Source organism: Mytilus californianus, unplaced genomic scaffold, assembly GCF_021869535.1.
Source record: "Mytilus californianus isolate M0D057914Y unplaced genomic scaffold, xbMytCali1.0.p SCAF_4, whole genome shotgun sequence".
NCBI classification, from domain to species: Eukaryota; Metazoa; Mollusca; class Bivalvia; order Mytilida; family Mytilidae; genus Mytilus; species Mytilus californianus.
In genome coordinates this window covers 58,437,090-58,558,985 of record NW_026262690.1, presented here as the reverse complement: position 1 = coordinate 58,558,985, position 121,896 = coordinate 58,437,090, and the positions used below count along the sequence as shown (strand labels likewise).

Here is a 121,896-nt window from a genome sequence, read left to right as displayed (position 1 = left end):
ACAAAAATTGAATTCTTGGGGTTCTTAACATGGCTGAATCTAAGCATATAATTTTTGATTCAGCCATGCTGGATCTATGTGATCAATCCGGATTTGGAGATGGTGCAAAATTCTAAGTTGAAGACACACTATGAAAATAATTTTGTGTTTCTATGACTTGCAGAAACTTTACACACCATTTTAATCATCAACTGCCATTATTTAATATGTTATTTGTCCTTAAATTAAGAAAAGGTTGGGCGAACAACTTCTTTATTTTAGATATACACTTACATATAGTTCCTTTGTAAATCAAAATTGATATTAAATTGCCATTTATAAATTAATGTGAAAAAGTGATTTATCAAATTTAAGCAGTTGATAAGAATTATGAAAGTGTTTTATCAGTATCTTATGTTCGTGTAAGCCATTGAATAAAATTTGGTTCAAGATGTGTATTGATATCAGAGTTGATTCCCATACTTTTTTGAAATGCTATTTTTCCCATTCTTTCATTAGGCAAATAAGAGTATTGATACAAATACAAGTAGATTATCAACTGTCATGGTTTTCAAACAATTACACTCAAAGATGTAAGTATTAATTGGAATCAACTCCATTCTAATGCAGTCTTAACTGACCACAGTTATATCATGACAGTTGATAATCATACTGGTATTGAGGTCAAGAATTTGTGTATTCAATTTATTACACATCTAACTGAATACACAAAATCTTGACCTGAATAGTATACCTATTATTTATTTTGAATAACACTACATAAAATTATTCTGTTAATTTTGTGTGAAAGCTGACTGATTAATAAGATCTGGTTTTTTTGTCTCGCCTGCGACTTTTATTAATATCCGTCGGTGGCGGCAGCGTACACTATTTGTGTAAAGCTATATATTTCAGAAGGTAGAAGACCTGGATGCTTCATACCTTGTATGCAGATACCTAATGTTACGAAGTTTCCATCTGTCATATGTCCATTGTCCTTGACCTCATTTTCATGGTTCAGCGACTGCTTGAAAAAGAATTACAGTTTTTGATTCAGCCATGCTGGATCTATGCGATCACTCTGTTTTTGGAGATGGTGCAGAATACTAAGTAGAAGACATGTCATGAAACTAATTATGTGTTTTTATGACTTGCAGAAACTTTCTACACCATTATAATCATCAACTGCCAACTTTTGACATGTTATTTGCCCTTAAATTAAGAAAAGATTGGTCGAACAACCCTTTTATTTAGATATACACTTGCATATAGTTCCTTTGTAAATCAAAATTTATAATGATTTACTATTTATGAAATGAATTGAAAAAGTATTTTTACATCAGTTGAATCAGTTGATAACAATTTTGAAAGTATTATATTATTATCTTATGCTTGTGTAAGTTTTTGTTCTATGAAATTTAGGTCAACATGTGTGTTAATATATCTTAAGTTGATTCCCATACTTTTTATACGACCGTAAAAAAAATTTTGTGGTCGTATATTGGTATGACGTTGGCGTCGTCGTCGTCGTCATCATCATCGTCGTCGTCCGAAGACACATTAGTTTTCGCACTCTAACTTTAGTTTAAGTGAATGGATCTCAATGATATTTTTCCATAAGGTTCAATACCACAAAAGGAAGGTTGGGATTGATTTTGGGGGTTATGGTAGCAACAGTTAAGGAATTAGGGGCCAAAAATAAGCATTTTTGTAACTTCCAGACATAACTTGTGTGTAAGTGTATGGATCTCTCTGACATTGTACCACAAGGTTCCATATCACAAAGGGAATGCTGGGATTTATTTTGGGGGTAATTGCCTCCAAATTTTAGGAATTAGGGGCCAAAAAGGGGCAAAAAACAAGCATTTTTCTAGTTTCATGACAATAACTTGTGTGTAAGTCTATGGATCTCTCTGAAATTGTATCACAAGGTTCCATATCACAAAGGGAAGGCTGGGATTGATTTTGGGGGTAATTGCCTCCAAATTTAAGAAATTAGGGGCCAAAAAGGGGCAAAAAACAAGCATTTTTCTAGTTTCATGACAATAACTTGTGTGTAAGTGTATGGATCTTTATGAAATTGTACTACAAGGTTCCATATCACACAGGGAAAGCTGGAATTGAGTTTCGGGGTAATTGCCCAAAAAGTTTAGGAATTAGGGGCCAAAAAGGGGCCAAAAATAAGCATTTTTCTAGTTTTCAGACGATAACTTGTGTTCAAGTTTATGGATCTTTCTGAAATTGTACTGCAAGGTACCATATCACAAAGGGAAGGCTGGGATTGATTTTGGGGGTAATTGCCTCAAAATTTTAGTAATTAGGGGCCATAAAAGGGCAAAAAAACAAGCATTTTTCTAGTTTCAGGACAATAACTTGTGTGTAAGTGTATGGATCTTTATGAAATTGTACTGCAAGGTTCCATATCACAAAGGGAAAGCTGGGTTTGAGTTTGGGGGTAATTGCCCTAAACGTTTAGGAATTTGGGGCCAAAAAACAAGCATTTTCTAGTTTCCAGACAATAACTTGTGTTCAAGTGTATGGATCTCTCTGAAATTGTACTGCAAGGTACCATACCACAAAGGGAAGGCTGGGATTGATTTTGGGGGTAATTCCCTCAAAATTTTAGTAATTAGGGGCCATAAAAGGGCAAAAAAACAAGCATTTTTATACGACCACAAAAATTAAAAAATTTTTGGTCGTATATTGGTATGACGTTGGCGTCGTCGTCGTCTGGCGTTGTCCGAAGACACAATGGTTTTCGCACTCTAACTTTAGTTTAAGTGAATGGATCTCCATAAAATTTTACCATCAGGTTCAATACCACGAAAGGAAGGTTGGGATTGATTTTGGGGGTTATGGTACCAACAGTTAAGGAATAAGGGGCCAAAAAGGGGCCAAAAATAAGCATTTTTGTAACTTCCAGACAATAACTTGTGTGTAAGTGTATGGATCTCTCTGACATTGTACCACAAGGTTCCATATCACAAAGGGAAGGCTGTAATTGATTTTGGGGGTAATTGCCTCAAAATTGTAGGAATTAGGGGCCAAAAAAGGGGAAAAAAACAAGCATTTTTCTAGTTTCATGACAATAACTTGTGTGTAAGTGTTTGGATATTTCTGAAATTGTACTACAAGGTTCCATATCACAAAGGGAAAGCTGGAATTGAGTTTGGGGGTAATTGCCTGAAACGTTTAGGAATTGGGGGCCAAAAAGGGGCCAAAAATAAGCATTTTTCTAGTTTCCAGACAATAACTTGTGTTCAAGTGTATGGATCTCTCTGAAATTGTACTGCAAGGTACCATACCACAAAGGGAAGGCTGGGATTGAGTTTGGGGGTGATGAATTATAAGGGGGTTCAAAGAATTTGGGGGGGGGGGGATTTTTTTTTTTTTTTTTTTTTCTTTTTTTCCTTTTTTTTTTCTTTTAAAATTTTCCATTTTAAGTTGGTTATTTCTGATTTATATTTAAAAGCAAATTATAATGATATGGTAGGAGATACACACCAAACAGGATGTGTAAATTATTATATAATAAGTATTGTGCAATAGCAAGAAATTTTCAATTGCACAGTATTACACAATAGCAAGAAATCTTCAATTGCAAAGTATTGCGCAATAGCAAGAAATCTTCAATTGCACAGTATTGCGCAATAGCAAGAAATATTCAATAGCACAATATTGCGCAATAGCAAGAAATTGTCAATTGTACAGTATTGCGCAATAGCAAGAAATATTCAATTGCACAGTATTGTGCAAAAGAAGATACTTCGTATAAATTGCTTATTTCTTGATCAATTTCAATGGGGTTTTATTCTTGAATTCTTGGGGTCTTTAATATGCTGAATCTAACCGTGTATTAAGTTTTTGGATTTTGGGCCCCGTTTTTAAATTGGTCCACATTGAGGTCCAAAGGGTCCAAAATTTAACTTTGTTTGATTTCATCAAAAATTGAATTATTGGGGTTCTTTGATATGCCGAATCTAACAGTGTATTTAGATTCTTAATTTTTGGTTCCGTTTTCAAATTGGTCTACATTGAGGTCCAAAGGGTCCAAAATTAAACTTAGTTTGATTTTAACAAAAATTGAATTTTTAGGGTTCTTTGATATGCTGAATCTAAACATGTATTTAGATTTTTGATTATGGGCCCAGTTTTCAAGTTGGTCCAAATCGGGGTCCAAAATTAAACTTTGTTTGATTTCAACAAAAATTTAATATATGGGGTTCTTTGATATGCTGAATCTAACCATGTATTTAGATTTTTGATTTTTGGGCCCCGTTATCAACTTTGTCCACATTGAGGTCAAAAGGGTCCAAAATTTAACTTTGTTTGATTTCATCAAAAATTGAATTCTTGGGGTTCTTTGATATGCTGAATCTAACCATGTTTTTATACGACCGCAAAAATTAAAAATTTTTTGGTCGTATATTGGTATGACATTGGCGTCGTCGTCGTTGTCCGGCGTCGTCCGAAGACACATTGGTTTTCGCACTCTAACTTTAGTTTAAGTGAATGGATCTCGATGAAATTTTACCATAAGGTTCAATACCACGAAAGGAAGGTTGGGATTGATTTTGGGGGTTATGGTACCAACAGTTAAGGAATTAGGGGCCAAAAATAAGCATTTTTGTAACTTCCAGACAATAACTTGTGTGTAAGTGTATGGATCTCTCTGACATTGTACCACAAGGTTCCATATCACAAAGGGAAAGCTGTAATTAATTTTGGGGGTAATTGCCCCAAAATTGTAGGAATTAGGGGCCAAAAAAGGGGAAAAAAACAAGCATTTTTCTAGTTTCATGACAATAACTTGTGTGTAAGTGTTTGGATATTTCTGAAATTGTACTACAAGGTTCCATATCACAAAGGGAAAGCTGGAATTGAGTTTGGGGGTAATTGCCTGAAACGTTTAGGAATTGGGGGCCAAAAAGGGGCCAAAAATAAGCATTTTTCTAGTTTCCAGACAATAACTTGTGTTCAAGTGTATGGATCTCTCTGAAATTGTACTGCAAGGTACCATACCACAAAGGGAAGGCTGGGATTGAGTTTGGGGGTGATGAATTATAAGGGGGTTCAAAGAATTTGGGGGGGGGGGGGGGGTTTTCTTTTTTTTTCTTTTTTTCCTTTTTTTTTTCTTTTAAAATTTTCCATTTTAAGTTGGTTATTTCTGATTTATATTTAAATGCAAATTATAATGATATGGTAGGAGATACACACCAAACAGGATGTGTAAATTATTATATAATAAGTATTGTGCAATAGCAAGAAATTTTCAATTGCACAGTATTGCACAATAGCAAGAAATCTTCAATTGCACAGTATTGCGCAATAGCAAGAAATCTTCAATTGCACAGTATTGCGCAATAGCAAGAAATATTCAATAGCACAATATTGGGCAATAGCAAGAAATTGTCAATTGTACAGTATTGCGCAATAGCAAGAAATATTCAATTGCACAGTATTGTGCAAAAGAAGATACTTCGTATAAATTGCTTATTTCTTGATCAATTTCAATGGGGTTTTATTCTTGAATTCTTGGGGTCTTTAATATGCTGAATCTAACCGTGTATTAAGTTTTTGGATTTTGGGCCCCGTTTTTAAATTGGTCCACATTGAGGTCCAAAGGGTCCAAGATTTAACTTTGTTTGATTTCATCAAAAATTGAATTATTGGGGTTCTTTGATATGCCGAATCTAACAGTGTATTTAGATTCTTAATTTTTGGTTCCGTTTTCAAATTGGTCTACATTGAGGTCCAAAGGGTCCAAAATTAAACTTAGTTTGATTTTAACAAAAATTGAATTTTTAGGGTTCTTTGATATGCTGAATCTAACCATGTATTTAGATTTTTGATTTTTGGGCCCCGTTATCAACTTTGTCCACATTGAGGTCAAAAGGGTCCAAAATTAAACTTTGTTTGATTTCATCAAAAATTGAATTCTTGGGGTTCTTTGATATGCTGAATCTAACCATGTTTTTAGATTTTGGATATTGGACCATAATAGGTGAATGTCCAATTCAAAATTTTTAAGTTCTTAGACCACATTCATTCTGTGTCAGAAACCTATGCTGTGTCAAATATTTAATCACAATCCAAATTCAGAGCTGTATCAAGCTTGAATGTTGTGTCCATACTTGCCCCAACTGTTCAGGGTTCGACCTCTGCGGTCGTATCAAGCTGCGCCCTGCGGAGCATTTTATTTAGTTTCAGGACAATAAATTGTGTGTAAGTGTATGGATCTTTATGAAATTGTACTGCAAGGTTCCATACCACAAAAGGAAAGCTGGGTTTGAGTTTGGGGGTAATTGCCCTAAACGTTTAGGAATTTGGGGCCAAAAAGGGGCCAAAAAACAAGCATTTTTCTAGTTTCCAGACAATAACTTGTGTTCAAGTGTATGGATCTCTCTGAAATTGTGCTGCAAGGTACCATACCACAAAGGGAAGGCTGGGATTTAGTTTGGGGGTGATGAATCATAAGGGGGTTCAAAAAATTTGGGGGGGATTTTTTTTTTCCTTTTTTTTCTTTAAAATTTACCATTTTAAATTGGTTATTTCTGATTTATATATAAAAGCAAATAATAATGATATGGTTTGAATAAGTAAATTAAAAATTTTTAAGTTCTTAGACCACTTTCATTCTGTGTCAGAAACCTATGCTGTGTCAAATATTTAATTACAATCCAAATTCAGTGCTGTATCAAGCTTGAATGTTGTGTCCATACTTGCCCCAACTGTTCAGGGTTCGACCTCTGCGGTCGTATCAAGCTGCGCCCCAGCGTAGCATTTTATTTGAAATGGTATTACTCCAATTCTTTCCATAGGCAAGTAAGAGTCAGTATGATTATAAACTGTCATGATTTTCAAATAATTACACTCAAAGGTGTAAGTATTAATTGGAAACAACCCCAGTCTTAATTCAGCACATTTGATATCTCATGACCTGTTACATGATTAAATAGGCACAATTTATTACACACCTAACTGAATACACACATTCTTGACCTCAATAGTAAACCTACAAATGTATTATTTATTTTGATCTACACTACATTCAAATATTCTGTTAATTTTGCTAGCTAGCTGAATGATTAATCGGACATGGTTTTTTTTCAAAGAAAAGACAAAAAATTTAAAAATATGTATAAAAAATGCAAGCAAATTTTATTTCACTTGTAAAATCAGTGTCATTATCATCGGACATAAGTCAATAATCAAGATCTAATTAATTAGTTACAATTATCAGAAATTTGGTTGAAACAATAAACAAAATTGCTTAACTCTTACCTGAGCATTTTCTGCAATAAAATTTATTGGTTTGTTCTACATTTATATCCCATTCTATGGCCCGAGAACACAGTTATTTCGTAGTGCATTTCTTTTAGACAATAAATTCAAATTAAAAAAATCGCACCTGCTCTATCTCAAAAAGATTTTTACAGTGTAGTGTACTACTATTGATACAAAAAATATCAAAATTATAGAAACTTCTACCAGCTCTAACTCAAAATATTGACAATTCTGTGTTAAGGGGGGCTAAAATTCAGTTTGACTAGAGCTTCAGACATTCTAATTTTTGACCTTTTTTAACTGGACCAAATCACTACTTAACATAAAGATTCAGCACCCAAATTTTTTTAGCATTTAATTTCATCCCCTTAATATTTCATGCATAAAATATCAAGAAATGAATTGGGAAAGTGTATAAAAAAAAATGCAAGTTATACACTGTTCATACTAGGGACTATATTCGTAGACAACGAAAACCAAAGGACGATAACTGTGTCCTTGGACCTAATAGGATAGAAAGACTTGACCAATTTTATTAAAACTTTGCATGACCTAAGCTTAGGAAATTATAAGATAGTTGGCCAAGTTTCATGGCCATAGAATCTATATTATAGAAACTAGGGCCATTTTAATATTGATATTTGGATATTTATTTTTGACGTTTAAATCAAATATTTTCAACTGTCAAGATTTCAGCCTAAAAAATTTAAATATTGCAAAAATTTGCTTTTTAAATACTCTTGAATATAATATAATTAGTATTAAAGCAACGGAACACTCATTTGATTTATCAGATCTATTACAGCTATTCAATTGTCAAATTTATATGAGCCTGTGCCTGAAAATAGAGATTTTCGAATTAAGGGAAGCCTTACATAAACATGCATTTTTTTCAACCAATTTGAAGTTTTTGAAGTTTTTTAACCATACATTATTCTTCCATATATATAAAATGTACTTTAAATGTAAAGAAAAGTTACAAAAAGCATACCACATGAGTATGAAATGGTCTTAGGCCATGTAAGACTGAGAACTATTTAGAGTCGATTTAGGCAGTAGCCCATATTTACATATAAAAATGCACACAGAGGCTATAAGAAATGGAAATTTGTTACTTTTTGCTCATTTCTATGCTGAGATGTCATGATACAAGAAGTCTAATTGCAAAAGGACTCTTGAATTCAACTTTTTTTTGCAGACAGTATGGTCTGATGACCAGTTTTTCACTTTTCAATGGAAAACTTGCATGTAGTTTTAGTCTCAATTGGCATATATTTGAACCACTTGCTATCCTAAAGAAGAAAATTATGGTAGCATATGAAATGAATAGGGTGTACTGATCATTGTAAAGTGTTTTTTTTTTTACAGATTTAGTGAAATATTTGTGATGGACTACAGATTTTATGTACAAAACTCTTCACATTTCACATACATCAAACAGGCCGTTTAACCAGGGACTTCAATACAAATATTCTGCACATTTTTTCTGTGATAATCTACTTTTCTTTAGATTCAGAGTTCACAAATGGTTAATTAAATTTGATTTAAGCATAGAAACACAAATATCAGGAACATAAAAAGCTGTCAGATAGAAAGTCAGCATGGCTCTTAGGCATAAAATGGAAACTGCTTTAAAATGCTTATTTTAGCCGTATAATGGCAAAATGGGACATTTTAACAGAATTTCTGTCAAACAAAGATGTAAATCCTTTACTTTTATTGAGTTTGACAAATCGAAACCAGCAAACCATTCAGGAAAGTTGCCAAAGTACAATATCTACATTTACGGAATTCATCTCTTAGGCCCGAGAACACAGTTATTTCGTAGTGCATTTCTTTTAGACAATAAATTCAAATTAAAAAAAATCGCACCTGCTCTATCTCAAAAAGATTTTAACAGTGTAGTGTACTACTATTGATACAAATAATATCAAAATTATAGAAACTTCTACCAGCTCTAATCAAAATATTGACAATTCTGTGTTAAGGGGGGCTAAAATTCAGTTTGACAGCTTCAGACATTCTAATTTTTGACCTTTTTTAACTGGACCAAATCACTACTTAACATAAAGATTCAGCACCCAAATTTTTTTAACATTTAATTTCATCCCCTTACTTAATATTTCATGCATAAAATATAAAGAAATAAATTGGGAAAGTGTATAAAAAAATATGCAAGTTATACACTGTTCATACTAGGGACTATATTCGTAGACAACGAAAACCAAAGGACAATAACTGTGTCCTTGGACCATATTGCTATTTAACAGTAATTGGAAATATCTCAGCATTAGGTATTTGTACAATTAAATTTGAAGAATGAGCACCAATTAAGATAAAAAATAGTTATTATTTTTGATTCAGCCATGCTGGATCTATGCGATCACTCTGTTTTCGGAGATGGTGCAGAATACTAAGTTGAAGACATATCTTGAAACTAATTATGTGTTCTTATGACTTGCAGAATCTTTCTACACCATTATAATCATCAACTGCCAACTTTTGACATGTTATTTGCCCTTAAATTAAGAAAAGATTGGTCGAACAACCCTTTTATTTTAGATATACACTTGCATATAGTTCCTTTGTAAATCAAAATTTATAATGATTTACTATTTAGGAATTAATTTGAAAAAAGTATTTGTACATCAATTGAATCAGTCGATAAGAATTTTGAAAGTATCATATTAGTATCTTATGCTGGTGTAAATTATTGTTCAACGAAATTTAGGTCAACATGTGTATTTATATATCTAAGTTGATTCCCACACTTTTTTTTAAATTGTATTACTCCAATTCTTTCCATAGGCAAGTAAGGGTCAGTATGATTATCAACTGTCATGATTTTCAAATAATTACACTCAAAGGTGTAAGTATTAATTGGAAACAACCCCAGTCTTAATTCACCACAGTTAATATCTCTTGACCTGTTACATAATTAAATAGACACAATTTATTACACACCTAACTGAATACACACATTCTTGACCTCAATAGTAAACCTACAAATGTATTATTTATTTTTATCTACACTACATTAAAATTTTCTGTTAATTTTGCTAGCTAGCTGAATGATTATTCAGATGTGTTTTTTTTTCAAAGAAAAGACAAACATTGTAAAAAATATGTATAAAAAATGCAAGCAAATTTTATTTCACTTGTACTGTTGTAAAAACAGTGTCATTATCATCTGACATAAGTCAATAATCAAGTTCTAATTAATTAGTTACAATTATCAGAAATTTGGTTGAAACAAAAAACAAAATTGCATAACTCTTACCTGAGCATTTTCTGCAATAAAATTTATTTGTTTGTTCTACATTTATATCCCATTATATTGCTATTTGACAGTAATTGGAAATATCTCAGCATTAGGTATTTGTACATTTAAATTTGAATACAGGAAATGTATTTTTTCTTAGTGAAGAATGAACACCAATTTAGATAAAAAATAGTTATTATTTTTTAAAAATTTTTTGTTGTTGAGAAAGTGCATTTCCAAGGCCTCTTTCTGGAAATTATTAAGCCAGTTACTATAAATGGCATATTAAAAATATATATTACTTGTTTGAAGATTTCCTTTTCTATTCCTGTCAATACCATTAGATTGCAAATATTTATAAAAAAAAAATCTGACAGTCTAAAATATCTATCAATATTTGCATCAATATTGCGAATTCCCTCCCTTTGGACAATAACATAGAAATTTTACAGTAAGATTGGAAATGAAAAGAGAAACAAATGTTGAAAAAAAGTATGGTCAGAATGAATATCAGACTAGCATTGAATATGGCTGGATCACAACATCGACGATGCTTTGATTTTGTTAAGTGAATTTCTCACTTATTATGAGTAGTAGGATAACTATATTTGGTATATGGGTTCCTTGCAACGCCCACACGAATGAATGTAAGGTTTACATGTCGGTCTAGCCGGTATCATCTGACCTTGACCTAATTTTCATGGTTCATTGGTCAATGTTAGGTTTTTGTGTTTTGGTTGGTTTTCCATATACTTATAGCAATAGGTCAGCTATGTTTGGTGTATGAGACAATTGTAAGGTGTACATGTCTGTCTGACAGGTATTATCTGACCTGGAGCTCATTTTCATGCTTTATTGGTTAATGATAAGTTTTCGTAATTTTGTCAGTTTTTCAGATGCTATATGCAACAGGTCAACTATATTTGGTGTATGGAATGATTGTAAGGTGTACATGTCTGTCTGGCCTGGTTCATCTGACCATGACCTCATTATCATAGAACATTGATAATGTTTAGTTTATGCGATACTGTAATAAAACCTTCATGTTACAGACTTTCAACATAAATTCAATGATAAATAAGACAGACGAGACATTTCAGTGTGTGCACTCAAAGAAAAGACTAAAAATAAAATATGTATAAAAAATGCAACCAGATTTTATTTCACTTGTAAAATCAGTGTCATAATCATCTGACATAAGTTAATAGTTAAGGTCTTTTTAAGTCACAATTATCAGTAATTTGGTTGAAACAATAAATAACTTTGACGAGTTCAAAATCAGTGCCGATCAATTATTTTTAAAAGAGTTATGTCCCTTGGAAACATTAAATATATGGAAAGTTGCATTGTTAGCTCTCTCATGTGTACAATTCTTGGCAGAATTTTATGAAACTTAAATGATAGGTTTATATTAGCAATGTCTTTGACAAGCTCGAAAATCAGTGACGATCAATAATTTCTAAAAGAGTAATGTCCCTTGGAAAGATTAATTATATGGAAAATTGCCTTATGAGCGCTCTAATGTGTACAATTCTTGCCAGATTTTTTATAAAATCAATATTATAGGTTTATATCATCAATGTCTTTGACGAGTTCAAAAATCAGTGCCGATCAATTAGTTGTAAAAGAATTATGCCCCTTGGAAATATGGATTACATGGAAAATTGCATTGTCAGCATTCTCATGTGTACAATTATTGCCAGAATTTTATGAAATTTATATTATAGGTTTATATCAGCAATGTCTTTGACACTTTCTAAAAAAAAGGGCTGATCAAATATTTTTAACGAGTTATGCCCCTTGGAAATATTAATTTTATTGGAAATCATATTGCATTTGCTGTGAAGCCTTCATTTCTCTAAGATATTAAAAGTTTTAAAGAACAAAAAAAAAGTGCTTTTTTTAGTTATTGCCCTTGTTTTTGGATAGATAAAATATGTGCAACGTGGGGGACATTGGAACTCTGTTCTTTTATTATAAGATATTTTGAAAAGAGGTAAGTTTTATAGATTTTTTAAATACACTATGAATGATATTTTCGAAATTGTTTTTTTTTCTTTCTTTTTGTAAATTTTTTTAAGAGCTTCGTGGTAGGTTTGTTTGTTATTCTGTATTAATTAATTTTCAGAATGTTTTATATATATATATAAATTTTTTATGAAGCAAACCTCTTTAATAACTTAGCTAATATTGTCCATTAACAAATAAATAAATTAAATTCTTGGTTTACTAAGATATTATGGTCCATTATTAAATAACTGATTTAAATTCTTGGTGTACTTGGATATGCTAAATATAACTGTGTATTTAAATTTTGGATATTGGACCCTAATAGGTAAAATCCAATTTCATATTTTTCAGTTCTTTGACCACATTCGTTCTGTGACAGAAACCTATGATGTGTCAAATATTTAATCACAATCCAAATTCAGAGCTGTATCGAGCTTAAATGTAGTGTACATACTTGCCCCAACTATTCAGGGGTCGACCTCTGCGGTCGTATCCAGCTGCACCTAGCAGAGCATTTTATTTGATATGTGACAACCTTACTTCCAAAGACAATTCATTTTTGCACTCAATGACCCATCCAACCCTTTTTTGGTAGACATACATTTGTTTTTTGAAATGTACGCTTTATAGACTTATATTTGATATGCAACAATCTCACCATCTCAGAACTTTTTGCACTTAAAGGGATACTTCGCAAAAAAATGAAAAATTGATATTATGTTGATTATGTATAAAAAACCTCAAATTCATAAATATTAAAGTTTAATTCTGCTAGATAAGAGATCACCATCGATTTTAAATTTAGAGTATCACTTCTCCGCATGCTGCCATTTTGACATCATCCCTGAATAGAAACCACGATATATCTATAAACCACAAAGGACCAAAACAAGCAGTAACCTACCGTAGACGTAATTGAGTGTCGATATCTTGTCAAGCGTACAGTTGTTTTACCCGACAAGGAAAGCCTAAACAGTTTCCCGGGACACAAAAAAAGATTATAATAGATAATTTTTTTTTGAATAACTAGTACTATGGTCTGTTGTTTTAAAACTGTTTTTGAAACAAGAAATTTTAATGGAAATTAGTTTAAAAGTTCAAAGTGATATATATGCATTTTGAAACGTACAAATATTGATTTAACAAAATGTACGCACTTGTCGGTCATTGTCGGTCATTGGATTATACGCCTAGATAGAAGGTTACGGAACTATAGATAGTCGCAATTTAGAATATATACATGTATATTGAATATACGAGAGAAACATCCAAAACCAATCTGATTTAAATACAGGTCGATATCTAACTTGCTTTGGTTCATCGAAGTTATGCACATAGTAAAATCACAGTTTTTTATTTCAATTAGATTATTTTGAACAGTTTAAGAAAGTCGTCATCATCTCAATGGTTGTGTATTATGTATAATAATGTAGTAATGTGAACATGGTTCTATTATATCGCTAGTACCTCATGTCAATTTTCCTGTTCCGACTTGCATGTAATATATATGCCACTGGACGTACACTAATGATCCCCAAAAAGCTTATTTGAAGAAATAAAGAAACTTCACTCCGAATAGACTGATAGTAGATGTATTAACGTCTGGTCAGCTAGAGGGTTGATTAATTTATTTAGTTAGCTTAAAAGGGAGGGGGGGTAAACCATTCTAATATTGCACTTATGCATAAAATATTAAATGAGAGTAATATAAGAGAAAATATAAATACGAAAAGTCGCATATCTGGTAAAAAAAAGTCTCACTGGCAACTATTGAATTTCACGTACAATTGTCATTCTTAATCGAAATAACGGACAGTCATTAAAATACATGCATGTACACTTTGATAAAAAGGGGTGCTGCAGTTGCATATTATTCATCATAAATCTATTTCAAGTATATACTTTCCTGTCATTCTTATAAGTTAACGCAGAGACATGTAACTATACATCTCTAGTTAACGACAATCAACCATATAAATATTTGAATCTGATGTGACTTACCGTTCATCTCTTTCTTTTTTCTTCTTTTTTTTTGATTTGGGCAGGTACACAAACATTGTAATGATAGATATACTGTTCCAAGGTTGGGAGGGGGCGGTGGTTGGAGGTGAAGTATATCGAAAGTTACAAAATATTTAATAAGAAAGTTGTATTTATGAATTTACATGAAGAATTCTGATCTTGGGCGTAGGTTTCTTTTTTTTTAAGTTCAGTGATGTAATTTGAGAGAAAAAATTTAGTCAGAATTTAAATCGTACCGGCAATTTCCACCTAAGACTCCTCTAAAATCATGAATGGTCATGCTTCACAATCATCAGAATTTTCTTTGCATTGGTACATTCTGTATCGGTAGTGATTTACCTTGACATTTCAGGGTATAACAGAGCTACTTGTGTATTAGGTGACGTCCAATGAGGTCTTACGTATACAGGTTCACATTTATAATGGTTTCTGATATAACAAGGTTTTATGACATTCACACTTCTGCATGTTCTGTATACCAAATTCTTATCTTATTTTCAGACCAAACAAGGATGTGAATATTTTTCAGGAAAAATATTGAGTATCAAAGTATCAAATTAATTTTGGGATTTTTTTCTTTCTTGGTATTAAATCACAGAAACTTAAAGAATATACTGCTTGTCCGCTTTAGGTGTATTCTTGTCAATCTATATGTCTCTGGTATAGAGTGGGTTTATGAATGAATGATAAGTCTTGCAAAGGTACACGATATAAAGCACATTGAAAATTAATTCTGCCGGTCTGTCTCCATTCAAAAAAGGAAAGTTGACGTTAGATTGATTCTGTTATTTTTTTTAAACATCGTTGGTCAAATAGCTCAAGTATGTATACGTTGTGAGATTTTAAATATTTTAATAAGGGCATTCCCGATTAGGTAAATGTAGATCGCTGTGGACGGACCAAGCTATATTAATCATGTAACCGCGATAATTTTCTCTAAACATTGAAATATTCAAGGGAAATACCCATGATAATTTGAAAAAGTAAGTACAGTGTTTGGTTTATACGCTCGTTTTTCGTGGGCCATTTTTATTTATAAAATTATTTGATTGAAAGTAATTCAGAATTTCGATGTTACAACAAAATACTCACCTATCTATTTTAAAATTAAGCTTACGCAAAATATAAAAGATATACATGTATATAACGGCGATTCAGGTATTTTGCCACCATATTCCTCCCCAAATAAATAATGTTTATATCATTCATACGAAATGTTGTTCACACCTGTAACGGTGAACCGTGTTGGCTAAAATTCACTGCGTGAAGATCAAAAGAATAGAGTTACAGAATGCTAATCTTTTAATTACCTTGAATTTAACCACGCATTCAACAGGTAGTCACTAAGTGTCACAGTACAATACACATTGTATTTACACAGTACTAGTGGGAAATGTTTGCTAGACTGAAGTAAAAGCCTTCAGGTGAGAATACAAACATAATGTAAAATAATATCAGTTATATATGTTTGTTCAAAATATCTGTCGAAAAAAAAAATCATTAAAATAATTCTATTGTATGATTTACTTTTATTACTATAATCATATCAGAAATCCTTTAAATATAAATCGTACATTTTAATTTTGAAAGTTGCACAGCTGATCACTTTACTTTCTTAATTATTAGTTGGTTAATAGCTACGCCAAAAGTCGTCGATGCGCTTTAAATCGCGTTATTAGATGATTAACGAACAAGACTTACAATGAGATTTATTCACTCCCGGCATGCAAAAAGACTTAAACTACGTCACATAAGTCAGGAAGTTGGAATAAATTAAATTATTAATTCCCAATTTTCTTCTTTATTAGTGTTCATATCCAGATAAAACTTGGTAAATATGTTTTTTATGGTATTATGAACATAATAAGATGAAAAGTAAAAAATCGCGAATTTTCCCTTTAATGTTACATGACCCCATTTGGAAAATCCAAAAAAAAATGATGCAATATGAATTTTATAAATAGATCTTATGAAACTAACAAAGTCAATGTGAAACATGAAAATTTCAAATTGCTATTTTTTTTTTTTTTTTTTTTTTTTTTTCATCAAACGTTTTTATACGACCGCAAAAATTGAAAATTTTTTGGTCGTATATTGGTATGACGTTGGCGTCGTTGTCGTCGTTGTCGTCGTCCGGCGTCGTCCGAAGACACATTGGTTTTCGCACTCTAACTTTAGTTTAAGTGAATGGATCTCCATGAAATTTTACCATAAGGTTCAATACCATGAAAGGAAGGTTGGGATTGATTTTGGGGGTTATGGTACCAACAGTTAAGGAATTAGGGGCCAAAAAGGGGCCAACAATAAGCATTTTTGTAACTTCCAGACAATAACTTGTGTGTAAGTGTATGGATCTCTCTGACATTGTACCACAAGGTTCCATATCACAAACGGAAGGCTGTAATTGATTTTGGGGGTAATTGCCTCAAAATGTTAGGAATTAGGGGCCAAAAAAGGGGCAAAAAAACAAGCATTTTTCTAGTTTCATGACAATAACTTGTGTGTAAGTGTTTGGATATTTCTGAAATTGTACTACAAGGTTCCATATCACAAAGGGAAAGCTGGAATTGAGTTTGGGGGTAATTGCCCGAAACGTTTAGGAATTGGGGGCCAAAAAGGGGCCAAAAATAAGCATTTTTCTAGTTTCCAGACAATAACTTGTGTTCAAGTGTATGGATCTCTCTGAAATTGTACTGCAAGGTACCATACCACAAAGGCTGAGATTGAGTTTGGGGGTGATGAATCATAAGGGGGTTCAAAAAATTTGGGGGGGGGATTTTTTTTTTCTTTTTTTTTTCTTTTTTTCCTTTTTTTTTTCTTTTAAAATTTTCCATTTTAAGTTGGTTATTTCTGATTTATATTTAAAAGCAAATAATAATGATATGGTAGGAGATACACACCAAACAGGATGTGTAAATTATTATATAATAAGTATTGTGCAATAGCAAGAAATTTTCAATTGCACAGTATTGCACAATAGCAAGAAATCTTCAATTGCACAGTATTGCGCAATAGCAAGAAATCTTCAATTGCACAGTATTGCGCAATAGCAAGAAATATCCAATAGCACAATATTGCGCAATAGCAAGAAATTGTCAATTGCACAGTATTGTGCAAAAGAAGATACTTCGTATAAATTGCTTATTTCTTGATCAATTTCAATGGGGTTTTATTCTTTAATTCTTGGGGTTCTTTAATATGCTGAATCTAACCGTGTATTAAGTTTTTGGATTTTGGGCCCCGTTTTTAAATTGGTCCACATTGAGGTCCAAAGGGTCCAAAATTTAACTTTGTTTGATTTCATCAAAAATTGAATTATTGGGGTTCTTTGATATGCCGAATCTAACCGTGTATTTAGATTCTTAATTTTTGGTTCTGTTTTCAAATTGGTCTACATTAAAGTCCAAAGGGTCCAAAATTAAACTTAGTTTGATTTCAACAAAAATTGAATATATGGGGTTCTTTGATATGCTGAATCTAACCATGTATTTAGATTTTTGATTATGGGCCCAGTTTTCAAGTTGGTCCAAATCGGGGTCCAAAATTAAACTTTGTTTGATTTCAACAATAATTGAATATATGGGGTTCTTTGATATGCTGAATCTAACCATGTATTTAGATTTTTGATTGTTGGGCCCCGTTATCAACCTTGTCCACATTGAGATCAAAAGGGTCCAAAATTAAACTTTGTTTGATTTCATCAAAAATTGAATATATGGGGTTCTTTGATATGCTGAATCTAACCATGTATTTAGATTTTTGATTATGGGCCCAGTTTTCAAGTTGGTCCAAATCGGGGTCCAAAATTAAACTTTGTTTGATTTCAACAAAAATTGAATATATGGGGTTCTTTGATATGCTGAATCTAACCATGTATTTAGATTTTTGATTATGGGCCCAGTTTTCAAGTTGGTCCAAATCGGGGTCCAAAATTAAACTTTGTTTGATTTCAACAAAAATTGAATATATGGGGTTCTGTAATATGCTGTATCTAACTGTGTATTAAGTTTTTGGATTTTGGGCCGAGTTTTTAAATTGGTCCACATTGAAGTCCTAAGGGTCCAAAATTTAACTTTGTTTGATTTCATCAAAAAATGAATTATTGGGGTTCTTTGATATGCCGAATCTAACCGTGTATTTAGATTCTTAATTTTTGGTTCCGTTTTCAAATTGGTCTACATAAAGGTCCAAAGGGTCCAAATTAAACTTAGTTTGATTTTAACAAAAATTGAATTTTTAGGGTTCTTTGATATGCTGAATCTAAACATGTATTTAGATTTTTGATTATGGGCCCAGTTTTCAAGTTGGTCCAAATCGGGGTCCAAAATTAAACTTTGTTTGATTTCAACAAAAATTGAATATATGGGGTGCTTTGATATGCTGAATCTAACCATGTATTTAGATTTTTGATTTTTGGGCCCTGTTATCATTTTTGTCCACATTGAGATCAAAAGGGTCCAAAATTAAACTTTGTTTGATTTCATCAAAAATTGAATATATGGGGTTCTTTGATATGCTGAATCTAACCATGTATTTAGATTTTTGATTATGGGCCCAGTTTTCAAGTTGGTCCAAATCGGGGTCCAAAATTAAACTTTGTTTGATTTCAACAAAAATTGAATATATGGGGTTCTTTGATATGCTGAATCTAACCATGTATTTAGATTTTTGATTATGGGCCCAGTTTTCAAGTTGGTCCAAATCGGGGTCCAAAATTAAACTTTGTTTGATTTCAACAAAAATTGAATATATGGGGTTCTGTAATATGCTGAATCTAACCGTGTATTAAGTTTTTGGATTTTGGGCCGAGTTTTTAAATTGGTCCACATTGAAGTCCTAAGGGTCCAAAATTTAACTTTGTTTGATTTCATCAAAAATTGAATTATTGGGGTTCTTTGATATGCCGAATCTAACCGTGTATTTAGATTCTTAATTTTTGGTTCCGTTTTCAAATTGGTCTACATAAAGGTCCAAAGGGTCCATAATTAAACTTAGTTTGATTTTAACAAAAATTGAATTTTTAGGGTTCTTTGATATGCTGAATCTAAACATGTATTTAGATTTTTGATTATGGGCCCAGTTTTCAAGTTGGTCCAAATAGGGGTCCAAAATTAAACATTGTTTGATTTCAACAAAAATTGAATATATGGGGTTCTTTGATATGCTGAATCTAACCATGTATTTAGATTTTTGATTTTTGGGCCCTGTTATCATTTTTGTCCACATTGAGATCAAAAGGGTCCAAAATTAAACTTTGTTTGATTTCATCAAAAATTGAATTCTTGGGGTTCTTTGATATGCTGAATCTAACCATGTATTTAGATTTTGGATATTGGACCATAATAGGTGAATGTCCAATTTAAAATTTTTAAGTTCTTAGACCACATTCATTCTGTGTAAGAAACCTATGCTGTGTCAAATATTTAATCACAATCCAAATTCAGAGCTGTATCAAGCTTGAATGTTGTGTCCATACTTGCCCCAACTGTTCAGGGTTCGACCTCTGCGGTCGTATCAAGCTGCGCCCTGCGGAGCATTTTATTGGTATTTAGTCAAACATAAAACCATGTCAAACTCTCCCTCAATTTCTAAAAATTTCAGGTGACTAGCTGTTGTTGTTTCAGAAATATATGCCCCTCCTCACTAAATTTCAAACCGCAACATCTCTAAAACGACGACAGATATCACAAATCTGCTATTTGTAATATGATCTGCGGAACACCGTACATAAAAGAAAAAAAAAAAATTGCGGCAATTCCATAGCTCATCACGGGCACAATGAATAATTAAATATATGATGCAATACCGAACTTGAGAACCGGAAGTTGAAGAGTCATGAGACTACCACCATTCAACTCAGGACTGCTTGGTCAAGGTTATAGTACCCTTTGACGATCCAGGTGAAATTTTCTCATGACCTTGATATTGACCTATAATTGAAGGTATTAAAATAGTAATCATTTTTATATGATCGCAAAATTTAAAATTTCTTGCGGTCGTATAATGTTTTGACGTCATCATCGTCGTCGTCCAAAGACATTTGGTTTCCAGACAAAAACTTGAGTATAAGTTGTTTGGATCTCTTTGAAATTGTACCACAAGGTTCCATTCCACAAATGGAAGGTTGAGATTGATTTTGGGGGTTATTGTCTTTACTCTTTAGGAATGAGGGGCCAAAAAGAAGAATGTTCATGTTTCAGGACAATAACTTGAGTATAAGTGTATGGAACTCTATGAAATTTTACCACAAGGTTCCAAACCTCAAAAGGAAGGTTGGGATTGATTTTGGGGGTTAAGGCCCTAACTGTTTAGGAAAAAGGGGCCAGAAACATTACTTTTCTCATACTTTGAATATATTGCTTTTCTTTTTCAATTTCAATAGGGTTAAATCAATGTCTTGATTTTTTTAATATGCTAAATTTAACCGTGTAAAAAAATGTATTTTGATTTTGTGATTGTTGTCCCCGTTTTTAAATTGGTTCACATAGGTTTATGATGAGGTCTATCGATGGTCATGATAACCTCAATAGAAACGGGGGGAGGCCATGACAAAAAAATGTTGGAAGAAAAAATAAGAAAAATGACCTAAGAAAAAAAATTAGTAATAAGGTCGTTCCCACATAGGGAAAGACCTTCAAAAAAAACATTAGAAAAACAATAAGGTCTTTCCCACTTTGGGAAAGACCTTAATTATGTATGTATATTTTAATGTTATTTTTTATTCCAGTCAAACCACAAGTTATCCAGACTAGTGGAATATCAGAGAATGACAGGATCATTTATACAGAACATTGCACACCTAAAATTTACCATGTGATTGAAGAGGATAATTTTACCATTTTGTGTGAAATCAAGTCTCTTCTTCCAATCAGATCTCTTAGGTGGCAGAAAGATGGGAAGGATATTAATTTACATATTGACAAATACATAGATTCTAAGACATCCCTAACAATAAAAAATATTTCTGATGATGATACAGGAACTTACGAATGCTTTATTACCAACTGTTTTGGACTTGGTAACACAACTGTGGACAGATGTGTTAGTTATTTATCTGCCTTACACAGATGGATGACATGGGTGCAGGCATTACATCATTTCAATGCATGTAGAATGGAAGAACAGAATAAAATCAATGTAATTGTTTACAGTAAGTATATATAAATATTTGGTTGTATTTATAAAATTAAGAAAATGACAATGCAGACTTCAACTTATACTATGTGAACTATCTTAATAAAAAAAAATTGAAAAAACGGATGAAACAGCATGTTGTATTCCTTTTACATTGGAAATAAATTAATAAAAAGAAAAGAAAATATAAAGATAACAAATGTTCTCAAATGACCATTATTACAGTACTAGTATGAATATGATATAGGGTTATCTACCGGTACCTTTTGCATAATTGTGGTCGCCATGTTGTTACACAAGGAACTTGCATGCATGAAACAAAAATCTTTGTTTTGAAGTTAAAATGCATTTGATATGTATAGAAATAAGAAGATGTGGTATAAGTGCCAATGAGACAACTTTCCATCCAAGTCGCAATGTGTAAAAAGTAAACAATTATAGGTCAAATACGGCCTTCAACACCGAGCCTTGGCTCACACTGAACAGCAAGCTATAAAGGACCCCAAAATGACTAGTGTGAAACAATTCAAACAGGAAAACCAACGGTCTAAAAACGAGAAACACTTAAGAACCAGATAAACAAATACATTTCCATAAATCATAGTTTTTATTAGCCATTCCGCCTTGTTTTGACAATATACATGTAGGTTTATGGCCATTACAATTTTCTCCTAGTGTTTCTTTTAAAAAGTAAGCAGAGCATACATTATTTTCAATGTAATGAAAGGAGACATTAATGACATCGTACCATAGTTTTTCGGTACCAATATGGTACTGACTTGATATCTATATATTCCAGGGTTTATCATTGCCTTTGATAGTTAAAACAAAATACGCAGTGATGTTAAGGTTGTTCGCCACTTGAAAATGAACAAAAATGCAGTGTTTTCACATTGAGTGTCCAGTAAATAAGAAGTTGTCTCTAATCATAATATAGTCGGTGTGTATAAAGACATTAGATGTAGTTCTTTGAAAAAAAAATCTAAATCTATATTTAGACCCAGGGAAAAAGTCACGTGACTACCCGAAATAGAAAGCAAAATAATGACAAATAAATCTAAATAGAACAAGGGCATGCTGATGTGTAAATGTATAATCAAAGACACCTATGAATAGCTTATGATCTAAATTTCATTAAAAAATCATGGCAAAGTGTTGTTCTTAAAGATATGGCATAGAAAAACAGATTAAAAGGTCCATCATTTCACATTTTGTGCCTTTTTCGCTGTTTCTGGTACATGTATGTCACTACTCTGATTATCTGTATTCTTTGCCATATGTTAGCGCAGTGTAATTTCTGGGAAAACAAAAAAAATCGACCTTAGAGGCCAGTATGCCCTTGTTCTAATCGTTTTTATGACTGAATCGTGAAAATGCTCAATTGACTTTCAATGTTCCAATCGAATTACTCCCCTTTGTTAACTGAGAGCGCCAATTTTTCCTTTTAATTATTAAATTGAGCTGCTGTTTCTCTGCCCTTATGATATATTTTCATTTTTTATTCACTTTCACCTTCAACTGTATTTGTTTGTGTTTTCAGCACTATTTAATAAGCGTATCGCTATTTTCATATGTGGATGACAAAAGAGGGAGGGGTCCAGAAAACATATTTCATCAGCGCATTTTGAAATTTTCGTGTTCATATCTAGCATTGTAAGGCACTGATAGTTTATGATATTTACTGTATGAAGTTAAAGTCAGATTCTTTCATTTATATGTCAATATAAAAATAAGGAGTTGTGGTCAGATTTCCAATGATACAACTATCCAGATAGGATATTCAAATATTGTGAATATTAGGGAACGACCATTTAACTTCAAAAAGGGGGGGAGGTTATGATTTTTTCCTAAAAAAATATTCTGATCCCCAATTTGATGAAAAAAAATATTGTGGTCAAGCAGATGACAAAAAAAATATTCTGGATCCAGATTTTCACCATACCTTATAGTGTAAAAAAATAATTTGATTGATAGCGTCAAAAACTAAAAAAAAATTCTGACTCAGACAAAAAACCATAACCCCCCTTGGAGTTAAATGGTTGCTCCCTAAGCAATAATGATTATAGGTCACTGTACAGCATTCATCAATGAAGTTTATTTTTTTAAAGATAAATAAGAGTCTAGAAATCACATGCTAGAGAGGGATCCTTCATTTCTGTATTCTTTAACATTTATGTCATTTTTTTTCGGTTCTTTATTTTTTTGCCTGTTAGTCACTATTCTTTAAAATTTAGCACCATATATTATTCTCTATTTATTTTTGGGGCCTACTTTTCTCTATTCTTTTATTTTTTCTGCCCCTTTTCCTCCAGAATTGGCCCATTATTCTCTAGTATGCTGTAAATCCCACTCAGACCCGGATAAATGTATCACAAATTCTTTCCCTCAGAATTGTTGAATTTGTTCTGTTGTACTTGTTTTCTTGTTTATTGTAATAATTTCATGTTTCCCCTAGATGGCCCATTGATTTTGAATGAAATATACTAGTCAAATGCGTTTTGTTAAAATATACTTTTTCACTTTTGTGGTCATTTGGAAAATGTTGTTTGTGCTGTAATTAGACCCCTCTACCAAGAAATTTGTTTTGCAAGCACACGTATAAAAATTGCTGTTTTTATCCAACGCAATCATAGGTTTGAACGTTGTTTTCAATTTAGACTTGTTTATATTTTTTCGTTTGGGCTTGTACTATATTTGCATTCGGGTTTATATAATCCGTTCATCCTATTTCGACTCTATAAAATTCAAGAGTCTATCCTAAATTGAGGTAAATCAAATGGTCTTCCAAATACCGTTTCGATTCCTAACATCACTGAAGACATTAACTGTCGAAATCCGGATATGGTGTACAAATTTTTGCACCTCATGTTTGCGGTATACCATCTTTTCCGCAAGTTTATTGTTTTCTGTTTGGTATTAAATTAATAATTAAGATCAGTTTTGTTACATCTGGTGATCCGTTTATTTGGCAATCACCATGGCAGTCAGCAGGGTTTAAGAACATCCGTTGAATTTGTTCTGTTGTACTTGTTTTCTTGTTTATTGTAATAATTTCATGTTTCCCCTAGATGGCCCATTGATTTTGAATGAAATATACTAGTCAAATGCGTTTTGTAAAAATATACTTTTTCACTTTTTGGTCTTTTTGAAAATGTTGTTTGTGCTGTATTTAGACCCTTCTACCAAGAAATTTGTTTTGCATGCACACGTATAAAAATTGCGGTTTTTATCCAACGCAATCATAGGTTTGAACGTTTTTTTCAATTTAGACTTTTATATATATATGATCTATACTTTAGATACACTAGTTGGCAAATACATGTATCAATGTTTCAAAAAATATCAACACAATCTTAACTGTCCAATTGGTTAATTATCACTCAAAAGAATACAAGGTTAGAAGATTTGACTTGATTTGCATGACTTAATGGGGGAAAAGATTAACAAGCAGGAGACCAGTAGCTAAGGCTTGTATAGGTTTTGGACTTGGCCCCTCAATATTTAAGTTAACTGAAAATATCCATAATGCTTATGTTAATCTTTCATATTTTCACAATTTGGGCCTCTATATTGATAATGTTAGTCTTTCTCCCTGCTTTATACCTTTTATAATATTCAGTTTTTGCATATTTATATTTGTAATTGTATAACATGCTGAAGTGATATATAGGTATAAGTTCAAAATCTGCATTAGGGAAGAAGTTGTCCTTCTGAGAATTAGTCTTTTTGACAAAGAATTAGAAATAATGATAATCTAATATGAGAAGCATTTATTGCTAAAGGTAAAGAAAAATTACATTGAAGTTTTGAATGAAATACACTTGTAGTTAATATCATTGAAAAAGAATGTCACCTGTCAAACTATTGATAAAGATTTCCACTGAAACAGTGCAATATCCTAGATAGAATGATGTATACTTCCTACCTCATTAATAATGAATGATTTCCGACACTATTATTTTAATCACTTAATCCTTGTAGTACATGAATTACATTGAGTTTTCCTTTTCCATTCACATTGCTATATTCTAGCAATTTTGAAATTATAAATAACACATTTGTGATGAACCATTTAGAAAATTAATCCTCCCTTTTTAGGATGTTCTCCAGTTGGCATGATAATATCTATGTTTTACTTTTTAGTGTAAATATATATGTCACTTTATCACAGATTGGATATTCATTTGACCTGAAATATAATAATAATGAAAATTAACAACTTGTTGGTCATAATGCATGTAATTGTTAACAACCACCATAATTTGACACAAAACTTTACACATGCATGTAGATGTATGAAATAAATTGAAATATGTCAACTTCATTTATCCTCATGAATTAAATCAGTGATCAAAATGTAAATATACTATGATCATTAAAATGTTTCCAAAGATTGTGATCACTTTTATCATCAATGATGGTTCAAAACAAACTATCAGTAAATTATCCTGTCAACAAGACTTGTGACTTGTGAAATCATGACCCAAGACAATACATGTATGATGAAACTGTGTGTAAAATTTAAGGATGTGCAGCTCTAAATTATTAAAATAAATCTTGATTGTTTTCAAGTTTTTACAAAAATGGACTGATCATATTTAAAATTTAAAAATTTTTATTCTAATCATGTACATATAATGATAGCATGTGCTTGAAGTTATATGCATAATTCAAGAGATGCGTTTTTTTCAATTGTAATGTTTATTAATTCAAAATCTTGAACCAAATTTAAATTACCATCCTTGATACAAACAGTTTATTAAATGAAATTGAAGATTTCAAATTTAGTTTGAAATGATAAAATATGGAGTTTAGGCTAAAGTACTGATTAAATTTATAAAACCAAGTATTATCATTGGTTAATCATTGGCAATCATAAAACATCTTCTTATTTTTATACTGAAATTTACCTGTCTTGTCAATCCAATTTATGGCAAATTAATATCTTATTGCAGCATAAATTCTGGTCACATCCTGTAAGAAAACAGAGAACACATAAATAATTGAAAGGCTTTTTATGCCCAAATCAAATGGGATAATTTATTCAAACAATCATGATGAAGCAAATAAAAGATACATTTTTATTTACAATGATATCTATATTTTATTAGAGTATAAACCTTTTTTGTATATATAGATTTTCTTATTCCTGCTATATGACATGTATGATGAAGGATAAAAAAAAAATTTTTCCTAAAAACATCAATACTTACCTAGCTAGCTAGATACATTTATATAATGTGCACACACTTAAAAATATATAACCTGATACTGGATTATAGAGAAATAAATGACACATTTATGAAAAGTGCAATTATGTATCATCTATTTTTTTTTCTGAATGAAAAATTAAATTATATTTATTTTGACAAACATTTCCAAACCATGAAGTTTTTCATACAATATATTTGAACTTTCAGTTATATTTTGATTTATATTTTTACATCAATAAACATGATAAATTATTCATTTATAACTTTTGCATTTGATAAGAGCTCCAAACTTTTATTTCTATACAAGTTTCCATGAAATAAAGTATCAATGGAATAAAAACTATTTTAGTTGTGTCTTATATACCTGTCTGATATAAAGACAAATCAGTAAATATTTTATATAAATAAGAAGATGTGGTATGAGTGTCAATGAGACAACTCTCCATATTTTATGTACATATTTAATTATTTTTCTGACATCATATAGCAATTTATTGTAAGTAAATAGAATTCAAGAACTCTACAAATAGTGTTATATGCCCGAATCCAAATGCTTTCGACTTAAATAAAAAAAAAAAACGAACACTTAGCGATCGCCAGTCAGATTATAAGATAAATAGGATCAAGTTTGAATTCGATAACCCTCCCCCTTATTATTGAAAAAGAAAACATAACACATAAAATTAACCGATTTTAACACATCGTATGAAGATAAACATGAGTTAAGTGATATTGTACTTACATTTGAATACTCATGATTGTGCTAATTAAACAGTATATATGCATACCCTTTTTATTTAGTGTCAAATAAAAGAGTGTAAGGTACTCTGTTGGGTATTTTACCCTTCTTAATTAGTGTCAAATTATTTCAGAGTTGTAAGTCACTCATGATAATTTTATAACCTAATTACTACATCAAAGGTGCGGTCAATTTCGTAACAAATCAAACGTAACATTTACAAAAAGTTTGTACATCTGTGACAAATATCTAATTTAGCGTTTTTTTATTGAATAACTGTATCTGAATATATTCAATAAACAAGACGTCATTCAGCAAAGAGAGTTTAACTGTTTTCTGCCCGTCACTTTTTACAACTTTTTAATAGCAACCAATTCATTATCCGCCAAAATAAAAACCGCCAAAATTTTTCATTTACTGTGTTGCCCTTAAATCGCGAAATTTTACACCCGCGAAAAAAACCCGCTATACAGTATATGGATGAGGACAATGTATTTACTATTAGTTTATTTATGCAATAATTTCCACCTTTTATCAGGATAACAAACATGTGGTAATTATCAAGTAACAAAATTATCATTGGAGTGACAGATTTATTTTAATTGTGTTTCCTAAGTGTTGTTGATGATAAGCTCTGTAGGACGGTATAAATATAGTTTGAAATTTACTGTTCATTATTATATATTTTGAAAATAATTATAGTTAAGTTTTATAGATTTTTTAAAGACATTGTATTAATGATAAGTGATATTTTGGAATTTTTTTTTTCTGGGGGGGGGGGGGGGGGGGGAATGTTTAGAAGAATTTTGTGGTAGGTTTGTTTGTTATTCTGTATAGCTTCAAAACTAGCATATGTGTTAAATTATTGTACATCTTATAATTTAAAAAAAATCCAGGATATCAAAGATAATGGATTTTATAATAAGTAAAATCATCTTTTTTCAAAATTAATTCATTATTATTGTTTTTGAAAAACATTGAAAATTTGTAAATTTTAAAATGTCACACTTGAAGCTTCACACTCCTGACAAATTGGGCATGTTTTTGGAGCAAATCTTCCAAACATTTTAAAAAGGCATCAACATGAAACTTGGAAGTAAATATGATTTTGTCAGTATGGTTCTGTTGGCTATCTTGCTTTTGCTGCATAACAAAAAAAACATTCCCGGATTATCAAAAATCTTCCTTTTTATTGACACAACCCAGAGTTGAACTAACCCCTTGGTCATGTATGCATGACTAATCCTTCTTATTAGTCCCCTACCGATGAAGTCGAAGGGGACTTTAGGTTTGCACTCCGTCCATCTGTTTGTCTGTCTGTCCATCTGTCAGTCCGGCAAATCAGTTTTCCACCCTTTTTTCTTTGTGCTTGAAGATATTGATTTGATATTTAGTGTATTGTTTTATCATGACAAGTTACAGATCAATTTCGAATTTTGTTCCAGTTTGATGATTTTGTGCAGAGTTATGGTCCTTGGACTTAGAAAATTCACTCAAATAATCAGTTTTCTGCACTTTTTTATGTCCCCGCAGTAGCGATGGGGGCATTAAGTTTTACCCTTGTCCGTACGTCCCAAAATTGGTTTCTATTCTCTAACTTGAGTTTGCCTCAACCAAATGTTATGAAACTTATACACAATGCTCGAACTGTTCTAGAGTTATGCCCCTTTATAAATGGAAAAATTGCAAAATTTGTATTTTCTTCTAAATATCAAGTAATTTTTATACGACCGCAAAAAAATTTTGTTGTCGTATATTGGTATGACGTTGGCGTCGTCGTCGTCCGGCGTCGTCGTCGTCTGGCGTCGTCCGAAGACACATTGGTTTTCGCACTCTAACTTTAGTTTAAGTGAATGGATCTTTTTGAAATTTGACCATAAGGTTAAATACCACAAAAGGAAGGTTGGGATTGATTTTGGGGTTTATGGTACCAACAGTTAAGGAATTAGGGGCCAAAAAGGGGCCAAAAATAAGCATTTTCTAGTTTCCAGACAATAACTGTGGAACGGTGTATGGATCTCTCTGAAATTATACTACAAGTTTCCATACCACAAAGGGATGGTTAGGATTTGCTTTGGGGGGTTATGGCTCAAACCGTTTAGGAATTAGAGGCAAAAAAGGGGGAAAAACAAGGTTGTCCTGGTTAATGGACAAATACTTTAATACAAAACATAATTTAAAGCAGTGTAAGGGAGATAAATCAAATACATCATTGAAATTATCTCCCTTACACTGCTTTTAAATTATGTATAAAGTAATGGTTAATGAACAATAAAGATAATTTAAAACAGTGTAAGGGAGGTAATCCAAATACAACGTTTTGGTTACTTCCCTTACACTGCTTTTAAATTATGTTTAAAGAAATGCATATTTATAAAGGAAGACCAGTAAAAATATCTGCAAATGTTGCATCTTTTTTTTTACAAAAAAATCCATATGAAAGATTTGACACTATATTTTTATACGACCGCAAAAATTGAAAATTTTTTGGTCGTATATTGGTATGACGTTGGCGTCGTCGTCGTCGTCGTCGTCGTCGTCGTCGTCGTCGTCGTCGTCTGGCGTCGTCCGGCGTCGTCCGAAGACACATTGGTTTTCGCACTCTAACTTTAGTTTAAGTGAATGGATCTCCATGAAATTTTACCATAAGGTTCAATACCACGAAAGGAAGGTTGGGATTGATTTTGGGGGTTATGGTACCAACAGTTAAGGAATTAGGGGCCAAAAAGGGGCCAAAAATAAGCATTTTTGTAACTTCCAGACAATAACTTGTGTGTAAGTGTATGGATCTCTCTGACATTGTACCACAAGGTTCCATATCACAAAGGGAAGGCTGTAATTGATTTTGGGGGTAATTGCCTCAAAATTTTAGGAATTAGGGGCCAAAAAAGGGGCAAAAAACAAGCATTTTTCTAGTTTCATGACAATAACTTGTGTGTAAGTGTTTGGATATTTCTGAAATTGTACTACAAGGTTCCATATCACAAAGGGAAAGCTGGAATTGAGTTTGTGGGTAATTGCCCGAAACGTTTAGGAATTGGGGGCCAAAAAGGGGCCAAAAATAAGCATTTTTCTAGTTTCCAGACAATAACTTGTGTTCAAGTGTATGGATCTCTCTGAAATTGTACTGCAAGGTACCATACCACAAAGGGAAGGCTGGGATTGAGTTTGGGGGTGATGAATCATAAGGGGGTTCAAAAAATTTGGGGGGGGGATTTTTTTTTTTTCTTTTTTTTTCTTTTTTTTCTTTTTTTTTTCTTTAAAATTTTCCATTTTAAGTTGGTTATTTAATATTTAAAAGCAAATAATAATGATATGGTAGGAGATACACACCAAACAGGATGTGTAAATTATTATATAATAAGTATTGTGCAATAGCAAGAAATTTTCAATTGCATAGTATTGCACAATTGCAAGAAATCTTCAATTGCACAGTATTGCGCAATAGCAAGAAATCTTCAATTGCACAGTATTGCGCAATAGCAAGAAATCTTCAATTGCACAGTATTGCGCAATAGCAAGAAATATCCAATAGCACAATATTGCGCAATAGCAAGAAATTGTCAATTGTACAGTATTGCACAATAGCAAGAAATATTCAGTTGCACAGTATTGTGCAAAAGAAGATACTTCGTATAAATTACTAATTTCTTGATCAATTTCAATGGGGTTTTATTCTTGAATTCTTGGGGTTCTTTAATATGCTGAATCTAACCGTGTATTAAGTTTTTGGATTTTGGGCCCCGTTATTAAATTGGTCCACATTGAGGTCCAAAGGGTCCAAAATTTAACTTTGTTTGATTTCATCAAAAATTGAATTATTGGGGTTCTTTGATATGCCGAATCTAACCGTGTATTTAGATTCTTAATTTTTGGTTCCGTTTTCAAATTGGTCTACATTAAGGTCAAAAGGGTCCAAAATTAAACTTAGTTTGATTTTAACAAAAATTGAATTTTTAGGGTTCTTTGATATGCTGAATCTAAACATGTATTTAGATTTTTGATTATGGGCCCAGTTTTCAAGTTGGTCCAAATCGGGGTCCAAAATTAAACTTTGTTTGATTTCAACAAAAATTGAATATATGGGGTTCTTTGATATGCTGAATCTAACCATGTATTTAGATTTTTGATTTTTGGGCCCCGTTATCAACTTTGTCCACATTGAGGTCAAAAGGGTCCAAAATTAAACTTTGTTTGATTTCATCAAAAATTGAATTCTTGGGGTTCTTTGATATGCTGAATCTAACCATGTATTTAGATTTTTTATTTGTGGACCCGCTATCAAATTGGTTCATATTGAGGTTAAAAGGGTCCAAAATTAAACTTTGTTTGATTTCATCAAAAATTGAATTATTGGGGTTCTTTGATATGCCAAATCTAACCGTGTATTTAGATTTTTAATTTTGGGTCCCGTTTTTAAATTGGTCTACATTAAGGTCCAAAGGGTCCAAAATTAAACTTAGTTTGATTTTAACAAAAATTGAATTCTTGGGGTTCTTTGATATGCTGAATCTAAACATGTGTTTAGATTTTTGATTATGGGCCCAGTTTTCAAGTTGGTCCAAGTTGGGGTCCAAAATTAAACTTTGTTTGATTTCAACAAAAATTGAATATATGGGGTTCTTTGATATGCTGAATCTAAACATGTATTTAGATTTTAGATTTTTGGCCCAGTTTTCTAGTTGGTCCAAATTGGGGTCCAAAATTAAACTTTGTTTGATTTCAACAAAAATTGAATATATGGGGTTCTTTGATATGCTGAATCTTACCATGTATTTAGATTTTTTATTTTGTGGGCCCACTATCAAATTGGTTCATATTGAGGTTAAAAGGGTCCAAAATTAAACTTTGTTTGATTTCATCAAAAATTGAATTATTGGGGTTCTTTGATATGCCAAATCTAACCGTGTTTTTAGATTTTTAATTTTGGGTCCCGTTTTTTAAATTGGTCTACATTAAGGTCCAAAGGGTCCAAAATTAAACTTAGTTTGATTTTAACAAAAATTGAATTTTTAGGGTTCTTTGATATGCTGAATCTAAACATGTATTTAGATTTTTGATTATGGGCCCAGTTTTCAAGTTGGTCCAAATCGGGGTCCAAAATTAAACTTTGTTTGATTTCAACAAAAATTGAATATATGGGGTTCTTTGATATGCTGAATCTAACCATGTATTTAGATTTTTGATTTTTGGGCCCCGTTATCAACTTTGTCCACATTGAGGTCAAAAGGGTCCAAAATTAAACTTTGTTTGATTTCATCAAAAATTGAATTCTTGGGGTTCTTTGATATGCTGAATCTAACCATGTATTTAGATTTTTTATTTGTGGACCCGCTATCAAATTGGTTCATATTGAGGTTAAAAGGGTCCAAAATTAAACTTTGTTTGATTTCATCAAAAATTGAATTATTGGGGTTCTTTGATATGCCAAATCTAACCGTGTATTTAGATTTTTAATTTTGGGTCCCGTTTTTAAATTGGTCTACATTAAGGTCCAAAGGGTCCAAAATTAAACTTAGTTTGATTTTAACAAAAATTGAATTCTTGGGGTTCTTTGATATGCTGAATCTAAACATGTGTTTAGATTTTTGATTATGGGCCCAGTTTTCAAGTTGGTCCAAGTTGGGGTCCAAAATTAAACTTTGTTTGATTTCAACAAAAATTGAATATATGGGGTTCTTTGATATGCTGAATCTAAACATGTATTTAGATTTTAGATTTTTGGCCCAGTTTTCTAGTTGGTCCAAATTGGGGTCCAAAATTAAACTTTGTTTGATTTCAACAAAAATTGAATATATGGGGTTCTTTGATATGCTGAATCTTACCATGTATTTAGATTTTTTATTTTGTGGGCCCACTATCAAATTGGTTCATATTGAGGTTAAAAGGGTCCAAAATTAAACTTTGTTTGATTTCATCAAAAATTGAATTATTGGGGTTCTTTGATATGCCAAATCTAACCGTGTTTTTAGATTTTTAATTTTGGGTCCCGTTTTTTAAATTGGTCTACATTAAGGTCCAAAGGGTCCAAAATTAAACTTAGTTTGATTTTAACAAAAATTGAATTCTTTGGGTACTTTGATATGCTGAATCTAAACATGTGTTTAGATTTTTGATTATGGGACCAGTTTTCAAGTTTGTCCAAGTTGGGGTCCAAAATTAAACTTTGTTCGATTTCAACAAAAATTGAATATATGGGGTTCTTTGATATGCTGAATCTAACCATGTATTTTGATTTTGGACATTGGACCATAATAGGTAAATTAAAAAATTGAAGTTCTTAGACCACATTCTTTCTGTGTCAGAAACCTATGCTGTGTCAAATATTTAATCACAATCCAAATTCAGAGCTGTATCAAGCTTGAATGTTGTGTCCATACTTGCCCCAACTGTTCAGGGTTCGACCTCTGCGGTCGTATCAAGCTGCGCCCAGCGAAGCATTTTATTAATTCTATTATAAAATAGTTTAAGTTAGCACTATGGTAAATTTAAATGGGTAATTATGGTTGCCAACTCCATTGGAAATTTGAATTGAGATTATGACCATATCTTGAGGGAAAGAATTTTTTGGGGAAAAAAAGGGGGGGGGGATAAAAAGAAATTGTGGGGGGTCAATTTTTTCTCATTTCAGATTTCAGAAATTAAAAAGAAATTATTCTTCAAATATTATTTTTTTTTCAAATTTCAAATATTGAAAAATTTCAAGAAGTAATCTTAAATTGCACAGTATGGCACATTAGATTTGTAAAATCTTTGATCACATTTATTTATTTGTTATGAATCTAACAGTGTATTTAGATTTTTAATTTTGGGTCCAGTTTTCAAATTGGTCTACATTAAGGTCCAAAGGGTCCAAAATTAAACTTTGTTTGATTTTAGCAAAAATTGAATATATGAGGTTCTTTGATATGCTGAATCTAAACATGTATTTAGATTTTTGATTTTTGGCCCAGTTTTCAAGTTGGTCCAAATTGGGGTCCAAAATTAAACTTTGTTTGATTTCAACAAAAATTGAATATATGGGGTTCTTTGATATGCTGAATCTAACCATGTATTTAGATTTTTTATTTGTGGACCCCATTATCAAATTGGTTCATATTGAGGTCAAAAGGGTCCAAAATTAAACTTTGTTTGATTTCATCTAAAATTGAATTATTGGGGTTCTTTGATATTCCAAATCTAACAGTGTATTTAGATTTTTAATTTTGGGTCCTGTTTTTTAAATTGGTCTACATTAAGATCCAAAGGGTCCAAAATTAAACTTAGTTTGATTTTAACAAAAATTGAATTCTTGGGGTTCTTTGATATGCTGAATCTAAACATGTGTTTAGATTTTTGATTATGGGCCCAGTTTTCAAGTTGGTCCAAGATAGGGTCCAGTATTTAAACTTTGTTTGATTTCAACAAAAATTGAATATATGAGGTTCTTTGATATGCTGAATCTAAACATGTATTTAGATTTTTGATTATGGGCCCAGTTTTCAAGTTGGTCCAAATTGGGGTCCAAAGTTAACTTTGTTTAATTTCAACAAAAATTGAATATATGAGGTTCTTTGATATGCTGAATCTAACCATGTATTTAGATTTTTTATTTGTGGGCCCCGCTATCAAATTGGTTCATATTGAGGTCAAAAGGGAACAAAATTAAACTTTGTTTGATTTCATCAAAAATTGAATTATTGGGGTTCTTTGATATGCCAAATCTAACCGTGTTTTAAGATTTTTAATTTGGGTCCCGTTTTTTAAATTGGTCTTCATTGAGGTCCAAAGGGTCCAAAACTTAACTTAGTTTGATTTTAGCAAAAATTGAATTCTTGGGGTTCTTTGATATGCTGAATCTAAACATAGATTTTTGATTATGGGCCCAGTTTTCAAGTTTGTCCAAGTTGGGGTCCAAAATTAAACTTTTTTTGATTTCAACAAAAATTGAATATATGGGGTTCTTTGATATGCTGAATCTAACCATGAATTTAGATTTTTTATTTGTGGGCCCGCTATCAAATTGGTTCATATTGAGGTCAAAAGGGTCCAAAATTAAACTTTGTTTGATTTCATCAAAAATTGAATTATTGGGGTTCTTTGATATTCCAAATCTAACCGTGTATTTAGATTTTTAATTTTAAGTCCCGTTTTTTAAATTGGTCTACATTAAGGTCCAAAGGGTCCAAAATTAAACTTAGTTTGATTTTAGCAAAAATTGAATTCTTGGGGTTCTTTGATATGCTGAATCTAAACATGTGTTTAGATTTTTGATTATGGGCCCAGTTTTCAAGTTTGTCCAAGTTGGGATCCAAAATTAAACTTTGTTTGATTTTAACAAAAATTGAATATATGCGGTTCTTTGATATGCTGAATCTAACCATGTATTTTGATTTTGGACATTGGACCATAATAGGTAAATTAAAAAAATTCAAGTTCTTAGACTACATTCTTTCTGTGTCAGAAACCTATGCTGTGTCAAATATTTAATAACAATCCAAATTCAGAGCTGTATCAAGCTTGAATGTTGTGTCCATTCTTGCCCCAACTGTTCAGGGTTCGACCTCTGTGGTCGTATCAAGCTGCGCCCCAGCGAAGCATTTTATTAAAATTGGAGTTATCTTCCTTTATAGTTGAATCATCTACAATCAATGCTTTATACAATGCAATGTTTAATTTTGACTTCCACTTATAAAACACAGATCAAGTTGAATTTGGGTAGTGTCACTTTAACCATTATTGAGTTATGCCCCTTTATAAATCGAAAGACTGCATAATTTTTAGTTTCCATTCTGTAACTTAAGTTTGCCCCAAACAAACATTATGAAACCTATACACAATATTCATTGCCACAAAACTAAGATCAAGTACAAATTTTTAGTTTCCGTTTTCGAACTTTAGTTTGCCTCAACCAAATGTTATGAAATTTATACACAATGCTTATTACTACATAATACAGATTAAGTACGAAATTTGGTGAGAACACTTTTACCATTCTTGAGTTATGTCCCTTTATAAACATAAAAATTGCTGAATTTTTCGTTTCCGTTCTCTAACTTTAGTTTGTCTCAACCAAATGTTATAAAACTTATACACAAATGTTCTAAAGTTATGCGTGTTTACAAATAGAAAAATTGCTGAATTTTTAGTTTCTGTTCTCTACTTAAGTTAGCCTCAACCAAATGTTATTATCACAAAACTCAGATCAAGTTCAAATTTGGGTAGCGTCATTTTTTCCGTTCTTCAGTTATGTCCCTTTATAACTATATGCTATGCAAGCGGGGGCATCATATGTGTCCACATGTTGCCACTATTCACATTTATTTCGTAATGCTTGAAGATTTTGATTTGATAATTGTTATATAGTTTACACCATGACAAGTTATAAATCAAGTTAGCATTTTGTTTCAGTATAATGAATTTTTTACCAGTAGGGGACTATGTATTGCCATGCAATACTCTCGGAATGCTTGTTTAGGTTAGTTTCAGAAATAAATTTTTAATAATTATTCCAGATTTTCAAATTTTTGGTCGCAAAAAATTTTGCGGTCGTATATTGGTATCACGTCGTCGTCATCAGCGTCGTCCGAAGACAGTTGGTTTCCGGACAATAAATTTAGTATAATTAAATAGAAATCTATGAAATTCAAACACAAGGTTTATAACCACAAAAGGAAGGTTGGGATTGATAGTTTCCAGACAATAATTTGTGGGGGGTCAATTTTTTCTCATTTCAGATTTCAGAAACTAAAAAGAAAAATTCTTCAAATATTATTTTTTTTGCAGGGGTGGGGGGGTCAATATGCAACAGCATAGTGTATTGCACAAAAGCACAAAAAAAGGGGTGTAAATTAATTTTTTTTTGTGGGGGGAGGGGGGGGGGTCAATTTGTATTGCACAAAAGCAAAAAATTGAATATAAATTCAAATCATATAACCAATTCTAAGTTCTTTGACTACAGTTATTCTGTGTCAGAAACCTATTATGTGTCAAATATTTAATTACAATCCAAATTCAGACTTGTATCAAGCGCGAATATTGTGTCCATTTTTGCCCCAACTGTTCAGGGTTGGACCTTTGCGGTCGTATCCAGCTGTGCTCGGCGAAGCAATTTATTCTAGTTTGATCAAATAATTCCTTGTATGTTGTGTATTTTTAGAATTACCAGTACCAGAAGAGCATAAAATTGAAAAAAAACTAAAAGGTGATAAAGTTACAATGAAGCCATCATTAAATGACAACCCATATAATGTAGTATGGTATTATAGAACTGAAGACATATTAAGAGCTGTAGACCTAGATAAAAACGAAGACATAAATGATGAAGCTGCTAAACCATACTTATTGGGTGACACTAAAGATGGAGCTGTCAAAAGAGATCTACATGGAAATACAAATGATGGAGCTGTCAAACGTGATCTACATGATGACAAAAATGGTGAAGCTGTCAAAAGTGATCTATTTTGTGACACAAGTGGTGGAGCTGTCACAAGTGATCTACATGATGACACAAAAGGTGAAGCTGTCAAAAGTGATCGTGATGTACATGATGACACAAAAAGTGAAGCTGTCAAAAGTGATTCACATTTTGACACAAATGCTGAAGCTGTCAAAAGTGATATATTTTGTGACACAAGAGGTGGAGCTGTCAACAGTGATCTACATGATGACACAAAAGGTGAAGCTGTCAAAAGTTATCTATTTTGTGACACAAGTAGTGGAGCTGTCAAATCCAATTTATATGGTGACCATGGTGACACAAATGGTGGGACTGTAAAATCAGATCTTCATGGTCATAAATATGAAGGAGGAACCTGTAATAAACCACCATTAACTTTCAAGACAGCTGTATCAGATAATGGGCTGTATGTTTGCTTTGTAGTTACTGCAAAGAGAAAAATTGTTAGTTGTGGATGGAAATTGAAAGTTATTCCACAAGGTTTGTATTCCATTTATTTTCATTAAAGTTAAAGACTGGCTAATAATGGTACACTATATATCTGCTTTGGGGCTAATCTTATGAAAAATAAAGTTTGAACAGATGTTACTTTACACTTTTAGCTTCATGAAGATCCTTAATCCACTTCAGTATTGGGGATTTTTATACGACAGCAAAAACATTTTTGTGGTCGTATATTGGTATGACGTTGGTTGTCGTCGTCGTCGTTGTCCGGCGTCATCATCGTTGTCGTCGTCCGAAGACACATTGGTTTTCGCACTCTAACTTTAGTTTAAGTGAATGGATCTCTATGAAATTTTACCACAAGGTTCAATACCACAAAAGGAAGGTTGGGATTGATTTTTGGGGTTATGGTACCAACAGTTAAGAAATAAGGGGCCAAAAATAAACATTTTTGTAACTTCCAGACATAACTTGTGTGTTAGTGTATGGATCTCTCTGACATTGTATAACAAGGTTCCATATCACAAAAGGAATGCTGGGATTGATTTTGGGGGTAATTGCCTCAAAATTTTAGGAATTAGGGGGCAAAAAAGGTGCAAAAAACAAGCATTTTTCTAGTTTCATGACAATAACTTGTGTGTAAGTGTATGGATCTTTCTGAAATTGTACTACAAGGTTCCATATCACAAAGGAAAAGCTGGAATTGAGTTTGGGGGTAATTGCCCAAAACGTTTAGGAATAAGGGGCCAAAAGGGGGCCAAAAATAAGCATTTTTCTAGTTTCCAGACAATAACTTGTGTTCAAGTGTATGGATCTCTCTGAAATTGTACTGCAAGGTACCATACCACTAAATGAAAGGCTGGGATTGATTTTGGGGGTAATTGCCTCAAAATTTTAGGAATTAGGGGCCAAAAAGGGGCAAAAAATCAAGCATTTTTCTAGTTTCAGGACAATAACTTGTGTGTAAGTGTATGGATCTTTCTGAAATTGTACTACAAGGTTCCATATCACAAAGGAAAAGCTGGAATTGAGTTTGGGGGTAATTGCCCAAAACGTTTAGGAATAAGGGGCCAAAAGGGGGCCAAAAATAAGCATTTTTCTAGTTTACAGAAAATAACTTGTGTTCAAGTGTATGGATCTCTCTGAAATTGTACTGCAAGGTACCATACCACTAAATGAAAGGCTGGGATTGATTTTGGGGGTAATTGCCTCAACATTTTAGGAATTAGGGGCCAAAAAGGGGCAAAAAATCAAGCATTTTTCTAGTTTCAGGACAATAACTTGTGTGTAAGTGTATGGATCTTTCTGAAATTGTACTACAAGGTTCCATATCACAAAGGAAAAGCTGGAATTGAGTTTGGGGGTAATTGCCCAAAACGTTTAGGAATAAGGGGCCAAAAGGGGGCCAAAAATAAGCATTTTTCTAGTTTCCAGACAATAACTTGTGTTCAAGTGTATGGATCTCTCTGAAATTGTACTGCAAGGTACCATACCACTAAATGAAAGGCTGGGATTGATTTTGGGGGTAATTGCCTCAAAATTTTAGGAATTAGGGGCCAAAAAGGGGCAAAAAATCAAGCATTTTTCTAGTTTCAGGACAATAACTTGTGTGTAAGTGTATGGATCTTTCTGAAATTGTACTACAAGGTTCCATATCACAAAGGGAAAGCTGGAATTGAGTTTGGGGGTAATTGCCCAAAAGTTTAGGAATAATTGGCCAAAAGGGGGCCAAAAATAAGCATTTTTATACGACCACAAAAATTAAAAAGTTTTTGGTCATATATTGGTATGACGTCGGTGTCCTCGTTGTCGTCCAAAGACACATTGGTTTCGCACTCTAACTTTAGTTTAAGTGAATGGATCTCCATGAAATTTTATCATAAGGTTCAATACCACAAAAGGAAGGTTGGGATTGATTTTGGGGGTTATGATTCCAACAGTTAAGGAATTAGGGGCCAAAAATAAGCATTTTTGTAACTTCCAGACATAACTTGTGTGTTAGTTAATGGATCTCTCTGACATTGTACCACAAGGTTCCATATCACAAAGGGAATGCTGGGATTGATTTTGGGGGTAATTGCCTCAAAATTTTAGGAATAAGGGGCCAAAAAAGGGGCAAAAAAGAAGCATTTTTCTAGTTTCATGATAATAACTTGTGTGTAAGTGTATGGATCTTTCTGAAATTGAACTACAAGGTTCCATATCACAAAGGGAAAGCTGGAATTGAGTTTGGGGGTAATTGCCCAAAACGTTTAGGAAAAAGGGGCCAAAAATAGCATTTTACTAGTTTCCAGACCATTACTTGTGTTCAAGTGTATGGATCTCTCTGAAATTGTACTGCAAGGTACATTGTACCATACCACAAAGGGAAGGCTGGGATTGATTTTGGGGGTAATTGCCTCAAAATTTTAGGAATAAGGGGCCAAAAAGGGAAAAAACAAGCATTTTTCTAGTTTCAGGACAATAACTTGTGTGTAAATGTATGGATCTTTATGAAATTGTACTACAAGGTTCCATATCACAATAGAAAGCTGGGTTTGAGTTTGGGGGTAATTGCCCTGAATGTTTAGGAATTTGGGGCCAAAAAGGGGCCTTAAAAACAAGCATATTTCTAGTTTCCAGACAATAACTTGTGTTCAAGTGTATGGATCTCTCTGAAATTGAACTGCAACAGAGTTCGCGAAAACTTATTTTGACCCGTCGGTCATGGGACCGACAAAGCATGATTATTTGTCAGTCCTACAAAATTTTAGCCAGCCCTACAAAATCTGTCAATTTTATCCTGAAAAAAAATTAATAACATATTTTATCGAAAAATAACTTTATTAATATTAGTTTTATTCTTCGCACCCACAGGCAAATTAACAATGAAAGACCAGTTCAGGTCTTCTGATTGTTCTTATTTAAAGTCATCTTCACTATCCATTTCATCATCTGAATCACTTTCTCGGCTGTTACAGTATTTGTTTGCTCCATTGTAGGGTTCAATCGCCGATTGTTTGCCAGGGATGGCTCTATGGACAAATTAAGTAGGCCACGTGTAGATCGCCGCTTTGGTTTGTTTATAATAAATCCGTAAACGGTAAAACCAGTACTGGAAATTGGCAGCGGATACATCTGATAACCGATGTAAACACTTATTGGAAACAGTTGCGGTACATCTAATAACCGATGTAAAAAAGTGTCGAAATATGCACTACAACGGCCATTTTTACATCGGTCATTGGGACCGGCACTAGCCTTCAAAATACTGGTCCGAGCCTCATTTTGACCGACAGGACCGACAGGACCGACCATTTTCGTGAACTCTGCTGCAAGGTACCATACCACAAAGGGAAGGCTGGGATTGAGTTTGGGGGTGATGAATCATAAGGGGGTTCAAAAAATTTAGGGGAGGGATTTTTTTTTCTTTAAAATTTTCCATTTTATAAATGGGTTATTTCTGATTTATATATAATACAAATAATAATGATATGGTTTGAATAGGAAAATTAAAAAAATTTAAGTTCTTAGACTACATTCAATTCTGTGTCAGAAACCTATGCTGTGTCAAATATTTAATCACAATCCAAATTCAGTGCTGTATCAAGCTTGAATGTTGTGTCCATACTTGCCCCAACTGTTCAGGGTTCGACCTCTGCGGTCGTATCAAGCTGCGCCCAGCGGAGCATTTTATTCTAGTTTCCAGACATAACTTGTGTTCAAGTGTATGGATCTCTCTGAAATTGTACTGCAAGGTACCATACCACTAAATGAAAGGCTGGGATTGATTTTGGGGGTAATTGCCTCAAAATTTTAGGAATTAGGGGCCAAAAAGGGGCAAAAAAAACAAGCATTTTTCTAGTTTCAGGACAATAACTTGTGTGTAAGTGTATGGATCTTTCTGAAATTGTACTACAAGGTTCCATACCACAAAGGGAAAGCTGGAATTGAGTTTGGGGGTAATTGCCCAAAACGTTTAGGAATAAGGGGCCAAAAGGGGGCCAAAAATAAGCATTTTTCTAGTTTCCAGACAATTACTTGTGTTCAAGTGTATGGATCTCTCTGAAATTGTACTGCAAGGTACCATACCACAAAGGGAATGCTGGGATTGATTTTGGGGGTAATTGCCATAAAATTTTAGGAATTAGGGGTCAAAAAGGGGAAAAAAAACAAGCATATTTCTAGTTTCAGGACAATAACTTGTGTGTAAGTGTATGGATCTTTATGAAATTGTACAACAAGGTTTCATATCACAATAGAAAGCTGGGTTTGAGTTTGGGGGTAATTGCCCTAAATGTTTAGGAATTTGGGGCCAAAAAGGAGCAAAAAAACAAGCATTTTTCTAGTTTCCAGACAATAACTTGTGTTCAAGTGTAGGGATCTCTCTGAAATTGTACTGCAAGGCACCATACATTTTAACACAAAGGGAAGGCTGGGATTGAGTTTTGGGGTGATGAATCATAAGGGGGTTCAAAAAATTTGAGGGGGGATTTTTTTTTCCTTTTTTTTCTTTAAAATTTTCCATTTTAAATTGGTTATTTCTGATTTATATATAAAAGCAAATAATAATGATATGGTTTGAATAGGTAAATTAAAAAAATTTTAAGTTCTTAGACCACATTCATTCTGTGTCAGAAACCTATGCTGTGTCAAATATTTAATCACAATCCAGATTCAGTGCTGTATCAAGCTTGAATGTTGTGTCCATACTTGCCCCAACAGTTCAGGGTTCGACCTCTGCGGTCGTATCAAGCTGCGCCCAGCAGAGCATTTTATTAATTACTGTTCCAGATTTATAGGACCCAGGGATTAAATATTTTGCATTGAATCCCATGTCTATCCTTTCCCCCACGATATAAACAAAAACTGTTCCCAAACGGAAACCTGATCGTCTAATTAAAGCGGGAAAATGGAATGGAGGATTTGAAACCAGTAAGGTCATTTTAATAACCAAAATCCAGTCGGACAACTAAGTTTTAGATGCAAGGTCACGATTTGACACATGTATACCCCTTCTCTAAACATGTTTTCTAATTTCTTTTTTAAAGCTTCTACGATTAATTCATTATTTTTAAGTGTTTTCGTTACACTGTTGAATCTGAATTACTTTAGAGATACATCCCAGTTGTTCAGAGAGTCATTACAAGTCCGTTTTTGACAAAAAATTGTGAACACAACTTGTTCTTCAATGAAAAAACAAAATGCAAAATCTCATAAATAGATATAATAATATCTAGTATGCTAACCAATCTTCAATGAAAAGTAATTATATTATATTTTTGATCAACACTTATTAGAGGATGGCTTGGATTTGAAATAACATTTAATGTTTTATGGAAACAGCTATATTGTCAACAGGAAGTTCAAATTGAAGGGAGACAATTTTGGCGGGAAATGTTCTAAATTCAGTACTGTCAAATCATATGATATATTTATGATGGCAATAATTCAAATATTATAAAGTTACCACACATAACCTTTACCATGCTCAAACATTACATATAGGATTACCTAAAAATGCTTTATCTAAGGAATGACTGTAATATTTTTTCTGTCTATGAAGAAATAACATCAAAAATGTGGTGCACACTGAATAACCCGCGTAGCGGGTTATTTAAAAGTGTGCACCATATTTTTTAGGTTATTCGAATAGACAGAAAAAAATATTACAGTCATTCCTTATAATTTAATTCTAAAAAGGAGTAAATCATGATAAAAACGTTGATGACGTCACGGTCACATGACAAAATTATGTCTATGAGCTGATAGACAAAACACTTTCAGCCAATCAGAAGACGTAATACATCCAAAATTAAATTATTAGTATATGAAATGTACATTTAAGTTTTATTTTATTAGTATAAAAATTGGTTGGGCCCCAAAAATTTCAACTGGGCCCCTGAAAAAAATATTTTGGGGGCCCAGCTGGCCCCTGGAGAAAAAGAGTTAAGTTTAGTCCCTGGGACCTAGATTGTTCAGAATTTACCATCACTAGCACATCTCTCAAGTTTGTTTTCAGCTTTAACTGTATGTTCAATTCTTTGATTTTAAAATTCAATCAAAATTAAAATTATCAACATTTATCATTGCAGAGTTACAAACATTTTATTCATTTATTTAATGATACACCACATGCTCATGGCAAATGAAATTGAAAATGGAAACGGGAATGTGTCAAAGAGACAACAACCCGACCAAAGAGCAGAAAACAGCCCAAGGCCACCACTGGGTCTTCAACACAGAGAGAAAATCCCTCACCCGGAGGTGGGCTTCAGCTGGCCCCTAAACAATAATGTATACTAGTTCATCGAAAATAGACGTCACACTAAACCCCAAAACACATAAATGTACCAAAATTAAAAAACATACAAGACTAACAAAGGCCAGAGGTTCCTGACCAGGGAAAGGCGCAACAATGCAGGGGGGTTAAACATGTTTTGGTGAGATCTCAACCCTCCCCTCATACCTCTAGCCAATGTGGAATAAACAAACACACAGCAATACGCACGGTAAAACTCGGTTTAAAAAGAAGTCAGAGACCGATGTTAGAATAGGTAACAGAAGAAACTAAGCAAAATAACAATGATCAACATAAATTAATAAAGAACTACTAGCAGTTACTGACATGCCTGCTCCAGACCTCAATTAAACTGATTGAAAGATTATGTCTTCATCATATGAAAATCAAGCACAATCTGTCCTGTTAGGGGTTTAGTATCATATCATCATAAAATATACGAGAAGAACATTACCCTTATCATGCCAACAAATGGTTTTAGAATAAATGTGTTTATTTCCGATGCAAATACCCTATGAGTGAATCAATATTAATTCCAATGCCATCTTTAATGACCTGACAACAGTATCGTAACTATATCCCTTCTGAATAAGTCTGTTTAAAGGTTTGGTTAGCTTTTGAGGTGATTGACGACATTTTTGTGCTTTGTATGGAATATTACCATAAAAGACGGGATTTGAAATACCTGAACGTATAAGATGTCTGCATGTTGATTTATATTTACTAATAATGTCCTTTTACTGATGATAAAATTTTGTAAATGTTTTGACAAGTTTGTGATATCAAAAAACCCTGGTGTAATAATTTTTCAGTAATTTCTTTCGTTAAAATCAAAAACCTTGTTACATACAGGAGCGAATCAAACAAATTGATAAATTTGTTAACCTTTATGGATCGTTATGAAGCTTGGACAGAAGCTAAACTTCATGACCAAGAAATAGCATCTTAAGTAAAAGTTCAATTTTTTTTAATAAATTCTGTTTTTAAATGATAAATGGACTCACTTTTTAAGTCAACATTACACTTTTACACCTAAGCAATCACAGGCGAGACACAGGGTTCCGGAGATCCCCTTACGAGTTTTTAAAGTAAATATATTTTTTTTATCTACTTGGAGCTGGAACGATTTGGGCCTGATCAACTTGGGTCCAGAACGACTTGGGCCTGATTGACTTGGGGCCGGAATGTTTTGTTCCAGATTGAATTTGGACAGATCGACTTGGGGCGGGACTGACTTAATACCCAATTACAGATAAAAACATAATGCGTAAATTTAAAATGTTCCGATCACATAATTAGTGCTTAAGGTAGAAAGGGTGTCTTCCTCCATCTTGGATTTTGAAATACCAGAAAACAATCGGTCTAGATCTTTAATAAAAGGTGCAAATTTTGAGAGTAGTAGGTAATTCATGTGTAAGAATTTTCATTTCAATATAGAAAATGACCTATTTTATCATATTTATGGTTGTATTTTACAAAAAAACAGAATACTTTTGTTTGATTCTATTTTTTCCAACTTTGCCACATAAGGGGAGGCAACTCAAATGTAAGGGCAGATAATTCAGATAAAGTTACTTTTACAATAGAATGTGTTAGGAATTTACCTATTTTATTATGTATTAAGAAAACGAGTCCCGTGACCCCATTTTTTCTTTTTCTTATCTGAAAGCATACTATTAGAGCTATCTTCTCATATTTGATCTCAAAATTCTATGGTGTAGTTTTCGTTTTATGGCAGAAAATTGGGTTTTCCATGCATAATCTATACAAAATCTGTCAATTTTGCACAACCTGTAGCGTGAAAATAAGCCCTGTGACCCATTTTTATACGACCGCAAAAAAATTTTTGTGGTCCTATATTGGTATGACATTGGCGTCGTCGTCGTCATCATGTCGTCGTCGTCTGGCGTCGTCCGAAGACACATTGGTTTGCGCACTCTAACTTTAGTTTAAGTGAATGGATCTCTATGAAATTTTACCACAAGGTTCAATACCACAAAAGGAAGGGTTATGGTACCAACAGTAAAGGAATTAGGGGCCAAAAATAAGCATTTTTGTAACTTCCAGACATAACTTGTGTGTTAGTGTATGGATCTCTCTGACATTGTACCACAAGGTTCCATATCACAAAAGGAATGCTGGGATTGATTTTGGGGGTAATTGCCTCAAAATATTAGGAATTATGGGCCCAAAAAGGGGCAAAAAAACAAGCATTTTTTTCTAGTTTCATGACAATAACTTGTGTGTAAGTGCATGGATCTTTCTGAAATTGTACTACAAGGTTCCATATCACAAAGGAAAAGCTGGAATTGAGTTTGGGGGTAATTGCTGAAACGTTTAGGAATTGGGGGCCAAAAAGGGGCCAAAAATAAGCATTTTTCTAGTTTCCAGACAATAACTTGTGTTCAAGTGTATGGATCTCTCTGAAATTGTACTGCAAGATACCATACCACAAAGGGAAGGCTGGGATTGATGATGGGGGTAATTGCCTCAATATTTTAGGAATTAGGGGCCAAAAAGGGGCAAAAAACAAGCATTTTCTAGTTTCAGGACAATAACTTGTGTGTAAGTGTATGGATCTTTCTGATATTGTACTACAAGGTCCCATATCACAAAGGAAAAGCTGGGTTTGAGTTTGGGGGTAATTGCCCAAATTGTTTAGGAATTTGGGGCCAAAAAGGGGCCAAAAAACACATTTTTGGCTCACCTGACCTGAAAGGTCAAGTGAGCTTTTCTCATCACTTTGCGTCCGTCGTCCGTCGTCCGTAAACTTTTACAAAAATCTTCTCCTCTGAAACTACTGGGCCAAATTTAACCAAACTTGGCCACAATCATCATTGGGGTATCTAGTTTTAAAAATGTGTGGCGTGACCCTGTCAACCAACCAAGATGGCCGCCACGGCTAAAAATAGAACATAGGGGTAAAATGCAGTTTTTAGCTTATAACTCAAAAACCAAAGCATTAAGAGCAAATCTGACATGGGGTAAAATTGTTCATCAGGTCAAGATCTATCTGCCCTGAAATTTTCAGATGAATCGGACAACCCGTTATTGGGTTGCTGCTCCTGAATTGGTAATTTTAAGGAAATTTTGCTGTTTTTGGTTATTATCTTGAATATTATTATAGATGGAGATAAACTGTAAACAGCAATAATGTTCAGCAAAGTAAGATTTACAAATAAGTCAAATAACCGAAATGGTCAGTTGACCCCTTTAGGAGGAAATTGCCCTTTATAGTCAATTTTTAACCATTTTTCGTAAATCTTAGTAATCTTTTACAAAAATCTTCTCCTCTGAAACTACGTGGCCAAATTAAACCAAACTTGGCAACAATCATCATTTGGTTATCTAGTTTTTAAAAATGTGTGGCGTGACCTGGTCAACCAACCAAGATGGCCGCCACGGCTAAAAATAGAACATAGGGGTAAAATTCAGTTTTTGGCTTTTAACTCAAAAACCAAAGCATTTAAAGCAAATCTGACATGGGGTAAAATTGTTCATCAGGTCAAGATCTATCTGCCCTGAAATTTTCAGATGAATCGGACAACCCGTTATTGGGTTGCTGCCCCTGAATTGGTAATTTTAAGGAAATTTTGCTGTTTTTGGTTATTATCTTGAATATTATTATAGATAAAGATAAACTGTAAACAGCAATAATGTTCAGCAAAGTAAGATTTACAAATAAGTCAATATAACCGAAATGGTCAGTTGACCCCTTTAGGAGTAATTGCCCTTTATAGTCAATTTTTAACCATTTTTCGTAAATCTTAGTAATCTTTTACAAAAATCTTCTCCTCTGAAACTACGTGGCCAAATTAAACCAAACTTGGCAACAATCATCATTTGGTTATCTAGTTTTAAAAATGTGTGGCGTGACCTGGTCAACCAACCAAGATGGCCGCCACGGCTAAAAATAGAACATAGGGGTAAAATTCAGTTTTTGGCTTTTAACTCAAAAACCAAAGCATTTAAAGCAAATCTGACATGAAGTAAAATTGTTTATCAGGTCAAGATCTATCTGCCCTGAAATTTTCAGATGAATCATACAACCAGTTGTTGGGTTGCTGCCCCTGAATTGGTAATTTTAAGGTAATTTTGCTGTTTTTGGTTATTATCTTGAATATTATTATAGATAGAGATAAACTGTAAAAAACGATAAATGTCGGCAAAGTAAGATCTACAAATAAGTCGACATGACCGAAATTGTCAGTTGACCCCTTTAGGAGTTATTGCCCTTTATAGTCAATTTTAACCATTTTTTCGTAAATCTTAGTAATCTTTTACAAAAATCTTCTCCTCTGAAACTACTGGGCCAAGTTAATTATAGATAGAGATAATTGTAAGCAGGAAAAATGTTCAGTAAATTAAGATGTACAAACACATCACCATCACCAAAACACAATTTTGTCATGAATCCATCTGCGTCCTTTGTTTAATATTCACATAGACCAAGGTGAGCGACACAGGCTCTTTAGAGCCTCTAGTTCTAGTTTCCAGACAATAACTTGTGTTCAAGTGTATGGATCTCTCTGAAATTGTACTGCAAGGTACCATACCACAAAGGGAAGGCTGGGATTGAGTTTGGGGGTGATGAATCATAAGGGGGTTCAAAAAATTTGGGGGGAGGGGATTTTTTTTTTTTTTCCTTTTTTTTCTTTTTTTCCTATTTTTTTTTTTTTAAATTTTCCATTTTAAGTTGGTTATTTCTGATTTATATTTAAAAGCAAATAATAATGATATGGTAGGAGATACACACCAAACAGGATGTGTAAATTATTATATAATAAGTATTGTGCAATAGCAAGAAATTTTCAATTGCACAGTATTGCACAATAGCAAGAAATCTTCAATTGCACAGTATTGCGCAATAGCAAGAAATCTTCAATTGCACAGTATTGCGCAATAGCAAGAAATATCCAATAGCACAATATTGCGCAATAGCAAGAAATTGTCAATTGTACAGTATTGCGCAATAGCAAGAAATATTTAATTGCACAGTATTGTGCAAAAGAAGATACTTCGTATAAATTGCTTATTTCTTGACCAATTTCAATGGGGTTTTATTCTTGAATTCTTGGGGTTCTTTAATATGCTGAATCTAACCGTGTATTTAGTTTTTGGATTTTGGGCCCCGTTTTTAAATTGGTCCACATTGAGATCCAAAGGGTCCAAAATTAAACTTTGTTTGATTTCATCAAAAATTGAATTATTGGGGTTCTTTGATATGCCGAATCTAACCGTGTATTTAGATTCTTAATTTTTGGTTCCGTTTTCAAATTGGTCTACATTAAGGTCCAAAGGGTCCAAAATTAAACTTAGTTTGATTTTAACAGAAATTGAATTCTTAGGGTTCTTTGATATGCTGAATCTAAACATGTATTTAGATTTTTGATTATGGGCCCAGTTTTCAAGTTGGTCTAAATCGGGGTCCAAAATTAAACTTTGTTTGATTTCAACAAAAATTGAATATATGGGGTTCTTTGATATGCTGAATCTAACCATGTATTTAGATTTTTGATTTTTGGGCCCCGTTATCAACTTTGTCCACATTGAGGTCAAAAGGGTCCAAAATTAAACTTTGTTTGATTTCATCAAAAATTGAATTCTTGGAGTTCTTTGATATGCTGAATCTAACCATGTATTTAGATTTTGGATATTGGACCATAATAGGTGAATGTCCAATTTAAAATTTTTAAGTTCTTAGACCACATTCATTCTGTGTCAGAAACCTATGCTGTATCAAATATTTAATCACAATCCAAATGCAAATCTGTATCAAGCTTGAATGTTGTGTCCATACTTGCCCCAACTGTTCAGGGTTCGACCTCTGTGGTCGTATCAAGCTGCGCCCTGCGGAGCATTTTATTTTTATTATTTTTTTTTAAAAAGCATGATATAAACTACATTTTGGCAAATTATTAAAAAATTCTATGGATCATAATTTAGACACCCCATCTACCTTAATTCAGTAATATTGTACCACTTCCCGACTCTAGAACTGAGTGTTGAACGACAGAAACAACACACACTGAAGGCTTGCATGCCAAACAGGGTCAAATCCTAAAAATGTGAAGTATATAAATATGAACATTATTTTAGGGGAGTTAGTTATGTATACAATTCATTTACCCTATTATCTTCCTTTAGAATTGCTGACGTGCTGGACAATGTTCCTCTTACACAAACAAAGGCTTATTTGTCCATCTCTTTGTCATGAAATTATATTTTCTGTTCTGACTTTATTGCTATCCAGGCATAATTCCGAGCTCCTTAATCTTGATCTTTCAAACAATGTAAATATTTCTGTATACATGCTCAAGCCATGTATATAGTTTAACTTAAAGTTGTGTTGTTTTATTTAATCCACAAAAATTGCATCACAGTAATTTTTGCTTGACCATACATTGAAGTCGGTATTTGTATTTTCCTAAGTAAACCTAAGTACATGGTAAAATCCATAGTAATACACCCACAAGTACAAATATAGGACTTTTCATAATCTAACTGTAGTTTGAATCACTATCTGGAAGCAACTTTACATTCTTCTAAAGTTACCAGACGAACATACAGAACAAAAATATGGTGGTTTTTTTGGAGTTGGACATAGACAATCACAAACAAATTATTGGTGACCTGGCACGCTCATTTTTGTCCCCTGTGCATCGCGTTGCGGGGGACATAGACATACCAGGCATCCGTCCGACTGGTTTTGTTAGCGCTCTCACATGTACAGTTCTTTCCAGATTTGTATAAAACTTATATCATAGGTTAATATCAGCAATGTCTCGGACAAGTTAGAAAATCGGTGCTGATCAATAATTTTTATACGCCCGTTTACGGGACGTATTATGGTATACCTCTGTCCGTCCGTCCGTCTGTCCGTCCGTCGTCAACATGTCGGACATTAACTCAAAAACACTTTAACCAATTTGCATAAAACTTTGGTGAATTGTTTATATCTATTGACGTGAGCTCCCTTTCGTTTTTTATAAATTTTAGATTTTACGTTTCCGAGTTATGGGGTTTTATTCATTAAAAAAAGGGTGATTTTCCAGTTTTCGGACAATAACTCAAGAACGGTTTCACCAAATTGCAAGAAATTGTGGTGAATTGTTTATATCTATTGACATGAGCTCCCTTTTGATTTTTATATATTTTAGAGTTTACGTTTCCGATTTACAGGGTTTTATTCATAAAAAAAGGGGGATTTTCCAGTTTTTAGACAAAAAAACAAAAATGCTTTCAGCAGTTCTTATGAAACTTTGGTGAATTGTTTATATCTATTGATGTAAGCTCTGTTTAGAATTTTATAAATTTTACATTTTACTTCTGAGTTATGGGGTTTTATTCATTAAAAAAGGGGGGATTTTCCAGTTTTCGGACAATTACTCAAAAAAGCTGTCAGCAATTCTCATGAAACTTTGGTGAATTGTTTATATCTATTGATGTAAGCTCCCTTTACATTTTCATAAATTTCTAATATGACATTGAGAATTGATTGAACTTTATTTGTCTATTATAGTCTGACAACAGATTTACTAAGTATTGCGCAACAGCACAGTGTATTGCACAACAGCAAGAAATCTTTAATTAAATATAAATTCAATTCATATAACCAATTTCAAGTTCTTTGACTACATTTATTCAGAAACCTATAATATGTCAAATATTTAATTACAATCCAAATTCAGACCTGTATCAAGCTTGAATATTGTGTCCATTTTTGCCCCAACTGTTCAGGGTTGGACCTCTGCGGGCGTATCCAGCTGCACTCAGCGAAGCAGTTTATTAAAAGAGTTATGCCCCTTGGAAACATTAATTATATAGACAATTACATCATTAGCGCTCTCATGTGTACAATTCTTGCCAGATTTTTATGAAACTTACATCATAGGTTTATATTAGCAATGTCTTGGACAAGTTTGAAAATCAGTGCTGATCAATTATTTTTAAAAGAGTTATGCCCTTGGAAACATTAATTATATGGACAATTGCATCGTTAGCGCTCTCATGTGAACAATTCTTACAAGATTTTGATGAAACTTATATCATATGTTTATATCAGCAATGTCTTGAACGAGTTCGAAAATCAGTGCAGATCAGCTATTTTTAAAAGAGTTATGCCCTTGGAAATATTGATTTTATGGAAAATTGCATTGTTAGCATTCTCATGTGTACAATTCTTGCTAGATTTTTATGTAATTTATATTATAGGTTTATATCATCAATGTCTTAGACAAATTTGAAAATTGGTGCCGATCAATTATTTGTTTACGAGTTGTGTCCTTTAGAAATATTGATTATATGGAAAATTGCATTGTTATCACTGGCATGTTTTTGCCAGAATTTTATGGAACTTATACCATAGGTTTATATCAGCAATGCCTTTGACACTTTCAAAAATAAGTGCTGATAAAATATTTTTATACGACGGCAAAAAAATTTCCATACCACAAAGGGATTGTTAGGATTTACTTTGGGGGGGTTATGGCTCAAGCCGTTTAGGAATAAGGGGAAAAAAAGGGGGGAAAAACAAGGGTTTCCTGGTTAATGAACAATTAAAAAAAAGTACAATTTTATGTTTGGATTACCTCCCTTACACTGCTTTTAAATTATGTATCAAGAAATGTTGTATTGTCTTGAGGTGATTAGCTGTCAATTTATTTTTAGAAGTTACTATTAAGGAATATTAATTTTAGCCATGATTATGTATATCATTTTCTATTTTAAGACTTTTATGATGTATTTAAATGGGTAATTATGGTTGCAAACTCCATTGGAAAAAGGGGGTGAGGTGAAAAAAAAATTGGGGGGGTTAAAAAAGAAATTGTGAGGGGGGACAATTTTTTCTCATTTCAGATTACAGAATTTAAAAAGCAAAAAAAAAAAGGAGGGGGGGTAATTTTTTTTTTGGGGGGGGGGTCAATTCGCAACAGCATAGTGTATTGAATCATATAACCAATTCTAAGTTCTTTGACTACAGTTATTCTGTGTCAGAAACCTATTATGTGTCAAATATTTAATTACAATCCAAATTCAGACCTGTATCAAGCGCGAATATTGTGTCCATTTTTGCCCCAACTGTATAGGGTTGGACCTCTACAGTCGTATCCAGCTGCGCTTGGCGAAGCAATTTATTAACTAGTTATGCCCCTTTGAAAAATTAATTGTAACAGAAATCGCATTGCATTTGCTCTGAAGCCTGCATTTCTCTAAGATATTTATAAATTGTTTTAAACAACCTGTAAAAAGTTTTTTTTTTTCAGTTATTGCCCTTGGATAGATAAAATATGTGCAACGCGGGGGACATTGGAACTCTGTTCTTTTATTATAAAACTTATATTGTAGGTTTATATCAGCAATGTCTCATATGAGTTAGAAAATCAGTGCCGATCCATTTTTTTTATACAACCGCAAAAATTAAAAATTTTTTGGTCGTATATTGGTATGACGTTGTCGTCGTCGTCCTGCGTCGTCCGAAGACACATTGGTTTTCGCACTCTAACTTTAGTTTAAGTGAATGGATCTCCATGAAATTTTACCATAAGGTTCAATACCACGAAAGGAAGGTTGGGATTGATTTTGGGGGTTATGGTACCAGCAGTTAAGGAATTAGGGGCCAAAAAGGGGCCAAAAATAAGCATTTTTGTAACTTCCAAACAATAACTTGTGTGTAAGTGTATGGATCTCTCAGACATTGTACCACAAGGTTCCATATCACAAAGGGAAGGCTGTAATTGATTTTGGGGGTAATTGCCTCTAAATTTTAGGAATTAGGGGCCAAAAAAGGGGCAAAAAACAAGCATTTTTCTAGTTTCATGACAATAACTTGTGTGTAAGTGTTTGAATATTTCTGAAATTGTACTACAAGGTTCCATATCACAAAGGGAAAGCTGGAATTGAGTTTGGGGGTAATTGCCCGAAACGTTTAGGAATTGGGGGCCAAAAAGGGGCCAAAAATAAGCATTTTTCTAGTTTCCAGACAATAACTTGTGTTCAAGTGTATGGATCTCTCTGAAATTGTACTGCAAGGTACCATACTACAAAGGAAAGGCTGGGATTGAGTTTATAGGTGATGAATCATAAGGGGGTTCAAAAAATTTTGGGGGGGGATCTTTTTTTTTCTTTTTTTCCTTTTTTTTTTCTTTTTTTTCTTTTTTTCCTTTTTTTTTTCTTTTGAAATTTTCCATTTTAAGTTGGTTATTTCTGATTTATATTTAAAAGCAAATAATAATGATATGGTAGGAGATACACACCAAACAGGATGTGTAAATTATTATATAATAAGTATTGTGCAATAGCAAGAAATTTTCAATTGCACAGTATTGCACAATAGCAAGAAATCTTCAATTGCACAGTATTGCGCAATAGCAAGAAATCTTCAATTGCACAGTATTGCGCAATAGCAAGAAATATCCAATAGCACAATATTGCGCAATAGCAAGAAATTGTCAATTGTACAGTATTGTGCAATAGCAAGAAATATTCAATTGCACAGTATTGTGCAAAAGAAGATACTTCCTATAAATTGCTTATTTCTTGATCAATTTCAATGGGGTTTTATTCTTGAATTCTTGGGTTTCTTTAATATGCTGAATCTAACCGTGTATTAAGTTTTGGGATTTTGGGCCCCGTTTTTAAATTGGTCCACATTGAGGTCCAAAGGGTCCAAAATTAAAGTTAGTTTGTTTTTAACCAAAATTGAATTTTTAGGGTTCTTTGATATATATGCTGAATCTAAACATGTATTTCGATTTTTGATTATGGGCCCAGTTTTCAAGTTGGTCCAAATCGGGGTCAAAAGGGTCCAAAATTTAACTTTGTTTGATTTCAACAAAAATTGAATATATGGGGTTCTTTGATATGCTGAATCTAATCATGTATTTAGATTTTTGATTTTTGGGCCCCGTTATCAACTTTGTCAACATTGAGGTCAAAAGGGTCCAAAATTAAACTTTGTTTGATTTCATCAAAAATTAAATTCTTGGGGTTCTTTGATATGCTGAATCTAACCATGTATTTAGATTTTGGATATTGGACCATAATAGGTGAATGTCCAATTTAAAATTTTTAAGTTCTTAGACCACATTCATTCTGTGTCAGAAACCTATGCTGTGTCAAATATTTAATCACAATCCAAATTCAGAGCTGTATCAAGTTTGAATGTTGTGTCCATACTTGCCCCAACTGTTCAGGGTTCGACCTCTGCGGTCGTATCAAGCTGCGCCCTGCGAAGCATTTTATTTAAAAGAGTTATGGCCCTTAGAAATAATAATAATATGGAAAATTGCATTGTTAGCGCTCTCATGTGGAAATTCTTGCCAGATTTTGATGAAACTTATATTGTAGGTTTATATCAGCGATATCTGGGACAAGTTTGAAAATCAGTGGTGATCAATTATTTTTAAAAGAGTTCTGTCCCTTAGAAATATTAATTATATGGAAAATTGCATTGTTAGCGCTCTCATGTGTACAATTCCTGCCAGATTTTTATGAAACTTATATCATAGGTTTATATTAGCAATGTCTCGGACAAGTTTGAAAATCAGTGGCGATCAATCATTTTTTCAGAGTTATGTCCCTTAGAAATATTAATTATAGGTGAATTTGCATTGTAAGCGTTCCCACATGTACAATTTTTATCAAGTTCATATCAAAGGTTAATATCTCCCATAGAAATAATTTTTAAAAGTTTTAAAAAACAAAACAATTTTTTTTTGTTTTGTTACTGACCTTGTGCAGCTAAAATATGTGCAATGCGGGGGACATTGGAACTCTGGGAGCTTATTCACAAAGCATCCGTTAACTTAACGGAGACGTTAACGGGTATGTCTGTTAAAATTAAAGTGGTGTTCACAAACGTTTCCATAAACATTGTGATAACGGGTGCGCTATTAACGGGTGTGTGAGTATGCAAATAAGACGTAATTGATGTTTCGGTGTTTTTATTGGATTATAAATCAACTGGGCAATACAGTAAAAAATGGAATGTTAACATTTTTATCATAATGATGTATACAGGCGATGTTTAAATTTCTCCCGTAGTTATGCTTATAAAATTTACTACTCTACGTCTAAAAACAAACAGTTAATGAAGACTGCGTCTTGGCGGTGTTATTTGTTCATTTATCCGTAACGTTTATTATATTCTTATTTTTTATGCCCCCGCCGAGGCAGAGGGGGCATTAAGCTTTACCCTTGTCCGTCTGTACGTCCCAAAATTAGTTTCCGTTCATTAACTTTTGTTTCCCTCAACCAAATCTTATGAAAGTCATACACAATGCTTATTACCACCAAACACAGATCAAGTTTGAATATTTGTGGCATTACTTTTGCCGTTCTTGAGTTATGTCCCTTTATAAATGGAAATATTGGCAAATTTGTAGTTTCCGCACTCTAACTTTACTTTGCCACAACCAAATGTTCTGAAACTTATACACAATTCTTATTACCACAAAACACAGATCAACTACAAATTGGGTAGTGTCACTTTTACCGTTCTTGAGTTATGTACCTTTATAATGTTATATGCAAGCGGGGACATCATCTGTGTCCCATAGACTCATTCCCCATTTGTTTTATTATTTGATTTGATAGGCTAGTGGTAGTAGAGTGCGCACCTCAAGTGGGAAATATCGATTTGTCCAACAACTCCCTGACGGTCCGATGGTTATATTGCATGTAAGAAATATTCATCTACCCAACATACCCTAGTATTTTTTAAGGAGCGTCAAATGTCTCGCCCCCTCTCGACATTGATCTTTGTTGATCAACTCATGCAAAATAAATACTATTAGATTTATTGTTAATATGTTCTCGGTCTGAATACGCATTAAATATCTGCCACTGAACATTTAGCAAACAATAACAAATCAATCAAATGATGTAAGAGTAGTTTCAGTTTAATATATTTTCATATTTTGAACCACATTAGGATATTGTCTTCCGGGGTCGCATGATGATTCCGATATCATCGGTCAAGGATGTAAAAGAAATGTGAATTATGATTTAAGTTTCAACTTTGCATGCCAACTAATTCAAATGATGTGACTAGTTAGAAGATAACCTGAAATACATATTCTTCCTTAATTCTGGACTAAGGTAATTAAAAAAAATCGGAAACCTTCTGCACCGACAACTCTAAATATTTAACGTGACTTGTGTGATTTATTCAAGTTTTAATCTGTCTATATCACAAACAATATATATCTGCTGTATGCGTTTAACAGGGAGGGGTATGTTTCTGGGAACAGATTGTTTTCTTGAATAACAACCAAAAACATGGTGCTTTAATTTTTTTTTAATTTTCAAAAGAAACAATTAGTTTTTTCACTGACCTTCAGAAACAATTTTTGTCAAGAAATCAAACCAAACAATTTATCTAAAAGGCATCCCAGAAGATGAAGATAGGAGTTGTGGAAAATTTTACTCATTTATGGGACGATCATTTTATTTTTTGGGGAAGAATGCTCGGAATTTTTGCAAACGTTATATTTGTTTTCACCTGTTGCTAGGTTGGTTTATGGCCATTTTGTAAATAACTATATCCAGCAATTTGAGGGGAAGAATATACATTTTATCCTGTCACTGGCAAGGTTTTTTTTTTAAGTTCTTACTAGGCTAGCATATTCATTTCCAAAATCCTCAAGACGGCTCTCCCTGCTATGAAAATTAAATTGAAGTTTCCCGCTTGTTTGCACGAATTTCTTTTTCACTCATAATTCTGACCTTATAACAAATATCAAAATTCTGAAACCTACAACACTTTTTACCTGTAGTGACGGATCCAGACTCTCCTTTGATGGTGAAGGCACAAGGCCAAACAAAAAGGGGTATACGAAGGATGTTGAAAGGCATTAAATTGGACTTCAAAACTTATCCCTCAGGGGTACCTGGTGTATATAAATAATACCAGTATCTCTGTGTTAAGTGTATGACTCCCCTACATACATAGGTCTTCCGTCCTTAGTGTGATGTACATGAATATATACACACAAACAAAGTTTCCGATCAAATGGTAATTTTCTTTAAACATTGTTTCATTTGGAATTAAAAAAAAGGCTGAAGAAATTACATAGTAATATATAATAAGTAGATGCGGTATGATTGCCAATGAGACAACTATTCACCCGATACCAAATGATGTAGATGTTAACAACTTTAGGTCGCCGTACGGCCTTCAACAATGAGCAAAACCCATACCGCATAGCAAGCTATACAAGGCCTCGACAAAATAAAATGTTAAACAATTTATATGAGGAAACCTTATGCCTCATTAACATGTGTACAAAATAACACGAAAAACCAACATTATAAAAAGTAATCAATGACAGCCGCTGCATTACAGGCTATCTTTATATAACGTGTATCTTAGAATTTAAATTATTTTTCAATCATATTTAAAAATGTACAATTTCTCATACTAAATACTAAATCGACTGAGCTTTTTCTTATTATCGAAACTTTATTGCATAAAAAAAGAAAAAAACAATGGATTAAGCGATACTACACAATACATTTAAACAATATGACAAAAACATAATCGTTATCTTTCATTTGTAAAAATGGACATTATATCCGAATCGACCTAATTCTTCTTCAAAATTGTGATCTTACATATATTTAAAATCGAAACTTTGTAAGTAGTTGACGACTTATTATGTTCTTCGAAAATCTGAGGTACTCTTTCAACTTAATTTCATTTATAGTTTATTGAAAAAAGTTTTAACTGTTGTCCATGTTAAAATTTTGCCTGTGCAGAGACAATTAAACATCTTTATTGTCATGACTTTCTTTTGACGTCACATCAGGTCAAAACTGTGGCTTTGGTTGGCTGATAGATTTTATGCACATATGAACTGTGAAAAATTTTGGTTATATCTTGGGAGCAATCAATTCAAATATGTGTGTCTTTAGTTTTGTCAATTTACAGGATAGTTTTGTCATTTTAATTAGGTAATTGTAATGATACATTACCAGGATGATTGACAACTGCTATGATCACCAAATTATCAGAGACAAGGTGTGACTATAATTAGAATGTCCCACCTCCTTAAATGCCAATCATATTGACCAAGTTACTAATCAACCTCAGTCTTACATAATTAAGCAGATCATTCATTATTCAGGAATTAGGGGCCAAAAAGGGGTCAAAAATAAGCATTTTTAAAGGCAGTGCTTTAATGCCTTTCTAGTTGCCGTGTTAATATTTCTTTCCGCGATATCCAACTTATCTACGTGGGGGGTCATTTAGCTCCAAGTAGATCCGGAAAATGTTGATTCTCTCCTCTTCTTATTGTGGTATAAAATGTTTTTTGTCTCATTTCATTTACATTGGGAAATAGAGAAACGATCATTGTGTTTTGTTAGTTTTAAAAACTTTTGATATATTTGTATTTTACATTATAAGCAGTCAACCGATTGACAAACTAGAATTATTTGAATTCCTTGTGGAAAGAGGACGGGTTAATTTCGAGTGTTATCTGCAATCTAGATGTTTATAAATCATTTCAGTCGTTGATATAATAATTAAAGGTCGACTGAACATGAATTATATTATACAATTTAAAGCGCATTTCTGTTTATGCACGTGAACCCGTCTAACGTTATTGTTATTTCGCAGTTATATAAAGTAGCAAATTATCGTGCCTGAATAGGTGGCGCCATGGTAGCCGATCCTGTACTTCAACTTCCGGTTTCTGCACTGTGCAACTATTACAGTTGCATTTTTAATTAACGATGCCAAGTACTTGTTGTTGTGTGCCTGGATGTCATTTAAGAGGAGGACATGCATTTCCAAATGACTTAAAAAGAAGGAAAAGTTGGATCAACGCTATGGCCCATACGCAGATTGGACGAGAACACGATGAAATCGTGGAGTCCATCTCAATCAGCTGTTGTTTGCAAGGCACATTTTACTGAAAAAGACTACGTGCAGGAAACTGTTCATGGTAAAACTCTATTTTCTTTTTAAAATATATAGTTATAAATGTAATCGCCATGCGAATAAACCAAAGTCAGTTTACAACCGCAATTATCGTTTTAGAATAAAAGGGGGTGGTTAATTCAAGACGTCATAATTTTTTGGATTACGATTCAATGTGATCTGTTTGAGATTTTTTGGTGCTTGCTACAATTATAATGATTTCTTACAAGAGGTATATCATACTGAGAATTATTTTAGCAGTAATTATGCTTATGTAGTAATGACAGGAATGCATAAGCTTTGCCTCATAGACTTTCTTGAAAAATATCAATGACAATGTTAACAGGAACAAAACAATGACATACTCTCATCTATATTATAGTTATTTAGGTACAAACAATGTATGTTTGTTGCATACGTCTCTCATTGTTTGTCCTTCGGATTTACATAACATACATTTTGATGTACATTGAATCAGGCTAACATAGTTTTATCCAGATTGTAATGAATAAATCTAGTTAATATTTTGCCAGGTTACGAGTACAAAGGAATTATAGTTATCTCGTACCATTGTAACTCGTACCAATGTCAACTCGTACCACTAAACAAAAACTCGTTCCAATGCAAACTCGTACCACTGCTAACTCGTACCACTGTAAATTCATACCATTGTTAACTCGTACCAACTTATTTAAATGCATTCAAATGGTGTTTAATGATGAATATATACTTTAATTTCACTCAATACCTCTTAAGTCTGTAAAATGTATATAATTTGAAATTACAATAACCAATTTGTAGCTAATTTTCCTTGTCTAATTGGATAGAGAAAACCGTGGCAGATTGGCTTTGTTGTCTCCCTTGAATAGACTCTTTTTTAAACTTTTACTGACAACTATTTGATTTAATTTTTAATCATTCCAAATCAGTAACATTGAATAGATTTGGGTATTTTTATACGACCGCAAAAATTAAAAAATTTTTGGTCGTATATTGGTATGACGTTGGCGTCGTCGTCGTCGTCGTCGTCTGGCGTCGTCCGAAGACACATTGGTTTTCGCACTCTAACTTTAGTTTAAGTTAATGGATCTCCATGAAATTTTACCATAAGGTTCAATACCATGAAAGGAAGGTTGGGATTGATTTTGGGGGTTATGGTACCAACAGTTGAGGAATTAGGGGCCAAAAAAGGGCCAAAAATAAGCATTTTTGTAACTTCCAGACAATAACTTGTGTGTAAGTGTATGGATCTCTCTGACATTGTACCACAAGGTTCCATATCACATAGGGAAGGCTGTAATTGATTTTGGGGGTAATTGCCTCAAAATTTTAGGAATTAGGGGCCAAAAAAGGGGCAAAAAACAAGCATTTTTCTAGTTTCATGACAATTACTTGTGTGTAAGTGTTTGGATATTTCTTAAATTGTACTACAAGGTTCCATATCACAAAGGGAAAGCTGGAATTGAGTTTGGGGGTAATTGCCCGAAACGTTTAGGAATTGGGGGCCAAAAAGGGGCCAAAAATAAGCATTTTTCTAGTTTCCAGACAATAACTTGTGTTCAATTGTATGGATCTCTCTGAAATTGTACTGCAAGATACCATACCACAAAGGGAAGGCTGGGATTGAGTTTGGGGGTGATGAATCATAAGGGGGTTCAAAAAATTTGGGGGGGGGGGTTTCTTTTTTTTTCTTTTTTTCCTTTTTTTTTTCTTTTAAAATTTTCCATTTTAAGTTGGTTATTTCTGATTTATATTTAAAAGCAAATAATAATGATATGGTAGGAAATACACACCAAACAGGATGTGTGAATTATTATACAATAAGTATTGTGCAATAGCAAGAAATTTTCAATTGCACAGTATTGCACAATAGCAAGAAATCTTCAATTGCACAGTATTGCGCAATAGCAAGAAATCTTCAATTGCACAGAATTGCGCAATAGCAAGAAATATCCAATAGCACAATATTGCGCAATAGCAAGAAATTGTCAATTGTACAGTATTGCGCAATAGCAAGAAATATTCAATTGCACAGTATTGTGCAAAAGAATATACTTTGTATAAATTGCTTATTTCTTGATCAATTTCAATGGGGTTTTATTCTTGAATTCTTGGGGTTCTTTAATATGCTGAATCTAACCATGTATTAAGTTTTTGGATTTTGGGCCCCGTTTTTAAATTGGTCCACATTGAGGTCCAAAGGGTCCAAAATTTAACTTTGTTTGATTTCATCAAAAATTGAATTATTGGGGTTCTTTGATATGCCTAATCTAACCGTGTATTTAGATTCTTAATTTTTGGTTCCGTTTTCAAATTGGTCTACATAAAGGTCCAAAGGGTCCAAAATTAAACATAGTTTGATTTCAACAAAAATTGAATATATGGGGTTCTTTGATATGCTGAATCTAACCATGTATTTAGATTTTTGATCATGGGCCCAGTTTTCAAGTTGGTCCAAATCGGGGTCCAAAATTAAACTTTATTTGATTTCAACAAAAATTGAATATATGGGGTTCTTTGATATGCTGAATCTAACCATGTATTTAGATTTTTGATTATGGGCCCAGTTTTCAAGTTGGTCCAAATCGGGGTCCAAAATTTAACTTTGTTTGATTTCAACAAAAATTGAATATATGGGGTTCTTTCATATGCTGAATATAACCGTGTATTAAGTTTTTGGATTTTGGGCCCCGTTTTTAAATTGGTCCACATTGAGGTCCAAAGGGTCCAAAATTTAACTTTGTTTGATTTCATCAAAAATTGAATTATTGGGGTTCTTTGATATGCCGAATCTAACCGTGTATTTAGATTCTTAATTTTTTGGTTCCGTTTTCAAATTGGTCTACATAAAGGTCCAAAGGGTCCAAAATTAAACTTAGTTTGATTTTAACAAAAATTGAATTTTTAGGGTTCTTTGATATGCTGAATCTAAACATGTGTTTAGATTTTTGATTATGGGCCCAGTTTTCAAGTTGGTCCAAATCAGGGTCCAAAATTAAACTTTGTTTGATTTCAACAAAAATTGAATATATGGGGTTCTTTGATATGCTGAATCTAACCATGTATTTAGATTTTTGATTTTTGGGCCCCGTTATCAACTTTGTCCACATTGAGATCAAAAGGGTCCAAAATTAAACTTTGTTTGATTTCATCAAAAATTGAATTCTTGGGGTTCTTTGATATGCTGAATCTAACCATGTATTTAGATTTTGGATATTGGACCATAATAGGTGAATGTCCAATTTAAAATTTTTAAGTTCTTAGACCACATTCATTCTGTGTCAGAAACCTATGCTGTGTCAAATATTTAATCACAATCCAAATGCAAAGCTGTATCAAGCTTGAATGTTGTGTCCATACTTGCCCCAACTGTTCAGGGTTCGACCTCTGCGGTCGTATCAAGCTGCGCCCTGCGGAGCATTTTATTCTATTGTTTCTAAAAGGAATTTTATTTAATGAAAGAATTTATTGATTGTGTTTTAAAGGTTTAAAATTGTTTATGACCAACAGTTAGAAAGTATGAAATTTATTTTTATACAATATTCAGCACATTTCAGCAGAATATGTATGACCATGCTTATATGATTATACAAGTTGATTAGTTAAAGATAAAAAAAAACAAGTTGATTAGTTAATAATCAACCAATAATCACACAATCAAAGGAATTTAATATATTTATTAGCATGGTAATTAAGAAATTACATTTGTATTTTTGTCTAAGTTTTCATTAAAATCTGGTATAAATTTCAAAGATATTTTAATTTTTTGTATAAAGCTTAAAAAAATAATAATCATAAAACATTCATATTTTTGTCTAAGTTTTCATTAAAATCTAGTATAAAATTCAAGTAATTCAACTTTTTTTATTTAGTTTACCAAAAAAAAAATCATAAAACTTTCGTATTTTTGAATATATTTTTAATGGTACGAGTTTGCAGTGGTACGAGTTCTGATTGGTACGACTTCCCAGTGGTACGAGTTTACGTGGTACGAGTTTACAATGGTACGAGTTAACTTGCTTCTGTACAAAGTATGCATTGCTAATGGAAGTTCATTTAATTATCAAAAAACAAATGTTTTATAACCTTTTTCAGGGCACAAACCCACCATACAGAGACTTAAGTCTACTGCCAATCCCAGCCTATTTTCCTGGACCAAATAAGAGACTGAATCGTCCGCAAAAAGAAAAATCAGGGCAGTTTCCTGTGAAAACAAAAGAACTAAACTTGATGAATATTGTAGTAGAAATCTAGAGGAAAGTTTTGATTGTAAAGTTGGTTTTCCTGAAGAAGTAATTCATTCTGCAGACAGGATTTATGACTGTCCACCACCAACTGCCGAGCTAATGTTGAGCTTCACAGATGGAATTACGCAAATACCATCAATGCCTATATTTTCAGCAGAGAATTTTGAAATGAAGACACGTGACACAGCCATGCATTTTTATACCGGTTTAGAGTTGTATACTAAATTTTTATTTGTTTTGACCACACTTGGTCCAACAGCACATTGTTTGAGATACATATATTTTCAAATTGATAGGGTGTCATTTGAAAATCAGTTTTTTTATGACTTTGATGAAATTGATGCATTATACAACCAACTTTGAACTGTCTAGATTCTAGATTGAAACTAGTGTTAAGAATATTGTGTAAACATGGATTGTTTTTATGTCTAAACAGTGGCGTGAGGCTAACACTTGGCCATTTAGTGGTTTAATCAGGTATTTTTCGCCATCCAACTTAGAATTAAAGTTTCCTACAACTTGGATTATTATTGACAGCACAGAATATCCCGTGATAAAACCTAAAGCTCCTAGAGCTCAGGCAACCTTTTCATCATATAAAAACAGAAACACTGAAAATACTTGTATGTTCGACACCTGGTGGTTTAGTCAACTATGTCTCTAATGCATGTGTTGGTTGTACCAGTGACTGTGAAATAGTTGAAAGATGTAGAATAGTTCAATTATGTGATCCAGGTGACAGTGTGATGGCAGACAAAGGTTTAAATGTGCAAGATTTGTTTGCTCACTTTTTTCAAAAAAAGAAACAGAATTAGTTCCAAAACTCTTATACGGGATAGAAAAGTCTCCAATTAACATGTGCACATAGAGCTAATTATTGGACTTTGCAAAACATACAAAATTCTAATAAATCCTATGAATGGAACTGAAACAAAACTTTCATCTGAAATAACATTTAGTTGTTTTATGTTGTGTAATTTTAGAACTTGTATTGTGCCAAAGGATGCATAAATAAAAGTGACGCAATGAAGTTTGTTCTGATATATATATATAAATATTATTTACAATTACATGCACATGTAAATTGTAATGCATATAAAAATAAGGAGATGTGGTATGATATTCAGTGAGTTTATCGAACCAAAGTGCATAAGAAATGGGTTAAGCAGTTACAGGTGTTACTGTCACCATACAATCTCCAACAATTAGAAAAACTTGTACCGTGTAAAAAATTTCAGAGATCTTACAACTAAGTTTTGTTGTCTCACCTTGACTTTGGTGAATTGTTTATATCTGTTGATGTAAATATAAAAAAGAAGATGTGGTATGATTGCCAATGAGACAACTCTCCACAAGAGACCAAATGACATAGAAATTAACAGCTATAGGTCTCAGTACAGCCTTCAACAATGAGCAAAGCACATACCGCACAGTGAGCTATAAAAGGCCCCGAAATGACAATGTAAAACAATTCAAACAAGAAAACTAACGGCCTAATTTATGTACAAAAAATGAACGAATAACAAATATGCAACACATAAACAAACGACAACCACTGAATTACTGGCTCCTGACTTGGGACAGGCACATACATGTACATACAGAATGTGGCGGGGTTAAACATGTTCACGGGATCCCAACCCACCCCCTAACCTGGGACAGTGGTGTAACAGTACAATATAAGAGCGAACTATAAAAATCAGTTGAAAGAGGCTTAACTCATCAGATGGATAAATACAAATACAAGTGGACGTGGCCGGGTAGTTGTACATCCAAACAACAAAAAGACACTAAGTACAGATCTGAGAGTACTCGCATTTACTGACAGCTAGTTCAAAGCCACAAACAACTGATAAAAAAATCTTGCATCTAAGACTAAATTATCAATCCGTAAGCTCCCTTTAGAATTTTATAAATTTTAGATTTTACATTTCTGAGTTATGGGGTTTTATTCATTAAAAAGGGGGGGATTTTCCAGTTTTTGGACAACAACTCAAAAATGCTTTAAGCAGTTCGCATAAAACTTTGGTGAATTATTTATAGCTATTGATGTAATCTCCCTATTGATTTTCATAAATTTCAAATATGACATTGAGAAGAAATTGAACTTTATTTGTTTATAGTCTGGCAACAGATTTATTAAGTATTGCGCAACAGCACAGTGTATTGCACAACAGCAAGAAATCTTTAATTGAATATAAATTCAATTCATATAACCGATTTCAAGTTCTTTGACTACATTTATTCAGAAACTATAATATGTCAAATATTTAATTACAATCCAAATTCAGACCTGTATCAAGCTTGAATATTGTGTCCATTTTTGCCCCAACTGTTCAGGGTTGGACCTCTGTGGGTGTATCCAGCTGCGCTCAGCGAATCAGTTTATTACTTAAGAACTCCTTTTTGTCGAGCCTGCGACTTTTGTCGCAGAAAGCTCGACATAGGGATAGTGATCCGGCGGCGGCGTTAGCTAACTTCTTAAAAGCTTTATATTTTAGAAGGTGGAAGGTCTGGATGCTTCATACTTTGTATATGGATGCCTCATGTTACGAAGTTTCCGTCAGTTACATGTCCAATGTCCTTGACCTCATTTTCATGGTTCAGTGACTACTTGAAAAAAAAGTGTGCATACCTTGCAAGGTCCTCATGCCCGTCAGACAGTTTTCACTTGACCTCGACCTCATTTCATGGATCAGTGAACAAGGTTAAGTTTTGGTGGTCAAGTCCATATCTCAGATACTATAAGCAATAGGTCTAGTATATTCGGTGTATGGAAGGACTGTAAGGTGTACATGTCCAACTGGCAGGTGTCATCTGATCTTGACCTCATTTTCATGGTTCAGTGGTTATAGTTAAGTTTTTGTGTTTTGGTCTGTTTACTTATACTGTATGCAATAGGTCTACTATATTTGGTGTATGGAATGATTGTAAGGTGTACATGTCTAGCTGGCAGGTGTCATCTGACCTTGACCTCATTTTCACGGTTCAGTGGTCAAAGTTAAGTTTTTGAGTTTTGTCTTTTTTTCTAATACTATATGCAATAGTTCAACTATATTTGGTGTATGGAAATATTTTATGATCTATATGTCAGTCACGCAGGTTTTTTTTTACCTTGACCTCATTTTCAAGGTTCATTGCTCAGTTTAAAGTTTTTGTGTTTTGGTCTGTTTTTCTTAAACTATAAGCAATAGGTCAACTATATTTGTTGTTTGGAAGAATTGTTAGCTGTACATGCCTGCCTAGCATGGTTCATCTGACCTTGACCTCATTTTCTTGGTTCATTGGTCAATGTTTAGTTTACTTGGTTAATGTTAAGTTTATGTGACAGTTGTAATAAAGCTTTATATTTAGGACTATCAACATAATATCAATGATTAGTAAAGAAGGCGAGACATTTCAGCTTGTGCACTCTTGTTTCATTCATAAATTACTTTATACTTGGAAATATAATTTTGCTTGGAGTTATAGTTTCTAAAAAAAGTATTGTCATTGAAAGAGTTGACATGTTGCAATGTACATTTATTCTACATAGTTCTATGGTACCAAATCAAAAGTTTATATTAAAGAAAGAAGTCAAAGGTTTCCCATCATAGTTTAGTTACATACATTTTTTTTGTACCTGAGGTCGTTGAATATAGATCATTATATAAATAAGGAGATGTGTTATGATTGCCAATGAAACAACTATCATCCATACATTGTACTTACCAGTAACAAACCACATTTGCAAAGTTGAATAAAATACAGTTGATAACATTTACTTATTACTTAAAAGAAAATGCCAAACTATTTTAAACAGTATTTGACTATAAACATAGATAAAAAAGGTACAAACTGGACATAATGCACTAGTTCATAAACAAGTGAGAACAATCGCCTTCATATAGTGCTCAGAATATGACATTCATAAAACTTGTTCAATATCATTAGAGAACTCTAAATCTTAAATACTGAAAGCCACCTCTGATAAGTACAATGTACTATGCAAGATAATGATATAACTGGACTAAAAATACACACAACCTGTAATTAACTGCCTTTACAGCGCTTTCGCGCTTTGATTGTAACTTCCAGACATAACTTGTGTGTTAGTGTATGGATCTCTCTGACATTGTACCACAAGGTTCCATATCACAAAGGGAATGCTGGGATTGATTTTGGGGGTAATTGCCTCCAAATTTTAGCAATTAGGGGTCAAAAATGGGCAAAAAACAAGCATTTTTCTAGTTTCATGACAATAACTTGTGTGTAAGTGTATGGATCTCTCTGACATTGTACCACAAGATTCCATATCACAAAGGGAATGCTTGGATTGATTTTGGGGGTAAGTGCTCCAAATTTTAGGAATTAGGGGCCAAAAAGGGGCAAAAAACAAGCAGTTTTCTAGTTTCATGACAATAACTTGTGTGTAAGTGTATAGATCTTTATGAAATTGTACTACAAGGTTCCATATCACAAAGGGAAAGCTGGAATTGAGTTTGGGGGTAATTGCCCAAAACGTTTAGGAATAAGGGGCCAAAAATAAGCATTTTTTATACGACCGCAAAAAAATTTTGTGGTCGTATATTGGTATGACGTTGGCGTCGGCGTCGTCGTCGTCCGGCGTCGTCGTCCGAAGACACATTGGTTTTCGCACTCTAACTTTAGTTTAAGTGAATGGATCTTTTTGAAATTTTACCATAAGGTTAAATACCACAAAAGGAAGGTTGGGATTGATTTTGGGGGTTATGGTTCCAACAGTTAAGGAATTAGGGGCCAAAAAGGGGCCAAAAATAAGCATTTTCTAGTTTCCAAACAATAACTGTGGAACGGTGAATGGATCTCTCTGAAATTATACTACAAGTTTCCATACCACAAAGGGATGGTTAGGATTTGCTTTGAGGGGTTATGGCTCAAACCGTTTAGGAATTAGGGGCAAAAAAGGGGGAAAAACAAGGTTGTCCTGGTTAATGGACAAATACTTTAGTACAAAACATAATTTAAAGCAGTGTAAGGGAGATAAATCAAATACATCATTGAAATTATCTCCCTTACACTGCTTTTAAATTATGTATAAAGTAATGGTTAATGAACAATAAAGATAATTTAAAACAGTGTAAGGGAGGTAATCCAAATACAACGTTTTGGTTACTTCCCTTACACTGCTTTTAAATTATGTTTAAAGAAATGCATATTTATAAAGGAAGACCAGTAAAAATATCTGCAAATGTTGCATCATTTTTTTTTTACAAAAAAATCCATATGAAAGATTTGACACTATATTTTTAATTCTATTATAAAATAGATTAAGTTAGCACTATGGTAAATTTAAATGGGTAATTATGGTTGCCAACTCCATTGGAAATTTGAATTGAGATTATGACCATATCTTGAGGGAAAGAATTTTTTGGGGAAAAAAAGGGGGGGGGGGATAAAAAGAAATTGTGGGGGGTCAATTTTTTCTCATTTCAGATTTCAGAAATTAAAAAGAATTATTCTTCAAATATTATTTTTTTTTCAAATTTCAAATATTGAAAAATTTCAAGAAGTAATCTTTAATTGCACAGTATGGCGCATTAGATTTGTAAAATCTTTGATCACATTTATTTATTTGTTATGCCGAATCTAACAGTGTATTTAGATTTTTAATTTTGGGTCCAGTTTTCAAAATAGTCTACATTAAGGTCCAAAGGGTCCAAAATTAAACTTTGTTTGATTTTAGCAAAAATTGAATATATGAGGTTCTTTGATATGCTGAATCTAAACATGTATTTAGATTTTTGATTTTTGGCCCAGTTTTCAAGTTGGTCCAAATTGGGGTCCAAAATTAAACTTTGTTTGATTTTAACAAAAATTGAATATATGGGGTTCTTTGATATGCTGAATCTAACCATGTATTTAGATTTTTTATTTGTGGACCCCGTTATCAAATTGGTTCATATTGAGGTCAAAAGGGTCCTAAATTAAACTTTGTTTGATTTCATCTAAAATTGAATTATTGGGGCTCTTTGATATTCCAAATCTAACCGTGTATTTAGATTTTTAATTTTGGGTCCAGTTTTTTAAATTGGTCTACATTAAGGTCCAAAGGGTCCAAAATTAAACTTAGTTTGATTTTAACAAAAATTGAATTCTTGGGGTTCTTTGATATGCTGAATCTAAACATGTGTTTAGATTTTTGATTATGGGCCCAGTTTTCAAGTTGGTCCAAGATAGGGTCCAGTATTTAAACTTTGTTTGATTTCAACAAAAATTGAATATATGGGGTTCTTTGATATGCTGAATCTAAACATGTATTTAGATTTTTGATTATGGGCCCAGTTTTCAAGTTGGTCCAAATTGGGGTCCAAAATTAAACTTTGTTTGATTTCAACAAAAATTGAATATATGAGGTTCTTTGATATGCTGAATCTAACCATGTATTTAGATTTTTTATTTGTAGGCCCCGCTATCAAATTGGTTCATATTGAGGTCAAAAGGGTCCAAAATTAAACTTTGTTTGATTTCATCAAAAATTGTATTATTGGGGTTCTTTGATATGCCAAATCTAACCGTGTATTTAGATTTTTAATTTTGGGTCCAGTTTTTTAAATTGGTCTACATTAAGGTCCAAAGGGTCCAAAATTAAACTTAGTTTGATTTTAACAAAAATTGAATTCTTGGGGTTCTTTGATATGCTGAATCTAAACATGTGTTTAGATTTTTGATTATGGGCCCAGTTTTCAAGTTGGTCCAAGATAGGGTCCAGTATTTAAACTTTGTTTGATTTCAACAAAAATTGAATATATGGGGTTCTTTGATATGCTGAATCTAAACATGTATTTAGATTTTTGATTATGGGCCCAGTTTTCAAGTTGGTCCAAATTGGGGTCCAAAATTAAACTTTGTTTGATTTCAACAAAAATTGAATATATGAGGTTCTTTGATATGCTGTATCTAACCATGTATTTAGATTTTTTATTTGTAGGCCCCGCTATCAAATTGGTTCATATTGAGGTCAAAAGGGTCCAAAATTAAACTTTGTTTGATTTCATCAAAAATTGTATTATTGGGGTTCTTTGATATGCCAAATCTAACCGTGTTTTTAGATTATTAATTTGAGTCCCGTTTTTTAAATTGGTCTTCATTGAGGTCCAAAGGGTCCAAAATTAAACTTAGTTTGATTTTAACAAAAATTGAATTCTTGGGGTTCTTTGATATGCTGAATCTAAACATGTGTTTAGATTTTTGATTATGGGCCCAGTTTTCAAGTTGGTCCAAGTTGGGGTCCAAAATTAAACTTTGTTTGATTTCAACAAAAATTGAATATATGGGGTTCTTTGATATGCTGAATCTAACCATGAATTTAGATTTTTTATTTGTGGGCCCCGCTATCAAATTGGTTCATATTGAGGTCAAAAGGGTCCAAAATTAAACTTTGTTTGATTTCATCAAAAATTGAATTATTGGGGTTCTTTGATATTCCAAATCTAACCGTGTATTTAGATTTTTAATTTTAAGTCCCGTTTTTTAAATTGGTCTACATTAAGGTCCAAAGGGTCCAAAATTAAACTTAGTTTGATTTTAGCAAAAATTGAATTCTTGGGGTTCGTTGATATGCTGAAAATAAACATGTGTTTAGATTTTTGATTATGGGCCCAGTTTTCAAGTTTGTCCAAGTTGGGGTCCAAAATTAAACTTTGTTTGATTTTAACAAAAATTGAATATATGGGGTTCTTTGATATGCTGAATCTAACCATGTATTTTGATTTTGGACATTGGACCATAATAGGTAAATTAAAGAAATTCAAGTTCTTAGACCACATTCTTTCTGTGTCAGAAACCTATGCTGTGTCAAATATTTAATAACAATCCAAATTCAGAGCTGTATTAAGCTTGAATGTTGTGTCCATACTTGCCCCAACTGTTCAGGGTTCGACCTCTGCGGTCGTATCAAGCTGCGCCCCAGCGAAGCATTTTATCTAGTTTCCAGACAATAACTTGTGTTCAAGTGTATGGATCTCTCTGAAATTGTACTGCAAGGTACCATACCACAAAGGGAAGGTTTGGATTGATTTTGGGGGTAATTGCCTCAAAATTTTAGGAATTAGGGGCCAAAAAAGGGGCAAAAAAACAAGCATTTTTCTAGTTTCAGGACAATAACTTGTGTGTAAGTGTATGGATCTTTATGAAATTGTACTACAAGGTTCCATATCACAAAGGGAAAGCTGGGTTTGAGTTTGGCCGTAATTGCCCTAAACTTTTAGGAATTTGGGGCCAAAAAACAAGCATTTTTCTAGTTTCCAGACAATAACTTGTGTTCAAGTGTATGTATCTCTCTGAAATTGTACTGCAAGGTACCATACCACAAAGGGAAGGTTGGGATTGAGTTTGGGGGTGATGAATCATAAGGGGGTTCAAAAAATTTGGGGGGGATTTTTTTTTCTTTTTTTTTCTTTAAAATTCTCCATTTTAAGTTGGGTATTTCTGATTTATATATAAAAGCAAATAATAATGATATGGTTTGAATAGGTTAATTAAAAAATTTTAAGTTCTTAGACCACTTTCATTCTGTGTCAGAAACCTATGCTGTGTCAAATATTTAATTACAATCCAAATTCAGTGCTGTATCAAGCTTGAATGTTGTGTCCATACTTGCCCCAACTGTTCAGGGTTTGACCTCTGCGGTCGTATCAAGCTGCGCCCCAGCGGAGCATTTTATTAGATTAGTTTTTGGAGACAATAAAGACCGTAGTTTCAATTGCTTTTCCTTCTAAAGACCTGTAGTAAATGCAAATGTCTGCAATAGTGCTATATTAATTTTCTTTTTTGTCCACACTATACTTATATATATTATTTGAAATTATTCAAACTACTCTTCCAATCTTTCCATGAGTGATTTCCATCACTTTGATTTACAAGCACCTTTAAACAAACTAACAATATTAAGGTGAAACAAATATGTTTTAATTTGGATCTAAACCATGACGAATTTGATCAAAACCATGACGAATATCTAGACACTTAACTGAACCATGTCGATCGCTTAACCAGACCATATCAATTTCAATATTTTGCCCATCCTGCGTTAATTTCCCCAAAACAACAATTTCAATGTAGAATGTTTGACTCACAATATAGATTCAAACATCTTATTTGCTTTTTATTTGCTCATTTGAAAAGAACTGAGGCAATCGTTCTGAGAAGTAACATAACCCAACCATGACCAACTGAACCAAACTAAGACAATTTGACAAATTCACTGTGCTAAACGCTCCTCGATATGACGACGTTACTACCCGTGGTTATTGTTTTCACTCAAAAGGTCAACATTTATAAAAGTTGTCCAATCCTACTGATATTAAATGTCGAAGAGTCTATATCATATATTAAAAATATTTTTTACATATTTCCATAAACTAAAATAGTAATGCTATTCAGATCTGTATGTTGCTGCTCAAGGCAATTTGATACAAAATTGAAAATTTAAAATATTTTGTCAAATCTTGTACCGAATGACGTCGCTTACCAAAATGAATTATTTTGTATCAGTGATATAGTAGTTCACTTTACCTCCAGCAGAAGTGTGGTTTTGATTAAAGACGATCTTCGTATACATTTTTGGGATAAATATTTAAAATTGCGGGATTGGGCTATCTTCAGGCACTTACAATTGTGTGATCTGTTAAGAAATAAGCAATCACATTGTTATAACCATAAGATACACAAATTAGGCTGTGATAATATACTAGTATATGAATTTAATTCAAGGGAAGTTGGCACTACCTCTTTGCTCCGTATAGAAACGCTCAAATAACTGAAGTCGTAGTTTTTTTTATTGTCACAGAGCTATAACTACCAATACCAAAATACTTCAGTAAATAAATAATCTTTGATTGTTTCTGCTTAATTTATCCAAATTATAGACATGGGACGATTTAGAGCTTGACATATTGCATACATTGTGTCTGTCCATTGTTGAAAGACTTTGCGGTCTAGATGTCTTTTTGTTGTTTTTGTCGTGTGTTTGCAGGGTAGTAAACATCAACCGCACGGGCGTATGACATTTGCGTCAATTTTGAAATTTTTTTTTTTTTTCATTTGAATTATTAATTTTTCATTTGCGCCCATTTAATTTCAGCAGGTAAGATCTGATACATTTCAGACTGTACAAAAACAAACAACGGCCCCAAATCATTTCACTCGCACTACAATGAACAGTTTTACTCACACCACCCGAATATTTACATTTTTATGGATGGCATAAAGAAATCCAGGTAATAATCAGGTCTCTCGACATTCCAGCAGCCATAAGAAAACATGGAAAAGAAAAATGGACTAATTATTGAAAAGTATTTGGATGTATTGTAGAGAAAATATCACAAGGTTGCAGTTCATCAGAAGTGTTGTATACAAATACTCAGCTAGGACACACTTGTAAATATGCAAATGTTCTATTTACGTCAAATTGTTACTATTTTATAATAAAAGGGCTATTTTACGTTTGATGTATAAAGTTTGAGAACTTTTACAATAAACTTATCCTGCTGAAAAAACCCACTTCCACTCCCCGTGGTGAGCATGGGGGTAGATGACAGGCGGAACGAGGATTTTTGTTATTTTATCAATAAATTTTGTACAACTTATATGTCTCTTGACTTGTGTTTACCTGTAAATTGGCGCAAACAAAAAAAAAATTATTGGCGCAAATGAAAAACCAAAATTGGCGCAAATGAAAAAAAAATTGGCGCAAATGAAGTGCAGATTGGCGCAAATGCAGAACGCAGCAACCTCATATCACATTTTTTGTTCATAATTGGATAATCTATAGAAATTATGTTTGATCTTTATCATTTTCTGATTTGAAAAAAAAATAATGCGTAAATTTTATTTTAAAAAAAAGCGCACAAAATACAAGAATGATTTTTTCGTAATAATGGCAGTAAACTGTCTGGCGTGTTTCTATTTATGTCTATTTTTTATATTCGTGTGTGTGTTTTGTTCTCTCCCGCATAGCTTGTTTGATATGAGTATTTATTTCAAAATTTTTCCGAATGACACACTTTCTTCCCTCCGGCCAAAAAAAAAAAACTAACATAAAAGAAAAATTAGACAACAAAAAGAAACAAAACAGATATGGCTTATTTGTCACAAGAAACGGTAATGACGACGGCTACGTACTGCTCACCTTGAATTTATCAAAAATACTGTGTCAACATCTTATATCACACACTTGACAGTGGAATCTCTGAAACTGTAATATCTGTATTTATTGATTATGCTCAACATTGTTTTATTAAGTAATGCATTTTAGTGCATCTAGATCTCATTCCTTCGATCAGAGGGAATTGTATGATAAGGTATTAAAAGCATACTACAACCTACGCAAGGACTTTTTGTCACAGAATCCAAATATAGACAGCCTACATGTGTTTGATCATACAATTAAGCGTATTCTTTTATATAGTTAAAAAATTGGGGGATATTTTAAGCCTTTCAAAACAAAATTATAATCTCAGATTACAACAGTAGATCAGGCTTATCCTAAGCTTCTTTCTGGACGTTTGTAAACTCTTACTTGGTGTGTGGGAAAGGGCAAAAAATCTTGCCACTCTTTCTAAACTAAGCGAAATTCCCTCCACATGGCATTGTTTAAATTTTTATGCAAAAACATTCTGTATCAGTACTACAAGGATCAATGGGACTCAAAATGCATATCAGTGTTGATAGAGAGCTTTGTAGCTACAACACCTTCAGGACAAATTGTCGATGTTACATGTAGTCTTATCACTGAGCTTATCATTGGATAACGCTTGATACACAACGACTGAAATTGATTATGCTTGGGTTTTCCCACTTCTCAATGTTGAGTTTTCTGTACACCTTGCATATTCTTATGACTGTCCTTCAGTTTTCATTGAAATAATTTCATATTCGTATTCGTATTGTTTATAAGAAATATTACAAAGTTCGAATTTTATTTATAACGGGCTCTTAGTTAAGTGCCCGTTTAACGGATACGTGAAAGTACCCGTTAATTATCTAGCTTTACGGAACATTTTACGGAGACATTAATGGGTGCGTTAATTAACGGAGGCTTTGTGAATACGAATTAAAATTAGCGGAAACTTAACGGAGATATTAACGGATGCTTTGTGAATAAGCTCCCTGTTCTTTTATTTGGTTTCATACTTGGATTTTTTTTTTTTGCCCAGCGTAATTTTTTGGAGAATAACTATTTTCTTGGAGAGTGGATACTAAGAGATGCATCATATAACTCAATATTTTTGAGATAAATTTACACTATTTTTTAAATTCGAGATTTTGGTTTTCACCATTTGTGGTGAAAACCAAAATTGACCCTAAATATTCAGTTGCACTTTGTTGGGTATAAATAGAAATCAATTTGTTCCTAGAAAAAGTTAACCCATAGTTGCTCTGTACCCAGTAAAATTTCAATTTAAAAGATATTAGAGCATTAACTTACTCATGCAATAATTTGTACTTTGGAAATGCAATGTAGCATTATCATTTTCATGCCATATCAAAATATCTGATGTTGTTAGCCTTTCCTGAAAAGTAATATTTTTGATTATTATCAATCTAGACTATAACATCACAAAACCTGTAGGTTACTGCCTTAACAGTGCATTTGCGCTTTGATTATATTAACAATTACCAATTTTATTGATTAAAAGGGCCGTTTAATGCATTCAATCATTCAAAAATTATGTTTTAAAAAAGTTAAGCAACACATTTCGTTTTATAGACTTGACAAGGTCTCTGAAACCAAACCATTTACATTTGTTTTTTAGAGAGGACATTTAAAGAGGTGTTACAGCATAGAAAGGATAAAACTTATGTCAAAACATCTACTGTGGATAAGGCTGTGGAGTGTATAAAGAATAATGGCTTTGTAGTTATTGTTGGTAGGAAAGGCACAGGGAAATCTAAAATGCGTTTACAGCTTGAATCTGTTTTTGAAGAAAAAGATTATCTTCCTTTTGAAGTTCCTAAAAATATGAATGAGAGAGAAATTGCTGATCTTAAATCAACAAAAATCATATTTTTTTTAGATGAATTAGATTATAGCCCTAAAAGTCTTGACAGAAGACTTGAAGTGTCTGTTAAAAGGAAAGCGAAGGTAATTGATACATGTAGACATGAAGATTCAGATAACAGTCTTCAGCAGAGACTAGGTTTGTTACCAGACATATCAGGTACTAGCAAGGCAAAGGGAATATTTATATGTAGTCATGAAAATCTGCCTACTGTTAAAGAAGCTTTACAAAAGAAGAAAATATACAGTGATAAAGCAATGGTAGACTTGGACAAAAAGGCTAATATTATGACATTAGAAGAAAAAAGGGAGATTCTTGAAAAAATAAGTAAATCAATGTCTGCTGAACTTGATGTGGATTTAGTCAATAAAATCATCAAAATAGAACCTTTTTTAGGATTTCCCCTTGTGGTAAAAAAGTTCTGTTCGAAAAAGAAACATTACTTACAAAAAGAAGAGAAATACTTTATCAATCCACCCAAATTCCTTAGAAGGGAAATTGCAGATTTGTATAAAACATCCGTGGAATCCAAGAAAACAGATTTAATGAATAAATATTGTGTTCTTGCCTACATTGCAACAGATAAAAGACATTGTATAGATTTGTCTACCGGTAACACTAATGTCAAAAAGTTTCAGGAGTTGATGACAATAATTTATCATACATCAACAGAAAGCCCACTCGAGGATATAGTTGACCATGCTGACAGTCTTGTTTGGAAATATTTGGTGAATTCAGACGATCATACTTACAAATTTATTCATCCAATAGTATCAAAAGCAGTTTTTTTATCATCACAACACTTCATTCAACCTTTAATTCAAGAAGGCGAAATAGAGGACATTATAGAATTAATCAGAGGTGTTAAGTATGAGCATTCAGTGGGTGAATTAGTACTGAAGTTGGAAGAGAAAGAGCTATACAACATTTTATGTGAAAGGTTTACCTCTGTATTGATAGAAAAACCAGATTTGGATGAAAAGATTGGTGATTATATTTATCATCACTTCGTAAAAATTCTTGATGAGAATTTTATTATGATTCTATTTCACAATTTGGAAAAACATTTTTCATTTGAAGTCAAAAAGCAGAATGAAATTTTGGAGAAATCGAAAAAGAAAGTTATGAAAGAGGTAATTGAAGGAGAAGCTGATGCAAATGTTAATCAGATGCCCTTGGGCAAAAAAGATAGTAGCAAAACTGAGAATAGTTATTACTCACCTTCAACAATGATAACATTGATTAAGCATTTAACAAGAACAAGTAGAGATTTGTGGATTTATTCTCACGTGGAATATACTGCACCAGATTTTATAATCTTGTATGGATTGATTATGGCATGTAAAAACAACCTTTGTAAAGGAAATGAAGACCAGAAAAATATATTTGATTTTATTCTTGCATTATTTAGTCACAGATGTAAGATTGAAGACTTTCAGGCTAAATTGTGTACACCTTTGGACATGTATGGCAATGTGTTCTTTCATTTTCTTACACTGTTCTGTGAAGATGAATCGTATTTGATTTTAGAAAAATTGTTGCTATATGTACCACACAAGAAAATGTATAAGGTTCAAAATATGTCACAGGAAACACCAATGCAAATGTCTGCATTTCTTGGAAAGGCCAAAGTGTTTAAAGTATTCCTCCAAAAATCAAAAATGAAAGGAAAGAAAAGGAAACATCTTTTAAAGACAGCAGAAATTGGAATGACATTAAGTCATGGTTCTGGCAGTACAACATCTGAAATTAAATCCTTTTTGAATTTGGACAAAGATTTCAGTCAATTGGTGCTTAGAGGAAAAAAAGAAGATTATGCTAACATTATAAAAACACTAAAAAATTAAAAAGTAATTTCAAGAACTGAACATACCTAGCTGTATCTGCCATCACATGTCCTTAATCACCATCCATATTCACCTGTGCACTTGATGGAATCCTGTATCGAATCTCTACAGGAGTTGACAATTAATTCAAGGGCTATTCTTTTTATAAAATGAATTTTATCAGCATACAATCTATATAAAAATCACTTTAGCTTGATGTTTTAAATTTTTTAATCGGATTGTTTTTATCTTGTCAAACTTGATTTCAAAATTGACTATTGGATTGACCTTTCTTACTTTGTTTGTTTTTTTTAAATACAATTTATATAATTGAAGTGAAGGGTTCCCTTAATCATAGTTAAATTTTACGAGAGCGAGTAAATTAAAAAAAATATTTATCTGTGTACATTCTACATAAAATTCTGTTTCGTTTGATGTTTAAAATTTGAGATACGATTTAGGTTCAGTTTCTTAAAAAAATGATTTCAAAATTGAATAAAAATATTTCAACCATTTTGAAAGTTCTTTCTTTGCTTTTTGGGAAAAGACACCTTCAGTCCGTCAATTCCCTATAGGGATGGCCAGACGTTCTACTTTCCAAGCCTCTCACATCAACCATTTTTAACCGGATTTTAGAAGGAAAAATCGGTTATTGATTTGGGAATGTATGCTGGGGGGGGGGGGGGGTGTTGGCGGGCTTTTGGGCGGGCAGGCGACTGCCAAACAGTGTCCGTTCATTAACATGAAAACGCTTTGACGAAATCTTTTCAAATTGAGATATGTTGTTTCCTTTGACTAAATAAAGGTCAAGTTCAATTTTCACAATTTTTAGCTTTTCTCATTGTTGAGTTGCAGACCTTTCAGTAGCGAAAAGTGATATTTATTACTGTAAATTCAGAAATTATTGCTTGCATTTATTATTGCGATTTTGTCATTTTAGACTAAAATGCGATTTTAATTTTTGCGATATTGAGAAAAATCCTGTTTAATTCATACAAAAAATTTCAAAATGCGAGTTTAAATTATTGCGATTATAACCCTGTCGCATTTTGCGCAATAATAAAAACATCGCAAAAATTTCTGAATTTACAGTATATGATGTATTGTCTCGCCTTGACAGAGTCAAAAAGCGAGACAGGTATGCTGTTTCTGGCATTGGCGACGGCGGCGTCAACAATGTATTAGTTTGTGATTAGGCAGATAAGTTGCAGATATTAGTTTGTGACAATTGAAAGAAAAAATATTGGGAACTATTAATTATATATATATATATATATAAAGTTTGATTACACTAAGTGTTTTTAAGATAACAAACATGTGGTAATTATCAATCACAATTATAATTGGAGTGACAGATTTATTTGAAAATTTTGTGTTTCCTAAGTGTTGTTGATGATCAGCTCTGTAGGACAGTATAACTATTTATTGTTCATTATTAGACAAATCAGTTTTCCACTATTTTTCTTCGTGCTTGAAGATATTGATTTGATAACTGGTATATAGTTTTATCATGACAAGTTACAGATCACGTTTGAATTTTGTTCCTGTCTGATGATTTTGTGCAGAGTTATGGTCCTTGGACTTAGAAAATTCACTTAAATAATCAGTTTTCCTCACTTTTTTTCTTCACGCTTGGAGATATTGACTTGATATTTGTTATATAGTTTACACCATGACAAGTTATAGATCAAGTTAGCATTTTGTTCAAGTACAATGAATTTTTAACTGGTAGGGGACTATGTATTGCCATTCAATACTCTCAGAATGCTTGTTCTGTATAAACAAATTTTCTAAATGCTATATATATTTTTTTTACTTGATCCTGTTTGGGGGTCCAAATTTGCAAATATCATTTTCATGCAGGAACATCCGGTTTGCTGTCACTCTGACAGCCCCTTGTGTATTTTACAGTTTGGAACACCTCAAAAATTTCTTACTGATTTGATGAGAAGGAGATAAACGAATGAACAAATTAACTTTAAACACTGTTACACATTTCCCTTCTGTTTCTCGTGAAATTATCGTATCTCGAGCTCTCCCTTTTACTATTTACGTTTCTTTTACAATCCGGAAAAATCAGTATTACGAAATATTCCAAATATATCCAACCTAGTGACGTCATGGTAGGAATTCACCACTTCGGAGAAACAGGGATATCCTGTACCAACTATCTTCGTGTGGTACTTAAGGAAAGCAAAAAAAACTAACGGACTGTTATTGTGACATAGGTGGCGTTGTTTTCTTGTCATGTAATGGATTGGTTTAATTCAAGACTTAAGTTATTTGATTAGCAAAGCAGTGAAACATATATGTTTACACTTCAGTGATCATACTGGTTTGAACTAGAATTATATTAGTATATACTCTTGTATTGAAATCTACTCAATAGTTATTTTCACTCTTTTTATTGGATATGTAAATTTCCTTTGTTGTAAATTTCTTATTTATACTATTGCAAAGTTTTATCTCTACTTTTTAAATTTTATATTACGTTGAAATTAGTTGGACTTTTTGATTTTGATATTGAATTGAACTTTGTTGGACTTTTTGATTTTGATATTGAGTTGAACTTTTAATGAAATACTCTATAGTATGTCTCGAGAATTGAGGGAGACTAAACAAATTAGTTCTAAGCAGCTTAACAGTGAAGGTTTATCAGAAAAAATCAGAAGAAGTGTTAAGTTTAGACTAGGAGATGACTCCCGTTTAATCAAGAAGATTAAAGAAGGCGGAGGAAGTTGAGTCGGAGAGCGAATGCGATGACAAAGTAGCGAGGAATCTGAAGACGAGGAGTTGCAGAGGCTAAAGAAGGAGTTGGAGAAAGTCAGGCGCAAAAAGAAGGAGCAAAAATCAAAGGAGAAGAAAGAAAAGATCAGAAAGGAGATAGTAAAGGAGAAAACAGAGTTAAAGAAGAAAACAGAGAAACAAAAAGGTACTTTTGATAGTAATAGTATGTTTAAAATAGACGATTCACTTAATATTAACTGTTTAAGAAAATGTTCTAAAAGCTGAATCTGCTGTTAAACAAATTTTGGAAATATATTCAGATGATTCTTCCGATGAAAGTGAGGATTCTACATCTAGTGTTAATTCTGATGATTTGATGGATTTTTAAAAAAAAATATAAGAGACTCAAATCTAAGAGCAAGAAAATATCTGGTATGTTTGATCATCCGTCAGATGAGGTTGTTAAAAAGCAAATGTGGCCACAATCTAAATTGCAGTTTGAATATGCTGGTTCAAAAATAAACTTTTGATGATTTAGAATTTAATTGGTTTGTGGCTGGAGAGTTAGAAATATTGTCTTCATCAAAGATATGCGATGTAGAAAGAATTGGTAGAATCAAGCTGTTGAAGAAAATTGCGTATTACACAGAATTGATGAGTGGGAGGGTTTGAAAAAAATGTATGCTCATATAATAAGGCAGATTGAAAATGGTTTGGCTGATTGGTCTAAAGATTTTAGTGAGATTGAAACTCCCGTTTTGATAAAATATGTAAAATCAGATGTCAAGTCTAGGAAATCTACTCAGTATGGCGAAAACAAAAAACCAATAAAGAAAGAAGAGACTGTGTTTTATTGTTTGCTTTTTCAAAGTTTTTTTACCAAGTTACATGAAAACGTGGGAAAATGTTGATAAACTTGATAATTATAAAGTGGAATATCTTGACAAGGGAGATAATTTTATCAATAAGTGTACACATTTTTGTAAAAAGTACAAACAAGAATTCCTATGTGAGTCATAATATTAATAAGGTTGATTTAGTTGCTCAGGATAAACTGAATGATACTGAGTTTAAAAATACTATTGATATACATAGTCAGATTGTTCGATCAGGATATCCAAATTATTTGGGTTGTAGAATTCTAGTTAAATCTGAAAATTTGATAGATTATGACCATAAAATCATTTGTGAGTTTTTACAGTTTGGTGCTCCGATTGGATTTCAGGGAGAAATGTTAGATGATTATTCATCCAAGGTTACTAATCATAAGGGGGCTAGAGATTTTCATAATCAAATGGTGGCTTACTTATTAAAGGAAGCTAGATATGGGGCTATAATTGGGCCGTTTGACAAAAATCCTTTTACCTTGTCATTTCAAAATTTCACCTTTAAATTCAGTGTATAAAAAACACTCGGTGGAACGAAGAGTCATTTAGACCTAAGTTTCCCACCTGGAAGATCCTTGAATGATTTTATCTGAAAGGTTTTTTATTTAGGTGAAAAAGTACAGTTGTCGTATTTAAAAGTTGATGATTTAGTTGGAATCATTAAGGACAAAGGTGGTAAATGTCTTGTTTTTAAGAAGGATTTGAAAAGGGCTTACAGACAAATTACTATTGATCCAGGTGATTTACATTTAGTTGGTTTTCAGTGGGATGATAAGCTCTTTGCAGACCGTGTTCTTCCTGTTCACTGTGTGTCAAAGAATCACTACAGCTGTTAGTTTTATGTTTTATAAGATAGGATATATGGTTATCCATTATCTAGACGACTTTCGTGGGGCCGATACGGTTGATAAAGCTGATGAAGCTTATAATGCTTTAGGTGCATTGCTAGAAAGTTGAGGACTATTAGAGTCCAAACAAAAAGGAGTAGCTCCTACTACTAGGATGGAATTTTTAGGTATCACAGTTGATACATTGAAGTTGACTTTGGAGTATTACTCCAGACCTTGTTAAAGAGATTTCGTTGTTAGTTCAGTCTTGGTTAAGAAAGAAAAAGGCTTCTTTAAGAGAGTTACAGTCATTCCTTTGTAAACTTCATTTCGTGTCTACTTGTGTATGACCCAGTAAAATATTTGTTATTCGTTTGTTAAACTGGCTTCGTAGTGCATTCCCTTAATATGTTGTAGGCAGGGGACACAAGATAATTAGAAGGATTCCAGTAGAGGTACAAAAGGACTTACTTTAGTGGCAAAGATTTCTGTCGAGTCATAATGTCTTGAAGATTAGTCTTCTCCAGATGAGTTTTTTTCAAGCGATGCTTGTTTAGAAGAATTTATTATCTATTACTTCAAATCAGTTTTTAAAGGCAGTGCTTTAGTGCCTTTCTAGTTGCCGTGTTAATCTTTCTTTCCGCGATATCCAACTTATCTACGTGGGGGGTCATTAGGCTCCAAGTAGATCCGGAAAATGTTGATTCTCTCCTCTTCTTATTGTGATATAAAATGTTTTTTGTTTCATTTCATTTACATTGGGAAATATAGAAACGATCATTGTGTTTTGTTAGTTTTAAAAACTTTTGATATATTTGTATTTTACATTATAAGCAGTCAACCGATTGACGGAAGCAGGACAAATCGCCCCACTGGCAAATCGCCCTACACCTAATCGCCCCACTTTTTCACCAACTCGCCCCACTTTTAAAAAAATCGCCCCAACTGGTTTACCAACTCGCCCCACTTTTGAAAAGGGTTAAATCCCGTTAATATTACTCCTGCCAACTCGCCCCACTTAACGTACAACGTAAAGGTAAACACTTTTATTTTAAGACTTAAAATAGTAAATTTCTGTGACAAATTATCCCCAGGATAAAATATCACAGAGGAAGAAATAAACCGTTACAATATAATGTTATTGAGAATAAGAAATCTACATAAAAATAAGCAGATTGCTATAATTGCCAATGAGACAAGTATCCATCAGAAACCAATATGATAACATTGAATGTTAAAATGTCATGCAGGAAAAAAACGTCACATAAATGCTGATGCTACCTTCTTTCGGTTTTATTTCAACCAAAAGAAAAGAACCAAAAAAAAAAAAGATGCATTTCTAACGTTTTCATAAGTGGGCAGAATTGGAAGGCCTACACTCATTACAGTTTAATCATTTTATTCATAAGTGGGGCTAGTTGGTAGCCATTAATTCTATTCATACTTTTATTTATCAGTTGGGTACGTTGGCAGACATAAATTCAACGGTATTACTTCCTTTTTCATAAGTGTAGAGAGTTGGCATGACTCAATATTAGGATTTTCCTATTTTTCATAAGTGGGGCGAGTTGGGATAACTCAATTCATCAGAATTTTTCTATTTTTCACAAGTGGGGCGAGTTGACATTCACGTCACCGAAATACTGGTACTCACTTCTTACTGCTTTATTTAAACAAAAAGAAAAGAAAAACAAAAAGAAAAGAATTACAAAAGATGTTTATCTAAGGTTTTCATAGGTATTGATTTTATTTATAAGTGGCAGGAACATATACAACGGGATAGCATCTTTTTCCATAAGTGGGGCGAGTTGGCATTACTAAATTCATCGTGGTTTATCTATTTGTCATGAGTGGGGCGAGTTGGCAGACCTTATTTCAGCGGGATTTTAACCCTTTACATGAGTGGGGCATGTTATCCAACCTATTTTCAATGGGATTTTACCCTTTTCATAAGTGGGGCGAGTTGGTAAACAAGAGTGGGGCGATTTTTTTAAAAGTGGGGCGAGTTGGTGAAAAAGTGGGGCGATTAGGTGTGGGGCGATTTGTCATGGATTCCGATTGACAAACTAGAATTATTTGAATTCCGTGTGTAAAGAGGTCGGGTTAATTTCGAGTGTTATCTGCAATCTAGATGTTTATAAATCATTTCAGTCGTTGATATAATAATTAAAGGTCGACTGAACATGAATTATATTATACAATTTAAGGCGCATTTCTGTTTATGCACGTGAACCCATCTAACGTTATTGATTGTTATTTCGCAGTTATATAAAGTAGCAAATTGTCGTTCCTGAATAGGTGGCGCCGTGGTAGCCGATCCTGTTCTTAAACTTCCGGTTTCTGCACTGCAACTATACAGTTGCATTTTTAATTAACGATGCCAAGTACTTGTTGTTGTGTACCTGGATGTCATTTAAGAGGAGGACATGCATTTCCAAATGGGATCTCCTGTAGTTGGTGATCGCAATACTGGTATACCAGTATTGTCCACAATACTGGTATACAAATTTTGTACTAGTATTGTAACTTTTTTTTTAAGGATGTTCGCTTCTCTTGTTATAGAATTTTTGCCAGATATTCGGAATCCTCTGGTTTTATCCATGTAGTGCCATTAAAAACTTTTGCCCACTAACCTCTACTTTTCTTTTCATAATATCATTACAAAAAGTTTAAAAAGTCATATTTCAAAATCTTATAAAATCCTTGTTATTGTTGTGATTCCGAGTATATCTAAATACCAATAGATACCTTGGATGGTCGTTCCTGCAGTCAAGAACGGCCGGATTGCTCTTCAGAAGAATATGTCGTCTGTATAGCCATTAGTTCATTACCGGAAGACAGGGATTTCTGGGTAGTTCTTCGGACATCTCTAGATGGTCTGTCTGATGACCTAAAACTAACCCTACGAATACTACACTCCCCCCAGTTTTATTAATAAGGCCCCCTCTACTGAGGTGGGCCCTGTGAATTTCGCCAAAAATTAACAAAATACGGGAATCATACCCAATTTAGAGAAAATATGCATCAATTTATAATACACAGTATACACCCTATCCCCCCAACAATTTAAAAAAAGTATACAACCTACCCCCCAAACAGACCCTATTCACGGGTCTACTGATACACTAAAAAGTTAGTGCAATGGGTTCCCAACAAATTGGGAACCCAGCCAACTGTGAATTGTTCTCTGAATCGTATGCCAACTCTCCCCTTCCTTTATACAAACTATGCCCTGGACACTAAGTGGCTGCAAGTCTTCTATATAGTTGGACCCAGGAGGTTGTGCTGATCCCGTCTCCATTGTGAAGAGTTTGGTCTCATTTTTATACGACCGCAAAAATTGAAAATTTTTTGGTCGTATATTGGTATGACGTTGGCGTCGTCGTCGTCGTCGTCGTCGTCGTCGTCGTCTGGCGTCGTCCGGCGTCGTCCGAAGACACATTGGTTTTCGCACTCTAACTTTAGTTTAAGTGAATGGATCTCCATAAAATTTTACCATAAGGTTCAATACCATGAAAGGAAGGTTGGGATTGATTTTGGGGGTTATGGTACCAACAGTTAAGGAATTAGGGGCCAAAAAGGGGCCAAAAATAAGCATTTTTGTAACTTCCAGACAATAACTTGTGTGTAAGTGTATGGATCTCTCTGACATTGTACCACAAGGTTCCATATCACAAAGGGAAGGCTGTAATTGATTTTGGGGGTAATTGCCTCAAAATTTTAGGAATTAGGGGCCAAAAAAGGGGCAAAAAACAAGCATTTTTCTAGTTTCATGACAATAACTTGTGTGTAAGTGTTTGGATATTTCTGAAATTGTACTACAAGGTTCCATATCACAAAGGGAAAGCTGGAATTGAGTTTGTGGGTAATTGCCCGAAACGTTTAGGAATAGGGGGCCAAAAAGGGGCCAAAAATAAGCATTTTTCTAGTTTCCAGACAATAACTTGTGTTCAAGTGTATGGATCTCTCTGAAATTGTACTGCAAGGTACCATACCACAAAGGGAAGGCTGGGATTGAGTTTGGGGGTGATGAATCATAAGGGGGTTCCAAAAATTTGGGGGGGGGGGGATTTTTTTTTTAATTTTTTTTTCTTTTTTTCCTTTTTTTTTTCTTTTAAAATTTCCCATTTTAAGTTGGTTATTTCTGATTAATATTTAAAAGCAAATAATAATGATATGGTAGGAGATACACACCAAACAGGATGTGTAAATTATTATATAATAAGTATTGTGCAATAGCAAGAAATTTTCAATTGCACAGTATTGCACAATTGCAAGAAATCTTCAATTGCACTGTATTGCGCAATAGCAAGAAATCTTCAATTGCACAGTATTGCGCAATAGCAAGAAATATCCAATAGCACAATATTGCGCAATAGCAAGAAATTGTCAATTGTACAGTATTGCACAATAGCAAGAAATATTCAATTGCACAGTATTGTGCAAAAGAAGATACTTCGTATAAATTGCTTATTTCTTGATCAATTTCAATGGGGTTTTATTCTTGAATTCTTGGGGTTCTTTAATATGCTGAATCTAACCAAGTATTAAGTTTTTGGATTTTGGGCCCCGTTTTTAAATTGGTCCATATTGAGGTCAAAAGGGACCAAAATTTAACTTTGTTTGATTTCTTCAAAAATTGAATTATTGGGGTTCTTTGATATGCCGAATCTAACCGTGTATTTAGATTCTTAATTTTTGGTTCCGTTTTCAAATTGGTCTACATTAAGGTCAAAAGGGTCCAAAATTAAACTTAGTTTGATTTTAACAAAAATTGAATTTTTAGGGTTCTTTGATATGCTGAATCTAAACATGTATTTAGATTTTTGATTATGGGCCCAGTTTTCAAGTTGGTCCAAATCGGGGTCCAAAATTAAACTTTGTTTGATTTCAACAAAAATTGAATATATGGGGTTCTTTGATATGCTGAATCTAACCATGTATTTAGATTTTTGATTTTTGGGCCCCGTTATCAACTTTGTCCACATTGAGGTCAAAAGGGTCCAAAATTAAACTTTGTTTGATTTCATCAAAAATTGAATTCTTGGGGTTCTTTGATATGCTGAATCTAACCATGTATTTAGATTTTTTATTTGTGGACCCGCTATCAAATTGGTTCATATTGAGGTCAAAAGGGTCCAAAATTAAACTTTGTTTGATTTCATAAAAAATTGAATTATTGGGGTTCTTTGATATGCCAAATCTAACCGTGTATTTAGATTTTTAATTTTGGGTCCCGTTTTTAAATTGGTCTACATTAAGGTCCAAAGGGTCCAAAATTAAACTTAGTTTGATTTTAACAAAAATTGAATTCTTGGGGTTCTTTGATATGCTGAATCTAAACATGTGTTTAGATTTTTGATTATGGGCCCAGTTTTCAAGTTGGTCCAAGTTGGGGTCCAAAATTAAACTTTGTTTGATTTCAACAAAAATTGAATATATGGGGTTCTTTGATATGCTGAATCTAAACATGTATTTAGATTTTAGATTTTTGGCCCAGTTTTCAAGTTGGTCCAAATTGGGGTCCAAAATTAAACTTTGTTTGATTTCAACAAAAATTGAATATATGGGGTTCTTTGATATGCTGAATCTTACCATGTATTTAGATTTTTTATTTGTGGGCCCGCTATCAAATTGGTTCATATTGAGGTCAAAAGGGTCCAAAATTAAACTTTGTTTGATTTCATCAAAAGATTAATTATTGGGGTTCCTTGATATGCCAAATCTAACCGTGTATTTAGATTTTTAATTTTGGGTCCCGTTTTTTAAATTGGTCTACATTAAGGTCCAAAGGGTCCAAAATTAAACTTAGTTTGATTTTAACAAAAATTGAAATTTTGGGGTTCTTTGATATGCTGAATCTAAACATGTGTTTAGATTTTTGATTATGGGACCAGTTTTCAAGTTGGTCCAAGTTGGGGTCCAAAATTAAACTTTGTTTGATTTCAACAAAAATTGAATATATGGGGTTCTTTGATATGCTGAATCTAAACATGTATTTAGATTTTAGATTTTTGGCCCAGTTTTCAAGTTGGTCCAAATTGGGGTCCAAAATTAAACTTTGTTTGATTTCAACAAAAATTGAATATATGGGGTTCTTTGATATGCTGAATCTAACCATGTATTTTGATTTTGGACATTGGACCATAATAGGTAAATTAAAAAAAATTAAAGTTCTTAGACCACATTCTTTCTGTGTCAGAAACCTATGCTGTGTCAAATATTTAATCACAATCCAAATTCAGAGCTGTATCAAGCTTGAATGTTGTGTCCATACTTGCCCCAACTGTTCAGGGTTCGACCTCTGCGGTCGTATCAAGCTGCGCCCAGCGAAGCATTTTATTCCTCCCTTGCACTGTAAATATATCTTTGTTAAGGTAGGGAATTCCAGGGTCCCACTGTCTTCTGGTGGGACCCAATCTAACTGTGGCAATGGTCACACGTAAGACTGGTGTCCCACTGTCTACTGGGGGCGGCTGCAGATTAAAATAATTAGTGCCCACATTATCTGCTTTCAAAAGTGACCCCAAACTCAAACTTGGATTGTCTGGATTAAAGTATGCAGATTCTTTGTCTAATAAAGATTCTACAGTAATAACTTTTTCTTTGTTGAACGGACTGTTGCTTTCAGTTGCGGCCTTTCTGTCAGTTTCTCCCTTTGATGAAGGGTCCTCAAAAGTGAGAGATGTATGACTGTTTTCAGTATTGTCAGTCATTCCTCCGTCAACAATAGGAGTAGGACATGTCGAATCCTGGTATTGCGGACAAACTGTGACTATCTTCTCATCACTGGCCCCTTCTACCTCATCGTCTGAGGTGGAGTCCCAACTTTCTTGGGCCTCCTCATCACTTGCCAAAGTTGTCTCTGTTTGGGCAGCAACCTTGTGAATGCTACTGCTATTCTCAATTGCCAAGATAGCTCCTATGGGTTCCTTCATAATATTGGCTACTGGACCCTCCAGGTCCCCTGTGAGCAATGCTGGAGCAACTGAGTTGCTTTGGGGCACCTCACATTTCTCTACTAATGGTATGGCTGGGGTATCCACCATCAAGGAATACCCCTGGTTGGCCCTTATTTTCCAACAACCACTGTCTGTGTCCTTTATTAAAGTGAACCTCCTGTCCTCATCAACCTTGATCAGTTTATGAATATCCGGTAAAGAGTACCCGGCAAAGCCTGGGTGTCTTTTAAGGATTTCCTCCACCAACAAATACCCACCTGGGAGGAGGCTTTGGACCAACTCCAGTGCACCATGCCTCAATATGTCCGCAAGACATTTAAATAAGTAGCAGTCCAATCCGCCTGAAGGAGTTGCCTCTTTGTCAGAATTGGAGCACTGCTCTGACTCAATCTCTGCTCTAACCTTCACCGACACACTCGGTTCTCTGTTCCCCTCCATGTCCCGGGCACCTACCCCTGGGCCCACTATAGCTACCTCCGCTACTCTGGCTTGGGGTACAGACGCAACTTCTGAGAGGCCTAACTTCATTTGCGGGGACTCACTCCGGCCTCCTGAGTAGTCCCGTTGAAGTTTAATGGTCCAGTTGCAGTTCTGCTTGACTGATTTATGAAGGTAACAGTTTTATCCCTCCCCTGGAAATCTAGACAGTCCTTCCTTACATGTCCAGGCTTAAAACAGTGGTAGCACACTCCCTCCCATGGAGGCCCTCTATCAGTGGAGGGACTCCCTGGGACGGACTTACCTCCAAAGTTTGGGCATTCCATTTTGAAATGGCCCCTCTCCCCACAGTGGTGGCAACTTTCTGTCCCTGTCTGTCTGCCAGGTGAGCAGCTTCCTGCAATGGGGCTTGTGAGGAGTTGCTTGAATTGGTCCATCATGTCGTCTAATTTTTCATGGACTTGACCAAGTTTGTTTTCAAACTTCTTATCAGACTTTTCTAACTCCACTTTCCATGTACTGACTGGGGCCCTCTCAAGGGCCATGGTAGCCCTTACATGGGGCCCCTGATACTCATGGAAGGCCTCAGGGTGGTCTTCATACTGCCCATCAGTTACCTGCCTAACCTCACGCCGATTTGGCTTGCCATATATTGCCTGGGTGTTATGTTGGAATAGCCGTATTTTATCTATGGCCTCCTCAATACTTTGGGGCTGAAGGTTAGAGACTTGCACCCCCAACTGTTTGTTTTCAATACCCTGGCACAGCCGTGTTATGGCTTGCTCGTACATGTAATCGTCAGGAAGGTTTCTAAATGCCCTGGTCGCTAAGGACAACACCCGATCAGCCCAGTCCTCAACAGACTCCTCAGGGGCTTGCCAGGCATTGTTAAACTGGACCCGGGCAGTCTCGGGGAGCGCCTTGAAACCAAAACGCTTGTGTAGCTTCTCCACAAGCTCCCTATAACTGACCTTCTGGTCTCTTTCTGTTATGAGGGCATAATACTCACTGGCTTTTCCCTCAAGACACCAGCAAAGTTGGTCCTTGCATTCTTGTGGACCCCATTCACAAACCTCTGCATACCTTGCAAATTTTGTGAAAAAGGCCTGCCAGTTGCCCTTCCCGTCATACTTAATATTTTTTGGGGCATTGGTAACTTAAGAGACGCCACCTGAAGTTCCTTGTGCCCCACCTCTGCTGTCGGGTCCCCTTGTGTTTTCCCTAGGTCTATCCTCAATATATGGTACTTGGTAGGCCTGTTGCCCATAGCTCCCCCCTGCGGTGACCCCTTGTGGGGGCACTGGCATATACCCTTGATTATACTGGTTCTGGGGTTGCCTATCCCCATAGGCACGGGATGGGGTCTGCCTTGTGTCCTCACCCCTATTGTCTTGCCTCTCTTTATAGATTTGTGATGGGGCCTGCCTTGTGTCTTCGCCCCTATTGTCTTGCCATTTGCCATACCTACTGCAGGGTGTCTCATACTGTACCCCACCAGTGTGAGCTGGTTGGTTACAGGGTGCTGACCCCTGACCTGCATAGTTGCTTATGTGACCCATGGGGTATGAAGGTATTTCCCCATAGGTCAGTTTGTTTTTGTCCCACGCACTGTCTTTACCTGGCCAATACGGCTTGTTCCTAATAATACCTCTGTGGTGAGGGGGATAACACTTTTTTGGGTCACCAATATGGTGACTCCACTCTTTTTTCTGCAACTGTTCCCTGTAGCCCCCGTCCCAATTCCCTGTGGGTTCGGGTCTAGCTTTAGCATCCCCGGGATATGGACTATATTCAAGGAAGGCAGAGTCCATCTGGCTGGGCCCTTCCGCGGGCCCGGGACTTTGCCCCTGGTGCCATGCTTCTTGCCTAAATGCAGATTTGTTTTGTACTTGGGATGGTGTTCCCTGTGGGGCAATGTGTCCCCAGTCTATGAGTTTGTTTTCCCTGTCTAACATCTCACCATGCCTGCCTTGGGACTGAGGTGGTGGCCCAATATTTTGGCCACCTCTATTTGGGCTGAAGTCCACTGGATAAGAGGCCCCTTGTTACTCGTAGGTGGGAGATTGTGGCCAAGTCTGACTCGGTCACAAAGCCCCTGCTCTCCCTAATGTCCATTATTTGCTCCCCAGTTTTTATGCCTATACCTGGGAGCTGGATTAACTCTTGAAAGCTACAAGTGTTTAGGTTTACAACCGACATTTGTAACTGTAAATCACTGAACAACAATTTATAACAAAGTTTATTAATTTAAAGAATAAACAACAACAAACAACACACTTAGAATACCACAAGTTATTTATTTAATAACACAAAAACTTCTGGTTCGGGTAACCCGTCCTTCTGGTCTGCGGTTAACAGAAGTAAATTAAACAATAACACAACGACTGGTAACCCGTCCTTCTGGTCTGCGGTTAACAGAAGTAAACAAAACAATAACACAACGACTGGTAACCCGTCCTTCTGGTCTGCGGTTAACAGAAGTAAACAAAACAACAACACAACGACTGGTAACCCGTCCTTCTGGTCTGCGGTTAACAGAAGTAAACAAAACAATAACAAGTCGACTGGTAACCCGTCCTTCTGGTCTGCGGTTACCGGTGACTGGTACCCAGCTGTCCCTTCTGGGTCAAGCAAGGTAATGACCTGTCGTCTCCTGCCACAATCTTTCCCCCTAAACTACCGTGAAGTATTCCTCCAGAATACTCCACAAATGCCTGAAATGATTTATTCCCTCGCTGGAATAAACCAAAAACACCCTTTTCCCTCCTGTCTTACTATTTTTGCCGTCCACCACCGGCACGGCAAAAACATAAAAAATATCCCTTAAAGTCCTTACACTGCCCGACAACACGACTGGTTCCCCGTTCCTCCCAGGTCACGTGATCCAAGTCGTCTTGAAAATACGAAAAAACAACAAATACTCAATACTACACAAAAAACAGGGGTTCTACCGCGCTGCAAAACCCCTGTGATGTTATGTAATATGCTCTCCCAGAGTATTACACAACAAAAAACGATCGGCAAAGGTTTCCCCCGAATCCTTTACCGCGGGAAATTCTGTTGAAGCGAACCTCGCCTCAACTCACAAAATGAGCCCTAACTTGCAAATCACCACGCAAATTAGTGCTCGCAGCGCCAATGTTGTGATTCCGAGTATATCTAAATACCAATAGATACCTTGGATGGTCGTTCCTGCAGTCAAGAACGGCCGGATTGCTCTTCAGAAGAATATGTCGTCTGTATAGCCATTAGTTCATTACCGGAAGACAGGGATTTCTGGGTAGTTCTTCGGACATCTCTAGATGGTCTGTCTGATGACCTAAAACTAACCCTACGAATACTACATTATTTTTTCAGAGTTTTTGAAAGAAAAAAATGTGCCAATGTTAAATGTATGAAAAATCTAGAGAGAATCATTTCCCGCCAAATTTTCAATGGCTTATATCTCGAAAACAAGCACACGGACCCTTAATTTTTATCTGCTTTTTAAGTTCCTTTATGTATATACTATCAATTCATTATAGTCTTTCAAAAAGCTTGTTATTTTGAAACAGAGTAGCGAACATCCTTAAAAACAACAATACTGGTACATTACTGATATACCAGTATTGTAGTTGTATTGTTCACTATACTTTAAGGTATATAATGAAAAATGAATTTTAAGCAAAATTAGATATTGAAGATCAAAGGGAGATTAAATGAACTCAAAAAGATTATAGAGGATAATGAGAAACCAAAGTCAGATTTATCTCCTCATCAATCCAGATGGCGCATAGCTTAATGCGGTCCTTATCAGCTTCCTGCTGATAACCCAAAGCATTTGTTTACAGTAATCTATAGCAAGTCTACACACATATAATATTTATTTCATAAACAATTACCCACTATTTGCTGGTGTACACATAATTATCAAGTTATTTTGTAAGCAGTTTTTTATCAACAACCAGTTAAAAATAATTACTATACTTGTACAAATAAACAAAAATTATTGTAATTAACTCATCTTATTCAAACAGTTGTTAATTATATAAATAATTGCTAATAATTTTATCAAATTTCTATATTTTATTTAATTCAATTTAGATAAAAAAAATAAAAGCTTTATTATCTGAGTTATTATTTAATAAATTCAAGCAAATTATTACACTATAACACTGTAAATTCAGCATTTAAATGTATGCCATCGTATATTTTTTACAGATATTTTGATACATTTATACTAAGATTCTAAGCATTTGTTTGTCTTTATTTTCTTATCAATCTTTCACAATAAACATGATAAAAGATATCAATATCCATTAAACATAAAAAGTTGCTTAATAGGGGAACCAGATTATAATCAAATTAACTAGTTTGTCTACATGAATGTTAAGGGTAGTTAAAGCAGTTGATTCAGAACCATGGGCAATACAATTTCAGTGATCGGGAAGGACGTGCGCCTTGCACCAATTGCGCTTATCGACCAGAAATGGCGCATAGAGTGACAAATGTAAGTGCCCGCGTGGTGCATGATATTTTTCACTTCGTTTTCAAACGTTGAGATATCGTCAAATGGATTTCCGATCGTATTTCGTGCCGCCATGTGTGAGTACACAACTGTGTAGTGTTTACTCCAATGATAGGAGCACCTATATATTTTTGGAACGTCTCAGGTGTTTTCCAATGGTAATAATAGCAACATGCGGTATGACTGATAACCCAAAAAATGTAAATAACCATCATTCATGATATAATTTTTTTATAAACAACTTTAAATTTGTGAAAATTGGCTAGTACCTAATTGTAAAAAAAACATCAACATGAACAAAAGAACAGTACAAGTTTTAACATTGTACATAAACTTTAAGGTGATCGTAAATATTGTCCGGTTTGGAAGAAGTTATTGTATATTCATTGAAATTGAAATTACAAAATCACAGGAACAATATCCATGATATTAATTAGAATCATACTTGTAAGTACAGTGAAATATACACTTTTTTATACGACCGCAAAAAATTTTTTGTGGTCGTATATTGGTATGACGTTGGCGTCGTCGTTGTCTTTGTCGTCGTCGTCCTGCGTCGTCCGAAGACACATTGGTTTTCACACTCTAACTTTAGTTTAAGTGAATGGATCTCTATGAAATTTTACCACAAGGTTCAATACCACAAAAGGAAGGTTGGGATTGATTTTGGGGGTTATGGGACAAACAGTAAAGGAATTAGGGGCCAAAAATAAGCATTTTTGTAACTTCCAGACATAACTTGTGTGTTAGTGTATGGATCTCTCTGACATTGTACCACAAGGTTCCATATCACTAAAGGAATGCTGGGATTGATTTTGGGGGTAATTGCCTCAAAATTTTAGGAATTAGGGGCCAAAAAAGGGGCAAAAAACAAGCATTTTTCTAGTTTTATGACAATAACTTGTGTGTAAGTGTATGGATCTTTCTGAAATTGTACTACAAGGTTCCATATCACAAAGGGAAAGCTGGAATTGAGTTTGGGGGTAATTGCCGAAACATTTAGGAATTGGGGGCCAAAAATAAGCATTTTTTTAGTTTCCAGACAATAACTTGTGTTCAAGTGTATGGATCTCTCTGAAATTGTACTGCAAGGTACCATACCACAAAGGGAAGGCGTGGATTGATGATGGGGGTAATTGCCTCAATATTTTAGGAATTAGGGGCCAAAAAGGGGCAAGAAACAAGCATTTTTCTAGTTTCAGGACAATAACTTGTGTGTAAGTGTATGGATCTTTCTGAAATTGTACTACAAGGTTCCATATCACAAAGGGGAAGCTGGGTTTGAGTTAGGGGGTAATTGCCCTAAATGTTAAGGAATTTGGGGCCAAAAAGGGGCCAAAAAACACATTTTTCTAGTTTCCAGACAATAACTTGTGTTCAAGTGTATGGATCTCTCTGAAATTGTACTGCAAGGTACCATACCACAAAGGGAAGGCTGGGATTGAGTTTGGGGTTGATGAATCATAAGGGGGTTCAAAAAATTTGGGGGGGGATTTTTTTTTTCCTTTTTTTTTTCTTTTAAAATTTTCCATTTTAAGTTGGTTATTTCTGATTTATATTTAAAAGCAAATAATAATGATATGGTAGGAGATACACACCAAACAGGATGTGTAAATTATTATATAATAAGTATTGTGCAATAGCAAGAAATCTTCAATTGCACAGTATTGCACAACAGCAAGAAATCTTCAATTGCACAGTATTGTGCAATAGCAAGAAATCTTCAATTGCACAGTATTGCGCAATAGCAAGAAATATCCAATAGCAAAATATTGCGCAATAGCAAGAAATTGTCAATTGTACAGTATTGCGCAATAGCAAGAAATATTTAATTGCACAGTATTGTGCAAAAGAAGATACTTCATATAAATTGCTTATTTCTTGACCAATTTCAATGGGGTTTTATTCTTGAATTCTTGGGGTTCTTTAATATGCTGAATCTAACCGTGTATTTAGTTTTTGGATTTTGGGCCCCGTTTTTAAATTGGTCCACATTGAGGTCCAAAAGGTCCAAAATTAAACTTTGTTTGATTTCATCAAAAATTGAATTATTGGGGTTCTTTGATATGCCAAATCTAACCGTGTATTTAGATTCTTAATTTTTGGTTCTGTTTTCAAATTGGTCTACATTAAGGTCCAAAGGGTCCAAAATTAAACTATTTTGATTTTAACTAAAATTGAGTTCTTAGGGTTCTTTGATATGCTGAATCTAAACATGTATTTAGATTTTTGATTATGGGCCCAGTTTTCAAGTTGGTCCAAATCGGGGTCCAAAATTAAACTTTGTTTGATTTCAACAAAAATTGAATATATGGGGTTCTTTGATATGCTGAATCTAACCATGTATTTAGATTTTTGATTTTTGGGCCCCGTTATCAACTTTGTCCACATTGAGGTCAAAAGGGTCCAAAATTAAACTTTGTTTGATTTCATCAAAAATTGAATTCTTGGGGTTCTTTGATATGCTGAATCTAACCATGTATTTAGATTTTGGATATTGGACCATAATAGGTGAATGTCCAATTTAAAATTTTTAAGTTCTTAGACCACATTCATTCTGTGTCAGAAACCTATGCTGTGTCAAATATTTAATCACAATCCAAGTGCAAAGCTGTATCAAGCTTGAATGTTGTGTCCATACTTGCCCCAACTGTTCAGGGTTCGACCTCTGCGGTCGTATCAAGCTGCGCCCTGCGGAGCATTTTTTTTTTTTTTTTTTTTTTGTTGTTGTTGTAAACTCATTTGACAGCATGGCCCATTAATTCTAAAAATGGCTCATTGAATTTATTTTTGGGGGGCCCTGGGCCCATAGAGAAAAAATCCTTCCAGATCACTGCAATTTGTAGCAGATATATCTACTGGTACAAATACTCAAATACTAATACTAGACAAGCACTCCTACAGTAAGAGAGCCGTACAGGTGCTATCTAAACAAGCTTGTAATCTAGTAAGCTTAAGAGAAAGTCCACAGACTGAATACATAAATTTCAATATAGGAAGTGGGGGTTGCAGAAATGCCACCTGAAGAAGAAATAAACAATACCAATGCTGATGATACAGAAGCTTTAACAGCATTAATGTCAATATAAAATTCACTAAAATATGCTATTGAGACTTGGAAAGAGAGAGCTGGAAGAAAACATAGAAGAAAGTAAAGAGTTTGTTAAAATGCTGAGACAGTATGGTTCCCTTAAGAAAAAAACATCAGAAGATTTAAAACTTTCTTTGATTACAATCACAGTGTACCATCAATGGCATCATCCTCAGTTAAACATACAATCATTCCATATAAAATTGTCATGTCATATGTTAATATCATTATGCATATATATGTGACACCTTTAATAAAAGATTAATTACCTATATGTATTGTTTATTTAAAAAAAACACAATACTGATACAATACTGGAATACAATACTGGTACAAAATTTTTATACCAGTATTGTGCACAATACTAGTATACCAGTATTGCGATCACCAACTACAGGAGATCCTCCAAATGACTTAAAAAGAAGGAAAAGTTGGATCAACGCCATGGCCCATACGCAGATTGGACGAGAACACGATTTCTCAATCAGCTGTTGTTTGCAAGGCACATTTTACTGAAAAAAACTACGTGTAGGAAACTATTCATGGTAAAACTCTTATTTTCTTTTTAAAATATATAGTTATATATGTAATCGCCATGCGAATAAACCAAAGTCTGTTTACAACCGCAATTATCGTTTTAGAATAAAAGGGGGTGGTTAATTCTCAAGACAGTCATATTTTTTTGGATTACGATTCAATGTGATCTGTTTGAGATTTTTTGGTGCTTGCTACAATTATAATGATTTCTTCCAAGAGGTATATCATACTGAGAATTATTTTAGCAGTAATATGCTAATGTAGTAATGACAGGAATGCATAAGCTATGCCTCATAGACTTTCTTGAAAAATATCAATGACAATGTTAACAGGAACAAAACAATGACATGCTCTCATCTATATTATAGTTATTTAGGTACAAACAATGTATGTTTGTTGCATACGTCTCTCATTGTTTGTCCTTTGGATTTACATAACATACATTTTGATGTACATTGAATCAGGCTAACATAGTTTTATCCAGATTGTAATGAATAAATCTAGTTAATATTTTGCCAGGTAGTACAAAGTATGCATTGCTAATGGAAGTTCATTTAATTATCAAAAAACTAATGTTTTATAACCTTTTTCAGAGCGCAAACCCTCCATACAGAGACTTAAGTCTACTGCCATTCCCAGCCTATTTTCCTGGATCAAGCAAGAGACTGAATCGTCCGCAAAAAGAAAAATCAGGGCAGTTTTCTGTGAAAACAAAAGAGCTAAACTTGATGAATATTGTAGTAGAAATCTAGAGGAAAGTTTTAATTGTAAAGTTGGTTTTCCTGAAGAAGTCATTCATACTGCAGCCAGGATTTATGACTGTCCACCACCAACTGCCGAGCTAATGTTGAGCTCCACAGATGGAATTACGCAAACACCATCAATGCCTATATTTTCAGCAGAGAATTTTGAAATGAAGACATGTGACACAGCCATGCATTTTTATACCAGTTTAGAGTTGTATACTAAATTTTTATTTGTTTTGACCACACTTGGTCCAGCAGCACATTGTTTGAGATACATATATTTTCAAATTGATAGGGTGTCATTTGAAAATCTTTTTTTTATGTCTAAACAGTGGCGTGAGGCTAACACTTGGCCGTTTAGTGGTTTAGTCAGGTATTTTTCGCCATCCAACTTCAAATTAAAGTTTCCTACAACTTGGATTATTATTGACAGCACAGAATATCCCGTGATAAAACATACAGCTCCTAGAGCTCAGGCAACCTTTTCATCATATAAAAACAGAAACACTGAAAATACTTGTATGTTCGACACCTGGTGGTTTAGTCAACTACAAAAATGTATGTCTCTAATGCATATGTTGGTTGTACCAGTGACTGTGAAATAGTTGAAAGATGTAGAATACATGTGTAGTTCAATTATGTGATCCAGGTGACAGTGTGATGGCAGACAAAGGTTTATATGTGCAAGATTTGTTTGCTCACTTTTTTCAAAAAAAGAAACAGAATTAGTTCCAAAACTCTTATACGGGATAGAAAAGTCTCCAATTAACACATGCACATAGAGCTAATTATTGGACTTGGCAAAACATACAAAATTCTAATAAATCCTATGAATGGAACTGAAACAAAATTTTCATCTGAAATAACATTTAGTTGTTTTATGTTGTGTAATTTTAGAACTTGTATTGTGCCAAAGGATGCATAAATAAAAGTGACGCAATGAAGTTTGTTCTGATATATATATATAAATATTATTTACAATTACATGCACATGTAAATTGTAATGCATAAAAAAATAAGGAGATGTGGTATGATATTCAGTGAGTTTATCGAACCAAAGTGCATAAGAAATGGGTTAAGCAGTCACAGGTGTTACTGTCACCGTACAATCTCCAACAATTAGAAAAACTTGTACCGTGTAAAAAATTTCAGAGATCTTACAACTAAGTTTGACTTTGGTGAATTGTTTATATCTGTTGATGTAAATATAAAAAAGAAGATGTGGTATGATTGCATATGAGTCAACTCTCCACAAGAGACCAAATGACACAGAAATTAATAGCTATAGGTCACAGTACGTCCTTCAACAATGAGCAAAGCACATACCGCACAGTGAGCTATAAAAGGCCCCAAAATGACAATGTAAAACAATTCAAACAAGAAAACTAACGGCCTAATTTATGTACAAAAAATGAACGAATAACAAATATGCAACACATAAACAAACGACAACCACTGAATTACAGGCTCCTGACTTGGGACAGGCACATACATGTACATACAGAATGTGGCGGGGTTAAACATGTTAGCGGGATCCCAACCCACCCCCTAACCTGGGACAGTGGTGTTACAGTACAATATAAGAACGAACTAGAAAAATCAGTTGAAAGAGGCTTAACTCATCAGATGGATAAATACAAATACAAGTGGACGTGGCCGGGTAGTTGTACATCCAAACAACTAAAAGACACTAAGTACAGATCTGAGAGTACTCGCATTTACTGACAGCTAGTTCAAAGCCACTAACAACTGATAAAAAAATCTTGCATCTAAGACTAAATTATCAATCCGTAAGCTCCCTTTAGAATTTTATAAATTTTAGATTTTACATTTCTGAGTTGTGGGGTTTTATTCATTAAAAAAGGGGGGATTTTCCAGTTTTTGGACAACAACTCAAAAATGCTTTAAGCAGTTCGCATGAAACTTTGGTGAATTATTTATAGCTATTGATGTAATCTCCCTATTGATTTTCATAAATTTCAAATATGACATTGAGAAGAAATTGAACTTTATTTGTTTATAGTCTGGCAACAGATTTATTAAGTATTGCGCAACAGCACAGTGTATTGCACAACGGCAAGAAATCTTTAATTGAATATAAATTCAATTCATATAACCGATTTCAAGTTCTTTGACTACATTTATTCAGAAACTATAATATGTCAAATATTTAATTACAATCCAAATTCAGACCTGTATCAAGCTTGAATATTGTGTCCATTTTTGCCCCAACTGTTCAGGGTTGGACCTCTGCAGGTGTATCCAGCGGCGCTCAGCGAATCAGTTTATTTCTTAATTAAGAACTCCTTTTTGTCGAGCCTGCGACTTTTGTCGCAGAAAGCTCGACATAGGGATAGTGATCCGGTGGCGGCGTTAGCTAACTTCTTAAAAGCTTTATATTTTAGAAGGTGGAAGGTCTGGATGCTTCATACTTTGTATATGGATGCCTCATGTTACGAAGTTTCCGTCAGTCACATGTCCAATGTCCTTGACCTCATTTTCATGGTTCAGTGACTACTTGAAAAAAAAGTTCAGATTTTTTGGAATGTTAAATTCTCTCTTATTATAAGTAACAGGATAAATATATTTGGTATGTGCGTACCTTGCAAGGTCCTCATGCCCGTCAGATAGTTTTCACTTGACCTTGACTTCATTTCATGGATCAGTGAACAAGGTTAAGTTTTCGTGGTCAAGTCCATATCTCAGATACTATAAGCAATAGGTCTAGTATATTCGGTGTATGGAAGGACTGTCCAACTGGCAGGTGTTATCTAACCTTGACCTCATTTTCATGGTTCAGTGGTTAAAGTTAAGTTTTTGTGTTTTGGTCTGTTTTTCTTATACTGTATGCAATAGGTCTACTATATTTGGTGTATGGAATGATTGTAAGGTGTACATGTCTAGCTGGCAGGTGTCATCTGACCTTGACCTCATTTTCATGGTTCAGTGGTCAAAGTTAAGTTTTTGAGTTTTGGTCTTTTTTTCTAATACTATATGCAATAGTTCAACTATATTTGGTGTATGGAAATATTTTATGATCTATTTGTCAGTCACGCAGGTTTTTTTTTCTTTGACCTCATTTTCAAGGTTCATTGCTCAGTTTTAAGTTTTTGTGTTTTGGTCTGTTTTTCTTAAACTATAAGCAATAGCTCAACTATATTTGTTGTATGGAAGAATTGTTAGCTGTACATGCCTGCCCAGCATGGTTCATCTGACCTTGACCTCATTTTCTTGGTTCATTGGTCAATGTTTAGTTTACTTGGTTAATGTTAAGTTTATGTGACAGTTGTAATAAAGCTTTATATTTAGGACTATCAACATAATATCAATGATTAGTAAAGAAGGCGAGACATTTCAGCGTGTGCACTCTTGTTTCATTCATAAATTAATTTATACTTGGAAATATAATTTTGCTTGGAGTTATAGTTTCTAAAAAAAGTATTGTCATTGAAAGAGTTGACATGTTGCAATGTACATTTATTCTACATAGTTTTATGGTACCAAATCAAAAGTTTATATAAAAGAAAGAAGTCAAAGTTTTCCCATCATAGTTTAGTTACATACATTTTTTTTGTATCCTGAGGTCGTTGAATATAGATCATTATATAAAAAAGGAGATGTGTCATGATTGCCAATGAAACAACTATCACCCATACATTGTACTTACCAGTAACAAACCACATTTGCAAAGTCGAATAAAATACAGTTGATAACATTTACTTATTACTAAAAAGAAAATGCCAAACTATTTTTTAACAGTATTTGACTATATATAAACATAGATAAAAAGGTACAAACTGGACATAATGCACTAGTTCATAAACAAATGAGAACAATCGCCTTCATATAGTGCTCAGAATATGACATTCATAAAACTTGTTCAATATCATTAGAGAACTCTAAATCTTAAATACTGAAAGCCACCTCTGATAAGTACTATAACCAAGGCCAGTACTATGCTTGTTCCTGACCTGGTTACTCATCTTGCTAGGTTGGGGGAACTAGCAGGTAGCTTTCATTTGAATACATGTCAACGTAACACAGATTCAAGTTCTATATATAATGTTTATTAATCAGCATTCAGTATAGTTATCAATCACAATAATCACATCATAAGTTCATGAGACATATTAAAACAGCATGTCTAATATCAATTCAATACAACTGTCTAAATCCAAGTCTAAAACACAAGTGTCCTATACATGACTTTTTTCTTACTACCTTGGTCAACTTATATATATTGTTTTTTCATTATTCAATTTACATAACATTAATACTCAATATGTTTACTTTACATAATAATGCTAGTTTATCTATTTTCCCAAATATCAAGTCTTTGTGACATAACCTAAATTATCTTAGAAAGTAAGAAATCCCTTTTGTATATATAACACTTCTCTAATCCTTAATTCTCTATTGTCATTTAGCCCTCAGGGGATTACATAATAATTTGCTTTACACTTATCTAAAATTGTGAAGATTTATATTAACTATTTATCAAGTAAATTAATTCTTAAGCTAGTGCTAAATATCTTAACTAATACTGAATTATAACAAATCTTTGAATTCTACATTTTGACATTCTTGCATCTAAAATATACTGGTTATACCCTTCCCTTCGTCGCCAAGATTGCTCCTGCAATCTTCAATTAAAATACAAAATGAATCATTAAAAAAAAAATATAATATTTTACACATATTATATAGCAACAATTTAATTACTGAGTCCTGTCAATAAAATAAAACAATATATTGTGAAACAATTGAATCACTGATTCCTGTCAATAAGATATTACATATATATGAAAAAAAATATTGTGAAAACATTAATTAATTCACTAATTCCTGTAATAAAACATTACTAAATATATATACATGTACATGTTCCTGGATGTGGAATGGTCAAGTTTAGATTGTCCATATCAGGGAAGTTCTCTGAAGTTCACTAATATTGACAAGTCCAACTCTCACATAATTAATGACAATGAGCTCATTGCATACTTCATGAAGTATTTCTAGGTGCATAAAGGGGCATAACAATAGCAATATATAACTGAAATATAAGATTATTAATATTATCCATATTGGTCATCATCTGCAAGTTAAACACATAATTATTCAAATCATATTACCTTCTTATATAATGAACATAAAACATATTTAGAAATATACATTTGTATATGATTAACCTGTGAATAATTTGGAAAGAAAATATTTATAATTAAAATAACAATAAAGAAAATATTAATAATCAATATCAAAACATGCAAGCATTCTATATCAAAACAAGCAAGCATTTCAATAAGCAAATATAAGTGTCTTTTGTACACATATTCAATATAGACAATTAATGTCCAACAGTACAATCTTCACATTTTTCACCATTGGTAGTAAAAAAAAAGTTACTAGTTTTCAACGATATTGTTTATACATCATGATACATGTCCACCTGGTTTCTTCTTCTGTTTGATTGTCATAGTAATTTTGCAGATATCATTATCAACTTTCATATCACATTGTCTTTTAATCTTCATCAATATTCATGTAAAGTTAATAAAATGTCACTTCGGGTCACAAATCTCTGCTAATAATTTTATAATATCAAATAAATTTTCACTAGCTAATATGATATGTCCATCATTGTTTGTCTTTCTTTAATTTTAAATGCACAATTTGGTCACTTCTGTGGGTCCACCATTTCTTCATTTTTCGGGTCCACCATTTCTTCATTTTATGGGTCCACCATTTCTTCATTCTGTGGGTATTGTTACTTTACTTCATCAATGTAAGTGCAACCAATAGCATAATCATACATGACACCAAAAACCCTTATACCTTATTATCTTAAGTTCATTTTAATTTGGGGAATTTTTATTTATCTCTCAAATATTCATTAGAATACCACAATTTTAGGCCAATATATATATTACCTATTTATTAATATCAACATAAATTACATACAACATGTAAGAATTTCTAATTATCTTCCCTTCTTTATATTCTAGCTTAATTCCTATACGTTTGTCTTCTTATTTCTAATTTATCTATCTAACAACTGTACGCCAGTTTATTTTGTACTTCCTATTTAGGTACTCCCTAATTATTTGTTACTCTTCCACTAAAAATATTTAAGTCATGATAAAAAAGACAACAGTTCAAAAATAGTGATGCCTATATACAATGTATGTATAGGGACCACTTGATAGTTCTATTTGTATCATTGATAAAGTACATTTTGTATAATCTGAAGTAAAATTGGTTTAAAGTACATCAGTAGATGTGCCGTTTACCTGCAATATTTAAGGATTTAATAGTAAGAACTACTAATGTAATGAATACATTTGTCCAGCAGGATTAAATTAACAGACACTATAACTTCTGAATATTGTGTACTTTAACCAGAAATTCAGAACAAAAATAACACTTTTCAACGATACAAAAGAATAAGCATTGTCACATTGCATTTATGAATGCTTATAACACTACTTGAATATCTTTAGTTATAACATCTCATCCACTCACCTTCATATTTATCTTGAAAAATTTTAAGAAGTCCTGGGGACAAGTTTCAAAAGGAACCCATTCTGGATCATAAATATGTCTTTGCTCATAGTGTATGAAACATTTTGGGACATTATTTTCTATTTTAAAATGTGTAATGTGAGAGCCTGTAACAAAACATGCTGGTCCCATATCTTTTGTTTGTGAATTCCCTGTAAGGGTCAACATAATGTTATAAAACTGGTCACCATAAAAATAAGCAAGCAAATTTGTAAAAGCATGCAGATCTTCCCCATTTACTCTGTTTAAAGGTTGATAATGCGATATTCTTTTATTTCTCAATATGGTTTTGACAAAAAATCTGTTATTCTCCAGTTTAACAGCTTGTACTGGAAATTTATCCCAATTTATTTTTGGTCTTTGTTTATATTTTACATCATTGTTTTGGTCTATTGCAGTTACATTTTTTGGTTCATTTGAAGGTTCAAAAAATTTATGTTTGTTTTCTAGTAATGGTCTTTTTCTCTTTTTACCAGTATGCGTTCTGTTTTCATGAAATTCTCTTCTCATATTCTCTGAGATTTTATCTTGATGTACCCATTCTGTTTTTGACATGTTTTTAATTTTTATTTTGTAGCATAGTTTCTTGTTTACCCATGCCGATGAACAATCTTTTCAACATCATCAGGTGTGATTTGTATTTCTGTTGTAGCTTGTTGAGCAGTTTTATTTGTATTTTGTTTGTTTTCTATAGAATTGTCAGGAGGCACTGCTTTATTTTGCTTTGAAAGTTTTGATTGACAATGTTTGTTTTGATTATTCCTGGGTGCATTTTTGGGTTGAGAATTCGATATTCTGTCTTGTGTTAGATTTTCAGGGCCTTCATTCTGGACTTGTTGATTTTCACCTTCATCATCCTCATCTTCTTCAAATGGATCATCAGTGTCATCTAGGAGGTAGTCAGGGCGGTCTGTTTTACTGTTAAATACTTTCAGACGACTTGCATTAACTAATTTCTTTGAGATTTTGTTATCGCTGTCCCTTCTTAGCTTAAAAGTATTACATTCTGGGGGGCCAAGGTTTGTTATTGTAAAATGGGCCTGTCCACCTAACTTTTAATTTTGGACTTTGACCTTTTTTAACCTTTTTACAAAATAGCATTACTTTGTCACCAGGTAAATATGTGGGTTTTACTGCTCTTTTGTCATGCTGTGTTTTGTATTTTGCTTGTGCTCTTTTTGTGTTTTCTGCAGCAACATCCCTTGTTAATAGGAGGTCCTTAATGAATTTATTGAGGTATTCTCTGTGGTTTTTATGCAATGTTGACTTTGGAATTAAGGCAACATCAATAGGTGCTCTCATTTCTTGTCCAAAGAGAAGGTGAAAAGGTGAGTACTGAGTAGACTGAGTAGCTGGTGTCATTCTATAAGCCATCATTATAGGTGCTATATAGTTTGGCCAATCTGTCTGTTTTTCCAGTTGAGCTCTCAATGATTGCACAATAAATGAGTTCATCCGTTCACACGCTGCATTTGTTTGTGGATGATATGCACTTGTATAGTGGCGTTTGATTTGGAGAAGCTCACATAAAGCTGCAACAAGCTTCGAAAGAAAATTGGCTCCTTGATCAGACACAATACAGCGGGGTGCACCGAAACGGGCAATTATCTCCCTAAAAAGGATGCTGGCTACTTCTGTTGCTTCTTGTGTCCTCATGGGAAAGGCTTCACACCATTTGGATCCACTATCAACCACCAACAGCAAGTAACGATATTTTTCTGGAGTCTCTGGGAGTTCTAAAATATCCATGTGCCATCTTGAAAAAACTTCTTCTATTGGCATTGGTTTTAATGGCACTGGATGGCTGTGTGTATCCCTTTTAGATCTTTGGCAGATTTCACACGTCTTAATGTATGTCTTGATATCTGTGTACATGTTTGGCCAGTAATATCGTTGACGTACAGCTTCATATGTCCTTTCTTCTCCTTGGTGACATCCAACAATATTGTCATGGAAAGCTTCTAGTACCTCCTTCCGTAGGGTTCTTGGTATTGCTAGCTGCTTAACCATGTTCTGGCCTTTTGGTAGACTTCTTGATCTTGCATTAAAAAAATGATAAAGTATGCCATTATCAATTTCGTAATGGAAGGCTTTCGCATCCAGTTGTCTAGCTTTCTGTCTTTCTTGAGGTACTTGGCCTTCTAATTTGTAACTAAAAATTTCAACAAAATCTGGGCAATGTCTTTGAAGGTGCCGAAATGTTTTACGTTTCTTAAACTGTTCTGGGTCAATGTTTTCTAATGTTTCATCATCCTCATTACTAGTATCTGTTATTGTAAGAATGTTTGGTCGCTGTTCGTCATCTCCTTTATAATCAAATGTTATGATTTCGTACTTCTTATTGCCCATGGCTGCAACTGTTTGTTCAATTTCATTATGCGGAAAATTTTAGTCCTATCTTTTCATACTCTCTTCTTGACAGGGCATCTGCGTTATTTTTCTTCCCAGGTCTATGCATTATTTCGAAGTCATATCCTTGAAGTTCAAGTGCCCATCTACCCAGTCTCCCTTGTATATTTTTAATTGTATCTATCCAACGAACAGTTATATTATCTGTATAAACTGTAAATTTGTGTGTGGCCAAATATGGATTAAAATGTTTTATTCCCTCTTTAAGTGCTAACCCTTCTTTTTCGTTTATGTGCCATTTTTGTTCATTTTTATTCAGTGATCTACCACCATAAGCTACGACATGTTCAAGTTTTGTGTTTGGATTTAATTGTCCAAGGACATAGCCAATAGCATAATCAGAAGCATCCACTGACAAAACAAATGGTTTATCAAAGTCTGGAAACACTAAGATTGGAGCTGAGACAAGGCTGTGCTTCAATGTTTCAAAAGCTGCTTGACAATCTTGTGTCCAGATATATTTCTTATTTTTCTGAGTTAATTGTGTAAGTGGAGTTACAATTTTTGAGTAATTGTGCACAAATTTCCTGTAATAATTGCATAATCCTAAGAAACTGCGTAGTTGTTTGATATTTTTAGGTATTGGGTATGTTTGCACAGCAGATGTTTTTTCAGGGTTTACTTTAATACCATTTTTGGACAAAATATGACCTAAATAATGAACTTCTTCTTTTGCAAAATGACATTTTGTTGGATTAAGTGTAAGATTTGCTTGTTTTAATTTGTCAAAAACTAGTTGTAAATGTTTTAAATGTTCTTCAAAATTTTTACTAAAAATCAAAATGTCGTCTATGTATACTAAGCAATTTTCCAGTTCAATTCTTTTAAAACTTTTGTCATGAGCATTTGAAAAGCCATTGGTGCATTTGTTAACCCGAAACTCATTCTTTTGAATTGGTAAATACCTTGATGTGTTACAAATGCAGATTTGTGTTTTGTTTCTGGATCTAAGGGTGTCTGAAAAAATCCACTCATGAGATCCAGTACTGAATATATTACAGCTTTTGAATTAGCAACTGTGTCAAAAACATCATCTATCCTAGGAATACTAAATTTTGCCCTTAATGTGCATTTATTGAGCCTACGATAGTCTACCGCGAACCTATACTCTTGCTTTGCATCCATATTACTTTTCTTTTTGCGAACTAATACAATTGGGGATGACCATGGAGAGTTTGATTCTTCTATAATGTCATTTTTTAACATTATATCAATATGTTTTTCTGTTTCTTCCCTCATTTGTGGTGTTTGTCTGTAGGGCATTGATTGAACTGGTGGTGCATCACCTGTATCAATTCTGTGATAGTGGTAACTAGTTTTAGCTAACTCTGTAATGTCTTTTGCAAAAACGTTTCTATTCCTTGTTAAGAGTTCAGTTAACTGTTTCCTTTGATTTGCATTTAAGTTTTCATTCATTTTTATTCCCAACTCTTTTTCAACATTCTGATATTTATTAACTTTAATAGATTTATCTATTGAATCATTATCATTTAAGGCAAAAATACCATTTTTGTCTATTTCAAAAGCCTTGGCTATTTTCTTATTCCTATATAATTTTATGCTTAATCCAGTAGGATTTAGAATTCTGTACAAAGCCTTTCCATTTTGTACATTTACTACCACTTTTGAACCAACCAAATTTTTAATATCATTTGAAAAGTTTGGTTCAAGAATTACTGTACTGTTTTTACTATGCCTAACAGAAAGCCTAACAGGTATAATAATTTCACAGTGTGGGGGAATAACCTCTTCTGCTATAGTTTTAACATGTCCATAATGTTCATTTATAGTCTCTATATTATTTAAAGGTACATTCAATAAATTTTCTTGAATTGCTAAGGTATTATTTTCAAAATTTATATGAGCTTTATTAGCTTTAAGAAAGTCTATTCCTAAAATTATATTAAAAGTTAAGTTCTCAAGTACTGTTAATTCTTGATATATAATTAAATCATCTATATTTAATTCAACATCTACTTTTCCTAAAATTGGATAGCTCATACCACAAGCAGTAAAAATTCCAGATTGCGTACTTTTTTGTATTTTGATGTTTTTCAAACATTTTTGTAAACACTTTAATGATATACAAGAAATTGAAGCACCTGTATCAACTAACGAATCAACTGTTTTATTTCCTAATTGCAAATGTATAATATTTTTTGAAAGGGGGGCTATTAGAGCTAAGGAGGGGTCAGGATAAACTGAATTAGACATGTTGAGTCTTTGTAGAGGGAAAATCCTATTAAAAGATCTTGACAACTTTAATTACAAAATAAAGTAAAATTTAAAGATTTGGTGTCATATAAGATCACAAATAAAAGGTTGACTCACCTCTGCATACTCAGGAAAATCCACTGTTTCCTATATGGAGATATGCTGACTCTTGTCCCTGTATTCAGGTTCGCATCCTACATGTATCCCTCCTCAGTACCGGAAAGCTGGGTCACTCCGCCACGTATAACCAAGGCCAGTACTATGCTTGTTCCTGACCTGGTTACTCATCTTGCTAGGTTGGGGGAACTAGCAGGTAGCTTTCATTTGAATACATGTCAACGTAACACAGATTCAAGTTCTATATATAATGTTTATTAATCAGCATTCAGTATAGTTATCAATCACAATAATCACATCATAAGTTCATGAGACATATTAAAACAGCATGTCTAATATCAATTCAATACAACTATCTAAATCCAAGTCTAAAACACAAGTGTCCTATACATGACTTTTTTCTTACTACCTTGGTCAACTTATATATATTGTTTTTTCATTATTCAATTTACATAACATTAATACTCAATATGTTTACTTTACATAATAATGCTAGTTTATCTATTTTCCCAAATATCAAGTCTTTGTGACATAACCTAAATTATCTTAAAAAGTAAGAAATCCCTTTTGTATATATAACACTTCTCTAATCCTTAATTCTCTATTGTCATTTAGCCCTCAGGGGATTACATAATAATTTGCTTTACACTTATCTAAAATTGTGAAGATTTATATTAACTATTTATCAAGTAAATTAATTCTTAAGCTAGTGCTAAATATCTTAACTAATACTGAATTATAACAAATCTTTGAATTCTACATTTTGACATTCTTGCATCTAAAATATACTGGTTATACCACAATGTACTATGCAAGATAATGATATAACTGGACTAAAAATACACACAACCTGTAATTAACTGCCTTTACAGCGCTTTCGCGCTTTGATTCCTCCTGATATCACAAAAGATCAATTGCATATTGATTGTTTCGAATTATTTGCTATTCTAGTTGCTTTTAAAATTTTGGGTAAAAACAAATACAGGAAAAAAATTCTGATCTTTTGTGATAATGAGGCATCTCACTCTGTTCGGGTTATTAATTCAGGTTCATCTAAGTATACCTGTATGCAAACTTGTTTGAGAGAGCTTTGTATTGTACAAGCGAGTTTTCAGTTTGAAATTCGATCCAGACACATTTTAGGTGAAGAAAATACACTGACTTGCTGACTTTTTGTCTCGATGTCACTTTAATCACAAATGCAGAGATGTATATGAATCATCCATTGAAGTAGATAGATACGAAGAGGTACCAGTTCTCAACTCTTTTTTTTTTTCTTTTTTTTTTTTGAATAATTGGTAATTTATTGTCTCGCCTTGACGGAGTCGAAAATCGAGACATAGGTATGCTGTTTCCGGCGTCGGCGGCGGCGTCAACAATGTATTAGTTTGTGATTAGGTCTAGTTTATGGTGAACCACTAGTGGTAGGTCAATGATATTTGGAATGCAGCTGTATTAGCATTGGCACATCTCATTTCCATGGAAATTATTTGGCCCTGCCCCCTCAATCATGGTCTATTGAGTCAATGACTATGAAACTTTTGCTTAGTTAACATGTATTAGTTTGTGATTAGGTCAGTTTATTGGGAACCACTAGTGGTAGGTCAATGATATTTGGTATGCAGTTGTATAAGAATTGACATATCTCATTTCCATGGAAATTATTTGGCCCTGCCCCCTCAGTCATTGTCTATTGACTTTGAAACTTTTACTTAGTTTACATGTATTAGTTTGTGATTAGGTCAGTTTATGGGGAACCACTAGTGGTAGGTCAATGATATTTGGTATGCAGTTGTATAAGCATTGACACATCTCATTTCCATGGAAATTATTTGGCTCCGCCCCCTCATTCATGGTCTATTGACTTTGAAATGTTGCTTAGTTTACATGTATTAGTTTGTGATTAGGTCAGTTTATGGGGAACCACTAGTGGTAGGTCAATGATATTTGGTAAGCAGTTGTATAAGCATTGACATATCTCATTTGCATGGAAATTATTTGGCCATGCCCCCTCAATCGTGGTCTATTGACTTTGAACCTTTTGCCTTGTTTACATGTATTAGTTTGTGATTAGGTCAGTTTATGGGGAACCACTAGTGGTAGGTCAATGAATTTTGGTATGCAGTTGTATAAGCATTGACATATCTCATTTCCATGGAAATTATTTGGCCATGCCCCCTCAATCATGGTATATTGACTTTGAAATTTTTGCCTTGTTAACATGTATTAGTTTGTGATTAGGTCAGTTTATGGGGAACCACTAGTGGTAGGTTAATGATATTTGGTATGCAGTTGTATAAGCATTGGCACATCTCATTTCCATGGAAATTATTTGGCTCCGCCCCCTCATTCATGGTCTATTGACTTTGAAACGTTTGCTTAGTTTACATGTAATAGTTTGTAATTAGGTCAGTTTATAGGGAACCATTAGTGGTAGCCCAATGTTAATTGGTATGCAGTTGTATAAGCATTCACACATCTCATTTCCCTCGAGAATATTTGGCCCCGCTCCCTCAGTCATGGTATATTGACTTTGAAACTTTTGCTTAGTTTACATGTATTAGTTTGTGATTAGATCAGTTTAAGATGAACTGCTAATGTTAAGTCAATGATATTTGGTATGCAAATTTATTGGCATTTGCAAGTATTGTTTCCATGGAGATTATATATCCCATCCCCCTCAGCATGGTACATTGACTTTGAAACTATTACATAGTTTACAAGTTAATATTTGTGTTTAGGTTTGTTTAAAGGGAACAACTTATGCTAATTCAGTGATATTTGGTATGCAGTTGTATTAGCATTGGCACATCTCATTTCTATGGAGATTGTTTAGCCATGTACCTTCAGTCATGGTTCATTGAATTTGAATATTTGCATAACTTAAATGTTAAAGTATTGCTATGTTAATTTCAACATTTGCATTATCAAAATTACAAAAAGGCGAGACATATCTCTGTGTTAACAGTTTATTTTACAGAGTAAGTAGATCTACGAATTTAATGTAAGGATTCTGCTAAACATGCTTTTGCGGAGAGTACTTGTAAAAATTAAAAAAAATCAGTTAGAATCATATTTTATGTTTTGTATATATTTTGAACTTAATCCTGTTCCTGCTACAGTCCAGGTTTTGACATTATATGCACGGTTTCTTAGCAGAAGTTTTAAATCTGTTGACTCTATCAAGAATTATATAAGTTCGGTCAATTTTTAGCTCACCTGGCCACAATCATCATTGGGGTATCTAGTTTAAAAAATGTGTCCGGTGACCCGGCCAACCAACCAAGATAGCCGCCATGGTTAAAAATAGAACATAGGGGTAAAATGTAGATTTTGGCTTATATCTCTGAAACCAAAGCATTTAGAGCAAATCTGACATGGGGTAAAATTGTTTATTAGGTCAAGATGTATCTGCCCTGAAATTTTCAGATGAATCGGACATTCTGTTGTTGGGTTGCTGCCCCTGAATTGGTAATTTTATGGATTTTGTTTTAATCTTTTACAAAAATCTTCTCCTCTGAAACCACTGAGAAAATTTTAATTAAACTTGGCCACAATCATCATTGGGGTATCTTGTTTATAAAATGTGTCCGATGACCCCGCCTGCCAACTAAGATGGCGGACATGGCTAAAATTAGAACAGAGGGGTAAAATGCAGTTTTTGGCTTATATCTCTGAAATTAAAGCATTTAGAGCAAACGTGACTGGGGTAAAACTGTTCGTCAGATTTAGATCTACATGCTCATAAATTTTCAGACGAATCAGACAACCTATTGTTGGGTTGCTGCCCCTGAATTGGTATTTAAGGAAATTTTGCAGTTTTTGGTTATCATCTTGAATATTATTATAGATAGAGATAAACTGTAAGCAGCAATCATGTTCAGCAAAGTGAGATCTATATACAAGTCAACATGACCAAAATTGTCAACTGTCCCCTTAAGGAGTTATTGCTCTTTATAGTCAATTTTTAACAATTTTTCGTAAATTTTTGTAATCTTTTTACAAAAATCTTCTCCTAAAACTACTGAGACAATTTTACCAAACTTGGCCAAAATCATCATTGGGGTATCTAGTTTATAAAATGTGTCTGATGACCTTGCCTGCATGGCCGACATTGCTAAAAATAGAACATAGGGGTATAATGCAGTTTTTGGCTTGTATATTTGAAACTTAAGCATTTAAAGCAATCTGACAGGGGTTAAAATGTTCATCAGGTTGAAACCATCTGCACTGAAATTTTCAGACAGATCTGACAACCCGACATTCATATTTTCCAGCGTTTGTTACAAAAGGTTCATGAGATATTCTTCTGAATGCTTTAACACAAATTTTTGGGTATTCTTGATTTGTTATTGATAAATATATTTCTGACGACAAAAAATTTTCATATCATTTATCTATGTTCTTAAAAATAACTTTCATGAACATTTATTAATAAAATCAATATATAGCCAGTGATAAGGAAAATTATTTTGTACTTGATAATATCTGCTTAATTATATATGAAATCAGTTATCAGTCAAAAACACAAGTCACATGGGTAGAAATGTCTGTGGCAACAATACACCAGAATGCCCTCACGGTCATCCCCTGTAAAAAAAAAAACATTCTACCTGATGATAGCGTTTCTTTGTTTACATTTAAAATGATGTCACAACTATTAACATTAGGTTTCTTTTTCAACAGATTCTGAAGTTAAAATGATTCTTGGATTCCAAAAATAATTTGTACAGACTTCATCCCCTGTCACATGTAATGCCTGCCTCATATTATTATTTAAAACTTTAATAGAATAACAGAAATTTTGAAAGCTAAATTATTCAACAACACAAGATCTAAAAATTTATTAATAATGTCCAAAATATCAATAAACTATTTAAAATGTTTTTTTTTCTCATAATTAAAATATTGCTCTTCATTTTATGATTTATTAGAAGTTTAGGAAAATATTTTTGAATTTAATTGTGTCCCTTGTTTTCATTTCCTGGGATAAATCCAATACAAAGTATTGGTATTGAATAATATTTTAAGAAATATTTAAGTCATACCATTTACTTAACAAGAATGAAGTATATGTTTTCAGTGTCATGCATTTCAGTCATCATATTTGTTGGACTTTGTTGTTCGATAGTTTCTTTGTGGTAATAAGAAGTAGCAAAAAGAAACTCTTCAATAAAAAGTTAGAATACTTCCTTTTTGGTGAACTTTTATGAAGGTAATGCAAGTTTAAAACTATAATGCAATGGAAATATATAAACTGCTTAGTATTATCAAATAGAAATTGGCAAGTGATAATATGAGGAAGGCGCTACCTTGAATGCCAGCTTACCAAGACTATGTCCTACATATTGATTGATTGTTGGTTTGCTTAACGTCCAGTGGCAAATATTTCATGCCTGTTCAGGACGAATGTCCTACATATAGTTTTTGTCTAAAATAAAATAATAAGTTCAGATGGAAAATGTTAAGGGAACGATCATTGAACTTCAAAAGGCAGGATGGAGTATGTTTTTTTTCTTCAAAAATATTCTGATTCTCAAATTGATGAAAAAAAATATTCTAATCAAGCAGAGGACAAAAAAATATTCTGAATCCAGATTATCCCCATACCTTCTAGCGTTAAATTTTGACCAAATAATTTTGATTGATAGCGTTGAAGCCCTATGCGTGAAAAAAATCTAACTCAAACAAAAAACCATAACCCCCTACCCTTTTGAAGCTAAATGGTTGCACCCTTATTGTCCATATTGTTTTCTGCTGAACATAAATTTATTCATGATTTATCTAAATGACAATGCTTAAATTCATTATCTTGTGCCATTTTCAAATCCATTTTTCTTTCTTTGCAAATTTTTACAAAATTTAAAACAATAAGACATTTGTTTAATTTCAAAACTATGAATACTGTTATACAATCCATAACTTTATTAAATTTATTTTTTGTTGATTTTCATGAAAAGGTGGAGGATTTGGAATATCTTTTTCATCAATATCTAAAAGTTGTAGCTGTTTTTTTTATTTAGTATTGCAAACAACGCTTTCTGTTTGTTGAATTATTTTTACTTTCTAAATTAGCTGGATGTTCATATTGTATTCCCAGTTTCCTGCATCTCATATATATGTGATCAGCAAGAGGATCATTCTGATTGTTAAAAGAAGAGTTTGAATTTACAGTGAGCCTGTTTAGAATAATGTTTTGATCAGGTTTTTCATTTTGATCTAAGCATAAGGAACCATAAATAGGATTGTTATAAGTTGATAATTTAAAGATTTTGCTATTTTCTAGGATGCTATTTAAAATTTGAGGGGAGAACACTGCTCAGCAGTATAAATGTATTCCTGATCATCTTCTGTTTGTGGGTTTCTACATCAATTTCATGTACTAATTCAGAGTCAGTTTTATGTCATTTTTGCATTTTGTTTTATAAGCTTACTTTTCAATTTTTTATATGAAGGCAAAATAAAATTCAGAATGGAAATGGGGAATATGTCAAAAATTTGCTTTCGAGTAATGCAATCATGTCGCTGTTATTGTCCGAAGACACATTTGGTTTCCGGACAATAACTTTAGTTTAAGTAAATGGATCTCTATGACAATATATGAAATAGTACCAGAAGGTTCAACTTCAATACACAAAAGGAAGGTTAGAATTGATTTTTGGGGTTATCATATGGTACCAACAGTTTAGGAATCAGTAGTCAAAAACAACATTTTTGGGTTGTTTTTTCCATAATTTTTGGGTTTTTTCTCCAAAAATTTACCATTTTTACATTGATTATTTCTCATTTATATATAAATGCAACAAATACTGATATGGCAGGAGATACACACAAAACAGGGTGTGTTAATTATTTTATCAGTAATTTGTGCATTTTTCCTTTGATGTGTACTTCTTGATAATGTCGACGTCAGTATCAGTGAACTGGTCATGATAAAGAAAATATATTGGGTCAGTTCACAATTGACATGCGCGAGTGCACCGCAAAAGGATCTTCTTTCCCTTTTTAAAATTCACAAAATTGCACATGATTTTTTATTTGCAGAAACGCACGAGTTATTTCATGAATGAAACGCTTGTCATTGTTTGAAACTTTCAGTAATAAAAAGTTAGTTTAGCCTTTTTGAATGATTCACTGATTGTGTAAAAATTTGAACAGAAAATGTACGATAAACCTGATAAAATTGCGTTATCTGCAGAATTATTGATAGCTTTCCTTACTATTCACAAGGACATATAACTAACATATCGTCCATGCTATTCCAATCTGAGTTTTTATTCATACATAGTCTGGAATGGCTGGTGCTGTTCCAAGTTGTCTTCTTTCTCTGCATGCTTCTTGAGAAGTATTTGTTTGACCTGGTCAGTCACTATAAAGTGTTACAATTCATATTTAGATGCAACACATAAATAGTGACCAAAAAGGTACCGCTTTCACATGTATGAGATGAGAGAATCTAGAAAAAAAAAATGTACACATAACTTTTCAACATTGTTGTGGGACTATCATATAAAATTAAGGCGATATTTATGAGATGAGAGAATCTAGTCTAATATTTGAATATATTTTTTTTGTTTAAAACTTTTGTTAAGTTTTGAATTTCACCTGCATTTGTCTGTGAGCTACAGGAATAACCGTGATCACATTCAACAGTATAACCAACTTCATTATCACTGTAACTTGATATGGGAAATACTGTAGCAGATAAATAATAGCAGAGACATATAATACAAGAGATTCGCAACTCTAGTGGAGTCTATATAACAGCCAATGAAATGACGTGGCCACCGGAAAGCCGATTAATCCGATGGATTTATGGGTAAAAAACCGCTATTGTTGTGATAAAGGTTCTACGCCTCACGATTTTTCTAATGGATAATGCCGATACCTTTCACAGCTAAAGCATGCAAGTATATTTAAAAGTTACAAAAAACTAATTATAATAATTTGTTATTGATAAAATGTGTTCTAATGATGAGATTAATCAAATACAAACAAAGTTAAAACTCGGCCCATTTTACTTCACCTATTGCCGTAGAAACCATTTGATCTCCCAATTTTTTTCTTAAAACTTGGAAATATGCTAATAAATATATAATTTTATGGGGCAATAACAGTTATTTCTAAAAATATCATCAAAGGTGACTATTATTTTGTTATTAATACACAAAGCCAGCTATGCTAATTTTATCAATCTGTTTCGTCAAAACTAGAAATTTACAAATAAATATGTCATATTATGGGGATATATATTACTCCCAATGTTTTTTCTTTTCTTTTCTTTTTCTTTTTTTTATTAAACTGGCTAAATATTGAAATTGTTCATGCACAAATTTCCTTAAATCAGTCCTTCATTTTTGTGCACTATGAAATTTATAGCCTGCATTTTGTTAGACAATTTATTCATTTTTCATTCTGTTTATGGCAAAGTTGTTTATTTTCTCCTATTCTGAAGTCATTGTTTTTTTCTTCTTTTTAGGGTGCCAAAGATGAACGAATGCAGTAAATTTACAAAAGGAGTAAAATTTTCCTAGTAAAGGAAACCTTCTGCTGGTCGTAATATTATGAATGAGCTTCATGCATCTGTTGTCGTTTCAGACTGAGACTACTATAATGTGTTATAGTAGTCTCAGTTTCAGACTACGCTTCTCATTCAAAACATGAACCTAATTCATTTTTAAATTAAAATCGTATTGAGGACATCTCAATGGAGACTGCAAAAGATATATATATATATATATTTGATAATAAAAGATTTTATTTACACCAAGGATTTGTATATGTATACACATAAACAATCTTACTTTTAAACTGCCATCTCTTTACCCCAGAATAAAAAGACAAAAACCACTACAAATGATTAAAAGACAAAAACCACTACAAATGATTGTCTCGTGGAAATAAGGTTATAAAATACTTTTTAAATAGTGTCTTCCATGTTGCTTTGATGTATGAACTCGGCTCCCACTTCAATGTTGTGTTTTTTATAGATTTTTTGTTGCTTCGAGGACACACATATCCATCTATGTATGCAGTATTGTCAATTGTTTTTGTTGGTGGGTCTCTCGCTCATGTTTTCGCCCTTTTCACTGTCAACAAAGAGTTCGTTATCAGTTTATTTAACTAGGAGTATATCTAAGTCGTAACTATTAAGATTGTCATCCCACGAAATAAAATCGGAATTTTCCATATTGCGTGCACACAAGGATTTGTATAGTGAGTCACTATACAAATCCTTGGTGCACATGAATGAAGCTTTATTCAAATGAGAAATTAATTGTAATTTTCTTAAATATTAATTCTCAATACACACTTCGAACATAAAGAAACCATAAATTTACCGACAATCATTTAAAAAACAACTCAATATGCAAGCCTATGATGAAACTGTCATACAACACTTAGAAATCAAACGTTTACCGACAATCCTACAGAAAAAATTTTAATAATTTATAAATATCAAGAATAAAAAACAAAGCCTATCATGATTAACAATTAATTAACAAATAAATTAAGTTTTTTTCCACATTAATTAATTTTACATTTTGTGAATTGTATTTTTGGAAAGAGTGTGGACACCTGTGGTGTAACAACTTCTTTACAAGGTGTCAATTAAAACTCATTATTTATAACATGTTCGTGATTCACCTGGTCATCGAAACCTAATATACATGTCACACTGTGAAATTATGTCTCCGAGACAGGTGTATATTCAATAGAAACCTATTATGTAACTATCAAATGAAATGAACTCTGACACAATTTATCAAGTGTTAATTATTTAATATCAGTTTTTTTTAATACAATATCAAATTATGTCTCTTTTTCAATAATACAAATCTAAAATCAAAATTACATTAAAATAAATAATTATATATGTACTAAAATTATTTAATTAATTATGATAAATTTTACACTCAAACAGTTTATGCTATGCTTAAACATTCATCCTTACTTCAAGTACTTTTAATACTTTTATTAATGACTTTATTACCTAAGGAGATCTCGCGAGGTTTAACTAGTGGCCGCGTGTTATTACGGGATT

The 121,896-nt window shown here is 33.3% G+C and overlaps 2 protein-coding genes and 3 long non-coding RNA genes across 5 annotated transcripts; 3 read left to right on the top strand and 2 right to left on the bottom strand.

The window, feature by feature from the left end:
- Window positions 1–7,114: 7,114 nt before the first annotated feature.
- Window positions 7,115–10,946, bottom strand: LOC127698537 (uncharacterized). The gene is made up of 2 exons (XR_007980875.1): window positions 10,547–10,946; window positions 7,115–7,263 (listed from the first exon to the last, which is right to left on the bottom strand). It is a non-coding gene; the product is annotated as an uncharacterized LOC127698537 (long non-coding RNA).
- Window positions 10,947–21,291: 10,345 nt separating this feature from the next.
- On the top strand, window positions 21,292–80,306 carry LOC127698451 (uncharacterized). The gene is made up of 3 exons (XM_052201903.1): window positions 21,292–21,710; window positions 37,785–38,564; window positions 77,757–80,306. Exons 1-3 carry the CDS (start codon window positions 21,632–21,634, stop codon window positions 79,847–79,849), a joined length of 2,952 nt encoding a protein of 983 aa, XP_052057863.1. The 5' UTR covers window positions 21,292–21,631; the 3' UTR covers window positions 79,850–80,306.
- On the top strand, window positions 31,043–35,001 carry LOC127698521 (uncharacterized). Its single transcript, XR_007980853.1, has 3 exons — window positions 31,043–31,550; window positions 32,607–33,321; window positions 34,545–35,001. It is a non-coding gene; the product is annotated as an uncharacterized LOC127698521 (long non-coding RNA).
- LOC127698519 (uncharacterized) lies at window positions 54,171–63,326 on the top strand. The gene is made up of 2 exons (XR_007980851.1): window positions 54,171–54,517; window positions 62,006–63,326. It is a non-coding gene; the product is annotated as an uncharacterized LOC127698519 (long non-coding RNA).
- Window positions 80,307–91,742: 11,436 nt separating the features above from the next.
- On the bottom strand, window positions 91,743–93,480 carry LOC127736988 (uncharacterized). Its single transcript, XM_052247544.1, has 2 exons — window positions 93,318–93,480; window positions 91,743–92,825 (listed from the first exon to the last, which is right to left on the bottom strand). The coding sequence occupies exons 1-2, from the start codon at window positions 93,478–93,480 to the stop codon at window positions 91,756–91,758; spliced, it is 1,233 nt and encodes a 410-aa protein (XP_052103504.1). The 3' UTR covers window positions 91,743–91,755.
- Window positions 93,481–121,896: the final 28,416 nt, after the last annotated feature.

What these genes read in the sequence shown, in the direction of transcription:
- LOC127736988 (XM_052247544.1), bottom strand. Translation starts at nt 93,480, where the DNA reads ATGGACTCTGCCTTCCTTGAATATAGTCCATATCCCGGGGATGCTAAA. An exon ending in TTATCCCCCTCACCACAGAG is followed by an intron (nt 92,826 to 93,317) that starts GTATTATTAGGA and finishes GCGTCTCTTAAG; the next exon opens with TTACCAATGCCCCAAAAAAT.
- LOC127698451 (XM_052201903.1), top strand. Translation starts at nt 21,632, where the DNA reads ATGACATGGGTGCAGGCATTACATCATTTCAATGCATGTAGAATGGAA. An exon ending in AATCAATGTAATTGTTTACA is followed by an intron (nt 21,711 to 37,784) that starts GTAAGTATATAT and finishes GTGTATTTTTAG; the next exon opens with AATTACCAGTACCAGAAGAG. An exon ending in ATTGAAAGTTATTCCACAAG is followed by an intron (nt 38,565 to 77,756) that starts GTTTGTATTCCA and finishes TTTGTTTTTTAG; the next exon opens with AGAGGACATTTAAAGAGGTG.